At 43.1% G+C, this 117,888-nt stretch overlaps 2 protein-coding genes and 1 pseudogene across 4 annotated transcripts; 2 read left to right on the plus strand and 1 right to left on the minus strand.

Annotated features, from left to right (window-relative positions):
• The first annotated feature begins 14,203 nt into the window (after positions 1-14,203).
• Positions 14,204-69,104, plus strand: rapgef5a (Rap guanine nucleotide exchange factor (GEF) 5a). Of its 2 annotated transcripts, XM_086171409.1 has the most exons (26): positions 14,204-14,540; positions 25,551-25,601; positions 27,138-27,244; positions 27,397-27,518; positions 27,687-27,864; positions 35,400-35,481; positions 35,583-35,631; positions 35,726-35,799; positions 36,932-37,090; positions 45,104-45,234; positions 45,973-46,073; positions 51,314-51,392; positions 51,490-51,634; positions 56,066-56,157; positions 56,271-56,301; positions 57,175-57,253; positions 57,526-57,675; positions 62,565-62,662; positions 62,920-63,042; positions 64,385-64,563; positions 64,647-64,737; positions 64,828-64,878; positions 64,963-65,050; positions 65,129-65,193; positions 66,084-66,138; positions 66,441-69,104. In XM_086171409.1, exons 1-26 carry the CDS (start codon positions 14,397-14,399, stop codon positions 66,557-66,559), a joined length of 2,643 nt encoding a protein of 880 aa, XP_086027535.1. In that variant the 5' UTR covers positions 14,204-14,396; the 3' UTR covers positions 66,560-69,104. The 2 variants fall into 2 exon arrangements, with proteins under 2 accessions (XP_086027535.1, XP_086027534.1); XM_086171408.1 differs by having other exon boundaries at positions 64,828-65,050.
• An 11,544-nt stretch (positions 69,105-80,648) lies between these two features.
• sp4 (sp4 transcription factor) lies at positions 80,649-100,041 on the minus strand. 2 transcript variants are annotated; one of them, XM_086171410.1, is made up of 7 exons: positions 99,543-100,041; positions 99,231-99,301; positions 97,932-98,285; positions 96,640-97,831; positions 95,260-95,458; positions 85,166-85,365; positions 80,649-83,001 (listed from the first exon to the last, which is right to left on the minus strand). In XM_086171410.1, exons 1-7 carry the CDS (start codon positions 99,547-99,549, stop codon positions 82,730-82,732), a joined length of 2,295 nt encoding a protein of 764 aa, XP_086027536.1. In that variant the 5' UTR covers positions 99,550-100,041; the 3' UTR covers positions 80,649-82,729. The 2 variants fall into 2 exon arrangements, with proteins under 2 accessions (XP_086027536.1, XP_086027537.1); XM_086171411.1 differs by lacking the exon at positions 97,932-98,285.
• A 12,860-nt stretch (positions 100,042-112,901) lies between these two features.
• Positions 112,902-114,463, plus strand: LOC147220457 (uncharacterized; annotated as a pseudogene).
• Positions 114,464-117,888: the final 3,425 nt, after the last annotated feature.

Genomic DNA, 117,888 nt, shown 5'->3' on the forward strand with positions numbered 1-117,888 from the left:
GAGGCTATCTGCAACTCCTATTCTGCCTTCGTGGATGAAATGAAGAAAGTTTTTGATCATTCCATCAGGGGTCGAGATGCCAGTAATCGTCTGAATATACGTCAAGGAAATCGCAGTGTTGCAGAATTCTCCGTGGAGTTCCGTACCTTGGCGGCTTCTAGTGGATGGAATGATGAACCTCTCCAGGTAGCTTTCTATGCAGGCCTGCATGATTCGGTGAAAGACGAATTAGCAACTCGAGATGCAACCACCAGTCTGGACCAGATGATCGCTTTGGCTATCCGAATCGACAGCAGGATGAGAGAACGTCGCCGAGAGAAGCTGCAGCGCTCTACTCCAGTTCCTCAACCACCAGCTGTTCTTAAGCCCCGTATTCCTGATCCGGAACCCATGCAGTTGGGCCACACTCACTTGTCTGTAAAAGAGAGGCAGCACCGCAGGGACACAAATGCCTGCATGTACTGTGGAAAGGCTGGTCACTTCCTCATCGCTTGTCCTCTCCGTCTGGGAAAAAGAAAAGGCTCATCAGTAATTGGGGAATTACTGATGAGCCGAGCCACCTTTTCATCCCCACCTCGGCTACAGTGCGAAGCTTCCCTTTGTTGGCAGGATCAGTCAGTCCCTCTTCAAGCCCTGGTCGACTCTGGAGCTGAAGAGTTTTCTGGACAGTCAGTTAGCTCTCCAAATTGGAGTACCTGTGGAAAATCTTCATAAACCATTGAAGATTCGAGCCTTAAATGGCCTACACCTCGCTCAAGTCACCCAAAAAACTATTCCTGTTACCCTGTTGATTGCTGGAAACCATCGAGAGACCATCTCCTTCTACCTGATCGACCACTCTAATTCTCAGTTGGTTTTAGGATACCCCTGGCTCCAGCTACGCAACCCAGACTTGGATGGAGTTCCTCGTGAGTACTAAAAACTGGAGCTAAGTCATGGTAAAGAAAAGGCCCTTCCTGCCCGCGACTATGCGAATCCACCCCACCTTTCACGTCTCCCAGGTAAAGCCTGTTAAGGAGAGCCCACTGGCCCCTCCCTTCCGCCCCCCTCCTCCACCCAGGATCATAGACGATGCTCCTGCTTATACTGTACGACGACTGTTGGATGTTCGGAAAGGGGGACGTGGATTCCAGTATCTGGTGGATTAGGAGGGTTATGGACCCGAATCGAGGAGCTGGCTTCCTCGATCATACGCTCATTAGGGACTTCCATAAGAGGCCTGATCGAGCAGTTCGCGCACCTCCAGGTGCGCGTAGAGGGAGGGGTACTGTTACGTCCGCTAGTAATGTCTGCCAGAAGCAATGTCTGTTGTGTTTTCCCTGTTCCTCTCTCTCTCCCTTCTCTGATTCCAGGTGGGAGTGTGCGGTTGTGTGGCGGTGAGGCAGACAGGTGGAAGCAACTGACAATCGGCAAACAAGGCGCAGCTGCAGCTGATTGGCCACACACACCGGATGACTCCTCACCGGAACGTCACATGCCACAGCTATGATCACCGGATTACACCTGCAACCACCTGGACGGTTCACCTACCGGATCCTCCTCGCCAGCTCAGCTTCTGGCTGTCGGAACCCCTGGATCATTCCACCTGTCTGCTACACCGTCATCCAACTCCGCCGCCACACACCGGGCTCTGCCTGCCTGGAACCCCCTGCCTCACTCACTGCTTTCCCACCAGTTGAGTACAGTAGTTTAGTTTAGATTAGGAATCCTTGCATTACTAGATTTGTTAGTCCGTTCGTTCGCCTGTTCGTAGCTCAATTGATAACATTTGTTTGTATCGCCACTTAGGTCCGTCCACTAGCGTCAAAGCTAGTCTCCATCAGTTTTTTAGCCTGTTCACTAGATTTTCTAGTTGCTTTTAGTTTACCTGTTCACTAGTTTTGCTAGTCGTCCTTTGTTCCTTATCCAGTTCTTGTTTGGCGCCATTTTCTGTTTGTATTTTTGCAACCATTAAATATTTATTACTGATTTCTGAGTCCTGGTCTTGTTGCTCCGCACCGGAGTCTTTGAACCACCCGTAACAATTATATTATTATTGCTTGTGGAGAGTACATAGTCCATGTTCAACAGTTTCCAAGATTTCCAATATAATAAAATTTGGTGATGGAACTCGATGGCAAAATCGGAGATTACCAGTAACTTCAAGGCTCCATTTCGACACTCCGAATGATGTCTGTCCTTTTGAATGAAACTATGATTTAATAGGTTGAAAAGCTTTATAATTTACTTGCCATTGCAATATAGCCGGTGGGTATGTACATCTTAAACTTTCCATTTTGGTTTGGTATTTGCCCTAAGATTGACATGTCTCTTTGAAGCTATATATTCAATTTTACTTTGCATTCCATCTGTTCTATGTTCTGTGACAAGATCTTGGCAGATCTCAATGTGTCATTAAGTGCAAAGATTTCACACTAACTTAAGTTAACACTGAAGCCTTCAGGATTTTTTTTAAAGGTATTGAGATTTGATGTTTTTTTAGGAATAAATTTGTGTTCTCTGCCATCGGGTTAATCATTTATAAAACCATCACATTGAATTAGGGCGGCACTGTTTCAGTGGTTAGTGCCTCGGCCTAGGAGGACCCTGGCTCTGGGTGGAGTTTGCATGTTCTCCCCTTGTCTGCTTGGGTTTCCTCCAAGTTCTCCATTTTCTTCCCATAGTCCAAAAGCACGCAGCAGGTTAATTGGAAAATTGGCCCCGACTGAGTGATTGAGCGAATGGTTGTTTGTCTGTATATGTGGTCCTGTGATTGACTGGTGAGAGTTCGACTGGCCTACATTCAGAACTACATCCGGGAAACTCTAAACCCCCCTGCAATTTGCATACTGGCCCAACAGGTCCACCTCAGACACCATGGCCGCCACCCTCCACTACTGCCTCTCCCACAAAGACTCCTATATCAGGCTGCTCTTTGTGGACTACAGCTCCGCATTCAACAGTCATACCCCACAAACTCACACACAAAATTTCCATCCTTGGCCCGCACCCTGTGACTGGCTCCTGGACTTCCAGACAGGCAGACCCCAGGCTGTCAGGATAGGTAACAGGACCTCAGCAAGAATCATCATGAACATGGGCACGCAAGGATGTGTCCTCAGCCCCATCCTCCACACCCTGTTCACCCATGACTGTCGCCTCCGATGAGGACAATCTCATCCTGAAGTTCGTAGACAACACCGCAGTGATTGGACACATCACCAGCAGAGATGAGGTGGCCAGTCTGGTGAAGTGGTGTGACGACAACAACCTCGCCCTCAACACGGACAAGACCAAGGAGATGATAGTGGACATGAGGAAGGACAGGAGACCTCATCAGCCATTGTTCCTCCAAGGTCTTGAGGTTGAGAAGGTGAGCAGCCTCAGATACCTGGGTGTCCACATAAGGACCTCACCTGGTCCCTCAACACCATGCAGACGGTCAGGAGGGCTCAACAGGAGCTGTACATCCTGGAGGTTTGGCATGTCACCTGAGATTCTCAGCAACTTCTACAGCGGCATTGTTGGGAGCATCCTGACCAGCTGCATCACTGTGTGGTACGGCAGCACCGCTGCTCTGAACCGCAGATGCCTGCAGTGGGTAGGAAAGAGTGCAGAGAGGATCACCAGAACCCCACTGCCTTCTCTGCAGAGCATCTACCACAGCAGAGTCCACAAGTGCTGCCTCCATTACCAAGGACCAAGCCCACACTCAACATGGAGCGACACTCCTACCCTCTGGTGTGAAATGAGTGTGAAATGTAGAGCGACACTATTAAAGTTCTACCCGACCTCCATCAGACACCTCAACAGCTGACACTCATTCTTCTCTTTGCAAATGTAAAGTCTACTGCCACTTAAATTGCACTCATCCTTGCACCTGCACTGCACGACCCCTGCCATGGACATTGGGAGTGAACTAGTTTCAGAAATCTCACAGAAAACTTGATTTTTCTTATCTCCCCCAAAGGTGTCTTTCAAATTATCTGACCCTGGAGCCTTGTTTAGAGTTAGACTATCAATTACTGAATCAAGCCCCTAATTATTACCTTTAGTTATCACAGCTTTGTCTGTTGTCTGAATTTTGATCTCCACATCAGTAACTATCAGAGACCTAAAACAGTTTCTCTATTGCCTCCTCCTTGGTCTCTGTGTATAAAAGTCATCTAGAGCTGATTATTGAGATAATGCTTTTTGTCTTCCTCAGTCAAACAAAGACTGCCACAATATACGTTTAGTTGCCTTTTAATGTTATTATTTTCCGCCAAGAACTTTTTAGAAAAAAAATCCCAAAAGAGATTGAATATTGCCAAACTGTGAATTCAAGGAACTCCCATTTCTGGACCCCAATGTCTGCCATGGTGTCCTCCAGGTTCTCCCAGTCCAAAAACATGGTTAGGTTAATTGGAAAAAATTGGCCAGATGTGTGAATCAGAGAGTGATGGTTATTTGTCACTTTAACGGGTCCAGGTTATACCCCCCCGTTTCCCAATGACAGCTGGGATTGGCTCAAGCATCCCCATGTCAGGCTCTCCTCTCGGCAGCCGAGAAGAGACACGGCTGGGTCCCAATTGAGAATCAGCAGCGGCCAGCTGCCGCTAATCAACATAATAATAATAATAATAATAATACATGGGATTTTTATAGCGCTTTTCATGACACTCAAAGACGCTTCACAAGTAAAAAAAAAACAGAGGGAAAAGAACATACACCGAATTATTGGGAAGAAGTCCAAATTGGAGAGTGTGGCGATGAGCGCCAGTCCAGGGACAAACTGGAGGGGCTTCGCCGGTGTGCAGCTGAGTGTCGTGCTGCTGTGAGGAGGCAAGTGTTGGAGCTGGATGTCGGAGATGGATTTTTGGTGGAGGGAGAGATGGTGGAGCAGGAGGAGCAAGAAGATTTTGGCCGATGGAGATGCCGTCTTGCTAGGCGCCATCGGGATCCGGAGTTTCGAAAGGCTAGCCGGCTAGCTAGCCAGCCAGCCAGCCTGCTCAGGTCACCGACGGGATCTGGAGTTTTGAGAGGTTAGCTAGCGAACCAGCCTGCTCAGGTCGGCAAGCTAGTTTGGTAGCTTGCTGGAGATTGTCCAGGTGAGCCTTTGTCTTTGGTTTGGTTGATTGGAAGGAGAAGGAGGAGAGCGGGAAGCGGCATCCAAATGCGCCAGCGTCCTCCCGCCCGCCATCTTGCCCAAAAAAAAAACAAAAAACAAAAAAAAAAACCCAAACATCTCCATAAAGAGCAGCGGCATGCTCTGCCTGGCGCCGGAGAATTGTGAGTCTGCTGTGATTCTCGACCTAACCCAGTTGCTCGGCCCACCATCTCACCCTCGTCTTGCCAAAGAAATAAAGAGATCTGATCTGATTCCAGCCCTGGTGGTGTGATTCCCTGCCAGAGTCCGCCTGGCCTTTGACAGAATTCTCCGGCCACTTCTCGAGAAACCTGCTGCTCACCTACAACCTGCGCAAGTGGATGGTCTTCTGAAAGATCAGCGACGTGAAATGGAAGGTAGAAGAGCGGCAGCGGCGTAAAAACGAAGCTCCGCTGAACCTGCGGTCGGATCACCCGGTGCGAAAGCTCTTCCAGCGCTTTTGACAGCAGAGGGAGGCCTGCGGTGCCACGTAGAAAACGACCGCGACGTGGAGAAGGGGCCGGTGTACGTGGAGGTCCCCATCCCCAAAACCGCCATCACCTCCGCGAGCATCGTCAGGGAGAGCCCGGCGACGCCCATCTCCCCCCCCCCCCCCCGGAGGCCTGGCTCCAGACCGGGCCGAGTTGCAGGTGCCGACCACTCTGGTGGGATGTGTCCGTTTTTGCGGCCTCCGCCACGGGACTGGACTTTGTTGTCCCGGTGTGTTCAGATGTGATCCAAGAAAAACATCAGAGCTGTCAGGAACTGTTCAAGCAATGAGTGGTTTATTAGAGGTCAAGAAATACACTTACGAGAATTCCCGGGCCGAAATGAGTGTCACCCCGAGGGGATCGTTCGCCCTCTCTTGACGTCCGCTGAGGCGCGTCCAGTCGGATGAGCAGATGAGGAGGTTTCGGCCCGGATCTCAGGGAGTGGCAGTGATTTATACCACTATCTCGATGGTCAAGGTTACTTCCTAATATGGAGTTGTTTTTCATAATTTTTATAAGAGGGCAGCTAGTTACCAGGCTGTGTCTTGGACTGGGCCTTCGGGATACGTCATCGCTAGTGCATTGGGGGTGTTAGTGGAAAAATACAAAGTTGGGTGTACTTTTGCCATCACGTGATGCGTTCCCGCGCGAATTTTAACAGATGTCAGCCGGCCGAACCCGTCAAAGTGAAAGGTTGGGGACGCTTCAAGGAGTCCCTGGTCAAAGGGGACGGCTGGAGCACCGCGTCCAAGGCCGAATCCATGGAGACGTTGCCCGACAGGACGAAGGCGCACGAGTCGCAGACGTCTCGGAAGAAGATGGACTCGTGCGACAGCGGCATCACCAAGAGCAACTTGTGCCTCGACAAGGTGAGCGACTTCCGCAGGGCCGGAGAATTGTGACTCTTGACCTAACCCAGTTGCTCGGCCCACCAGCTCCCCCTCAGCCCGCCAAAGAAATAGAGATCTGATTCCAGCCCTGGTGGTGTGGTTCCCTGCCCGACTCCGCCTGGCCTGTGACACCCCATGACCCTTCGTGCAGGATAAGTAGTAGATAATGGATGGATGGATAATCTGAAAGTGTTCAGCATTATATTTCAGCATTTAGTTAAACTTGCATATTTTAGTGGGTTTTTCAAATTTTTGCATGAATAATCTTGCAAATAACACTGGTTGGTCAGTGGAGCCTCAAATGTATCGGTTTGTTTGAAATTAACAACTGGTCAGTTCTAAATTTTAGATTATATGGACTAAATGAGTACTGAAGCACTTCTGGTTTAAAATGTCTGGGCGCATCAATAGGAAGAGTTTCATTGCAGATTCTGTTGAATACTCAATTAGGGTGACTTGAGATGTTTGTAAGGATGTTTATCCAATAATTTATTATGAACCTACTTAATGTTTTAATTTAACTGATTTGTTAGGTGAATGCTATCTTTGCATTACAGAGTAAAGTCTTGTCTTACTTTTGACTTCACTGAGTTTTGGACTGCTAGTTGTCATACGGTTGGTAGACTTAATATCTCAAAGATACCATGACAAACATATACTTATAATTAATTTAGGAGATATCCTTTGCATTTCGGTGGGAAAACTTGAGGAAATGAGTCAGAACATGCGAATTCTGATCATTTGGAACAAAAAGTGTATTTGCAAATGAATGTAATACAATTATTTTGAATAACTGAATTGATAATTTGCTTTCAATTTCTGTATTTTCTTTTTTTGTTTGCTCAATTCAGAAAGTATTCTTTATTCTTAAAATAAAAGGTGTTGCTTGCTTCATGAAAAGTGTTTCAAACAAATTCCATAAAATCCCCCATTTTAGGGTTTATGTGATTCTCAGTGTTTATGTCATCATTAATCAAATTTCTGAGTATTGTGTAGGCCACATATGTTCACGGGCCAGATCCGGCCCATGAACATATGTGGCCCCTGGGATGAAATTGATTATTATTAGAGGCCACGTGCTGGTGTTTTGAACGCATCAATACTACATTCCCAAGAATGCAACGGTACCCTGCAAACTCACTGCAGCGCAGCTGGCGGCTTTTGGTTTCATTCTTCATCAGCAAACAGAGAAGATGTCAAATTTCAGCTACCTCCTCCCCAAAAATGGCTAAACGAAAGGTGGAGGCTGAGAACAGGTGATTTCGAGGCAGAGTACGTGTTCAGAGAGGTAAAAGGCAAACCTGTCTGTCTCTTATGTGGAGAAAGTTTGGTTGCAGATGCGGATAGAAAACTTGAGCCACTTTCCCAGCTGCCAGACCATAAAAGAGAAGCTCTCTACCGCTGTGTTCCTGAGTGCACGGTTTGCACATAAACTCATACTTGCTGTCTACTTCCGACGCCAATTTGCTGACTATGAAGCCCAAAAAAGCAGGTTTGCACCGCTCGGCGATCCTTTTCCAGTTGATGTGGAAAGCGCACCATCAAACCTACAAATGGAGTTGATTGAGCTCCAGTGCAATGACACGCTGAAGGAAGAATATGAAAGATCGGGTGCTGCTGAGTTTGCACGTTTCATCCCCGACACGATGCCCCAGCTGTGCATACCTGTGTGAACAACTGTTCTCTTTAATGAAGCTAAACAAAACATCACACAGGAGCCGTCTTAGTGATAAACACCTTCACTCAATCCTGAGGATTTCCTCATCTCAGAGCCTGACCCCGAACACTGATGAACTTGAACAAAAGCTGAGACGCCACCAAGTATCAGGCTCAGCTTCAGACAAGTGATCATCACAGAGCATGAATGTATTTTTAGTTTTTACTTCAGTTAAATTTTTTCATTTGTTTCTGCAAGATATGTGATTTTTCTTTGAAGAAAGTATTGTTTTGTCTGTGTGTCATAGATTTTTGTATTTTGATTTATTGTATTTTTTTTAATTTATATTTATTTTTCAGTGAATGGACTACTTGCAGATAGAAGCCATCAGACAGAATACAACTGATTTGATTTATTTATTTTTATTTTAGCATATGAAAGCAGTAATTGATATGACCATAGAGCAGCACGATATTGCATTTTCACTTCATAATACGTGCAATTTCATTTATGCATTTAAGTCTTGGTTCAATAGGCTATGTTCAGTCAGTTCAATATGTTTTAATAAACACTGAATTAGTCCGGCCCTCGGCTTGTAACAAATTTGTTTTTTTGGCCCTCTGTGTAATTGACTTTGACATCCCTGGTGTACGCCAAGTCTTTTCAAAATAGGTAACACTGCCACAGTGTCCAGCTCTTCTGGGGGGACCCCAAGCTGTCCCAGGCCAGCCTGGAGACATCTAGGGGATCACGATTACATGCAAATCCCTCCAAAACGGTAAAGTGGCAGCTCACGGAGGGGAGATAAAAAGAACAGTCCAATATTATGTCACAGCGTAGATTGCTTTTGTAGAACAGGGAATTTTCTGTGTGGTTCAGGGATTAGCACTGATGTTTCTCAGAGAGAAGGTTAGTGGTTCAGCTCCATTGGCTGTCTTTGATGGGTTGTGTGGATTTTTTGGCTACCCACACATTCTAAAAATTTGTTATAAGAATTGTCCATAGGTGTGGCGCCCAACTCAAGGGTCAAGCAGCAGAGAATGAAGACCTTGATATTTGGCATGAGATGGGGGTACACTTCTGGTCAATTTCAGCTCAGAATAGCATCGCCATGATGATGTGTTCATGCATGAATGAATTTTCAATAATCTGGACATTTTTAGAGTGGCAGAGTAAAAAAAGTTTCATTATTGATATGAACCCCTTAAAGCAGAAGTGTCCAAACTTTTTGCAAGGAGGGCCATATTTGGTGAGCTGAAAATATGTGAGGGCCTCTAATTCAGCCGGGTATTCTTTGAACCATTAACATTCAATGCATATTAACAATTTCATATTTTTCTATATTGCAAATTGCATACTTTTCATGTCTTAACACAGAACACAAATCTAAAGGTTTTACCAAGATTACTCTGTCTTTCATACTTGAACACCAAATTAAATGAGGAAAAACTCTTTCAGAAAGATTAATCATATCTGGGTTGATATTCATATAGGATTAAAAAAATGCCTTTTAAAGTTTGTGGCCACACTCCCACAGCGAGTGTGCTCAAAGGTCTACTGCCATCTTCTGGTGAAATGTAAAATAGCTTTTTGTACACTGTTTATTGTGGTCAACAGTGGTGGCGGACGCATTTTATTGATTTTATGCAAAGGCTGCAGGCCGGTGTAAATTTTCCACACAAGCCATATTTGGCCCACGGGCTGGACTCTGGACATGCCCACTGGAAAGGGAACCCCGCCTAGGATGACAAATTGGCATTGAAAAAGCTTAAATGTTTGTATCTTACTAGAATGTGTTTTTAAAAAAGCATACAAAGTTGCTATATCTATAAATATCACAATTTATAACACATATTTGAGCATACGAGCAGGTGCAGCCATTGTTTCACTTGCGCAATGGGATAATGATGTAGATCGGTTGTGTTAACTTTGACACAATTGTTAACCTTCGCTCGGTTTGGTACAGTATAACAGTAATAACGTGACATTGTGCTGCTTTTGGGTGCAATTCGCAGTCTGAGGGAAACAAAGGGACTGATGTTAGTCTAGAAACTTTCCAAGGGACAAGAAGAGAAGAAAGGAGTGGACGTACACAACTTCCTAAGGACCTGTGGCTGCTCTTACCACGTCTCTCTGGATGCATTTGATGCATTTAGCTGACCTAAGCTGCTGAAAAAGCTCACGGGTTCTGGGATCCAGACACTGTGCCTGCAGTTTTCCTTCACAAGCATCCAAATGGTCCTCTGTAAATGAGTGGGACCTGCTCGAAGAAAAGCTGCAGGCAGGAGACGCTTGATGTTCTCGTGCGGGACGTCAACAACGCACTACTGCAAAAGTAGCTGATGAAAGACTGTAGAAGCAAAATCGCATAATGAGGACGAGTTGCCCGTTCAGTCAGCACAGCAGGCAGTAAGTCTACGGTGAACAGCGAATGGCAAAAATTTGAGCTCCTTACAGCATACACTCTCTGTTGGCATGGCATTGCATTTGTTGCACTTCCAAGAAAGACCTTGCCGACGCTTGCCTCCTCACGTTCTTATTCGTCTTTATTTTTAAGTTCATTTTGACTGCTCGCATGTTTGGTTTTGGCAAAAGTTTTACGCCGGATTCCCTTCTTGATGCAACCCTCTGCATTTATCCGGGCTCAGGACCGGCACAGGGAGACACGGGCCAGTGCCGCACTTGGGGTCAACAGTCCAGAGCGTAGGAGAGTGTGGAAAAGAGGTGAAGAGATGCGTCCAAGCAGGTTGGAATGGGTGGAGAAAAGTGTCAGGGGTACTATGTGATAGAAGACTATCGGCCAGAACGAAAGGAAAGGTGTACAAGGCAGTGGGGAGACCAGCGATGCTGTATGGCAGTTACAATGACCAAAAGACAGAATGCAGTACTAGAGGTCGCAGAGATGAAGATGTTGAGGATCTCTTTGGGAGTGACCAGGATGGATAGGATCAGGAATGAGTCAATCAGAGGAACAGCACATGTTAGATGTTTTGGAGAGAAGGTAAGAGAAGCCAGACTGAGATGGTTCGGTCATGTACAGAGGAGTAAGGATAGTGAATATATTGGTAGACGGATGCTGGCACCGGAGCTCCCGGGCAGGAGGTCTTGAGGAAGACTGAAGAGAAGATTTATGGGCGTAGTGAGAGGATATGAAGGTAGTTGGTGTGAGAGAGGAGGATACAGAGAATAGAGTTAGATGGAGAAAGTTGATTCGCTGTGGCGACACCTGAAGGGAAAAGCCGAAAGAAGAAAAAGAAGATTTTGACTGCTGTTAAATTACATTACAGTCATTTGGCAGACGCTTTTATCCAAAGCGACTTACAAGAAGTGCAATTTAGTCTTAAATTCGGTTGTGTCTTCTTCATTATTCTCCTCGCTCACGTCTCACGGGTTCAAACCGGAAGGGTCGCACTGATGCGACGGGAAACGCTGGCCCTTTAATTTCTCGGTAGCCTTCTGGTCACGTGACATGATTCATTAAAAAAAAAAAACGATTTCTTTCATTCGGCAAGACACCGAAAGGCTAGCTCCTGTACAACGTAGCTGTGCCAGCGGTGAGAAAACAGCACGACAGAGTCAGCTTCTTGGATTTTAGCGAGTCAAATTCAGTTAAATGTGAAACAGAGGGAAAACGGCACTTAATAACAGCTTTCCTGAGGGACTGAATTTTACTGAGGTTACGAACCATTTCCTCGCGCTGACCTGGACGGAAAGCTAAGGCGAACTACAAAGTCGAGTCAATTAGTGAAAACAATGTGTTTTCCCACCGTTATTTTGAGATTATGATATTTAAAACCCTCAAACTAGTGATGTTATTGTGTGTTAACCTGTAGGCCTTTATGTTTTACTTGAAACTCTGGCACAATTTCCTTCGGGATAAATAAAGTTGTTCTAATCTTCTTATCTTATATTGTACTAGCTATACTGTGAAATCACCTCCACTTTATTATTGGGTTTATCTGTCTTCTTATTTCTTCATATAGTTTGATCTATAGTGTGGCTCCTGCTTGCTATGTAGTGAATATCATTTGCTATTGTTATCTGGCTACATTTTGTGTGGGGTGAATTACCAAAAAGGTTGCTTGCTTATGGTAGGGGTGTAGGGTCATTTTTAGTACTTCCTCTGGGGTGCCGCTGCCACAGCTGACTGGTTACACTTATTTTATTGTCAGGTTCTCCATCCTTGTTATCTCCATTTTTTTAATTGGAAATCAACATGTAAGCGCACAATTTTCCCTGAATTATAACTTAATAAAAATGACTTATTTCTGCATATAAGCTTTCTTCCTTTCTTCAATCATTATGTAGAATAACTCAACCTGTGCAGTACTACTCGTGGTCTTTAGGTGGGTTACACTGCTAACATGGTTTTGTCTCTTGGGTAAAACGAATGGGTCCAAGCCCAGGTCAACAGAAGGATGCCACTACCAGACCAGGGGTGGGCAAGCTATGGCCCGCGGGTCACATCTGGCCCGTTGGTCTTTTTAATCTGGCCCGCCAAAGATTGGTACTTGATGTGAATGATTGGATCGATGAATGTGGGAGTTCAAACAGGAGATTAATTCATTTTTGGAGCTACCTGATAATTTTCCTGAGCTAAATGACACAGATTGGCTTTGTGATATAGCCTTTACTGTGGACAAACTGACACACATGAAGGAGCTGGACGTGGAGCCACGAGGGAAAAACTGGTTTGTGCATGAAATGCAGGATAACGTCAGAGCCTTCAGAACCAAGCTGGTTTTATTTTCAAAGCAAATGCCAGACGAGTCCGATGTGTACTGTTAACAAATGCGTTTTTTACATTTTTTTTAAATGTATCGAATCTTGTGGTGGCCCGACCCGTCTGTCAAATTTCAAGTCAATGCGGCCCCTGAACCAAAAAGTTTGCCCACCCCTGACCTAGACAACATTGCGATGTAAACAACAATGGCAGTCTATGAGTGAAAAGTTTTCACTCATCCTGAGAGATTTTATGATTGTTTTTATGTTGTACAAATATTGATCAAAAAGGCCAATACTGTCTTAGTAACGGTTGCATATGTATGTAACCGTTACCGAGACTATTACACATTCGGAGAACCTCATACATAAACGGTTCTCCATATGTGTGATAGTTCTTCCATTGTCCTTTGTGCAATGACCGTTTTCTGTGGCATAACCCTGATTTATACACATAAATACTAATTGTAATCATAAACATGTACTTATAAATACACACGTATATCTGTTACATATATTTTCTACATACCTTTACCTTCGTTTAATATTTTTTTATCTTTCCCTTTTTTATTTTACTTTTATTATTCGCTAGTTTATTCTTGATTTTCACATAGCTCTATTTTGATTCTTTTCCACTTAACTCTGTGAGTAGGAGCTGCTTCCAACAAAAAGCAATTTCTCCCTTGGGGATCAATAAAGTATTGGGAGTCTGGCCGGCGGAACTCTGCCTTTGGGAGCTTGTGTTGTATTAATAATTGTACAATATTGTTCTTGATGTGTGACACTAACCGACACCGTTACTTAACGTAACGGAGGTACACCGTTATTGTTGGAATTGTGAAATAGATGCCTTCCCTCTAAGTTTTTCTCTTGTTCGTTGTTTGTCGAACTAAAACCCTCTAAAGAGCATTATCCTGAGAGCAATTCACCTTTGACTCCGTCACTTTGAAAAACTCAAGCTTGCCACCGAATTCTGATTGTAATAACCGTGGATCCCCTTTAAATCGCTTGTTAGACTGCAGAGAAACGCTGCTTGCAACAATGAAAAATTAAGATGTGTAACCTTCAGGGTATGCAACCCCACCCTCGAATACCCGCAACCAACCTGGACAGGAGGTCTTTGTTTGTCTTTGGAAATGTGAGCCAAGTAATGACGCGCCCTGCCCCCCCCCATAAATAAATAAACAAAAAAAAACGGACGTTCACGGTACACCTGCAAACTTACTTGAAGAAAGTAGAAATATAAGGCGGTGACGGATTGGAAATGGAAGTGATGTAATGTTCACGTGAATCTGTGCCGCCCCCTCGCCTTCCCATAAACCATAAACTCATTGGATGGACCGGCGGTCGCTCGCAATGGCCAAAAGTAGGTCGTTAACGTCTTGCGCGTTTTGGTTATCAGATGCAGGTCTGCTATTGTGAGTACGAGGCTGGGGGTAATGGCGAACGGACGCAGCGAACGAGGAAGATATGGTAAGAGCCGGGAGCAGAGGGATTGACTTGCAGTCTTGAGGAAAGGTTGCGGAACTATGGATGAATCGGACCATGCAGAGGACGGTTTGCTCGCCGGTTTGCGGTGGAACCGGAGCGCTCGGGATCAAGCTCAGTTGAAACAGAAATTCCGGGATCTACCGTGGTTACTCAAGCACGGGCTGCACCTGCGGAAGAAGAGCGTGAGTATTCAAATCCCCACTGGATTGGCATTTTGTGTTATTCTGTGTTTGATGCTGGTTTATGTCTTATTATTAGCAGTTGTGTTACGGTTCTTCGTGAGGTCGCACCGCCGAACCTAGGCTGTTTCATAATCCCGTCACGACTCAGGTGTTTTCAGTTTGGCACAGCCACGACTGTCGCAGAGCGCGTCTGAGTTTGCGCGCCCATGTTTTGTTGTCTCTGCGCGTGTCAGTTCGTGCACGTTACATCCGTAATTGGTAGAGTTACGTTAGATGATCATGTCTTTACACTTTATCGTCAAGGTAATGCTCACCCAAATGCGTCTCATAGCGTCCAATTATAGCCATATTGAAATTAACAACAGTTACAGGTTATATGAAAAAAATCCAATTGAATCCACGGAGATGGATCCATCAATAGAATAAGCATACTAAAGCGCTTCACCTCTGACTTCATTCATTAAATATTGCTGTTGTATAGTCATTGTTATTTGTTTATTTGATAGACAAAATAAACATACTAAATGAGATGTACATCAAGCTCTATAGATCAGATATGGATGTAGATCTATCAAAATATGTTCGACAGACAAATCGTATACAAATTGTAAACCCTAGTCTTGTGCTTGTCAGCCGGAAACAAATACCTGTAGTTGTAGGCCTCGCTTTCCAAACATTTATATATATATCTCACCTCAGGAAATTATCTGTGAGTCATTACATTTCTATTTAATTTCAGCTGAGTTGTATTGAACCATGCAGTATTTGGTAAACACATTTTATTTCATGCCTTTTTTTTTGTTGCTGATTATTTTTTATTAATATTGTATAATTAACTTAAAGTTAATTTGTGTTGATATATTCTTGTGATATTTTTATTTAATAGCAATCAAAACCAAATTCAGAAAAATAAAAATTATAAATGTGTTAATGTTTCATTATTTATTTATTTATCTTTTTTATTTTTATTTTTTTCAATGAGACTTGTCTAATTTTCAGACAACTGAGGGGCTGCTGTTTTGTTGATAGATCAACCATAACAGCACCGGTCAAGAGAGAGGCCTGTCCTCTAGCTGAGGGGTCACCGCTGTTTGTTGTTAAATGTAGTTAAGTAGCTTGGGTTCTAAAATTGCAGAACAAGACATTTAAAGATTTATTAAGCTCCACTGGATGAATTCCCTGAATACCTCAGTAAACCTCTCTCTGTCACCTCTGGTGGTTACCATCTGCGCATCTCCAAATGGTTGCTCCCTAATGTTGACCAAGCTCTGACAGAATTTGGCAAAGTAGCATTGTCCTACCATGAATCATGATCATTGAATCTTCTCCAAAAATCTGTTCTATTTCAAAATAATGTTTTGACTTCAGCCCTAGATCAGCCAAGGGTGTTCCTGTTGTTGATATATGGCTGTCACTTTGCATGGTTTAGTTCTAACTTGTGGATGTGGAGATGAGCCCTGTTAACTCACAATGGTTTATTGTAGTTTTCATGAATATCTTTTACAGAATGGTGTCTGTTTTGAACGCAGTGCCACCTGCAAGATTGAGGGCTTACTATGTAACATTTCAGCCTTGCCACTTACATGTTGATTTCTCAGAATTTTCTGTTTCAATGATATTATGGACTGGAAATGACTACATTCCTTGCGATGTGTTTTGAGAAACATTGTTCCTGAACTGTTGAACAACTTGGTAATGCAGCTGTTCACAAAGAGGTGAATCTTGCCCCATCCTTGCTCATGAACGACTGCTTGTTTTGTACTCTATCACAACACAATACCGTTTCCAATTAACCTGTTCACCAATGGAATGTTACTAACAGGTGTCTTTTGAGCATGCCTGCACTTTCCCAGTCTTTTGTTGTCCCTGTAACACATTTTTGGAGCATGTTACAGGCATTAAATTCAAAAATGGATATTTGCAAAAAAACAGCAAAGTTTATCAGTTTGAACATAAAATATTTTATGTGGTTTCTTCAATTGAATATAGGGTGAAAAGGATTTGGACATCATTGTAATCTGTTTGTATTAACATTTCACACAACATCCCAACTTCATTGGGTTTTGTACCCCAAAGAGCATAAACATAACTCATGTCTCTAATGGACACATATACAATACACAACATTACAAAAGTACGATATAATGGCAATCTGTTCCCCCCGAAACACCTTTTTCTTTCTTTCAATGTGATACTCAGAATGTCTAAAATTTTAGCCAAGAACATTTTGTAATGAATATTTGCGCGTGTGTGTCCTGCTTGACTGAGACTAAGCTCTAGAAAACAATGCCCTGTTGCGTTTAACAAGATTGTGAATGACAGTGAAGAATGAATAGCTTCTTTTGGTTATTGTGTCTGTTGGTTGATTATGATTTTATTGAAACTGCTCCACAGGTTGATTTGAACTCTTTGCTGATATCCCACTTGATCTAATTTTTTTTTGTATCCAGTGTTCAAGTTTCATTGCTCTGTCCACATTCGACTTAACATACTTACCTTTACGGAAACACACCTGACTGCTTTGGCAAATGGAAATTAAGATACATTTGAGATAATTGACACAGACAATTGGCACAGACATTCAGGTAATTTGTTGGTTTGTTCAGATTAATGTCTACACTATTGGATATTATGTGGGTTTATACCAATATACGGAGTAAAAATGTACATTCATTAGGAGTTTTAACTTCACCTTTTTGGCTACTGTGATCTTCACTTAGTGTTTTTCATTGACTGTTGCTGGTCACAGAGTCATCCATATCTGTTTGTGCTTTTTCTATTACAGTTAGACCATGAAGATTGGGTTAGCAGTCATCATGATCTGCTGCTTTTAGCAGTCAGCAAATTGCCTCTTGCTGTCCCTAAAAGACTAATATCTTTGCTGACAATTTTAATATATTTTTCTACGAATATACATCATATCCACCAGGTAAACAATGAGGAAATGAAGAGCCATCAAGAGATGAAAGTCATTTAATCTTTAAGTCAATTTCATACTTTATTTTTAAATTTCAAATTTAATATTACACAATGTTTTTGCTGTGGTATAGAAAGGCTACACAGATGCATTAATATATGGGCCTCTTTATTCATAAATCACTTATTCAGTCCATCAGCAGAGAGAGAGATGAGGTGAAAGGGATCAACATACCAACAGTAGCATAAAAAACAAACCATGATTATCCATTTAACTCCGTTGCAAAACTGAACTTACTTTGAACAGAAAACATTTGGATGTGTATTGTTGAATCGCACCATTAACAAGTACTGTATATGACTGAATTCATGCAAAAGGCCAACTCAGTTATACTATCATAATCACAAAACTACTCCGTATTTGTAGGCAAGGAATACAGGGAAAAATCCTTGCTGTGAGATGGATGCATTCACCACTGTACCAATGAATGTGTTTATCATGTTCACCCACACACACACACATACATACATACACACACACACAGTCTATATAATAAATTAGTGTGAGAGAGAAATATAAACAAATCTGCAAAGTATCTAAAATTATGTTTAGTTCCAATTGTTCTTTGTGCTCATGATCATATTTTAGGACATTTCCAAACATTTTTTAAGCAATTTCACATATTTAAGAATTTAATCGCATATATAATATAAGTTAATTAAAATGTTAAAATGAGAAGTGCTCGCTAACCAATGTTGTAGCTGCCTTGGAGACACGACCTCTTTCTCTACAGCAAGAAATCTTGATGATGCCACAGTGTCAGTTGACGATATGTTGCTTACAGGTAGGGCATGGAAACCTCACCTATGCATCCCCAATAAATAAAGTTTTAGTGCCCAAGCACTTCAGCTATTCGTCAACGGCTTTGGTCACTGTCTCAGGTGTCCTCCTGTTTATCCCAAATTAATTACTAGAAAATTAACTTTGAAGGCTTGGAACATTTGCCTGTGGTTTCTGAACTGTGAGCTTGGGTTGTAATTATAAGACCAAAACATGTTTGTGCTCTGAGAAGGCATGTTTTTAGAATTGTCACAGACACTGCAGGTATTGCTCAGGGTGATGTTCATTGATGCCCCTTACATTCGTCAATGCCAACTCAGGGTAGCTAATTTTGCGTTGAATATGTGGATGTGGGCCACAAAGGTTTTGTATGTCCACACACTGGGCGATCTGGTCATCGATGACCCCCCCATGTAGGTAGTGTGGCCTTGGCTGGAACCAATGTTGTATCTAGCTGTGAGCAGCTCTGGGCGGTTTCAATGAAAATGATCTGTGCCTTTTTAATCATGTTTCTCATGACAAATGAGTACAAAGTGAGCCTACACAGCAAACTTCTGTTTTTGTCATGGAGCAGGACGTTTTTGAAGGTTATAAGAGTATTTTTTTCCTTTCGGTCAACAGAGGCAACTCTTCTACCTCACTTATTTCAGTGTTATATAATTCCAATAGGTTTTTCAGATCGTCATTTTGTAACATTTGAAATAATAATCTCCTGGTCAGATTTGCATATCAACAACAAACTCTTACAGGACAGAGGTTTCTGCCAAATGTTTGAAATATATTTATTCATTTATTTAGAAAATGTGACCTTTTCACTGTTTGAATTTATGATGGGAAGTCGGCAGAGCACACATCTATGCTGTACAATAAGACTTAGCTGTTTATGTTTTTGGATAACAATTAGGACTGCACTTCTAAACAGCAGTTACTGACACTCCATTCTGCCAAAAATGTGAAGAGCCCTTTCTCAGACCACAGCCCGGCCTAGGTGGCGCAATAGGCGGAGGAATAGAAAACAGGAAAGGAGGAAGAGAGCGGGGTTAAGAGCTCGGCATAATGCTAATCCCTACAACATCAAATCTTTTTCTCGTCAATTCCTGGTCACTCAACAAGTTGCATGAGCAATGGCTGCAGATTACTTCAAGCCGTCTAAATTATTGCTTGCGGGTAATAGTTGTGACTTGGCTGGACGCTTGTCTCCTGAACTTCATGATTTAGTTAACAAGTAACACCATCTTCCCAGCACACAGAACCATGAATTGTACAGTGTCTGAACTTAAACAACCGTGCACCAACACCACAATAAAAGATATAGTTTCTGATATTGCGCACATTTTCACTTGCCCAGAGAGCTCACATCAGTTGTTATGCTATAAGCCAAGTTAGCAATACACATGCTTAAATGCTCTGTCGACCAACAAGTATTGCTGCAAAAAACTGCTTCATTGTGTGCTGCATTGTCATGAGTTTGACTCTACACTAAGGATCAGGTCTACAGCAACATTGCAGATCCCAACCCCCCACCACATCTGTGAGTTTCAAAGCAGCTCTGATCAAATCTGTACCTGATTCCTGCTTCTTCTTCTTCTTCTTCTTTCGGCTTTTCCCCTCAGGGGTCGCAACAGCAAATCAACTTTCTCCATCTAACCCTATTCTCTGTATCTTCCTCTCTCACACCAACTACCTTCATATCCTGTCTCGCTACGTCCATAAATCTTCTCTTTGGTCTTCCTCGAGACCTCTTGCCTGGCAGCTCCAATTCCACCATCCGTCTACCAATATATTCACTATCCCTCCTCTGTACATGACCGAACCATCTCAGTCTGGTTCTCTGACCTTCTCTCCAAAACATCTCTGATGGACTCATTCCTGATCCTATCCATCCTGGTCACTCCCAAAGAGAAACTCAACACCTTCATCTCTGCGACCTCTAGTTCTGCCTCCTGTCTTTTCATCATTGTAACTGTTTCAAGGCCATACAGCATCGCTGGTCTCACCACTGTCTTGTACACCTTTCCGTACATTCTGGCCGATAGTCTTCTATCACATAGTACCCCTGACACTTTTCTCCAACCATTCCAACCTGCTTGAACCCATATCTTCACCTCTTTTCCACACTCTCAGTTGGCTTTGGACTGTTGACCCCAAGTACCTGAAATCCTCCAACTTCTTGATCTCCACTCCCTGCAGCCTCACCGTTCCACCTGGGTTCCTCTCATTCACACACATACTCTGTCTTGCTGCAATTAACTTTAATTCCTTTCCTCTCCAGCGCATACCTCCACCTCTCTAGATTTTCCTCAACCCGTGTTCTGCTCTTACAACGGATCACAATATCCTCTGGCCTTCTCCGCACTTCTCTATTAGCATCCTCATAGCAAATACTGCATCTGTAGTACTCTTTCCAGGCATGAAGGCATACTTCTGTTCACAAATGCTGACTTCTGCTCTCAGTCTAGTTTCCACTACTCTTTCCCATAACTTCATTGTATGGCTCATCAACTTTATCCCTCTACAGTTGCCGCAATTCTGCACATCCCCCTTGCCTCCACAGGGTATCATCAGGACCAACTGCCTTTCCACTCTTCATCCTATTCAATGCCATCCTCACTTCACTTTTACTAATTTGTGCTACCTTGTGGTCTACAATAGTAACCTCTTGTACCCTTCCCTCCCTTTCATTTTCCTCATTCATCAACTCTTCAAAGTAATCTTTCCATCTTCATATCACTCTTCTAGGATCTTTCAGCACATTTCCCTCTCTATCCTTAATCACTCAGACCTGTTGTACATCCTTTCCATCTTTATCTCTCTGTTTCGCCAACCAGTATAGATCATTCTCTCCCTCCTCACTGTCCAATCGAGCATACAAGTCATCGTACAACCTTTGTTTTGCCTTTGCTACTTATATCTTTATCTTACGCAGAAGTTCGCACCAATTACCACTCTCTCATCTCTGGGGTGAGAGAGTGCATCACTTCATGTACTTCATTCAAGAACTTCTACTCCTCTGTCTCGCATCCTCCCTGTGGGACATAGCCACTAACAACATTGAGCACCACATCTTCAATTTCCAATTTCACATTCATAAGTTTATCTTACTTACGAGTCTACAGACCACCTATTTCCAGTTTAACAAAACTGGAAATGAGCCTGCTTGTAAACTTCTGGACTTTCCACCTGGTCTCCAAGACACACAGTATTACCACCTTCCTTCTCTGCATCATGTCAACCTTTTCCTGTCATCGTCCCAATATTTTAAGTCCCTACTCCTTTATCCCAGGCTCTTGCCTTTCCTCTTCTCTCTCTCTGTTTCCGAACACGCCTTCCTCCTCTCCTTCTGTGACCCACAGTAGCCCAATTTCCACTAGCGCCCTGTAGGTTATCGGCACCAATGGCATTTTTTTGCTCACCCGGGCCGTGACCGATCTGGTATGAGATTGTTAGATTCAATTCTCTTGTTAGGTTTTGGCACAAGTTTTACACCAGATGCCCTTCCTGGTGCAACCCTCTGCACTTTCCAGGCTTAGGACTGGCTTGGGGAGACACTGGTCTGTGCCCCCCCTCAGGATGGCTCAGGGAGAGACTTGCCTTTTTCTCCTGAAGCTGCATTCTGTTGTTTGTTTGAATATTTACTTCTATCATCAAATACTTGACAAATTTTACACACTGGGATGAAGGCCTGCCATCATCCCAGTGTGGGACTGTTTACGGATTGTAACAAATTTTCTTGTGCGGACAAATTTCACTGTGATTCGGGCAACTGCTACTTCAAGATGTTATCCACCAGTCTGAGGAGCATGACTTTGGCCGCGACTTGCCGGCAACTGCAAGTAGTGAAATGCCACGGCTGTTGCCACAGATGGACTTGTCGCCTTTGCCTTTGTAGCCGGTGATGACGGTTATGTCCCTCCACTGTTGAGGGACTGTTTCTTGCTACAATAAAGAGATAGAGTGCGCAGGTGCAGAGGTAGCCTCCATCTTTGAAGATCTCTGCAGGGATTTGTCAGGGCCAGTTACTTTGTTGTTCTTCAGCAATCATACTGCACATCTAACCTCCTCAAAGGTTGATGGGAGATCGAGGTCTTCTATATTGTGATGGTCATGTAACTCATCCAACACTTAGGGGTCTTTTGGGCTGGTTCAGGAGGGTTTCGAAGTGTTCCTCCCATCTGTTGATGAGCTTTTGGTTTTATCGTCTAACCCCTCCTGGTGTTTTCTGCTCTGGTGGGCGATGGATTGGCCGACTGCCTCATATAGCCTGAAGCTGACGGGAGACCATTTAGCATCAATGGAGACATCTGTATGCAGCAAAGACTTAATCATTTTCAGGTTTCCAGCCCGAGAACAGCGAAGATTGTCCCGATCGATAGGGTTTTCAAGCCGGGCACAGTCAAGCCTCCTCTTCCTAGAACTCTGAGGGCAGATGGCGGGGTGTATTTTAACATGGAGTTTGGTTATAATTAGTCTGTCCAGCACTCTGCACCTCTCAGGCAAAATGTCTTTTATATCAGAATGTCTCACAATGACATAGTCCAACAAGTGCTAATGTTTGGAGCGTGGGTGCATCCAGGATGTTTTGTGTTTATTTTTGAGCTGGAAGAGGTCGTTTGTGACGGTCAAGTCATGCTCAGCACAGAGACTTAACAGCAGCAGGCCATTGGGGTTGACTTGACTGATGCCGTGACTCCCAATTACTCTCTTACACACCTTGCTGTCCTTCCCCACTCTGACACTGAAACCACCCAACAAGAAGACCTTGTCCTCCTCGGGTGTGTGAAGAGGAACCTCATCTAATGTTCGTTAAAAGTGGTCCTTCACATCATCCTTCGATGGAAGAGGCGGGACATAAAGACTCACAAGGGTGGCAGATCGCTTCTTGGACAGAGGGATCCTCAGTGACACAAGCCTTTCACTTATGCCAATTGGTGTTTCTGGGAGTCTTGGTAGAAGTGTGATTTTATTTATTTATTTCTATGCTAATACTGTCTACCTGTTGGGTTTCCCTTCCAGAAGAAGGTGTAACCCTCCCCTGCTTCCTACAGGGTACCTTCATCTAGGGACCTGATTTCACTAAGAGCAGCGATGTCAACATTGTAGTGGTTAAGTTCTGCTGCAATGAGTGCAGTTCTCCTCTGTGGCCTGTCACCGACTCCCATCAGTGTCCAGGAGGGTTTGTATGATCCATGTTGCCAGTTTAAGAGGGATTATTTTCTTCTGTTTATTTTGACCGTTTGGTGGACTGTCCCGATAAGTGCGGTTCCCAATCCAGGATGTTCTGAGTGGACAATTTTTAGGCAACCTTTTCTAGGCTTCTCCCCAATCGAGGTAAGCAGTGTGGCCCCTAAATAAGGCTGCCTAAACTGACAGGGGTCTGTCAGGAGCAGCTGCCACTCAACCCCAGCTAATAACGACCATAGATTCCTCTTTACGCTGTACACTTCAGACTTCAGGTTCTCCTTGTAGTCCTGCCACCTGCAGAGGAGTACAGGAGCGTGGTGGACAGGTTTGTGGAGTGGTGTGGACTGAACCACCTGCAGCTTAATGTGTGTAAGACAAAGGAGCTCGTGGTGGATTTCAGGAAACAAAGGACCCACCTGAATCTGGTCACCATCAGGGGTACAGAAGTGGACATTGTGGACACCTACAAGTACCTGGGTGTCCACTTCGACAATAAACTGGACCTTGAACACCAACGTCATCTTCAAGAAGGGTCAGAGCCGCCTGTTCTTCCTCAGGAGGCTCAGATCTTTCAACGTCTGCAGGACCATGCTGCAGATGTTTTACCACTCGGTGGTGTCCAGCATCATCTTCTACGCTGTTGTGTGCTGGGGCAGCAGGCTCAAGACAGCTGGCGCCAACAGACTCAATAAGCTCATAAGAAGAGCTGGATCTGTCCTGGGAGTGGAGCTGGAGTCTGTTGTGCAGGTAACAGAGAGGAGGATGATGAGGAAGCTCCTCAGCATCATGGACAACGTCCATCACCCCCTGCATGCCACACTGACATCCTGTCAGAGCTCTTTCATTCGTACATTGATACCACCAAGGAGCTCCACTGAACGCCACAGGAGGTCTTTCCTACCTGTGGCTATCAGACTTTTTAATTCCTCGTCCTTCAGCCGAAGGGAATATTCAAATGTTTGTACTTTTTAGACCTTAAAACACTTGATAGCCTTAACTTGACACTTTATATTTTATTGTATTTCTTATTCTCCCTCCATCCTACTACTATCTATTATTGTTATGTTTTGCTTGAAACTCTGGCACAACAATTTCCTTCGGGATAAATAAAGTTGTTCTTATCTTATCTTAGATAGCCCTGTGCCGCTGGTGTACAGGGTTCTGACTTGGAGCTTCCAGCGCATTCAGACCTTCTCCCATCACCAGATACCCCATTGCCACCAGACCTCCACCATTTCAGGTTGCTGGTCTCACCGAGGCAGAGGTGGATACCTGTGCAGGGAGATTGCCTCTTGGGGTGTACATGTTCCAGCAGCTCTTCTCCACTGCAGGAGGGCGTAATCTGGTGACAAAGAAGGCCCAAGACGACGGGCACTCCCTAACAGTTGGAGGGGCTGCTGGAACTCCAGTTTTCAGAAGTATTGCCTATTGTGTGCCACCAGCACGATGCTTTTCTGTCAGGGTGTGCTCCCTTTGCCTTTTTGTCCTCCCAGACTCACCCACAAGGCAGTGAGTGAATCACTGTCAATCAAGAATCAAGATTTAATTGTCATTGTCCGGGCAAAATGAAACTCTGCAGTGCGAGCTCAGAGCTCCGGCCCGGAGCATGTTCAGGTTTTTTGGAAAAAAATGAAATATATAGACAAACAAGTTATTTACATAGTGTGTAAATAACAGTAATAAACATTGGTAGCCGGGGGACTCGGGCGCGCTGTGTGTGTCCATGCCACCATCTTCGCGATACCATGTGGCAGGAGAAGACTGATGTATGAGTTGGTTTTTCATCCGTCCCTAAGGCGAGGACTAGAGGCAGTTCTGAAAGCAAGAGGTAGCAAGTGGACAGGAAGTAGGAATGCGCTTTCCCTCTAACTACTGCACTAGGCATATCAAACACCTTGTGTTCAGAGAGCACACACACATGTGTGATGGTTAACGCTGTTGTAATAAACCAAATAATATTACTTTGGAAATAAAAGCTTGTCTGTCCTCTCTTCTGTTTGCTCAGTATATATACTGGGCATGGTGTGTGTGTTTTGCTGACTCATCTGGCTTGTGTGTGACTGTCTCAACAGCAATCACCTGACACAATCCCGGGACCAAGCACTGGACCTACTGTACACAAAGTAAGTACAAACATACACATACAGAAATAAAGCAAAGAAAATATAATCTCTTCAATTTTGCTGATATCACAGGTGAAATTACCTCTGTTTTTTTTTCCAAGCCTGTATTACCAAAGGTGCAAACTGAAATACAGTCAGAGATAATGAAGCTTTGCAAATATCGTCTTTAAGTTATGATTTAGTTATGATTTTGTTGATGCTTCCAATTTCACTTGCAATTTTCTTTGTTTCATCGTTAAAAATGTAATACAAAACATCATATGTCAAGCAGAATGGCTTTGACAGAGGTACATCTAAAATTGAATTTTGAGGTGTTAAAAAATGTATTACAAAACAAAATTTGTCAAGCAGGATTGCAGTGACAGTGGGGTTTTCATTCACAGGAAATAAAGGGGGTGTTTCTAAAACTGAGGGTTCAATTTGGATCTCACAGTATCAGTTTTTTCCATGAGATTTGTCTTAAAATATTGTGTAAGATTAATTTACCTTAATTTGGGAAGGCTGGGCCAGTCTACATTATATATCATCAGAAGTAACTATATATACCTATACTCTAAATATGTTTAATAAATGAAAATGTATAAAATACCTTTTTAATTCTTCTCATGGTAGTCATTTGTCAATCATGTAAGCTAGAGTGATTGTAGGTCAGGGTCGGCAACCTGCGGCTCTCTCATCCTTACACTGCGGCTCGGAGTGGCTTGGGAAAGTATTTAATTGAAGTGTATTTTATTTGTGTCAGTTCCTTTTTTTAATTTTAGTTCTAAATTGGAAGATTATTGTGATCTTGAAATGTTGAAATGAAATTATATTTATTATTTTTTTGACACTCAAAATAAACGTCACACTCACAGAAGCCAGTATACCTGCAAGCCGATATAGCCCCGATTTGCAGATGCTGTGCGCAGAAGTTCAGGAGCAGAAGTCCCATTAACCTGGTGAAATAAATATGTATGAAGATATTTTGCAAATATTTATTTTTTATATTGTTTACTGACACAATAATTTTTTTTTTAAATTTATTTTTAAAATTCAGGTCAAGGCTCCGCTGCCTGCTATGAAAGCCCAAAGGTCAAAATGTTAAAATTGTTTTCATTACATAAATAAAATTTAATTTTCTCTGTAGCACTACAGAGCACTCTGTGGATTTTACAAGCAACACACTACACACTTGTTTATACAAAGTGAACAGGTAATAAAAACCAATATATACAGTGGTACCTTTGTTTTAGACGTCAAAAAGTAATTGCGGCTCCCAGTGTTTTCTTTCCGTGTAAACCGGGTCCAGATGGTTCTTTGGGGGTTAAAAGTTGCTGTTCCAGGTTATAAAGAAATGGCTCTATATCTATATAAAGTCAAACCTTCCCACAGTGAATGCTTCCTTACTTATGGGTAAAAATTAGCTTTACTGAAGAGTTATTCATTGCCCACTGTAGCCACTTAAATTCTCAGCAGTCCTTCTCGTATCCGGAAACTTTTTGTTATCTTTATTTATTGTTTGACATTAAGAATATGGTCTGTCTATTTTTGTGATAGTCTTGCACCCAGAGTTTTCCATGTGCAGGGCAGGCATTGAGGAATGCCTTCTTGTCCCATGGACCTTATCCAGCGAAGGACAAGATACACTTGGCCAGAATCATACGGTACGTGTGTCTGTGTTTATATCTATCAGTTTCCGTCTGTATGCCAGAATCAATATGTCCAGTGAAGAATAAGCATTAAAGAGCTTCTTTCTTATTAGCTGGTCAAGTCTGTGTACACTGAAAGTGTGTGTGTGTGTGTGCTATTTTTACAGGCGGAGCTATGTAGGTGTGGAGCTGGTGCAGTGGCTTTGTGAGCAGTGTGTGTATGTTCACTGTCGGACCACTGCTGTGCGTGTCTGGCAGGTGTTACTTGAGCTGGGAGTCCTTCTGTCTGGTAAGTCCTATCACACACTCTTCTTGACTCACGCTTTGCTGCTGGGTTTCCTCTAAATATGTGTAGTAATAATTCAAAATACATTTAATACTAAAGTTTAATCATTCATGAATACGTTATATTCAGGATTTTTTAACATGCGTGTGTGTGTGTGTGTCCTTTCTCTAGTGGACCAGAGAGTGCTGTTCTCAGATTCTAATTCTTACTATCAGTTCAGCTTTGAGGAGTGTGACTTGACCTCCTGTGAGTTTCGTTCCAATGAGGCTGAGTGGCCAGAAGCTGTTAGGCTGTTACTACAGCTTGCCCCCTATGTCCAGTTTAGATCCGGAGGCTGGCCCAACAACCCGTAAGTATCCACTTCAGCTTGATTACACAACTTTTGGAGGGAAGTTTACACCTGCTGAGAGAAATAATTTGCCATTCAAACCTCTTTTCTAAAAGTGCTTAGAAATGCCGTATTAAACAGTCCCTGAAAAATGTTCATGTGAGTGTAACGGACCATTATATTTGATATTTCAAAATGTCTCACAGCAATAGAAATCCCTTAAAGGGGTCTTAACATTTGTTTTCATTCTAAATTGAATAAACAACAGTGGGCACAAGGGCACAAACAACTAATAGGTGACACAAATTTATCTGTCGCCATTAGCATGATCACATCTCTGTGAGGAGATGTGATCAGTAGATACAGGACAAGATGTTGTAATCATTATTGCCTGAACACACAATAGACACTCGTAAAACGAAGCCTGAATTTAGGAGCTTATCTTCAGCAGTGTATCCAAATCAGCCTCAGGGCATTACTGGCCAGTGTCTCCCCGAGCAGGCCTCGGCAGGGCAGGGAGCAGTGTCTCCCTGAGCTGGTCCCATGCCCAGATAAATGCAGAGGGTTGTGTCAGGAAGGGCATAAAACTTTTGCCAAACCCAAACATGCAAATGAATCATAATAACCAGATCATACCGGATCGGTCAAGGCCCGAGTTAACAACGACCACCAATGGTATCGATGACCTTCAGGGAACCAATGGAAACTGGACTACTGTAGGTCAAAGAAGGAGAGGAGGAAGGCGTGTTAGTAAGCAGAGAGAGAAGAGGAAAGGCAAGAGTCTGGGACTGGGAGTAGGGACTTTGAATATTGGGAATATGACAGGAAAAGGTAGAGAGTTGGTCGACATGATGCAGAGAAGGAAAGTGACTATACTGTGTGTCCAGGAGACCAGGTGGAAAGGTTGTAAGGCGAGAAGCTTAGGAGCAGGCTATAAGTTGTACTGTCATGGTACTGACAAGAAGAGAGATGGAGTATGATGAGAGATGAGATGAGAACAACTTTATTTATCCCGAAGGAAATTGTTGTGCCAGAAATAAAATCTAAATGCCCTCTGCGATCTTCTCCCTCAGCTCAGTCTGCACCTTCTTCAGCTCCACTTTGTCTCTGCTCCTGAATGCCGCCTTCTTCCTGTTCAGCGTGGCCTTAATGTCCTTAGTCACCCAGGGTTTGTTATTTGTGAAACAACGCACTGTCTTGGTGGGGATGATGATGTCCGTGCAGAAGTTCACATAGGAGTTATCTTGAAGGAAGAGTTTGTTAGTAATGTTCTAGAGGTGAAAAGAATGTCAAATAGACTTATGAGTATGAAACTGGAAATTGAAGGTGCGATGCTCAATGTTATTAGTGGCTCTGCCCCGCAGGTGGGATGTGAGTTTGATGAGAAGAAGTTCTGGAATGAGTTAGATGAAGTGCTTAGAATATCCCCAGAGATGAGAGAGTGGTAATTGGTGCAGACTTCAATGGACATGTTGCTGAAGGCAATAGAGGGGATGAAGAAGTGATGGGCAGATTTGGTATCCAGGATAGGAATGCAGAGGGACAGACGGTGGTAGATTTTGCAAAAAGGATGGAAATGGCTGTAGTGAACACCATTTTCCAGAAAAAACAGGAACATAGGGTAACTTATAAGAGTGGGGGTAGGAACACGCAGGTAGACTACATCTTGTATGGACAAGGTAACCTGAAAGAGATAATTGACTGCAGAGTAGTTGTCGGTGAGAGTGTAGCCAGACAACATAGGATGGTGGTTTGCAGGATGACTCTGGTGACAAGGATGATCAAGAGGACAAAGGCAAAGCAGAAGAAAAAGTGGTGGAAGCTGAAAAGGGAGGAGTGTTGTATGGTTTTCAGGGAGGAGTTGAGAAAGGGTCTGGGTGGTCTGGGAGAACTTCCAGATGATTGGACAACAACAGCTAGTGTTATCAGGGAGACAGGTAGAAGAGTACTTGGTGTGTGATCTGGAAGGAAAGTAGATAAGGAGAGTTGGTGGTGGAATGAGGAAGTGCAGGAGAAATAAACAGATAAAGTGGTTAGCAAAGAAGTGGGACACTGAGAGGACTGAAGAGAACAGACAAGAGTGCAGGGAGATACAACGTAAGGTAAAGATAGAGGTAGTAAAGGCAAAACAAAGGGTGCACGATGACCTCTATGCTCGGCTGGATACATAAGGAAGGAGAGAATGATCTGTACAGTTTGGCGAAACAGAGCGATGAAGATGGAAAGGATGTACAACAGGTCTGGGTGATTAAGGGTAGCGAGGGAAATGTATTGACAGATGCTAAAAGAGTGGTGGGAAGATGGAAAGAGTACTCTGAAGAGCTGATGAATGAGAAAAATGAAAGAGAGGCAAGGGTAGAGGAGGTGACTTTTGTAGACAACAAAGTAGAAGAGATTAGCAAAAGTGAAGTGAGGAAGGCATTGAGGAGGATGAAGAGTGGAAAAGCAGTTGGTCCTGATGATATACCTGTGGAGGTGTGGAAGTGTCTAGGAGGGGCAGCGATAGACTTTCTGACTAGATTATACAACAGGATCTTAGAGAGTGAGAAGATGCCTGAAGAATGGAGATGAAGTGTGATGGTGCCTATTTTTAAGAATAAAGGGGATGTGCAGACTTGCGGCAACTATAGAGGGATAAAGGGGATGAGCCACACAGTGAAGTTATGGGAAAAAGTAGTAGAAACTAGACTGAGAGCAGAAGTCAGCATTTGTGAACCGCAGTATGACTTCATGCCTAGAAAGAGTACTGTAGATGTAGTATTTGCTTTAAGAATGCTAATAGTGAAGTACAGAAAAGGCCAGAGGGAGCTGCATTGTGTTTTTGTAGACCTAGAAAAAGCATATGACAGGGTGACAAGAGAGAAGCTCTGGTGTTGTATGAGGAAATCTAGAGTGGCAGAGAAGTATGTCAGTGCAGGTGAAGGACTGGTGCAGGACAAATATGCTAGCTGTGAGACAGTGGTATGAGATGAGGTTAGACAGGAATCCCCATGGACCATGATGTTTGCAGATGACATTGTGATCTGTAGTGAGAGCAGAAAACAGGTAGAGGAAAATCTAGAGAGTTGGAGGTATGCTCTGGAAAGGAGAGGAATGAAAGGTAGTCGCAGCAAGACAGAATATAAGTGTGTGAGTGAGAGGAACACAAGTGGAACGGTGAGGCTCCAGGGAGTGGAGATCAAGAAGCTGGAGGATTTCAGGTACTTAGGGTCAACAGTCCAGAGCAATGGAGAGTGTGGAAAAGAGGTGAAGAGACGTGTTCAAGCAGGTTGGAATTGGTGGAGAAAAGTGTCAGGGCTACTATGTGATAGAAGACTATCAGCCAGAATGAAAGGAAAAGTGTACAAGACAGTGGTGAGACCAGCGATGATGTATGGCCTAGAAACAGTTACAATGACCAAAAGATAGGAGGCAGAACTAGAGGTCGCAGAGATGAAGATGTTGAGGTTCTCTTTGGGAGTGACCAGGATGGATAGGATCAGGAATGAGTCTATCAGAGGAACAGCACGTTAGATGTTTTGGAGAGAAGGTCAGAGAAGCCAGACTGAGATGGTTCGGTCATGTACAGAGGAGGGATAGAGAATATATCTGTATACGGATGCTGGAATTGGAGCTGCCGGGCAAGAGGTCTCGAGGAAGACCAAAGAGAAGATTTATGGATGTAGTGAGAGAAGATATGAAGGTAGATGGTGTAAGAGAGGAGGATACAGAGAATAGGGTTAGATGGAGAAAGTTGATTCTCTGTGGTGACCCATGAAGGGAAAAGCAGAAAGAAGAAGATCTTCAGCAGGGTACCTACGTTTCCTCAGATGTTTTGGCCTCAAAACTATACACCTCAACAATTGTGATGGCAATTTCTGTAGGAAACACCAGCTGGGAGCTGATGTCTGCCCTCATTTTCCAGTCACGGTCCAGGCCCAACTGGCCGTGTTTGGTGGGATTGGAGCCGCTTATAGTCGCCTTGGTTCCTTCACACATGAATGTTGTCCATATTGTTTCAGATGTAGCTGCTGGAAGAGAATTGATGGTTGCTATATCTCTACCAGGGTGACCATGAAGATGTTAAGGACTTGGTTGTGACGCTGTATGTAGCATCCTTGGGTGCGGCTGCTTTTGTACACAGTGAGAATGTGCCAAAGGGAGGCTGGTGAGGACCAAAAGACATATGTTGGATAATCACTAAACAACTACTGAAGATTGGTTGGTAATGAAGAACATTGTACATGGCCCTGATGGTGAGGCGTAGTTGTCCCATTTTCATGGCCCAATGTTCTTTCAGCTGATCCTCCTATTCTTTATGTTGTCCCACCATGTCCACTGCCCCTATTTACCAATGGACACTGTCTTGGCCCACCGTGCAGCCTCTGCCTGATGACGAGCTTTCTCCACCACCAATTTCCTGCGCTTGGGTGCAGTGGTCTTGCACGAGCCTGGTTTGTTAGGAGTCAGTCCAAAGCTGCCTCTTCCTTGCTAAACATGTCTCATGATGTAAACATGTCTGAGAGCCATTGTAGCTACCTCAACTGCCCTTGCTGGTGTCCGTTTGCACCCGGTTTTTAATGTTGGTGTATTTTCCTGTACTGCTATATCCCTGGATTCCATCAGCGTCATGTGTAGTATTATTTTAACGCACGTGATATCCTTCGTGTGACTGGATAGCAGCAACTTGAGTACCTCATCTCCATAGAGACCTATGGTGGTAAGACATCGTGGCACTCTGAGCCACCTCTTGATGCAACCAGTGACTCCACTTTCCAACTTCTCTACCATAGAGATAGGGAGCTCATCAACTGCAAGAGGGCACCATATCCCGGGTTGGAGGCCAAACTGCAGGCATCATGCTTTCAGCTTTCCCGGAAGCTGGGTTTTGTCAATGGTCTGCAAGCCCCAGCTGCTATAGCTGTACCAAAGTAAATGGAAATGCATTCACAAAATGTACTGCATATATCAATTTTAAAATGTAGGTAATGCAAGCTCCTAATTATTCATTTTGTTTTTTGGTTACTGGATACTTGTGGATTCATTGCCGTAAAGCTTGAGCCATAATTTATGAAACTCTGAGAACCGGGTCTTGGATTTGATCAAAATTATAATACCGGTACCCACATACATTCATAAATTTTATTTAAATACATTTTTTAGTTTGGAAAATTTTGGCTTCAGCTTCTACACACATTAAAGCTGTAAAATGCACAGTTTCTTGACCCTTTAAAGTACAGAAAGACAGATCTGTCTTTATATTCATATAGTCCAGAATAAAAAAATAAATGGCCTTTTCCACTGCTGGGAATGTAAAACATGAAAAATGTAACTATAGCTAACTAAAAGCCATAACCTAACATACAGATTTGACTTCAAACCTGTATGGCCTATTTTAGTAGAAATCTAGCATTAGTATTATCTTCCTAATAGCAGGTTATTTCAACCATGGTAACCATTGACTTACTACATTAAGCATCTCAATTAACCCAAAAGGAAATGAACACCCTCAATTGCAGTAACGATCAGACACACAGGTCAACATATTCAAGATATGTCACTTAAAATGAAAGGGAAAATAAAGTGAATACATAGTTTTGTAGTTATCAAAATCTTGCTACTCAATCAGTCCTTTAGCAAGTAAATGCAACTTAGTAAGTGAAAGCAAAGCTATCTCTTCTTACGACAGTGTTGAGATCCACTCTCGATTGACAGTTAGAAAAACTGTACTATTGGCTTTGCAGTTCAAAATCTACATTCTCCTCAAGCAAGAACAGAAGAATAGGGAGGTTCTCCTACCAATGTCACATCCTGTTGAGTCGAGGCTGTTATTTTGGTGGCTCGCCATCAAGCATTCATATGCATGCACGGGTCACATGGGCTCCACAGTTCACCGTTTATCCAGCAATACGGTCCTGAGTAGGAAAATGTTCAAAGTAACCAAAGTTGGTCAACATCAACAGAACATTCAATAAAACACTTTGACTAAATATCAGAAATACTTAATGTCCGTTCCTTTCTTTGTTCACTGACTCGATCAACTCAACAGCCTGATATCTATATTGTGGAGTGTTTTTTTTTGTTTGTTTTTTCGTAACTTCTGGAACAAAATCGCTATCAGCATTATGATTGGTTGATGGATCTACCACTTCTTTAAGTAACAGTACTATCAAACCAAATGAAAATTAATTCACTGACAATATGAAATGATATTTTAATACCATTTATTGAATTTAGACCTTTTTATATCACTAATATAACTTTTTTTTTTTTAAATGGTGAAATTCTACCCAATATTTTCTCTTATATCTTCTTCTTCTTTTGGCTTTTCCCTTCAGGGGTCGCCACAGCGAGTCAACTTTCTCCATCCTACCCTATTCTCTCTATCCTCCTCTCTCACAACAACTACCTTCATATCCGCTCACACCATGTCCATAAATCTTCTCTTCTTTGGTCTTCCTCGAGACCTCTTGCCTGGCAGCTCCAATTCCAACATCCGTCTAACAATATATTCTCTATCTCTCCTCTGTACATGACCGAACCATCTCAGTCTGGCTTCTCTGACCTTCTCTCCAAAACATCTAACATGTGCTGTTCCTCTGATAGATTCATTCCTGATCCTCTCCATCCTGGTCACTCCCAAATACCAATTACCACTCTCTCATCCCTGGGGATATTCTGCATCACTTCATCTAACTCATTCCAGAACCTCTCTTTCTCCTCAAATTCACATCCCACCTGCAGGGCATATCCACTAACAACATTGAGCATCACACCTTCAATTTCCAGTTTCAGACTCATAAGTCTATCTGACATTATTTTCAACTCCATAACATTCCTAACAAACTCCTCCTTCAAGATAACTCCTACTCCATTTCTCTTCTTGTCAGTACCATAATAGTACAACTTAAAGCCTGCTCCTAAGCTTCTAGCCTTACTACCTTTCCACCTGGTCTCCTGGACACACAGTATATCCATCTTCCTTCTCTGCATCATGTCGACCAGCTCTCTACCTTTTCCTGTCATAGTCCCGATATTCAAAGTCCCTACTCTCAGTCCCAGACTCTTGCCTTTCCTCTTCTCTCTCTGCTTCCGAAAACGCCCTCCTTCTCATCTTCTTGTTCTTCGACCCACAGTAGCCCAATTCCCACTGGTACCCTGTAGGTCATCAGTACCAATGGCGGTCGTTGTTTATCCGGTCCTCGACCGATGTGGTTATGGTTATGGTTGACTGGCGTGTTTGGTTTTGGCAAAAGTTTTACACCGGATGCCCTTCCTGATGGAACTCTCTACATCTATCCAGGCTTGGGACCGGCTCAGGGAGACACTGCTCCGTGTCCCCCCAAGGCAACCTTGGGGGGACACGGGCCAGTGCCACCCTGAGGCTGCATTTGTCAAAACTCTAAAAGTACTGTACTATATTCATGGAGAAAGACCACAGTATACAGGTATGGGTCCCTTTAAGCCGATTCCACATTTTAAGGAAAAAACGCATAAGGGGGAGAAAAAATATTCACGCGTTAGGGTCGCAGTGGCCAATGTGAAGATCTGACTTTAACATTGTGTGTCTTTTCAAGATCCCAGGAGGAATCTGAAAGCAATCAAGACATATGTAGTGAGATTCTTCAAATGAAAGCTCTGGAGAGGTTAACCTCAACGGTTAGTCTGTGGTGTTGTGTGTATCTGAGTGTTGGTTGAAGCATATTTTGAATACTATTTGATGATATATCTAACAGCTCTTTTACTTTCCTATCAACAAGGTACAAAATGAGTTGGCAGCTGCTCTGGCAAGAAAGACACGCAAAACCTGTGAGTATACATGTCAATTTACTTATTTTGTTTTTGAATAATAAAAACTTAAGTAACTGTGAGTGTAACATGCTATGTTTATTTTTGGTTTTAGTATCGGAGCAGGAGTCTGAGATCGAAGAAATAAACCAGCAAGAGATTTGCACCCCACGCCAGGAAAGCAGCCCTGTAAACACACACAGTCCTATTGTTTGGTCTACCCAAAGACAAAACTATTCCTCTACTGTCTCGTAGCTCTTTTACGTTAATATGCAGTATAGACTCCATAATGTTTTATTTATCTATATATATACACACGCACACACACACACACACACACACACACACACACACACACACACACGCGCGTTATTGGCAGGCAACAAGTGAAAATTTTAATCAAGATGTTTTCCATGATTGATGGCATGGTTATCCACCAAAGTCAATAATTAACTCCAAAATAGTGTATTGCATTCTTTTATTTTAGAATGACTGCTAGTTTGACAAGTGCCATAACATCTTCTTTTCAGGGCTTAGCCAAAGGGACAAGGTGGCTTGAACCCAGTCGCACGACAACTTTATCATCCTATCTGGCCTGCAAATACTTAAAACCAATCAGGTGCTTTTTAGCAGCTGTCTACCCTTTCAACAGTTGAAGTTATCAAATTTAATTTAAACTCTTAAATGTATGTAGTCAGATGAAACATCTACTTTTCACTATCAAGGCATTAGCTAACATTTTATCAAATTTGATATAGAAAAACAAATTATCCTCAGAGTCCAGAGCACTAATCATACCATTATAATGGTTAATTTTCAAACAGCAGCAAGGTTCATAAAGGTTCATAAACATTCATAAATCTGTTGTTAATCTGTGTTCATGGGATGATAATGTATTAACTCGCCGAGCCCGAATACATTTTTTTCTGATTGTTTTAACTCCAGATAATATCAGGAGGAGCCACATACAATCACACCAACTTGCATAACTAATCGTAAACTCACTTTTCTCAGATACATCTGAGCTATGTTACAGCCCAATATGAGATGGATGTTTCTTGATTTTACTCAACTGCTTCGTATAGTTGTGTGTATATGTGTATAGTGTTTGTATGTATATATGTATATACACACACACATATATATATATATACATGCACACACATATATATACATATACAGATAATTAGATATGTAGCACATACACACACACATATATACAGTAAATTCAGATTCTGTTTTCATCATATCCTTGATCTGTGAGCTGAGATATATGTTCATGCCTACCATATCACAGCTCGGCGGGATGTGCATGTTGCAGGAGACTGTTGGCTGTGTAGGAGGACGAGATGTGAGGACCGTGTGTGGTCGTGAGGAGTTTAAAAGCCAACTGGGATTTGAAGCCGTACAGCGTTTGGCTAAAGATGGCTGTCGACTGCTACAGAACCACAACTACCAGCTGCCTGACAGGAACCAGACTGTGAGTCGATGTTGTCATAATGATATCCCTTCCATTTAATAATGAGTAATGGCAGTTGTCATGTGTCTAATCCAGGGGTCGGCAACCCGCGGCTCTTCCATCTTTACACTGCGGCTCTGAGTGGCTTGGGAAAATAAATTATAAATATTTAATTGAAGTATATTTCATTTGTGTTAATTCCTTTTTTTAACTTTTAGTTCTAAGTTGGAAGATTATTGTGATCTTGAAATATTAAATAAAATTATATTTATTATTTTTCGCCGCTCAAAATAACGTCACGCTTGCGGAAGCCGGTATACCCGCCAGCCGGTAAGGTCCCGATTTGCAGATGCTGTGCGCAGAAGTTCAGGAGCAGAGGTCCCATAAACCAGGTAAAATAGATATTTATGAAGATATTTTGCAAATATTTATTTTTTATTGTTTACTGACACAGTGATTTTTTTTTTTTCCCCGATTTATTTTTAAAATTCAGGTCAAGGCTCCGCTAAACGCTCTGAAAGCCCAAAGCTCAAAATGAGTTCATTACATAAATAAAATGTAAATTTCTCTGTAATACTTTGTGAATTTCAGAAGCAACACACTACACACTTATTTATACAAAGTGTAAAGGCAATAAAAAGAAATATATACAGTGGTTCCTTTATTTTAGACGTCAAAAAGTAATTGCGGCTCCCAGTGTTCTCTTTCCTGAGGAAACCGGGTCCAAATGGCTCTTTGGGCGTTACGGGTTGCCGACCCCTGGTCTAGTCTCATAATTTCTTGGAAAATCACTATTTGCAATGCTACCTCCGGTCAATGTTCCTGATGGATTTGTTTGAGGGATGGTACTTATCATGACTATAATATTTTTTGTTTCTTTCAATCAATAGCTAAATACTTCCCAGCATGCCCTGATACATTTATACAACATGTCTGTGGAGGTTCTCGGTCATCCAGGTCATGGTGATTGTTGTTGGAATCTTCTTCTTGTGGCGACTGGACTAGAATTTCTTAACTCAAAGATGTTTCACCCCTCATCCGAGAGGCTTCTTCAGTCCTCGGCTTACCCTGCCTCTTGCGCAGTAACAGCTAGGATAGGCTCCAGTAGATAGCAGTAGATAATGAATGAATGATGAGGCCGTTAGTGACATGTCAGACTTTATAATCTGGCTCAAGTTTACACTTGAGGGGAGCAACGGAAGTGATTTGAGTTGACTTTCACTCCAAATTTCACACAAATGTGTCTGTGTGTGTGTTCCCCTGAGCTGGCCGTCACCCAAGCTTACCTAGCCATCATATATCCCTCTCCACATCATACGCTCGAGTGCTAAGTTGCATAAAAGCAGAGTTTAATGTTGCTCTTGAATTTTCATTTAAGAAAAAATTTGATTGGATGGTACTATTTTTAGAGAAACAAGACAAATAGTGTCAGATGACATGGCTTCAGTGCTAACCAAAGGTCTGACCTTCTCTGTGAGGCCTAATAAGATACTGGTAGTGGACCCGGCTATGTGTACAGAATCGGTGAGAGGGTATCTGGCTGAAGCTTTAGCCCCTGAAGTAAGAGGACAGCCAACAGCTGTTTCTAAAACACTTTCATAAATACAGGTTATGCATTCCAACTTATAAATTTTGCGATAAAAATGCATTTGCTGGTCGGCCTTAGCACAGACCTTATCCATGTCTGCCTCAAATGTCAGGTGTTTGTCAGTGATGGTACCCAGGTATGTGTACTCTTGTATACTTTCTACTGCCTGGCCATGAATAAAAACAAGAGAGTTTGTTAAAGGTGTCTTCTTAAAATTATTTCCTTAGTTTCAGAAACATTGAATTCTAAGAATTGAGTACACCAGCCAATAAAATCCCTCATCAGTGGACTGTAATTGGCATCCTTGTTATTGAGGAGCGACTCAATTACAGTCATCTGCTAACCTGAGCATTTGTTTTTTCGCATGCTGACTTTGGCGCTCATTTGTGTATAAAATGTTTTACAATTTGAATAGGCAATTGTAAGGCTTAGGTGTAGAGTGTGTGAAACAAAAGCTAAATGTGAGATCACTTGGGTTGTTGCTCAGACCGGGGCCTGGTTTTGGTTATGGATCTCTCCGGGTGATTTGAATAATGCAGATTGATCTTCTTTGTGTGCGTTGATCTGTCTTGGGATGGATCTCATCATGGTGTCGTATGTGGGCCAAAGGTTATGTCTAAGACCCTTGCCTCTGTAGAGAATTAGATGGAAGACAGGAAACAAACATAAAGACATCGTGGTGAGGTGAGTCCCCTGCATTTGTAAATTCGTTCCCCCTAACAACACTCACTTTAACACAACAACCCCATTCAACCTGTATCTGCAAAACAACTTACTCGTTAACATGGCAAGCCACCTCAACATCGATCAACGCCCAACCCATTAGTTGTTTTACCGAAAACTCCCCACGGTCTGGTAGAACTGAAGAAGCCTCTTGGATGAGAGGTGAAAATATCCTCAAGAGAAGAAATCAACCAGTTGCTGCAACAAGATTTGATCAGGACTTCTTGAAACATCTGATTTAAAGTCTGCCTTTTGATTTAAAACTCAACACATCAGTGTAATGCTCAGTGACCCCTGTGATTAGCACTCCTACCTTACAGCTTGATTTCATATTGGGCGTCTTGGGTGAAGTCCTGTGAATTTCTCCCCTAGTGTGGTTGGTTTTTTTCCATGTTTGTTGGTTACTTCCCACAGTGAGTAAACTTGCAGTTGCTTAATTCCTAATTGCATGGCTGTGGTAGTGGACTGCTAAGGAGTAGTTGCCTGACCTTTGTTGCACTATATTTGGATTCATATTTTCCTACATTCAAAGTGAGGGGAGGATGGTGCGGCGTCTGCAGAGATGCTGACTGTCGTGGTGAAGAAGGAGCTGAACCAAAAGGCGAAGCTCTCAATTTACCAATCGATCTACGTTCCCACCCTCACCTTTGGTCACGAGTTGTGGACAGTGACCAAGAGAAGGAGGTCTCGTATACAAGCGGCTGAAATGAGTTTCCTCCGCAGGGTGGCCGGACTCTCCCTTAGAGATCGGGTGAGAAGTTCGGTCATCCAGGAGATTTTTGGAGTAGAGCCGCTGCTCCTCCTCATAGAGAGGTGTCAGATGAGGTGGCTCGGGCATCTGGTAAGCATTCCTCCTGGATGCCTCCTGGGGGGAGGTATTCCGGACATGTCCATATGGGAGGAGACTGCAGGTAAGACCCAGGACACACTGGAGAGTCTATGTCTCCAGTCTGGCCTCGGGGTCCCACCAGAGGAGCTGGACCATGTGGCAGTGGAGAGGGAGGTCCTCGCCTCACTGCTCCAGCTGCTGCCCCCGCGACCGACTCTGAATAAGCAGAAGAAGATGGATGGATGAATGGATAGATTTGACTACAATCAGTTTAAACATAGAAAAAATGAAAGCCAATACAGAACATAGGGAACAGACATTTCTACACAGACTTCTTCTTTCGGCTTTTCCCTTCATGGGTCACCACAGAGAATCAACTTTCTCCATCTAACCCTATTCTCTGTATCCTCCTCTCTCACGCCATCTACCTTCATATCTTCTCTCACTACGTCCATAAATCTTCTCTTTGGTCTTCCTCGAGACCTCTTGCCCGGCAGCTCCAATTCTAGCATCCGTATACAGATATATTCTCTATCCCTCCTCTGTACATGACCCAACCATCTCAGTCTGGCTTCTCTGACCTTCTCTCCAAAACATCTAACATGTGCTGTTCCTCTGATAGACTCATTCCTGATCCTATCCATCCTGGTCACTCCCAAAGAGAGCCTCAACATCTTCATCTCTGCAACCTCTAGTTCTGCTTGCTGTCTTTTGGTCATTGTAACAGTTCCTAGGCCATACATCATCGCTGGTCTCACCACTGTCTTGTACATCTTTCCTTTAATTCTGGCTGATAGTCTTCTATCACATAGTATTCCTGACACTTTTCTCCACCCATTCCAACCTGCTTGGACGCGTCTCTTCACCTCTTTTAACCATTGATAAAAAAGCAGCTGATTCCTGAAAGGTTTTTCCTGTGGAGGGATGCCTTTTCAGCACTGTTTTAATTGTTTTAGAGCTCTGTTTCCTCTTAATGTCCCTGCTTTTTCTTTGATCTCCCTTCCCATTAACTCTTCCCCTTGAGGTGTTTTTTCTTTAAATTGTACTCCTTTTGTCCATATGGAACTTTGCTTCCTTTCACTGCCACATCTGTGGCAGATGAACTCGTTGTGCATCTTAAGAACAGGTTATAATTCAATGTCAGCCCCCCTTTTCCCATCATTTTCTTTGGGTTTTTTTGCTCTTTTGGCTTCTCATTTAGTTTTTTTTCCTTTCCTTTCCTTTACTTTTGCTTTGTTCTTGCTTGTTTTTTTTTTAAGAAACACAAAGCACATTGAATATCCACCTGTGTTAACATCATAACAATCTGTACATATGTTAATTGTCATGTGATTGTTTGCTAAATTTGAAAGGGTGTCAGAAAAACAAGGATCGTAAAGCTGGACCGGTGACTGACTGTAGGCCCAACAAGAATACCATGATGGTGATGTAGCTGACAATATTCATTTTTGGAGACCTTGAAGTGTAGAAAAAGATTAAGTGTATTACAAGGTTACAGGTTTAACAAGTGGAACCTAAAACATACTCTGATCAGCCATAACATTAAAGCAATTTCGTACGGGATTAATAAAGTTGTTCTTATTCTTATTCTTAAAGGGGCCATGCTATACGATGGGGAGCTCCTTTTTGCCTTGAGATACTGTACTTATCGGCCACTGAGGCTGTGAATGTATTTTGTAATATCTGGCACCATGTCATCAGTAGCGGATCCCTGAAACTATTGTTATTAGGGTTCCGTTGATCACGCTTGTTTGGCCTGCACATTCCTAAATTATCAATTGCACCGATATCTGGGAAGTTAAAAGATAACTTAAACAAAATGACAACTTAAACATGTCATCATCTTTCTCTTACTTCTAATACTCCTTTTATTCTATACATACTACTTTTATCGGGGCAGCTTGTCGCAGAAGGTAGAGCGATTGTCCTTGGAACCAAATGTTTCTGGTTGTTTTCCTGCCTCTTCTAAGTAAATCGAAGTGTTGTTGAGCAAGACTCTGAACCCCTAACTGTTTCACCTGTCGCTGATAGACGGCAGCCAACTGCTCATAGTGCATCCATGATGGCTTAAATGCAGAGAAGGAATTTTCCCATGAGCGATTAATAAATTATAATTATACTATGGCTGAATAGTGTACATACATACTGTAAGTATGGGGACTTAATCTGATGGTCAAGGCAGTATGTTAATGTGTTATTCAATAATTGAATGAACTCCCATGCTACCCTGACTAGAGTTGTAGTAGTGTCTCATTTAAAAAAAGATTGCTGGAAAAATGCACAAATCATGAATCTTAAAAAAGGCTGAGTCAAATAAATTGTAATCCAAAAAAAGGGGGTGTAGGTTTCTCTGTTTTGTTCAGCCGACAACATGTTTACTTTGCTAAAAGGGAAAGACTGAAAGATTATTTTGGTAAAGGAAAATTTTTCATGCATAAGTAGATTTGTTGCGTAGGAGTAGGTGTTGATATCCCTTGATAAAAGCATACCTAAGGCACTGATGAGACTCTGTGGGGTTCAAGTGAGCGATGGCTTCCTTCAGGTTGTCAAGTGAGCACCGTCCTTCATAAATGTTTCACTGATTGGCCCATGACATCTCAAAAGGGTTCAGCAGTGAATCCCAGCGTCCCAGGTTCACTCCCTAGATGCCATCAGCTCACTTGAAGGCCAAAGTTGGATCTTTTCTCTTCAACCAAAGCCACTGGCTCCTGTTCTCAGCAGCCTTGGAGAGGTCCTTGACTGTCTGTCCTTGTACTCCCATCTCTCTGAGTAGCCTAGATGTTGAGGTGGCTATGAAACCTCTGCAGCCTACTTCCACTGAACGAACCTTAGCTTTCCAGCCTTGTCGCTGAGCATCTACATTGAGTTTAGCATATCTCAGCTTCTTCCGTTCATAGGCCTCCTCCACTGCACCCTCCCAGGGCACCGTGAGCTTTATGATGTAGATGAGCCCGAATGACGATTACCACAGAGCGAGGTCTGGCCGCAGGTTGGTGGATGCGATCTCAGCTGGGAAGCAAAGTTTCTTGCCCATGTCCGCCAGCAGCTTCCAGTCCTGTGCACTGCCGAGTTGCCCAAGGTCAGTTCTCATGGGGCAAGGCTGGCTTGCCCCTCCCGCACGAATGGAGTTGCGTGCCAACGGGGTGACGGGGGAGGAAGGGCATTCATGCTCGTCCGTCGAGTTTCCAGCACCGCTGCAAGACATTTTAGTACCTGGTTGTGCCGCCAGGTATAACAGCCTTGGGTGAGCCTGGTCTTGCATCCCACTAGGATGTGCTTCAGTGTTGCTGGACTTGAGCATAGAGGGCATGTAGGGTCTTCGCCATACCACGGGTTTAGATTTGCAGGAGAAGGTAGGACGATCGTACCTGATGGTAAAGCTAGCCCTTAAGGCCTCCATCTCCCTCAGATCTTTCCAGGAGATCATCCGCTTCTCGACGCCCTCCCACTGCCCTTGCTTCGCCTGTGACACAGCTTGTGCGCGCCTTCCTGCTTCCTCTTCCCGGCGAACTTCCTGGACCACCAGCTTGCGTCTCTGGGCTGGATTGGCTTTGCTCCAGGCTGGTGTACTAGCCCCGAGCCCAAGTCCACTCCTTTCCTCCTGAACTCGGCCCACAATGTCCCTGTGTCTGAGGGCTGCCTTTGCATGTTCAGTTGCAGCCAGCGGGGTCCACCCCCTCCCAGTTGCCAGGATGGGGGGCGCTTGGGCTACAAATGGGTTGCTCAAATCCATTAGCATCATCTCCAATCTGACTGTGGTGCACTTGTACTCCTCTGCCAGACTGGAAATGAGCAGGTATAGCATCCCTTTGCTATAGAGCCCAATGCTGCTGAAGCACCTGGGAAGGCCAAGCCACTTCCTTCCATATGAGTTGACCAGTCTCTCCAGCTTTTCTACCTTTGAGAGCGGAACTTCATAGAGGGTTAGTGGCCACAGGAGGCGTGGAAGTAGTCCGTACTGCATGCACCAGAGCTTTAGCTTGCCCAGAAGCAGGGTTCTGTCAATGTTCTCCAGGCCGCTGGCAACCTCCTTCCTGAGGCCTAGATCATGCCAATGACCTAGGCTCTTCACAGGCTTCTCAGAGACCATTGGAATGGGTTCCTTGCCAATGTAGAAGCAGTGGTCTAACAGTTTCCCCTTCACAATTGAAATGCTTCTGGTCCTGCTTGGCTTGATCTTCATGCGGGCCAGCTCGATGTTATCTCGGAGCTTGCCAAATAGCCGTATTGTGCAAGCCTTGGTTGTGGTGAGTGTTGTGAGGTCATCCATGTAGGCTCTGACTGGTGGCAGCCTCAGTCCAGGTCTTACTGGCTGTCCGTCAACCACCCACCGCGAAGCCGGTATGATGACCTCCATGGCCAAGGTGAAGGCCAGTGCGGAGATGGTGCAGCCGGCCATGATTCTCCCCTCTAGCTGTTGCCATGCTGTGGTGTACTCTGCTGTTGTCACACAGAGCTGAATGTCCTGGAAGTAGGCCTTGACAAGGGTTGTAAGAGCTGGTGGGGCGCTGAAGTAGTTGAAGGCTGTCCACAGGAGGTTGTGAGGGACTGAGCCAAAGGCGTTCGCAAGATCCAGGAACATCACATGAAGATCTGGAGTAGAACTCAAATCTTTATTGCCCTTTGTTACACTCTCGGAATTTAGTAGAAACATTACAATACTATGAAAGTCTCACACAGTTTTTTAAGTACAATAAGCACACCCTCAAGCTAAAGTGTGTGCTAATTTTACAAACACCGTGGCTATACATATAATGCAGAGAGTAAAATTATCAGAATTATGTATATTATCTATGGCTCCTTAAAATTGAATTTGTAGCTTGCTGTTTTTCTAAATAACATTTTTCCTGTTTTTTTCTCCCTTTCCTTGATTTCCATCTGCTTCCCCCTTCAGGAGGCAATTGGAAGGATTTATCTGAAGGAGAGAGGACAAGATGTGTTGGTGTTGCAAAGGGTGACCTCATCAGTAACATCTACATCAGAACTCACATCATCAGGGAGCAGGATCAGAGAAGAAGACAAACGGTCAGGCCCCCCCTTCTACTTATCAATCCCCTCCCCCAATATATATATAAATGAATATAAACATGTACAACTCTGTTTCTTTTTGCTTTATATTTCAAAGTCTAACAATTTGATGGTTCAAAGGGCAAATTTGCAATCTTGCAAGCTCATGCAAAATATTATTAGGGCTTTCACTTTCATGTGTGTGTGTGTGTGCGTGTGTGTGTGTGTTACTTTCATCCACAAATCGGTTCAGGCATTGTCATTACTATGTGCATGTATGATTTCTGTGCCTTGTGTATGTGTGCATGTGTGTTAAAAGGTAAAGCTGTTAGAATGAAGGGTAATGATCTCTGGAGCTCGTTGTTGACCAATAAAGTTTGTGAGGCAACAACCCCCAAAGGACCAAACATTCCCTTGGATATTCAGTGCTTCGATGGCGGTCGATCCCCTTCGAGTATAGATGTAATGCTAAATTCTGACTGCTAGCTACAGTTGCCCTTGCAGAGGATACAGACGATGCAGGCGTAGAGGTGAAAGGGTAGAGATCAAAAGATTAGGAAGAAGAGTACTAGAAAAAGGATAACCATCTCAATAAATCGTGTTTTTCTCAGAAATGTAAACATTGAATGTTCTTAATTTTCACTCGTTGGACATTATCTGGATGAGAATTTGGAGGAAAAGAAACATGAGGAGGATGCTTGAAACAACTGTACTTTAATGTGGTTGAATCAAGAAGACTGAACCTTCATCTTACAGGTACATGGTTGTCTCAGGAACGCCGCTTAAGATATTGGAGCATCTCTTAAGTGACTTACGGTTAGATGACCATAGAGGGGCTCCAGAGAGCACAGAGAATGGTGAGTTTGGAGATTAACACATGAACCACCTTCATTTTTACTTCAGTAATAATTATCTAGTTGATAATGCTTTACTATCGGGAGACATATTTGATAAAGTTTATCAACATGACATTGTCATGTCACAGCGTGGAGAAGAGAGAAAATGGCAGCAAGTCGCACTATCACGAGTTGATCCAAATAAATACAGCTTCTGCAAAAACCTTCTCTAGATCTGAAGCACTTAATTTCCCTTCTGTAGTTGTCATGTAGGCATGTGGCAATCAGCAATCTGATGATCATCTTTTTTAAAATTATTTACCGTAATTTCTGGACTATTGAGCGCACCTCAATATAAGCCTCACCGGCTAGCTATCTCGGGCTTCCTCCTGCGCACTAAAACCGTCAAAGTCGTCTTCTTCGGTGTCGGAGTTGAACGGACTCAGAATTTCCCGGTCATTTCATCGGTCCGATGTGACGAGAATGAACGTTTTAGCGGCGTGAAGCTCGTTAGCGTCACCCCCAAAAAACATCCATATATTAGCCGCATCGTTGTTTACGTGAAAAAAGTCGCGGCTTATCGTCCGGAACTTACAGTAATTATATTGGCATTTTCAAATCTATAACAATTTGAGTATTTAAAAGAGAATAGCAACGAAGAAATTGAAAAAAAAACAAACAAATGCAGTTCACTGGTAAGTGTCGCTATGTAGAGTTATTTTTAGAACAGGCCTGCGGGCAACTCATGCGGCGCTTGCAGGCACCATGTTGGTGACCCCTGATTTAGAGGATATGAAGAGAGGTAGAGAGAGGGCGAGAGAGAAAGAAAAGCAGGGATGCAAGTCGAATTTCTAGATGCCTGATTTTGCATTATTGTTATCTTTGTGTGTTATTATCATTTGGTCTATGTGCGCTGAACAACAATAATGATACAGTGGGGAGAACAAGTATTTGATACACATTTCCTACTTACAAAGCATGGAAAGGTACTGTAAATTTTATGATAGGTACTCTTAAACTGTGAGTGATGGAATCTAAAACAAAAATCCAGAAAAAAACACATTGTATGATTTTTAATTAATTCATTTGCATTTTATTGCATGACATAACTGTTTGATACATCAGAAAAACAGAACTTACTTTTTGGTACAGAAACCTTTGTTGGCAATCACAGAGATCAGATGTTTCCTGTAGTTCTTGACCGGGTTTGTGCATACTGCAGCAGGGATTTGGGCCCACTCCTCCATACAGAGCTTCTCCAGATCCTTCAGGTTTCGGGGCAGTCAATATGGACTTTCCGTTTCCCCCCAAAGATTTTCTATTGGGTTCGGGTCTGGAGACTGGCGAGGCCACTCCAGGAACTTGCGATGCTTCTTACGGAGCCACTCCTTAGTTGCCCTGGCTGTGTGTTTCAGGTTGTTGTCATGATGGAAGACCTACCCATCTTCAAGGCTCTTACTGTGGGAAGGAGGTTGTTGGCCAAGATCTCACAGTACACGGCCCCAGCCATCTTCCCCTCAATGCGGTGCGATCACCTTATCCCATTTACAGAAAACCTTCCCCAAAGAATGATGATTCCACCTCCATGCTTCACGGTTGGGATGGTGTCCTTAGGTGTCCTTATACTCATCAGTGTATCAGCAGTGTATCAAATACTTGTTCTCCCCACTGTATGTATAGGTATTTTCAAGAGGGAGTGTATGCCAGTCCCTTGGGGTTGTACTGAACATGAGTGCGCTTTTTTATTGAGTTTTGTACTACATTATGTTGAACAAGCAAACATTTGCTTTTTATGGAGTGACTAGCCCAATCAGTGCCTTCTTATGCTTACAAAAAACTCACCTAGAGATGCAGATTACTGCTATTGGTTCAGTGTGCCCTTCTCACAAGAGGTAAAACTTCCAAAGTCATAGCCAAATTAATTTCTCTGTGGGTGTGCATGCACACACCAGCAGGCAAATAAAGTGAATGGCCTAAAAGCAGAAAATAAGAAACTGGTGAGTGAATCAAGAGAAAAGAGTTGAAAGCCAATCATCCATTAATCCTCCACTGCTTACACAAGGTTGGGTTGTGAGGGCAAATGCTGAACAAGACCTTCCTCTCCAGCTGAGAGACGTAGTTCCTTCAGCATGTCCCCGGTCTTCCCCAGGGCTTCCCCCTTGGTGGGACATGCCCACAACACCTCACCAGGGGGGCGTCCAGGAGGCACCCTGATCACATGCCTTAGCCACCTCATCTGGCCCCTCTCAATGTGGAGGAACAGCAACTCTACTCTGAGCTCCTCCTAGTGGGCCAAACTCCTAACCCTATCTCTAAGGGAGTGCCATGGAGAATAGGTGACCATAGGTGAGGGGAGGAACATAGATCGACCTTCGCCTTTTGGCTCAGCTCCTTCTTCACCATGACAGACTGGTGCAGAGTCCGCATAACTGCTAACACCTCATCAATCCACCTCTTGATCTCCTGCTCCATCCTTCCCTCACTCGGGAACAAGATCCCAAGATTCTTGGACTTCTCCATTTGAGGCAGGACCTCTTCCCTAACCTGGAGTGGGCACTCCACCCATTTCTTGCTGAGAACCATGGTCTTGGATTGGGGGTGCTGAATCCTGATCCCAGCCACTTTACAATCAGCTGCGAATCATACCATTAAGACCAGGAGATCAAGATCTGATGAAGCCAAAAGAACTACATTAGGCCTGGCCAACCTGTGGCTCCCTAACCACATGCAGCCATTAGGTTCATGTCGATTTTTGTGTTTGTGTGTGTTTTATTTTTTGCTGTGCGCGGAGAACGCTGGAGCGGCACGTGATTGCACAAGTAAAAAACACACAAACACAAAATTCAACATCAACTTGAGAGCTGCATGCGACTCGGGAGCCACAGATTGGCCAGGCCTGATCTACATCATCCACAAACAGCAGAGTACTAGTTCTGAGGCTACTTCCCCTCAACACCCTGGCTGAGCCTAGAAATTCTGTCCATAAAACCTATGAACTCCAGCACCCCTGAGTAGGCTTTCCAGGGAGGTAGAGGAATGTGATCCCCCTGTAGTTGGAGCATACCATCTGATCTCTCTTTTTAAAGGGGGAATCACAACTCAGTTTACCAGTCCAGTCTCCACCTTCCACGCAATGTTTCAGAGACATGTCAGTCAGATCAGCTCTACAACATCCAGAGCCTGAACAAACCCGGGGTAGATCTCATTCCCCCCTGGGGCACCACCACTGAAGAGCATTTTGACAACTTCGGTAACCTCAGCCTCATAAAAATGAGAGTCCACCCCCCAATCCCGAAACTCTACTTCCTCATCGGAAGATATGTTGTCGGGATTGAGGAGGCCCTGGAAGTATTCCTTCCACCGATTCAAAATGTCTTGAGTTGAGATCAGCAACCCGCCATCCCAACTGTACACAGCGTTGACTTTGTGCTGCTTCCCCCTCTTGAGTCGCCAGATAGTGGACATCGTCATGGCCTTGCCGAACTCCTCCAATGCCCGAGTTCTCAGTAATCACAACAGCCGCTTGCCGCTTGGCCTGGCAGTACCTGTCAGCAGCCTCTGGAGCCCCACTTGCCGGAAAGGCTTGATAGGACTCCTTCAGCTTGACGGGGACCATCACCGAAAGGGTCCACCAACAGGTTCAGGGGTTACTGTCTCAACAGGCACAGACCACCTCATGGCCAGAGCTCCAGTCTCCTGGACATGGGAGGCACGGAACACGGCCAGTTTGGACTCAGTGCCCCTCCCGTCTCCTCAGGACATAGTTAATTCTTTGGAACTGTTTCTAACAGTGGATTCCGACACACATTTCCAACAGACCCTCACAATAAGGTAGTTGAAAGCTTGTAAAAATACAATACTTTGTTGAGGAATCGTGCTTATAACTGGCCCATAAAACAGTAGGAGAATGACAGAAATGTGAGTAGGGTTTTAAAACATTATTAGAACCTGTAAACCCATTTCAATTGATATATTTTTCAAAGTTGTATTTGTATTTCTACGGAGAAGGTGGCTGATCAAATTTTGATATCCCTGCAGACTTCCATAATTGATTTCTTTGCTTTCTGCCCAACATGCTATTCCAAGAAGGAGTGTAACACATATGCACATAGAAACTCCCAAACCATTACAAGCGTCTCATAACTTACCAAGGGAATATGATTTTGTTACTCATCCTGTGAACATGTGATCACAGGGTAAGAAACATAAGTACAGACATCCATTTGTATCCAATGCAGATTAGCAGTCTGTTTATCCAATGCAGATTAGCATTCTGTTGCTAGTTAAGTACATTTCAAGATTTAATACATTTATTGGTGCAATATTACTTCTTTAGTTTTTTCAGATTTTTTCCTAAAATACCTGACAACTTGGTTTCAGAAAATATTTCACTCAGCAGGGGTACATTTTGGCCATAAAGCTGGGGGAAAAAAACTCATAGCAGCTGTAAACCCATATGAATTGAATGTTTCTGGTTTCTAAATGACATAGATTTTTGATTTTAAATGTCAGGCTATGAAGAACAGGTGTCAAATTCTGTACGAGATCATAGCTATTTTATTCTCTTTTACCGTTCTACTGTTGTGCTTTTGGCACAGGTAATGTGGATTATGTTTTTTCATAAGTTAAATGTCAGCTTCTATCTACTGTTTGTTTTCTGCTTCTTAACAAATATATGAGTACCCTTTTTCTCTGTAGAGCTTATTGTAGATAATGGGGTGGACTTTATAAGTAAATCACATAAATGTTCAATTATAGATAAAATCTTGTCTGAAAAGTTCATTGTTTTTGCCCTTTTTGCTCTATTTGAACTCTTTAAGATGATGATTAACAGTCATGTTGAGCATAATGTATCTTGATATTTATTATCTATATGACATTGTAAATCTGTTTGGGATTGCATGCAACTCAAAGTTAGTGTTGAAAGTAAAAGTTTATCTCAGACTCAAGGACAATGATACCATTTTTATGTCGCTAATTTTGCGCTACATATTTGTGAGGAGTCAAGTTCTTCAATGTGATTCTGAAAATCGGACTTTTGTTGGGCTCAGGGAAACGGATTAAATCTGTTTATGTCTCAAGACAGTCATTTAACTCGAAAGTCAAATTTGTATAATCATTTTGTCTGACCATTCAAATGAGATAAAGAAGAGGATATAACAATCTTTGACTCTTTGGAGAACATTGAGAGAATTAGCAAGGCTTTTATGTTTTAAAGACGCTGTCTGTCATAAATGGCTGATATGTTTTCTACATTTCAGAAATGCTGCTCGATGATTTTTTGCTTACGTACCTGGTATTCATGTCAACACACGACCTCTGTCAGGCTCTGCTGGGACAATATCCTTCACAACAAGCACACAGAATGTCTCAGACATCCTTTTCAAATTTCGCACTCCCTCACCCATCAGTATCATGTCTCCTTGACAACTCCCACCTATAGTAGTACCCGATCCAGGGGCCAGGAGGAGGGCAAGGACACCCTCTTCAGGAAGCGTAAGATCCTGCAATTGGTGTCCCACTGGAGCAAGCTTTACAAGGACTTCCTTATGGAGGAGGAGCACGTCAGAAGTTTCATGAAGGTACTTTGGTTTTGTAGCCACCTTTTATGTTTTATCATTGTTTGAGCATTGTTTGTTCTATAACACTGACTTTTTTTTTTCCAGCAAATATTGATCATGGTTTTTAGCCGGTCTGCTGAACAGGATATATAGGGCTTTATAAAATGTGAAAAAAAAAATGTAGATTTAGGTTGCCGCATGAGTGACACTCATCTAAAATATACCAAACAGTTGACCCCCCTACCCTCTACATCCTGAGAGATTTATCAGTCGGTTTCAGGATCACCATGGAAACCAGAGTGCCAGGTTTGGCATTTGTATAATCTTGTATGGTATGCATAACCCAGGTGATAGTTGCCTAGCAACAAGAATGAAACAGGACTTAAGAAGGAGGATTTGGTAGGTCAATGACAATGATAAGCGCGCGCGCGTGTGCGTGTGTGTGTAAGTGTGTGTGAGAGATAAACGGAGAGAGAGAAAAAGAAATATTTGTTTTTATCCATTTTTGACGCAATGGACACAATGTGATGTGTTTTCATTGCAATGTAGTCTGCTTTTGCATACTTTTAGGACATTGTGCACCCTAAAGAAATTAAAAGTTCTACTGGTGATGTTACGTACAGGCATTATTTTTGTTGACGCCCGATTTGTTAAATGTCCTTGTGGTTCTTCTAATTGCCCTGGTTACATTTCTTTCAAACCCTAGACTTTTTTCAATGTGGGGTGAGTGTGCAGTAAAACATACCCTTTTGTCAAAACATGAGGGTCAGTTTTTATGTATTTAAGAATGATAATTGACCAAAATGAGGAGTTGGAGATGTGTCATTAATTGTTTATGAGATGTCAGTGAATGGAAAGGGAAAGGTTACAGAAAAATGTTAAGCTGTACCAGAACTTAAAGCTTTTCTGATGGTCATGAACATGCCCTGAACTGGACATACTTTTTTAACTTCGGGTTTTAGCCAAAATATTCCCTCTTGTGCACAAATGTTGACTACAAAACCACAGTGGCTGAAAGTTCTTTATATCATTGGAGTCTTATGAACCACCTTTTAAGTTGACCTATATGATTATCTTTCCAACCAATTCTCTTTATCCCTCCATCCATCCATCTTCCCCCGCTTATCCGGAGTCGAGTCGCCGGGGCAGCAGTCGGAGCAGTGAGGCCCAGACCTCCCTCTCCCCTATCACATGGTCCAGCTCCTCTGGGAGGACCCGAGTCGTTCCCAGCATGTCCTGGGTCTTCCCTGTGGTTGTCTCCCAGATGGACATGCCCGAAATACCTCCCCTAGGAGGCATGCTGACAAGATACCCTCCTCATCTTGCTCCTCTCTATGCAGAGGAGCAGCGGTTCTACTCCGAGCTTCCTGATGACCGAACCTCTCACTCTATCTCTAAGGGCGAGTTTGTCTACCCTGCGAAGGAAATTCATTTCGGCCTCTCGTATCTGGGACCTCGTTCTTTCGGTCACTACCCACAGCTCGTGACCATTGGTGAGGGTGGGAACGTAGAGTGACTTGTAAATTGAGAGCTTCGCCTTTTGGATCAGCTCCCTCTTCACCATGTCAGACCGGCACAGAGTCTGCATCGCTGCAGATGTTGCATCAATCCCCCTGTCAATCTTCTGCTCCATCCTCCCCTCACTCGTGAACAAGACCCCAAGATACTTGTACTCCTCCACTTGGGGCAGGACCTCCTCCCCGACCCAAAGTGGGCATTCCACCCATTTTCCAGTTGAGCACCATGGCCTTGGATTTGGAGGTGCTGCTCCTCATCTCGGCCACTTCACACACTGCTGCTAACTGTTCCAGTGAGAGCTGGAGATCATGGCCTGATGAAGCCAACAGAACCACATCATCTGCAAAAAGCAGACACGATCCTGCGGCCACCAAACCTGATCCCCTTGATGCCTTGGCTGCGCTTAGAAATTCTATCCATAAACATTATGAGCAGAATTGGTGACAAAGGGCAGCCTTGGCAGAGTCCAACCCTCACTTGAAACGGGTCCAGCTTACAACCGGCAATGCGTACCAAGCTCCAACACTGATCACACACTGACCGATCAGCCTGTATGATGGAGTTTGGTACCCCATACTCCTGGAGCACCGCCCACAGAATTACCCGTGGGACACGGTCAAATGGCTTCTCCAGGTCCACAAAATACATGTTGACTCATTGGACAAACTCCCTTGCCTCCTGGAGGACCCTGCTGAGGGTATAGAGCTGTACCACTGTTCCTGCTCCTCCTGGATCTGGGGTTCAACGACCCAGAAGACCCTCTTCTCCAGCACTGCTGAATAGACCTTACCCGGGAAGCTGAGGAGTGTGATCCCCCTCGAGTGTTGTGCACACCCTCCGACCCCCCTTTTTAATAAGGGGGATTGCCATCCCGGCCTGCCAGTCCAGTGGCACTGTCCCTGACATCCACAGAATGCAGCAGAGGCATGTCAGCCAGGATAGCCCAACAGCATCCGGAGCCTTAAGGAACCCAGGGCAGTCCGCGTCCACCCCTGGGGGCCCCGCTACTGAAGAGCTCTTGACTGCTTCAGCAACTTCAGCCCCGGAAATAGGTGTGTCCGCCCCAGAGTCCACCGGCTCTGCTTCCTCATTGGAAGGTATATCAACAGGGTTAAGGAGATCTCAGAAGTATTCCTACCACAGATCTACTACGTCTCAAGTTGAGGTCAGTAGCGCCCCACTCCCACTGTACACAGTGTTGATGGGAGCACTACTTCCCCATCCTGAGCTGTCGGATGGGGGACCAGAATTTCCTCAATGCCCACTAGAAGCCGTTCTCCATGGCCTCCCCAAACTCCCCCCACACCGGAGTTTTTGCCTTGGCAACCACCAAAGCCGCATGCTGCTTGGCCTGCGCTCAAGTCCACCAACGGATTCGAGGGTTGCCACCCCGACAGGCGCTGACTGCCTTGCGGCCATGGAAGCACAGAACAAGGCCCATTCGGACTCAATGTTCCCCGCCTCCCCCGAGACGTGGATGTAGTTCTGCCGGAGGTGGGAGTTGAAACTCCCTCTCACAGGTGACTCTGCTAGACGTTCCCAGCAGATCTTCACATTATGCTTGGGCCTGCCAGGGCATCCTCCCCCACCATCGGAGCCAGCTCACCACCAGGTGGAGATCAGTTGACAGCTCCACCCCTCTCTTCAACCGAATGTTCAGGACATGCAGCCACAAGTCCGATGATATGACCACAATGTCGATCAAAGAACTGTGGCCTAAGGTGTGTTGGTGCCAAGTGCACATATGGACACCTTTAAGCCTAAACATGGTGTTTTTTATGGACAATCCGTGCCGAGCACAGAAGTCCAATAACAAAAAACAGCTCGGGTTCAGATCAGGGGGGCCGTTCCTCACAATCACGCCCTTCCAAGTCGCACTGTCAATGCCCAGTTGAGTGTTGAAGTCTCCCAGTATAACGAGGGAGTCCCCGGTAGAAGCGCTCTCTAGCAGTCCGTCTTGGGACCCCAAGAAGGGTGGGTAAACTGAACTGTTGTCAAGTGCAACTCCACCTGAAGGTGGAGGGAGGCTACCCTCTCATCCACCGGGTTGAACCCCACTGTGCAGGTGCCAAGACGGGGGGCAATCAATATGGCCCCTGTTTCACCAGGGGCAACTCCAGAATAAAAAAAAAATAGTCCAGGCCTACTTGAGAGGCCTGGTTCCAGATCCCACGCTGTGCGTCGAGGTGAGTCTGGCTATATCAGAATCTCTCAGACTCGTGCATCAGCTCAAGTTCCTTCCCTGCCACAGAGGTGACACTCCATGTTCCAAAGGCCAGCTTCTGCAGTTGAGGATCGGACTGCGAAGGTCCCCCGCTCTGGCTACCGTGCGGCTCACACTCTACCTAGTCCCTTTGGTCCTTTCTGGCTCTATGGGGGGGCCCGGTGACCTGCGTAGGGGCAAGGGAACACTGGGTCCAATGATTTTCTTCTTTGTGGGAGGTCTTCTGAGCCATACTTTGTCTGGTCCCTCACTGGGACCTGATTGCCTTGGGTGACCCTTCCAGGGGCCACACAGCCCCCGGCAACATAAGTACCAGGATCCCTGGGACATGCAAACCTCTCCACCACGGTTAGGTGGCAGCTCACAGAGGGGGCAATTCTCTTTCATTTACTTTTTATTTTCCATGTTTAGTGTTACACAGAGCAACAATTACAACTATTCACTGATGTCCTTAAAATTACACAGTTTTCAAGAAAATAGTGTACTTTATGAATCCCTATCATACAAATATGTGTTATGCATTTCAACATATCTGTTATATTATCTGTACCATTTTGAATGCTGTGTAAGATTTTTTAGCTGCAAACCAAATGCATGAAATAAAACGGGATTTTGATAACACCCCATTTCAGTACAAATGGTGCTGCTCTGTGTGAAATGACTAGAACACCGAAGATTGTAATTAGATTGTTTTTTATTTTTTTATTTAGACTTTGTACAGGTGTGTGTTGGAAGACCTGTACGAGTTCCCAGATCTAGAAAAAGATCTGAAGGAGCTTCAGAAGTTACTGCGCCGTAGACAGTAAGCCACTCTGAACAATCATTGCACTTCTCACTGTTTAATATCTGTTAGTTAATCCTGATACCTCCCCATATGTACTGTATCCTATCCCACTGGTGGGTTTTATCTTGCAGTACAGTGGATGACTGCCCACCGAACCAAAAGGTAAGGCAGAAATTATGCTTCTCGCCAACCCTGAATAACAGGCCTTTTAGAGGACATAATTGTATAACTATTGTTCACAATCTAGAGTAACATTAGCTTTAAATAGTGATTGATTAAAGAGTGATTCCCATAAAAATTTTCAGAAACATTTTCAAAGAAATGTCCTTTGATAATGGCTAAATTAATTGGCGATGCATAAATGTGTGACCTCTTAAGGATGCAATTCTAAACCATGCCATTGCATGCATTCAATTCAACTGCTGTAATTTGCTATTTAAGCCATTTTAATTAACAGCATAGTTATGTAAAACTCATTAGACATGTATCCATTCCGTCTTTAACTTATGCCAGATTTGTAATTCCTTATCAGTGTTGTGCCAGAAAATAGTTCACCTTTCAAAATAATGGCAAAACATAAGTTTATCAAAGTTAATTTGGTGCGACTCCCAACTGAAAATCAATATTTGACTTCTTATTTTGAAAAGTCATGTCACTGATTCAGTGTCAAATATTCTTGTCAAGCATAGCAAGTAATGATGAATGAAAAAAGGCACCAGATCAACCATGATATTTGCATTAAGGTTAAGGAAATTTACCGGGTGTCTATTAGGATATTAGCAGAACATTTTTCAGATAATGTAATGCAAAAATAATTAACTTCTATAACCTTGATGTGTAGTAAGAGACGTGATGCTTTGTCAATGATCCACTGTTTTGAGTATTTTTAAGAGGACACTTAACAGATAAAGGGCCATGAGAGGATGCATCTTGATTAAATAGCATGTTGAAAATGACCGAGCTCTTTACACATTTTCATCAGTGAATCAAACCAGAAACTGCATAGCTCAACTGTTGTTCTATTCTCTTTGTCAGAGTAAACAAATGCACCACCAACTAAGTTTAAAGGAAAATGCTTTGCAACTGCGAAGACCACAGTCAGAAACCAGAGAGGGTGAGTTGCAAACCCACGTAGACAACTAACTAACAAGTGGCTGAAGATTTATTTACTCTTATGCATATAGTATATAGGCTTTTAAGAATTTTTCAAATCAAAACTAGCAGCTTGAATAGGCCCATTGAATCATTTTTTACTTCAACAAAATTATCTATACATCAGAGTATCATTTTAAATACAGCTCTGCATTTTAGCCACTTACTAAATGATACTATTTCCACTGTTGAAGTGACTAACTTATCTCTAAACATTTTCTTTATATTTCTTAGTTATATATTGTATCTATGTGAGCACTGATTCCTACCTCAGTGTCCAAACTCATCCCTCGCTGGAAGCACAGGAAGTGCAAAGAATTGTGGGACTGAAGATGGACAGACCAGAAGAAGACATAGCACTTGTTGTAATCTCACATACTGGAGGTACACATATTAGAAAAACATACAGATAACATACAGCTAGGCCCAGAAATATTTGGACAGTGACACAAGTTTTGTTATTTTAGCTGTTTACAAGAACGTATTCAGGATACGATTATATAATCAATATGGGCTTAAAATGCAGACACTCAGCTGTAATTTGAGAGTATTCACATCCAAATTGGAGCAAGGGTTTAGGAATTACAGCTCTTTAATATGTAGCCGCCTCTTTTTCAAGGGGCTGAAAGTAATTGGACAATTGACTCAGAAGACTGCAAAAAAAATAAAATAATAATAATAAGGCTGTATGGGCTCTTCTCTTGGTAACCTGCCATCAATTAAGCAGTTAAAAGGTTGGGAGTTGATTTCAGGTGTCGCATTTGCATTTGGAAGATGTTGCTATGAACTCACATGATGCAGCCAAAGGAGCTCTCAATGGGGGTGAAACAGACCATCCTGAGGCTGAAAAAAAGAGAAAAATCCATCAGAGAGATAGCAGAAATTTTAGGAAAGGCCAAATTAACAGTTTGGTATATCCTGAGGAAAAAAGCACACTGATGAGCTTGGGAACTCAAAAAGGCCTGGACATCCACAGAAGACAACAGTGGTGGATGATCGCAGAATCCTTTCCATGGTGAAGAAAAACCCCTTCACAACACCAACTCAAGTGAAGAACACTCTCTAGGAAGTAAGTGCATCAGTATCTAAGTCTACCATCAAGAGAAGACTTCATGAGAGTAAATACAAAGGATTCAGCACAAGGTGCAAACCATTAATCAGCCTCAAAAATAGAAAGGCCGGAATTGACTTTGTCAATAAATCAAGAAACACCAAAAGAAGCCAGCCTAGTTCCGGAACATTATTCTTTGGACAGATGAGACTAAGATTAACCAGAATGATGGGAAGAAGAAAGTTTGGGGAAGAATTGGAACAGCTCATGATCCAAAGCACACCACATCTTCTGTAAAACATGATGGAGGCAGTGTGATGACACAGGCATGCATGGTGGCTTCCAATGGCACTGGGTCACTTGTGTTTATTGATGATGTGACAAAAGATAGAAGCAGCCAGATAAATTCTGAAGTATATAGGGATAGACTTTCTGCTCAGATTCAACCAAATGCAGCAAAGTTGATTGGACGGCGCTTCACAGAACACATGTGCAATGATCCAAAATATACTGCAAAAGCTACCCAGGAGTTTTTTAAAGCACAGAAGCTGATATTCTGTAATGGCCGAGTCAGTCACCAGATCTCAACCCAATTGAGCATCCATTCCACTTGCCCAAGACAAAAATGAAGGCAGAAAGGCCCACAAACAAGCAACAACCGAAGTCCGCGCCAGTAAAGATCTGGCAGAGGTCATCATAAAGGAGGAAACCCAGCGTTTGGTTCCAGACTTAAAGCAGTCATTGCCTGAAAAGGATTCTCAACAAAATATTGAAAAGTAACATTTTACGTAGGGTTATGTTTATTTAGCAAATTATTTTTGACCCCTGAAAATGCAGCCTCAGGACGGCACAGGCCAGTGTCTCCCTGAGCCGGTCCCAAGCCCGGATAAATGCAGAGGGTTGCGTCAGTAAGGGCACCCAGCCCAAAACTTTTGCCAAAACCAAACATGCGAATAAAACATAATAACCAGATCATACTGGATTGGTCGAGGCCCAGGCTAACAACAACCGGCATTGGTACCGATGACCTCCAGGGAACCAATGGAAACTGGGCTACTGTAGGTCAAAGAAGGAGAGGAGAAAGGTATTTTCCGAAGCAGAGAGCGAAGAGGAACGGCGTGAGTCTGGGACTGAGAGTGGGGACTTTGAATATTGGGACTATGACAGGAAAAGGTTAGAGTTGATTGACATGATGCAGAGAAGGAAAGTGACTATACTGTGTGTCCAGGGGACCTGGTGGAAAGGTGGTAAGCCTCAAAGCTTAGGAGCAGGCTTTAAGTTGTACAATCATGGCACTGAGAAGAAGAGAAATGGAGTAGGAGTTATCTTGAAGGAGGGGCTGGTTTAGGAATGTTCTAGAGGTGAAAAGAATGTCAAATAGACTTATGAGTCTGAAACTGGAAATTGAAGGTGTGATGCTAATTGTTGGTAGTGGCTATGCCCCGCAGGTGGGATGTGAGTTTGAGGAGAAGATGTAGACTTCAATGGGCATGTTGGTGAAGGCAATAGAGGGAATGAAGAAGTGATGGGCAGATTTAGTATACAGGATAGGAACACAGAGGGACAGATGGTGGTAGATTTTGCAAAAAGGATGGAAATGACTGTAGTGAACACTTTTTTCCAGAAAAGACAGGAACATAGGGTAACTTATAAGAGTGGGGGTAGGAGCACCCAAGTAGGCTACATCTTGTATAGACGAGGTAACCTGAAAGAGATCAGTGACTGCAAAGTAGTTGTAGGTGAGAGCATAACCAGACAGCATAGGATGTTAATTTGTAGGAGGACTCTGGTGACAAGGACAATGAAGAGGACAAAGGCAGAGCAGAGGACAAAGTGGTGGAAGTTGAAAAGGGAGGAGTGTTGCATGGTTTTCAGGGAGGAGTTGAGAAAGGGTCTGGGTGGTCAGGGTGAGCTTCCAGATGATTGGACAACAACAGCCAGTGTTATCAGGGAGACAGTTCTAAGAGTACTTGGTGTGTCATCTGGAAGGAAAGTAGATAACGAGACTTGGTGGTGGAATGGGGAAGTGCAGGAGTATATACGGAGAAGTGGTTAGCAAAGAAGAAGTGGGACACTGAGAGGACTGAAGAGAACAGACAGGAATACAGGGATATACAACGTAAGGTAGAGGTAGCAAAGTCAAAACAAAGGGTGTACGATGACTTGTATGCTCGGTTGGATAGTAAGGAGGATGAGAATGATCTATACAGGTTGGCGAAACTGAGAGATAATGATGGAAAGGATGTATAACAGATCTGGGTGATTAAGGATTGAGAGGGAAACGTATTGTAAGATGTTAGAAGAGTGATGGGAAGATGGAAAGAGTGCTTTGAAGAGCTGATGAATGGGGAAAATGAAAGAGAGGCAAGGGTAGACGATGTGACTATTGTAGACCACAAAATAGCACAAATTAGTAAAAGTGAAGAGAGGAAGGCATTGACGAGGATGAAGAGTGGAAAAGCAGTTGGTCATGATGACGTACCCGTGGAGGTGTGGAAGTGTCTAGGAGAGGCAGGGTAGATTTTCTGACTAGATTATTCAACAGGATCCTAGAGAGTGAGAAGATGCCTGAAGAATGGAGACAAATTGTGATGGTGCCTATTTTTAAGAATAAAGGGGATGTGCAGAATTGTGGCAATCATAGAGGGATAAAGTTGATGAGCCATACAATAAAGTTATGGGTAAGAGTAGTGGAAACTAGACTGAGAGCAGAAGTCAGCATTTGTGAACAGCAGTATGGCTTCATGCCTAGAAAGAGTACTGCAGATGCAGTATTTGCTTTGAGAATGCTGATAGAGAAGTACAGAGAAGGCCAGAGGGAGCTGCATCGTGTTTTTGTTGACCTAGAAAAAGCATATGACAGGGTGCCAAGAGAGGACCTCTGGTATTGTATGAGGAAGTCTGGAGTGGCAGAGAAGTATGTTAAACTGGTGCAGGACATGTATGCTAGCTGTGAGACAGTGGTACAGTGTGCTGTAGGGGTAACAGAGAAGTTCAAGGTGGAGGTGGGACTCCATCAGGGATCAGCTCTGAGCCCCCTCTTGTTTGCAATGGTGATGAACAGGCTGACAGATGAGGTTAGACAGGAATCTCCGTGGACCATGATGTTTGCAGATGACATTGTGATCTGTAGTGAGAGCAGAAAACAGGTAGAGGAAAATCTAGAGAGGTGGAGGTATGCTCTGGAAAGGAAAGGAATGAAAGTTCGTCGCAACAAGACAGAATATATGCGTGTGAATGAGAAGGACTCGGGTGGAACGGTGAGGCAACAGGGAGTGGAGATCAAGAAGCTGGAGGATTTCAGGTACTTGGGGTCAAAAGTCCAGAGCAACGGAGAGTGTGGAAAGAGGTGAAGAGACGGGTCCAAGCAGGTTGGAATGGGTGGAGAAAAGTGTCAGGGCTACTATGTGATAGAAGACTTTCAGCCAGAATAAAAGGAAAGGTGTACAAGACAGTGGTGAGACCAGCGATGATGTATGGCCTAGAAACTGTTACAATGACCAAAAGACAGGAAGCAGAACTAGAGGTTGCAGATGTTGAAGATGTTGAGGTTCTCTTTGGGAGTGACCAGGATGGATAGGATCAGGAATGAGTCTATCAGAGGAACAGCACATGTTAGATGTTTTGGAGAGAAGATCAGAGAAGCCAGACTGAGATGGTTGGGTCATGTACAGAGGAGGGATAGAGAATTTATCTGTAGACGGATGCTGAAATTGGGGCTGCCAGGCAAGAGGTCTTGAGGAAGACCAAAGAGCAGATTTATGGATGTACTGAGAGAGGATATGAAGGTAATTGGTTTGAGAGAGGAGGATAAAGAGAATAGGATTAAATGGAGAGGATTGATTCGCTGCGAGGACCCCTGAAGGGAAAAGCCGAAAGGAGAAGAAGAAAAAGACTTTTCAGCCCCTGAAATGAGGAGCATTTTTATAAAAAATAGCCACATGTCCTATGTTTATTCATATAGGTTTGTTCAACATTATAATAAAATTTTAATTAAACCTTTAAGTCTGCTCTTCAATTCTGTTATAATTGTTTCAAATCTAATGCAGTGGCATGCAGAGTCCAAACATGCCGATTGTGTCACTGTCCAAATATTTCCGGACCTAATTGTAACACAAATGAAATAATCAAATATGTTTAAAGTTTTCCCTTTATGCCCATTCCCATTCTCTTGTCTGATTGTCAGCATTGTCCAACTCTCCTACTTGATGTTTGTTTATAGAGCGGAGGGTGTTGCTTCCCAGTGACTGTGTGTATTCAGAGTCTCAAACCCCACAGAGCAAGCTTGTCGCTTGCGGTAGGGATCTCACTGAGATCTTGGTATGTAATAAAATGAGTCTTTATTCTTGTACAAAAGTCAGTTCAAAAATAATCAGTGTAATTTTCTGTACTATTCAGTCATACTTAAGTCATAAAATCATTATTGGGCACTCAGTGGTAGTGATATACTGCTTTTGTTATGTAGTTAATGTAATTTTACTGCCATTATGTTAATGTAAAAAGAACTATATCTGTGTGTGTAATGTAGATTTGTGTATACATGATCTTTTTGAACGTCAGCTCACTCCTCCGTGTAGCCTTCTTTAACAGACAGCACTGAGCTCAGCAGGAGGCCAGTGAGACTTCTAGAAATAAACACCTGGGACGTTGCAGCTGCTCTCACACACCTGGACTGGAGCCTCTTCAAATCCATCCATGAGGTATCAACATATACAAATGGTGTATGGACATTGTTATAATGTACTGATGATTCACAGCAAAATTTGCTGATCAAAAACATACCTTATCTGAAGACTATATTCTTCAACTCAGTCAACGGTGTGACTGAGTGAAGAGTTTCTAGAAATGGCTCTGGAATCAACTGGCAAATGTATCCCATAATTATAGTCAGCTGGGTTTGGCTCCATCACCCCTGTGTTAGGGAGTATAGGCAATGAATGAACAAATGTACCGAGTGGCTACATTTAACTGTGATAACACAAATTATATTGCGCCAGTTATAATACCATAATATATTGGCAAGTGCCAATATATACTGCCATAAGTTCACACATTCAGTGCATTGAAGTAGTGTTAATTCTAAGACCTACAGTCCAAAGGTACAAGAAAAAAAGCAATTTGTCTCAGAGAACAATGATGAGTTATGATTAGGCATATATGGTTGGGGTTCAGTTTTGTTTTGATATGTTTTTAAAGTGACAAAGGTAGTAAGGGTAGCAGAGGTACCAAGAGAGAGAGAAGTATTTCTCTCACTAAGTATTTCTCAGAAAGTATCATCAAACTGTGTATGGACTAGTCAATTTGACAATTTGTTCATTTGTATGATTCTTGATGACTGTGTAATTTCATAATAGGCCTACCTAAAATGCATTTAAGATATATATACACATTATGTATTTGCTGTGTCAAAGCAAATGTGTAGAATAACTACGAATAATAATGATAAAAATTTAAAAAATGTCATGAACTTGAATTTAGAACTTATCATTACCGATATTATTATCAAGCACAGTTATATTCTTCTTGTTCCTTTGGCCTGTATTCTTCAGGGTACATCACTGGGAATCATCATTCTCCATCTAACCATATGTTCTCCATCCTCTTAAATCCTCCACCTTCTTTGTTCCACTTTATTCCACTTTATTCCACTTTATTCCCTTTCATTCACACACATGTACTTTGTCTTGCTGTGCCTTTTAACCTTCATTTGTCATGAATCATAGTTACAGTATGTTGCTTCACCAAACTTATTAGGCAGTCCCCACTATTTACCCATAAAATATTGATCTTCCCTTAAATAAGGATATAGTACATAACGCCAAATCCTTTCCATGCCTCAAATGATACCTTTGTCCATAATGGAGGAACTTTGAAAAAAAAAGTCAGAGATTGAATACTTGAAAACAAACTTAAAGAAACAGATAATAGATAACTGGAGACAGTTAAGGAAATAACAAAAATGGTGAATAAGTCGATTTTTCCTTGTCTTTATATTCCAATGTCTGAAGTTTTTCTTTCTCACATCCCTCTTTCTTCCTCAAGCAAGAGCTTGTATACTACACTCTGAGCCGCAGCCATGGTAACAGCCACTCCATGGCCCTCTCAGTTCTGCTGCAACGTTGCAACGAGGTGCAGCAGTGGGTCATGTCTGAGATGCTCATGTGTGTTTCGCTAAGCAAGAGGGTGCAGCTTCTGAAGAAGTTCATCAAGATAGCAGCTCAGTAAGAGCACACATACGACCAAGCAAAAATGTCATCATTTATTTGCATTGCGTTCAAATGCTTGTAAAAGTCTGTGCTTTTAGTTGCAAAGCTCAAAGGAATTTGAATTCTGCATTTGCCATAATCATGGGCCTCAATACAGCGGCTGTAAGTCGACTCAACCAAACCTGGGAGGTAAGTGTGTGTAGCTTTGTTTTTCGTCTTGGTCTGTTGCTACGTTTGTTGATTTCAAATAACTAATCATAGAAATTCCATGTCTTTTAGAAATGTCCTGGAAAGTTCAAAAAACTTTTCTCAGAGTTGGAGCTCATCACAGTGAGGAACAGTGAAGAGAATAATACAATACATTTTTTTTTTTCCCTTTTTGCTCCCTTAACTTGTGTCTCACTGTTTCCCCAGGATCCATCTCTTAACCATAAAGCTTATCGAGAAGCCTTCAAGAGAATGAAAACTCCCAAGATCCCTTTTGTGCCTCTTCTCCTGAAAGGTAAACATACTCACACATGTACATCCCAACCCCTCCATCATTTAAATGACCATTTTTGAACGCGTTCCCCTCTTCTAGATATCACCTTTATCCATGAGGGAAACAAAACTTTTCATGACAACCTTGTGAACTTCGAGAAGCTGGTGAGTGGTGTCACAGTTTCAGACGAAGATGTTTTGCAGAGAAGATTCAGATCCATTTAATGTTAACTAGAATTCAAACTTACCGTACTTTCCGGACTATAAGACACTACGTTGGCTTTCAACACTGCAGCTTTTTTTGGGCTAACAAGGTTCATTCTGCCAAAACATTTAGCCTTGTCACATCGAACCTATGAAATTACCGTGAAATTCTACAGCTGGTAAATTCCAACACTAAAGAAGAGGATTTTATTGGTTTTAGTGCTAAGAAGGAAGATAAAGATGGCGATCAGCTGAAGTAGGACTTTTCCCTGTGTTATTTATTATTAATCTTTTTCATCAGCCGTGTTACAGGCAAAACATTTCCAGTACTCATTGGTGGATGTTACTGGTATGTATTTCATTAAAAGTGAAAAAAAAATGTTTCTGTGTAAATATCTCATGTTACAACACCCGACTTATAGACAAGTACAGCCTATATATGTAAACATTTGATTATTCATTTATTTTTAGCCCGTGCGGCTTATATTCAGGTGCCTCAATCGTCCAGAAATTACTGTAATTCAAATATTTTTTAAATTTTATTCTGAACTATATTGCCGTCAAAAAAGCCAAATATGCTTGAAGATATTTTGGTCCTGTTCAAAATGATTCATGTATTAAGCTGCTGTTATGAAAAGACCAACACTTTGGACAAGAAAGGCCTCAGGTGTGAGCACCAACACAAAAAAATTACAGTAGTTGATTATAATCCAATTTCACTGTCAAGAAAGTTTGCATTGTTCCTGCATTAGGGAAATAACATAATTATTTACAGTAATTTTATGATTATTAAGACATACTTATCTTCCCAATGGTTTAGCTAATGCATTGTGTATTTTCTTAACCAACAGCATATGATTGCAGACACCGTGAGAATGATTCGCCACTGCCAAAATGACCAACCAGGTGAGATTTAATGGGTTTTAGAGAGAAATGATCCTTGCTACAGAAGATAAGGTCAATAATCCGGTGTATTGAATGATGACGCATTCAAAACTGATGTTTTAATCTTTAATTTGTGAATAATTACTTTCATCTGCTCTTGTGTTCCAGTAATAAGCAAATATTTCCTAAAACTGGCCCGGTTCCTTTTAGCAGTTTCCAAGCAACTGTTTCTAGTCTATAATTGTGTGTGTCAGTAGTACTGTTTTCTGTACTATTTTTCCAAATACAGCTTAAAACTATATATGTTTTTGTCCTTCTCTTAGGCAATGAGATCATTGGAGTCAACAGTGCAGATGTAAGAGGAAGTGTTTACTATCTGCACATTATTGAGAATCAGCAGACACTATTCCAGTTATCGCATAAACTTGAGCCACGGACTTAAATATTTCAATCACGCAAAGGCACACGTAATGCTCATGTGTAAGTGTGTAATAATAATAATAAAAATTATAGTAATAATAAATTTTATTTTAAGGCACCTTCTCGACTCTCAAGAACGCCATACAAAAATATACATATCCACAATATACAGATTTAAACGAAACCGCAAAACTAAAAACAATAGAATTGAGAAGGGGGTAAAAAAAATAGACAATAAAAGTGACAGAGAAGTTGGTGTCAGATGGAATAAGCCGGTGTAAACAGATGTGTTTTGAGTTGTGATTCGTAGTGGGCGAAATTAAAGATGTTTCTGACCCGGATGGTAATGAAGAGGATCTTGGGGAGTGGAAGGCAGCGGGTACTTGGAGGAGTCCGGACAAACATGGGGGTCGAGGTTGTAGATGGCCTTGAATATTAAAAGAAGTATACAAGACAAGTGTTAGACCGAGTGGAAGCTTTGTTAAGCAAAGTATCACGTGCATGCACACACACACACCAACTTTTGATAATGGAATTGGAAAACCAGGTACCGTTAGTTTGGACACGCCGAGTTCTCATTTTTATAAATAAACATGTTTTCGTCTTGTGAACTGTCTATAGAGGAGATTCTTCTCATAAAATTGGAGTTTTGCCTAAAAGAGAGAGAGGCCATAAAATACTTTGTACTAATACCTGTCAGACTGTACCTGCAGTTGGTTTTATCGTGATGTGTTTTTGGTTATTTGTCTGCTGAGCAGGCATACTGTTCCTTTCTTTCCTTTGCTGGCTTCATTATATCATTTCCAAATCCCAAAAAAAAAAAAAAAAAGCTTTCACTTGTTTATAACTTGACTATCATGTTTGCTTTATACCTGCATATGTGCCTGCATACATGTACATGAAACAGTGGCCAAAGTGTTTTATTTTTTTCCATGTAACACAAGAAGCAGTACATCAATATGACTTTTACACCTCTTTGCCCTTAAAGCTATTGATGAATTAAGGATGAACAGCCACAGTAAGTGTTAATAGTGCACACATGTAAAGAAGGTTTTCACTGACTGACAGTGAGTCTTCTAAAAATGTGCAGTGACTACTTGTTTTCAATATTTTTAGTTATCGTTCCACTGTCGTCAGTCACCATTTCACCGAATTTTGTTTTTGAATGAGTAGATGGTAATATTTAATTATGTAATACAGACATACATTTGCAAAATGTCAAATAGCATAAATGCATGGCAAAGTTCTTGATTTGTTCGCTGTCAGGTGTTTATTGCACAGATCAATTTAATGTCCTTCAAGGGGTCCGATAACAGCTCAAAATAAGCAGATTGGACACCACTCCTTAGAATTCTTAGAATTAATTTCAAGGGGTGCGTGCGTGCTTGCATGCATGTGTGTGAACCCCATTCTTCCAAGATTGCTTTGGAAATCCAGCCACATCCTATGTTACCTCATTTCATTTTCCCCCAGTTTTATGTTGAAGACAGAACACAAGACAACAGATGTTCTAATATTGTGACCTTTTGAATTAATTCTTACTGATGGTTTCGTCTTGAAACAAAGGGAATCTTTTCCCTTAAATGAAATAAATTTGAGATCAAGTAAGTTATACATAAAATTAGTCACTGCATAGCTTTCACTAACTGCAAGTTAAGAATCATTTAGGAATACAGTTTCACAGTAAAACTGTCTGGACAATTTTAAGCGTAGCTTTAACGTCTTTTAGAACTCTGCAGATACACGCTGCATTTTATCGACCAAATCGACATTCCAAAGCCAGTCAAAGTTAATTCATAACATAATCCAAAGATGATGGTCAAGTTTAGAGTTTTGAGTAACTTCTTGAGTAAAATCTATTGACTGATTGACTAGGTTTTATAAAAACTGGGAACCCACTCAGTGATTTACCAAGTCTGTGGATCACAGCCATTTTCAGTTAATATTTTATGTACTTGTGGAAGTTGTTTTTAATTTTAGCCTGTAAATGGCACTCAAATGCACAAACACATCTCTATTTAATATTTTCAAGTTATTGCCAATCAATTGTACTATTTATTTATTGTATTTTTTCTGGATTTCTGGGGTTGGGCAATGTTAGTATATTTGTTAGAATGTGCAAAAAAAGTTTGTGGTTTGAGCTGCAATGCTGGATTATAAAAGTGTTTTGCGTAGTAGCCACTTGAGATCAACAAGATAAATGATGCTCTCCTCATTGAGCGTTTGCGTTAACCACAATGTGCAAAAGTATTTATTGTCTTGACAGTCATTAATATGGCTGTGTACGGATTTTGTTCTCCTTTAATCAATGTTTTTCGAACTCTTCTGCATGAGAGATATGTTGAAGGTCTTGTACTTATGTAAATATCTGATGTGTAAATATATGCCCATATTTGGTATGGTCTAGTCATATATTTGTTGCAAATGAAAAATAGAGATTACCACCATCACAGAGCAATATGTTTCCCGTTGTGTTTATTTTACCTTCTACTGAAGTAATTTCTTTTCCAAAGAGATGTTTCACCATGTCAAACTTTTTCTGAAATTAATAAATTACAGGTTTTATGTGATAATACCAGGTGTTATTTGTGATTTTTACAAGGACATTTAGCCAGAACCTGCCTCACAAGCTGCTCAAGTCCCTTTAGCAGTTTCAATAGGACTCAGCTCTTGCAAAAAAACTCATAGCGATTCACAGAAAACATTCTCTTCATCCTATTTTTTCATTTGATCATCTGCAATGTGTCCCTAAAGGTGACCAGGTAATTCAACTTGAGCATTACAGCTGTTGCATGATGCGGTCCAACTAGCATTGCACAGATGTAAAAGGCTGTTGCAGAAGTTCTCTGTGTTGAGACAAATGCTAATTCAGGGATATTTATCAAATGTTTCATGAGGGATTTGGGTAAAAAGAGTCTAATTCTACTTAAAGTCACGGTGACATTATCTCATCCATGCAATCACTCTCCTCTTTCATGAAGGAGTATCAAGTTTTTACGAACCCTAAATTGATGAAAACTGTTAGACAGAGTTTTATATATATATATAAAACATTTCCTATTTTGTTTTTTATTTGCTTAAACTTTTTGAAATACTTTGGCTTTAAATAAAACTGCTACATGTTCACTAATTTTCTAAATGTGAACTAATTACATGCCTGTTTCTTTAATCAAGATAACAGTTGTTTTTATTGGGAAAAACACCAGATATTGGTGTTACTGTATGCGAGTTTTTGTGTATGTCCTTTGCAGAACATACTGACAGGCAAATTCTAGTAGAAATAAATCGAAACAAATATTACCCAAAGAAGTATGTATTGCCAGAATGTTTATTTTGCAAAATTACAGGTATGATGTTAAACTCAGCAACCTATGTGGGTTATGGACATTCTTTGTCAAGGTTTATCTATCCTGCCAAAAGTAATGCCCCGCACTAAGAGACTAAAAGTATATTGCCCTCTCTTCAAGAGCTTTGAACAAATCCATGAAGTCAGATTTCAGAAAGGGAGATTGATGTGGTCTGATAGGTTGGACAGTTGGATTGCATGTCTCCTCCTTGGCATCTTTTTTGAGATGTCGTCGGTCACTTGTTATTCACAGTCTTGTGATCTTGGAAAATAATAGCCTGTTTCTGTTCGAAGTCCAAAAATTGTTTTCATACATGTGCAGCTGTGTAGCAACAAAAAAGATTCCCTCTGCCTGGCAACTTCGACTATCTCTTCTTGAGAATCCCGAAGCAATTCCAAACAAAGCCATCCAGAAGTTGTTTTCTGTCATGTCACAAAACTATTCCAACACCTTTTTGCCTTCAAAGCTGTATTCCACTTGGCCTGCCAGCAGTGTTCCCTCTAAGCTGCTCGTTTGCGCAATCGCGTACTGCTTCAGCGTTCTCCACGCACAGCAAATCTATGCTGCACATGAAATAAAATCCAAGCTGAACTGTAAATAAAATAGATGTGTTTAATTTATTTACAGTTCAGCTTTGCTCTGCGCGGAGAACGCTGGAGCAGTGCGCGATTGCATAAACGCGCGGCTTTGCGGGAACATTCAGTTGCCTCGGAGACCCACAGGCCCAACGGCATGAATGGACCCCTTCTTCAGTTGGTAGGCACCGTCCACCTTACAGCCACAGCCAGGCTCAATGTCCCCCCACCTCCCATAGAACATGGTTGAAGATTTGCCAGAGGGGGAATTCAAGCTTCCTCTTACAGGGCTTCCTGCCAGACATTCCCAGCAGTGCCTTACAATTCATTTGGGCCTCCAAGGCCTGAACGTAATCCTCCTCCACCATTGGAGCCAACTCACTGCCAGGTGGAAGTTGGTTGACAGCTTTGCCCTCTGTTCACCTGATGGTCCAAAACATGCAGCTGCATGTCCTATGACATGACCACAAGGTCGGTTATTGGACATCGGTTGCATGTCCTGGTATCCTGGACACTGTCCTTGCACCAAATAGAAATCCCTTGTGCTTGATTGAACATGGTGTCCATTATGTACAGTCCTTGAGTCCCCAGCAGGAGCAATCTCTAGCATTCCCACCAGAGACTCCAAAAAGCTAAGCTACTTTTGGGTGCTTAAACACAAAGAAGAAGAAAGAAATACAGAATGTTTGTCGCAGTCAGTTAATATACACTGCTCAAAAAAATAAAGGGAACACTTAAAAAACACATCCTAGATCTAAATGAATGAAATATTCTTATGAAATACTTTGCTCTTTACACAGTTGAATGTGCTGACAACAAAATCACACCAAAATGATCAATGGAAATCAATTGTATCAACCCATGGAGGTCTGGATTAGGAATCACACTCCAAATTAAAGTGTAAAAACAAACTCCAGGCTGATCCAACTTTGATGTAATGTCCTTAAAACAAGTCAAAATGAATCTGTGTTGCTTCCTGAGTGGACACTATGATTTCACACAAGTGTGATTGACTTGGAGTTACATTGTGTTGTTCAAGTGTTCCCTTTATTTTTTTGAGCAGTATATATATATATATATACATATATACTCACACACACAAACACACACAAAGTGTAACAACAGCAGTGGGCCGTCACTAAGCAGCTAATGAGCAATAAAAGTTTCAGTGTCTTGCTGTGCAACACTTTGAAAGGCCAGGAGGAGCTCAGGAATAGAACCAGAAAAAGCTACCTCTTTTGGGGACACGGTCTTTGCCTTCTCCAAAATTACAATGTACATGTGGTCTCCCAATAAATTGGAAAAATTGCTTAGCTGTGTGAATGAGAGAGTAAATGGTTGTCGGTTTCTATATGGCGACCGGTCTAGGGAGTAGCCCACCTCTCACCCAGCTGGAATAGGCTACAGCAACCACATGACCCTTAGTGCAGGAAAAGCAGTAGCTAATAGATGGATGGATGTAAACTCCCATGAACCCTCCAGGATGAGCTATGAGTGATGAGCTGGTCCACTGTTCTATAACTTGGATGAAATCCATTTTGCTGCTCTTAGATCAAAAGCGCAACAATCTGTCAAGACTTTCCTTTCCAGCACCCTTGCACAGACTTTGCCAGGGAGGCTGAGCAGCGTTACCCTCTATATAACACATCTTCCCTTTTTTTAAAAATGGGGACTAATGCACTTGCCTATCATTGGGCAATGTAACTGATCGCCATTTGGCATTAAGGAGGCATGTTTGCCAAGCCAGTACCACGAGTTCCTTCAATATCTCCGAATGAATCTCATCCACACCTTGCCAGTGTGAAGCTTTTAGACTGAGATAAGGCAAGATAATACTTTATTGATTCCCATAGAGGACATTCATTTGTCACAGCAGCGCAACAATATCAATATCAAAAAATATGAATATAATTGAAAGGACGAAGACAATAACAAGGATAGAAACAGGTAACAGAATGACAACAAGGATAAAAATAAACAGGATGAGAATGGAATGACAACAGCAAGGGTAAAAAAAAGATAACAGAATGACAACAAAGATACAAATAGATAACAAAATGAGCAAGGAGAAAAATAGAAAACAGAATGACAACAACAAGGATAAAGACTACAAGTAAACAACACTACCCCAGTAATCTCTATCACAGATATGGATGAAGGGCCATTATAGTCTTCCTGTTCTGCCTCCTTAACCCTCCTGCGATCTTAACATTGTGTTTACTCCCCTTATCCTACGGGTGAAAAATGGCCCATGAGACAATCTTTGTACCCTAGTGGTGTACAGCCCACATGGAAACATAAACAAAAAAGAAGTATCACTTTTTCTAATTATGGGGTCAACACAAGGGTTAACAGTACTTCAGTAGGGCTGACATTTGTTGTCCTAAAGAATGTAAGAATTATGTTTCAACTTTTCAGTCTAGATATTTATGTGTCATAGAAAAGGACTTAACCAATCAAATATGATCATGTTATCAGCACTTCTATACTTTTAAACACAGGGTCATTTTTATTCATTGTACATTTTGACTTCACAGCATTTATTACTCTGAGGTTAGTTTTTAAAGCTTTCAGGAAATGAACAGTGAACCAGCTTAGACCTTACTCGAGTGGTTCAACTGTAATCTAATTAATGTATTGTCATTTATTGACCCCCCGTGCTACATTAATGAAGTTCTTCCAGTTCTTGACTCCCTTGTGCCACCTTCACCTTGTTATCCAGGGGATCTGTATTATGGCTCGTATGAATAAACATGGCATAAATACTTAAATATGTATCCATCACAGCATTATGAGGTTCATGCTAAGTGACTCCTGGGTAAAGAGACTGATAAATGTGTGTGATGCTTGTCAAACTTTTGCGACATGCCAATCACAATCTTGTCAGCAATTTTACTGGCCACAAGGCTAAAGTAGGATGCCATTTTATCAGCATTTCAGATGTAAACAAACACTTCAATGTAGTTATATAGCGCCAAGGGGTATGTGCATGGCAAAGCTCTTCTTCTGATTTAATTGGGGGTTGGCAAAAAGCCTTTGGGTGCATGACCCCGCCACCCAGGGATGTGGAAAATGGGTTTTATTATTTCTCCATTGAAATATTTAATTGTAGATTATTTTGGAAACCCACAAGCTAAGCTGAGGTTAAGAAATCCTTTCCTGTAATGTTTACCATCATAATTTGCCAATTTGTCTGTAAAGGAATTTGATGTCGAGAGCTTGATGAATAAATGTATTATTATTATTCATTCAATCTTTCATTATCATACCACTTATCCTGCACTCAGGTTGTCACAGGGCTATTCCAGCTGTCATTGGGCAGGAGATGGGGTACACCTTGGGCATGTCACCAGTTGACCACAGGGTCATTTACAGACATACAGCCAATGTTTCCTCTAATTTTTCATATGTCTGTGCATACAGACAACCTCCCTGAGCACACCGAGGACCACTGTGAGCAATTTTAGATGTGCACAATGTTGCCAACCACCAGTATCACACCTTGGATCACAACATGTTTCATGGCTAATTAAAAGAATCAAATTACAACAGCAATTTCTATTACTTTGCTTTTTATATAACTCATTTGGCCCACTTAAAATGAAAAAGACAAAAATAGTTGAGGCCGGTAAGGTCCAGTTTTGGCCTGGCTGAGTGTCTTGCTCTGGAAGAAATGAAACATATACACCTTTCAGACATAACATATCACAGCAATAGCACTTTCAACTTGCAAAATACATATTTTATTGCCTGTTTATATATTGTATAGTTATTTTGTTGCCTATCTGTATATTTTTTTAAATATATTGTCTATTTTGTACAGTTTTATATTTGTATTGTCCAGGACTACAGATGGAAATTAGCTATGAGCTATAATCTGGTACAAACATCTCTGCCTCTCTGCTTAATGTATTTGTACACTGTCCTAATAAACTTCTAAACCAAAAAACAAACAAAAAGAAACAAAAACATTTTGTTCACATTAAAACATTCACATTTTCCACAATGATGTGGGCTGTAGCTCGTGATAGTGTCTTTTATTAGCATTTCTACTACACATGATTATCTAGTCATGATAGAATTTAATGATTATATCTATAAATAAAACATCTTAATAAATGTCACTCACCGAGTTGAAGCATTTTTGGTACAAATTAAACAACTTATGAGTTCTTTCAAGCTTGTGTCTGGTGCTGAAATATGTTGAATGGGACATCATTCTGCATAATATCTGTAAAATCACTCTAATACAGCCACAGGTATAAAAGATATAGCCATGTCACTTTGTCCGAGTTGATGGCTCCATCTGCTTCTTGCTTTGACTTTATGCGCATCAGCTGGTCCAAATGTGCCACTTCAAGATGATTTCTGGATGCTGTTTTGATATAATTCATCACACTAAATCCTCTTTCACAATCTTCACTGGAAGCTTGAAATGTAGCACAAATATCCACAAGCTGTGAGATCTCCTTTAGCTCCTCACATTTAAGTGCTGCCTCTTTGGCAGTTTAGCAATGTCCACTAATCCACAGTCAAAACTGATGTCTGAGCTCAATGCTTCAATGTCACATGCAAACCACTCCTTTAATTCATCCTCTGGAAAACAAGCATCCAATGTGGTCACAGAGCTTACTAATAAAAAAGGAATCTTATCAGTATTTCGGCCGTCAGCTGATGAGGTCCCCATTGCCTCTTTGGCTCCACTGCGAATCCTTCTCCTCCAAGTATTGGGAACACAACTTCTCAATCTTTGCTCCAGAAAAGCAGCGTCCTTCCATCACCGTCAGGTTGTATCTTTGTAAAGAGAGGCAGAGTTGTGCTAGCTCACCTAAAATATCTCCCAGAGCAGTGACAGTAACCTTGAACTTTGAATCCCTCAGCTTTTTGTAGCAGTACTTTGCCATTGGATCTCTGTTATCAGTGAATTCTCTTTTGCAGAATTCTTCAAGCACAGTGTAGTTATTCAGAACAGCATTCACGGCTTGGTGTCGCGACAGCCATCGCACTTCATTCAGAGGCCTGAAGGACGGTGTATCTTCATCAAGAATTTTTGCTTGGGCTTCCAATTTGCCCGTCTTCACAGTGGACCGAGAAAGGCACATCTTTCCAGGCATCATCAATGGCCAAGTCCTCTCTATGGGCCACACAATGTTGTTCAGTTAGGTGTGGTATTTGGCGCTTCAACAAACCCGCAACTACGTTGTGTTTTCCTAGCATCACTGAGGCACCATCAGAGGTCACCATTCTCTGCATGTCCAGTCTATGTTTGGAGTAAAACTGAGTTATTGCCTGCACAATATGCTGAGAAGTGCATGCTGTCAACTGGATAATGCTACCAAATACAGTTTTATAGCTGACATCGTTTTCCTCCCTGCATTTGATATATATGACTAGCATTTTGTGTAGTGTTATGTCTGCGCTCTCATCTCCTATCACGGTATGTCAGGGTTTTTAACCTTACACATAGTGTCATTCTGTACCATCTTAGTGATTGAGTTCACAAATTCAAAGGCATAGTTTCTGCTCCGCCAGTTTTCTGGCACACTCACATACTTTCCACTAATACTTTGCCACAGTTCTACTTATCGTGGATTAGTAGAACTGACAGCATTGATGCATTCATTTTGATGGCAAGTAAAATATGGTTAATGAGAACTTTAACTTGCTCAGGGTCAGATTTCTTTGTGTGATCGCTCGTTCTTTTTCTCCCGGTCGTTTGCGCTCTCCCGCAATAATGTACCAATCCCTTTTCCCATCTTGAGTTTTCGAATAATTCCAACAGCATTCATATGACTTTTCTGCTGAATGTGTCATTTGTGGTTGTCCAGCTTCCATTTAGTCCAGGGGTCGGCAACCCGTAACACCCAAAGAGCCAACACTGGGAGCCGCAATTACTTTTTGACGTCTAAAATAATAAAAAAGGTACCACTGTATATATTGCTTTTTATTACCTTTACACTTTGTATAAATAAGTGTGTAGCGTGTTGCTTCTGAAATTCACAAAGTATTACAGAGAAAATTAATCTTATTTAAATGATGAACTCATTTTGAGCTTTGGGCTTTCAGATCGTGTAGCGGAGCCTTGACCTGAATTTTAAAAATAAATCGGGAAAAAGTCACTGTGTCAGTAAACAATAAAAAATAAATGTTTGCAAAATATCTTCATAAATATCTATTTTATCTGGTTTATGGGACTTTTGCTCCTGAACTTCTGCGCACAGCATCTGCAAATCGGGACTTTACCAGCTGGCGGGTATACCGGCTTCCACGAGTGTGACGTTATTTTGAGCGGCGAAAAATAAAAAATATCATTTTATTTATATTTCAAGATCACAATAATCTTCCAACTTAGAACTAAAAGTTAAAAAAAGGAATTAACACAAATGGAATACACTTCAATCAAATATTTATGATTTATTTCCTCAAGCCACTCCGGGGCCGCGGGTTGCCGACCCCTGATTTAATCCATAGTCTGCATGTTTTTCAGAGCAGACCTTTCTCACTCGATTCCATTTTCGAAAATAAAAGATCTCACACAGTTTCACCGCTTGTACTTCTGTTTGCACATTCTCCGACAGCCATTCCGACTTAAAAGAACCGCATTTCTAGTTTACTTTGGTTTGGTGAGTGGACGTATCACATTCACTGCCCGCTCCTTTCACCTTGATGAGGGGTTAGCATTAGCGTCACTTAACTCCGCAACACTGTTATTATTTTTATATAGCATGTATGGGCAGAGCACGTGCTCATGTACTGTCAATGCCGTGATTGGCTGCGTAGTGTAATTGCATCGTATCGTATGATTGGTTGGACACCTGTACCTCAAGGAGTTACACAGCAAAATGACACCAAATAAATGTTACATATCTAATGCATTTGAAATGCGCTCACTGCGCTGGATAGGAGAGTGTGCGAGCAGTGCGCAATTACGCAGCTTAGAGGGAGCATTGCATAAGGCTAATCACATGGTGTGTCTTGGTTCAGACAGGTCAATTGACAGTCTTCAAGTAGTCTACTGCATGTTGTGGATTGTGGAAGGAAACTGGAGAACTCAGGGAAAGCCCACAACACAGGGATAAACATAAGCATACTAACTCCACACAGAAAGGGATTCACTGTCTGAATCAAACCAGGAACCTTCTTGCTATGAGGTGGAAGTAGTAACCTCTGCACCACCATGCGACTCATTTTAATTACTATGATGATGATGATGATGTTCCAGTCATTTTCTTATAAAACACCTCAAGTTTCATAATGAGACCCCAATTGGACCCAAGCGAGTGATTTCCTTTTGCAGGTCACTGGAAGGGAAGGGCATCTAATGTAATACTTGTGCTAAATTTAATAGAGGTCGTGCCTCACTTGCCAATCTTAAAAAGAAAAAAATGTCAAATGTAAAAAAACAATTGTATGGTAATATTTATCAGTGATTTGCACTATAAAGGCAGTTCAAATACTGAGAAGAGACTTACAGTAAGGCTGCAGACTGTTGAGCCTCAGCATAGATTGCGCAATGACAGCTGACTGCAGGCATGCTCTGCACTAAGACTGTATTGCTGTCTCTCTGTATGTCTATTAAAATGTTTAAACACTTTTGCTGTATGGACTACATTTCCAATGTACAGTGCTTTTTGTCAACAACTGTATGTGTGTTACTAGGATCTTGTGCTTAGCGATCATAAAACAGCTGCCAAGAGCCACTAAGTGAGGCGCGCAGTTCTCTGCCTCATGGAAATCAGTGCCTCACCAGCCATGAACCTCACTGCACGTCACTGGCTTGAAGTATGTTAGCTCTGGTTTTTGGGTAGGAACTACTTTGATCAAAGATACTGGTTTGTCTCATTCTTCCAACTTCCAACTTTCTAACTGGCAATAGAGAAGTTGACGGCAGTGTGGAACGGGCAAGCAAACTTAACCTGATCTTAAACAAATTTGATACCACGGCCCCCACAGCACTCCCCAACCCAGTAACCCTACCCGTCCCAATCCCTTGGCTGCCCCACCCTCACCTCTACAGTGTACGTCACAGCTGTCGATGTTAGAGGACAGATGGGGAAACGCCACTCCGGCAAGCCAGCAGGCCTCGATGGTGTCGGCCCTAGGGTGCTCAAAACCTGTGCCACTGGACACTGCGGTGTTCTTCAGCATCTCTTCAATATGAGCCAGAGTCTGGCGTGTCCATGTGATGTGGAAGAGGTCCTGCTTCGTTTCTGAGACACAGACGCCACAGACCAGCACCTCTAAGGTTTACAGACCTGTGGCACTGACCTCCCACATCAAGACCCTGGCCCATGGTCAAATCACATTGCTACCTTCAATGCTTTGGTTTGGTGGGGCAGCATCCTGAGGGTAGCAGATGCTAACAGCCTAAACAGGCTGGTCCAAAAGACCAGTTTTGTGGAAGTGATCGGTGTCAGATCGGAAAATGCTTCAAAAAGTGAAAGCTTCTTTAACAGTGAAACCAACCAATTCCATGACTTGCTGGTCAGACACAGAAGTTCTTAAAGCACCAGACTGACTGCACGACAATGCACTCCAGAGCGCCACAGGGAATCTGTTATCTGTTGGCTTACTTAGAACTCATTATATACAATAATTCCTTCTGTATAATAACCCATATACAATGCTAATATAGTGTAATATCCCAAAAGTATACATTAAAAAAACAAAAAATACTTTTTCATGATATTCTAATATTTTGAGATAGGATTTTTGAGTTTTCTTAAGAGGTAAGCCATAATCAGCAATATTAAAATAATAAAAGGCTTGCAAAATTTCAGTTGTTTTGTAATGAATCCAGAATGTATATTTTGGTTTTTGTAATTGCATTACAGATGATACAGAACTTTATCACAATATTCTTATTTTCTGAGACTGTCCTGTATACAGACAAACAACCATTCAGTCAGTCACTCATTGGAGGCAATTTTCCCAATGTTTTCTAATTAACTTGCTCCATGTTTTTGGACTGTGGGAGGAAACTGAAGAACCTGGACAAAACCCACTCAGATGTGGGAAGATCACGCAAACTCCACACAGAAAGGTTTCAGTGGACGCAGAGGGAAAGGACTTGGAGAAGGAGTCGCCTCCCTATGGGGCTGAAGTTGTCGAAAGTTTCTTACCTGAAGAGACCTGGGATGGGCGAGATTCAATCGGATCTCCTCAAGGTTTTGTTCATTCAGTCTCCCCGATCTGAACCAAAGGGATGTTTCGTTATTGGAATTCTATAGCAATCACAGATTCTGGCGTTGGCTGTCAGGGTACTTCCTCTGGGCTTGCCCTTAAGGAAAGGGCGACAGGGGAAACAGTCAAAGTGGCTTGGGTATACGATCAGATGATCCTGGACACCTACCTGGAGGCCTTCCCAGGTAGGTGTCCTACCAGGACCTACCAGAGGGTCTTACATCTCATGGCTGGCTTGGGAACACTCCCTGAGAGGGAAGGCTGCAACCCAACCTCTGATAGGTGGCAGAAGATAGATGGATTAATCATAAAAATATTGATTAGATGAATTAGTCGAGGAGTTAACAACGTGTTATTGTGGTTCCAAAGATGGCAGGAGGCCCTCAACGGCCAAAAAGAGAAAGAATGGAAATGAAAAGAAGTTTGTCAACTATCATGTCTTTCTCAGATGTTCAGGTTTCTTGCCTTTTTTTTTAGCCAATTTATTGTGTTTAAGAGTAGAGAGAATAATTTCTACTGAAATGAATGACCTACAGCCAAGAGTTAGCCCTGAACCAAGGCAAAATTGTGACTGTGACAGGTAAAAACTTTTCTCTTTCAGGACTATTTACTGCGCTGATGCTTGAGCTGCCCCAGATCAGGTTAGGCACCAAGTTAGGCTATACAGTGTGTGTGTGTGTGTGTGTGTGTGTGTGTGTACGTCTTTGTCCTAAAAAAAAAAAAAAAACAAACAAAAAAAAAAACGAACCCCAGCTTACTGTTCTGTATATTTCCTGTGCATCTTGTATTTGCAAGTGTTATTTGCAGTGCTTATGTCCTCTATTGTAAGTCGCTTTGGATAAAAGCGTTTGCCAAATGTAATGTAATGTAATGTAATATAATGTAATATTTTGAAGTAACTATAATTCGCTCTTAATCTCAGCAGCAATCATGTCACAGACTCACATCATGATGCTTGGCTGAAATTAGTAAATGACTGTAAACAGTGAAACAAAAAGAGAAAACGTTTTGACAGTTTTAAATGACTTTATTATCTTGTGTTATGCAGGTAATGCATCTTTTCTTGATGTTTGCTTGTTTAATGTTGCTGTTGATGTTTTTTTTTCTCGACATAACACATTTGTACAAACCAGTTTTACAAATATCAATAAACTGAAGCCTTCGAGGCTAACCTGGCAAAACCTATTATCAAATTTCATGGAGACAAACCAACATCATTAGAAAAAGATTTACAAATGAGATGTCACTACAAAATATCAAGAAAAAAAAGTTTGTGACAAAATATTACCAAAAACATCTAAATTTGTTTGGTATCAACCTTTTTCATCTCAAACCATATTAACATTTTTTTGCTTTCTTCTTTTATATGCTCAAAAACAAATATGTTATGGTGCAGTGATAAAAACTAAACAAACAGCAATTTCCAGACACAAAGAAAATGAGCAAGAGGGGTAATACCGAGAAAAGCAGTACTATGGCCAAGAACTGAAACATGCTGTACACAATCTCAGAATAAACACACACAAATACGAGTCAAGTAAAAGGCAAATATAAAAATTATGGATAATAAATTAGATTTACATATTGACTTCTGCGTGTTAACATACTGGGAGAGACACTTGAAAAAAAAAAAAATCAATGAACTGAAATTCTAAAAAAAATGAAGGTCTTTTTTTAAATTTAAGAATGTATGTACTGAAAGAACACAGAGCAACTCCACCAGAAAACATCTCATATCCACAAAATTAAATAGTTTGAGCCCCTCCCCCAATTCCATATTCTTTCTCTGGCTCCATCCCATTTCACCTCCTGGCTACACTCTGGCCTCCACTCCTTTCTTCTCCAAAAACCTGACTATGACGTTCCCTCTGTACATCAGCTTGTGTTAAGGCAATTGTGGTACATTGGTCACATGCAGTAGCAGGTTAAAGGTCGGGTGGAGAGGAGTCTTCAATGAATCCAAATCACTTCACCAGCACTGCTGTCTAAAGAAACATTGGTCTTAAGAACAATCCGCCTAATGTGAAATCAAACATATAAAATTGTCATCTGATGGATGGCAGGGAACGACTGAACTAGCTCTGTTGAAATTACTTGAATTTTTGCTGAAGGTTTGTTCAAGCTACAGCACTGATATCAGATGTTGTACCCATTCTTTCGACAAACTAGCTTGTTTGAACAAAAAAATCTCCCCCTGACAATGTAAACGTTTTCACAAGGATTGTCATTATCGTATTGCTTTCACCACAAAAACACAGTCGTAGAAAGCTAGATTGTTTTTTTTTTTTTTTATAAAGAAACCTTTTGTCTAACGGCCACTGTGCCAAAATAGGAATGCATTATTTATAAATCTTATTTATATGTGCTTTTTCTTTTTCTATTCCTCTTTTTTTGTTGAAAGAATTATTCCCCCATCTTCTTCATTAACAGTTTGTCCGTCAAGTGGTCACAAAAGATTTTTTTACACCTGAATCTGATCCAGGGACTAAACCCGGACCATGAATAAAACTTAAAATTAGGTAGTTCCTCTTCAAGACAAGATGCGAATACAAACACACTCACACTGTTCACTGTACCCCACCCTTCCACACACAGGTCATCCAAAGACTGCCTATGCAATAACACTGCTCTGCAACAATCTTGTACCATGATTAACCCTCATCACGTTTTGACAGGTGTGAAACAGGAACAAAACTTTGTGCATAGAAGTAGCCGTTGGTACGATTTAAAAAAGTCTCTCAGTATTTGATCATTTCAGACCTTGTAAGACAGATTCAATATTCCTTTCCCTACCATGCTCTGAATTATAATATTAGACTCATTTTTATAAGTCTCAAACTAATGTTGAGTATATCTAGATTCAATTTTTTTTTTATTATTAAAGACTTGCTTTTTAATGTTACATTGGTATTTTTGGGCTTTGTCCATTGCATGTTCTCTCATTTTGAGTCCTGTTTTATGAGAGAGCAACATATCTAAAACAAATAAAAAAAAAAAAAAAAAAGAATTCAAAAAGTAGCCTTCTCAACAGTCCATGCTCCGCGAAACTGGAAGCCGGCTTTCTGACAATAAATGGGAATGAATTGTCTATTCGTAATCATCCTCCTCCTCCTCATCGTCCTCCAGGTGATTAGAAGTGGTGGGTGTTGCAGGGGCGGAATCACGTGACAGGGTTGCCACAGCAACTATTTGGGGTGAAGCACCAAGGCCCTCCGGTGCATCATCCTCCATGTCTTCTGTTGTGATGATTGCTACTGCAGCCCCACCCTTTTTGTTCTGATGGGTCTTGATGTGCTTAGATAGGTGGTCGCTGCGCATGAAACGTTTGGAGCATTCAGGACACGCGAATCGCTTCTCTCCTAGATGTAGAACATCAGAAAATGAGACATGTGACTAAAATACAGTAAGAACGATTCATCAAATTTGGTGAGTAGGAAGTTAATGATGAGACTGGGGGTAACAGCAGCAGATCCTTACGGAAGAAGCCAGAATATCAATTGCTATGGTAATCCTCAGAACATATATATCTCATTTGAGAGTGTCTGTTATACTGACAAGTAAGTTGACTTTTATAAAGAAAACAACAAAAAACTTTAATCATTTAAATGTGAAATCTTTCACATCAACACCCTGACCTTCATTTATTTTTTTCTTACTACTTAAAGGTCACTTCTGTTGATGCTGTTCCAGATTTAGGGTGACTTTCTTGTTGATTTCAGCTTTTTCAGCCTATTATAACTCTAGAAATTCATACAGTTCACATTTGTTTCATTTTTTTGTGTCCTCTCCTTGTGGTATAGGGCTTCGTTCGTCCCAATGATCCCAGGAGCACAATTCTGGCCCTGGTAAGGTCACCCGGGCCAAACAAGGCGAGGGACAAAACAAAGTGCAGTTCAGAGGCCCCCTGTAAAAAAAACAACAACCTAAGCTTTCCCTAGCCAGGATGTACATCACTGGGCCAACCTGAGGTGGGGAGTACATGGCAAGCATCTGGTGCGACAGGGAGCACGGCATTCAACTGGGTAAACAAGGGGGTAGCCTTCCTCTGACTTTGGATGGGGAGTCGGGTTCTGACTGTTTTTTGGGCCTATGTATCGAACAGCAGCTAAGAGTACCCACCCTATTTGGAGTCCTTGGGGGGTGCTAGAGAGCACTACTGCTGGGGCTTCCCTTGTTCTGCTGGGAAACTTCAATGCTCGCGTGGGCAACGACAGTGAGACTCAGGCATGACAGCAGAAAACCCCCATGATCTGAATCCCAACAATGTTTCGTTATTGGACTTCCATGCTCATCATGGGCTGTCCAAGGACAAACACCATTTTAAGGCAGCACATATGTGAACTTGGCACCCGGACATAGTAGGCTGTAGTTTGAGGATCAACTTTGTGGTCAGGTCATCTGACTTGCAGCTACAGTAGGACAGAGCTGTCAACTGATCCCCCCCTGATGGTGAGATGGCTCTAATGGGGGGAGGGGAAGTATATTGGGCCTGGCACGCCAAGACATATTGTGGGGACTCAGGAGGAGTGGTATGCTTTTTGGTCCTGGTTTCGGAACAATCGACCAGCTCTTCACCCTCAGCAGGGTTCTGGAGTACACATGGGAGTTCACCCAAGGAGTCCACCGTGAACTGGGAGAATAGGGGTCCTGGAGTATGGTGTATGGATCCCCTTGTACAGGCCATTTGTCCCTGTATGACTGGTGTCAGAGCTTGGTTTGCATTGCCGGTTGTAAGTTGGATTTCTTTCCTTAGACTGCGCCAGGGCGGCTATTTGTTACCAAACTGGTCATGACCCTTATGGAAAGAAGTTTTAGGTGCAGCGGGAGGATTAGAGGGATCTGGTCTAGTGACCTCAGGGTTAGGTCTCTGCTTTTGTACTAGGTGATGTGGTTCTGTTGGCTTTCACTGAAGCAGTTCACAGCTGAACGTGAGGCAGCTGGGATGAGAACGAGCACCTCAAAACCCAAGGCCATGTTCCTCGGGTGGCATACCCTTTCTGGATCAGGGCTGAGCTCCTGACCCTAGAGGTAGAATTCATGTATCTTGGGGGTCTTGTTCACAGGCGAGTGGAGTGAAGACAAATGGACTCAGCTTTAATTTAGACCATCAGTCTGCCATGATATCGAAGGAGCCGAGCTGAAATTTAATGGTTGAATTACGTACATACCCTCACCTCTGGTCAAGAGCTGTAGGTAATGACTGAACAAATGTGATCAAGGATACAGGTGGCCAAAATGAGTTTCCTACACAGAACATCAGGGCTCTCCCTTGAAGGCAGGGTTAGAAGCTCAATCATCTGACAGGGGCTCAGATCGGAGCTACTGCTCCACTGTATTGAGAGCAGACCGATAGGGCGACTCGGGCATCTAGTCAGGTTGCCTCCTGATGCCTCCCTTATGAGGTGTTCCAGGGGTGTCCCAACCCAAATAATTGACACAACGATGGATGATATATTGAGAAAATTCTGATGATAAATTAATTTCAAAATTAGCCAATATTCAGTATGCAGAATGTTTTATTACCTGTGTGTGTTCGCCTATGTCTCTGTAGCTCGTCGCTCCTGGTAAACCTTTTGCCGCAAAAGATCCAGTTGCAGACAAATGGTCTCTCACCAGTGTGCCAGCGCAGGTGGGCTCTGAGATGGGATGTCTTTCCGTATACTTTTCCACAGCCTTCCATGTGGCAGATGTGTTGTTTTTTCTTTGTCGGGTCCCCACTGCTCCTGAAAGAAGAGCTCAAGTCAGATTTTTTTGATTTTTTTTTTCAAATTTTACTGAAGCACCTATAATTCAGGAGTTAAAATCAATTTGAAAAAAATGGAAATTGCCAAGATTTACTGTGATCATAAATAAAAAAGACATTGGGATGTTCAGCCTCAGATTTCCTGCTTGGTTAAAGTGTGTTTTGTCATTAATCAACAAAAATACTTGTGTAAATGACAACAGGTAAAAACATGGTAGTATTCAAATGCTGGCATACATGCTTTAATAGTTTCAGAGTATGGTTAGATAGCAGAATGACTGCAAGTGTGCAAGTGCAAAATAAAAAAGGGGTGTACTGATTTAGAGTGTTAGTAAAAGACACAAACAAATGTGCATCCAGCTAAAAAAAGAAATCGATAATAAAACTTTGAGTAATACCTGTTACATCCAAGAACATGAGTGAGAAATCAGTGCTTTTGGTAAAACAAGGAGAACAACAGAAGGCAGTGAGAAAAGATTGTGAAATACAGGTTTACAGGCAAAATAAAAGGGGTTCATCTTAAATAATAGGTAAATAAATGGAAAAAAAAGTACTCTCAATTGCGCCTGTGTCTTCTCATACATAGACAACCTGCAGCCATCCGTAAACAACACACCCTTATTACCATCTTTACCATCTATTACCAAAATATTATTTTACATACAGTCACAACTACTGTAATTAGATTCAGGGTAAATCACAATGCATGTGCCAAATCAAAATACAAGCGTTTATGTCTCGGTATCTGACAGTATCTGATCTGGGTTAAAAATAACCAAGACTACGTAGTCATTAAGACAAATATACCAAATTGGACTTCTTCATGCATTGCATTGCCTACCGTATTAGATTAACTTTTCTTCATTATGCACTTTTAGTAGCGTCTGCTTTCACATTTGACTGTAGGAGAGTCAAATGCACACACTGTTGAAACTTTCTGGAACTTTCTGGTCTGATGTTTACCAGACTAAATCCATTCCAGCATACATTTTGACTATTACTTAATGTTATGAATCAGCTGAGTATCTGAAGAGTAGTGATGGGTTTGGAGAGGGAAGGATCAAGCAATGAACAACTAATAAATATTATACCCCAAAATTATTGCAACTTCCCTTCCAGGAAAGTCTTGGTTGCGTCTTCAAGGGTAACCACAGATTTGTCAGATGTTTAGCAGAGACTATTTTCTTTACATAATGAAGATTCTGCATCAAACTGCTCCTAAGTTAGTAAATTACTATGAGAAACTGGGAAAAGTTTTCTGGAAAGAGATAAATCTTCTGTTTTTCCCATCTACCAGTAGATTTGGTCCCCTTATATTTCAAAAAGGCTAATATTCAAACGGCTGATATCTCAATACTTTACAAAAATCAGATCTTAATAATTGAGATGCAAAGAGCAGTAAATGTTTAAGCAGGCTAAAATCTCTACAGACCTATTGGCATTTATCCTGAAGACTCATCTTGCAAATCTGGAGGCAGTTAAGATGAAAAGAGATTAGGTTTGGCAAGTATTCCATCACTAACATAACAATAAGGAGTGCTATAAGCGAGAGCAAACTTGGTCCATAAAAAAAAATGAAATTGTTCCATTAAAACAACTTGAAGATTGAAAGACATGCATGTTGGCTATCATTGATTTATTGAAATTGAATATATGCAGCGTTTATGATCCAGTATGGAGGATGTGATCTTTTTCACTCTGCTGACAAACATTGTTGCATTAATCCAAGGCATTCTATGAAAGGTCTAGTTATTGAGATTTAGGAGTTAACAAAACCCAAGGGTAATCAGGACACTTCATGCTTCTAAATCAGGGGTCACCAACATGTTACTAACAAGCACCACAAGCCTGTTCTAAAAATAGCTCACCATAGCACCACTTACTAGTGAGCTGTTTGTTTTTAAATCACACTTGCCTTGTGTAAATTTGAAAATGACAATATAAATAAATAAAGTAAAAAGTGTTTCATATTAGATTGAGAAGGATTATAACATGCATAATCCACCTGCCAAAGTGGAGAGGTTCTGTATGATCTATGCTGATGCACAGACCCGTCAGCTTGTGTTAAAACAAAGCAACCTACTTGCAGCCGCACATTGCGTGGGTTTTTTGAATGACTGTTCATAAAGGGGACATTGTTGGTCACCTTTCAAAATGTCAGCAGGGGTGAAGAAGGCCCAGCAGCTACACTACTTCCTCAGGGTGCTCAGGAATTCCAACCTGGACAAGAAGCTGCTTGTGACCTTCTACCGAGCAACAATTGAGAGCATCCTAAACACAGCCCATAAAATCTCAGGCCGCTCTCTACCCGGTCTCGAGGGCATTGCCAGCTGTTGCTATCTCAGCAACGCGACAAACATCATCAAGGACGATTCCCACCCCGGCGACCACCTGTCTGAGCTTCTGCTCTTTGGCCATAGGTACAGGGCACACAAAAGCTGCAGAAACAGGAACAGCTTCTTCCCCAAAGCAATCACAACACTAAACCACCACAAACAAATCCCCACATAACCCTCCACGCAAAACTCAATGTCACTCGAGTGCAATAACTCACAGTGTATGATTTATTGTTTTGCTTAGTCAAGCATGTAGTCGACAAGTGGGATATACCTCATCTTGGAAAATTTACAAGAGTTGCATTTTTACCTTCCCCTTTTGTTATTGTCTCCTAAATCATGCGCCATTACAATTTTGCTGTGTTTTTGAAATGCAATGATAATTAAAGTCAATTCTGTTCTAATCTAACAGACAGCTCTGCTCTAATCTAACAACTGGACAGTGTTGGACACACACTCATTATTTAGGGCCTAAATAATGAGTGTATGTCAACACAGGCTGGTTGATTTTTACATTTAACACATCTTGTTACATTGGAACATGTGACGATTTGTTAATCATACTGCAGATTTGGTTATAGATTAAATATGTGCTACGATTGATTTAAAAATCTGACAGTTGATTTTTATATGCTATATAATTGAGAATTTGTGCAATTTGTGCAAACATGGTGCACCGTGAGCTGCCAACCCCTCTGTGAGCTGCCACCTTACCGTGGTGAAAGGGATTGTGTGTCCCAATGATCCTGGTAGCTATGTTGTATGTATGCCCCCGGAAGGGTCACGCAAGGCAAATAGGTCCCAGGTGAGACACCACACATAGTGTGGCTCAGAAGACCCCCATGAAGAAGAGAATCATTGGACAGAGTTTTCCCTTGCCCGGACACAGGTCACCGGAGCCAGGCTCGGGGATGGGTTGCTTGGCAGCGAGCCCCTGGTGGCCGGGTCTTTACCAGTAGGGTTCGGCCGGGCACAGCCTGAAGGAACGACAAGAGTCCCTTTTCCCCTGGGCTCACCACCCACAGAAAGGGTCAAGGTGGCTGAGTGCAGTGTGAGACGGGTGGTAGCCGGAGCAGGGGACTTTGGCGGTCCGATCCTCGGCTGCAGAAGCTGGCTCTTGGGACATGGAATGCCACCTCTTTGGCGGCGAAGGAGCCTGAGCTAGTGCACAAGGCTGAGAGATACCGACTAAATATAGTCGGACTCACCTTGACACACAGCATGGGATCTGGATCCAGGGCTCTCGAGAGGGGCTGGAATCCTGAGAGGAGCCAGGCAAGTGTGGGCATATTGATTGCCCTCCGTCTCGGTACCTGCACCTTGGGGTGCTTCCCAGTGGACGAGAGGGTGGCTTTCGTCCACCTTCAGGTAGGACGGCTTCTGAATGTTGTTTGGGGCTATGCACCCAACAACAGTTCAGTTTACCCACCCTTTTTGGGGTTTCTAGAGGGGCTGCTAAGAGCACTCCTACCAGGGACTTCCTCACTATGCTGGGACACTTCAATGCCCACGTGGACAACGACAGTGCGACTTAGAAGGGCATGGTTCGGAGGAATGGCCACCCTTGATCTGAACCGAGCTGTTTTTTGTTATTGGACTTCTGTGCTCGTCACAGATTGTCCATAACAAACACCATGTTCCGTTATAAAGGTGTCCATATGTGCACTTGGCACCAACACACCTTAGGCCACAGTTCTTTGATCGACCTTGTGGTCGTATTGTCGGACTTGCAACTGCATGTCCTGGAATCTCGGGTGAAGAGAGGGGCCGACCTGACAACTGATCTCCACCTGGTGGTGAGCTGGCTCTGAGAGTGGGGAAGGATGCAGGTTGGACCTGACAGACCGAAACGTAATGTGAGGTTCTGCTGGGAACATCTAGCAGAGTTCCCGGTCAGAGGGAGTTTCAACTCCAACCTCTGACAGAATTACAACCACATTTCGAGAGACGGGAGACATTGAGTCCGAGTGGGCCTTGTTCCATGCTTCCATTGTCGAGGTGGCAGACCGGAGCTGCGGTCGTAAGGTGGTCAGCGCTTGTCGGGGCAGCAACCCTCCTGCTGTGAGAGATGCCGTCAAACTGAAGAAAGAGTCCTATCAGGCCTGACTGGCCTGTGGAGCTCCAGAGGCAGCTGACATGTACCAACAGGCCAAGCAGTATGCGGCTTCGGTGGTTGTCGAGGCAAAAACTTGGGCGTGGGAGGAGTTTGGGGAGACCACGGAGAACGACTTCCAGTGGGCATCGAGGAGATTCTGGTCTACCATCTGGTGGCTCAGGAGGGAGAAGCAGTGTTCTGTCAACACTGTGTACAGTGGGACCGGGCCACTGCTGACCTCAACCCGAGACATTGTGGATCGCTGGCAGAAATAATTCCAAGGCCTCCTTAATCCCATTGAAACACCTTTCAATGAGGAAGCAGAGCCAGCGGACTCTGGAGTGGGCACACCTATTTCTTGGGCTAAAGTTGCTGAAGCAGTCAAAAGCTCTTCAGTAGTGGGGCCCCCAGGGGTGGATGAGGTCCCCTGCCACCTTACCGTGGTGTTCCTCAAGACTGGGTGCTGTAGGGCTGTCTTGGCTGGCACGCTTCCATTGCATGGATGTCAGTGACAGTGCCGCTGGACTTGCAGACCAGAGTTGGAGCACACCCTCTGAACCCCCTTTTTAAAAAGGGCATATACTCCAGCAGTGCTGGAGAAGGGGATTCACTAGGTCGTTGAACCTCAGATCCAGGAGAAGCAGTGTGGTCTTCGTCCTGGACGTGGAACAGTGGACCAGCTCTTTATCCTCTGCAGGATCCTCGAGGGGACATGGGAGTCCGCCACACCAGTCTACTGGTGTTTTGCGGACCAGGAGAAGGCATTCGATCGTGTCCCGTGGGCAATCCTGTGGGGGGTGCTCGAGGAGTATGGGGTACTGAATCCCGTCGTACGGGCTGTTCGGTCCCTGTATGATCGTTGTCAGCGCTTGGTCCGCATTGCTGGCTGTCTTGACCTGTTTCCGGTGAGAGTTGGACTCCGCCAGGGCTGCCCTTTGTCACCAATTCTGTTCATAACTTTCATGGACAGAATTTCTAAGCGCAGCCAAGGCGTGAAGGGGATGTGGTTTGGTGGCGGCAGGATCGAGTCTCTGCTTTTTTCAGATGACATGGTTCTGTTGTCTTCATCAGGCCATGATCTCCAGCTCTCACATGAACGGTTTGCAGCCGAGTGTGAAGCGGCAGGAATGAGGATCAACACTTCCAAATCTGAGACCATGGTGCTCAACCGGAAACAGTTGGAATGCCCACTCCGAGTCGGGGAAGAGGTTCTGCCTCAAGTGGAGGAGTTCGAGTATCTTGGGGTCTTTTATCTCAGGGTAAATACTTTATAGATTTATGGAACTACAGTGTTGCATATTGACATCTGTATGCTATGTTGTTAAATCATTGTTGATTGTTATTTTGAGAAATCACAAACTATTAATAATAACATATAATTAAACGGAGTGACACGGTGGCACAGTGGTCAGCGCTTGGGACCCTGGTTTGATTCCGACAAGGGGACCTTTCCGTTTGAAGTTTGCATGTTCTCCCCGTGTCGGTCTGGGTTTCCTCTCACAGTACAAAAGCATGCAGATTAATTGGAACAAATTGGAAAAATTGCCCCGACTGAATGAGTGAGTGAATGGTTGTTTGTCTATATATGCGGCCCCGTGATTGACTGGCGACCCGCCCAATGACAGCTGGGATAGGCTCCAGTATCTGACGGAGGGCTCTGATGAGTGCCATGCACAACAGTGCCTCCCTGAGTCTGCATATAGCACTGTCAACCAACACAAGCCACCCTTGATACACTCCAAGTACTGTGTCTATGCTTTAGACAGCAGCTAAGCAGGTCAAATAGAATGGAGAGCCACCCCTGGCCCCATACCGCTCCCACGATTATTTAATAGGATGGCAAAATGGTCGGAACAGGCAGGGAGGCTGCGCTCCTCCTACCTATGGACTATGAGTTACTGCCCTAGAATAGGGGTGTCAAACTCACAGTGTACATATACAGTGGGCCAGGTAGAGGGCCAGACTGGTTCAATGTTTTTTGAAAACTTAATGAAATGACATTATTGTTCACATTGAACCTGGAACTAACAAAGCCTAAAAGTTATTGCCCATGAAAGAAAATTAATCATCAGATGAATTATATAAGATATAAGAAAAACGAATCAAATTCAATTCTTATGGCTCTATCTGCAACTTTCCTAGAGTCAATTCAAGTGAAAACTTTTTTTTCTACAGTCAAACAGCCATCAAATAATTTCCTGCAAAGAAAAATCAAATGTTCTGTAATAGCAGGAAAGATGAAACTGAAAGTGCATTAATGCTCAGTTTGCTGCTCTGTGATGCTCACTAGTCGGTGCTCATCACTAGTCTTTCATTACATCCACATTGTCTCAACACAGAAGACACACCTATGACCTTTACATCCGCAGACATACAATACACTCTGCCTTCCACCTGCCTTGAAAACCTCTATTTTCAAAGTCCACCTTTCGTTTAGTTACTTTTGGGGGAGAGAGGGAGTCCAAAGTTGATATGGGTGAGTAGCTAAAACAGGTTGCTGGTGATCAATTGAGGAGCGGACATGCACTCGTGGGCCTGTGATTGACGTACCGGTTTGTTGGACTTGTAGTATCATGACGGGGCATGCGATATATAGTCCAGCTCTAATAGTAGTTAGAGATTATCTTCCAGTATAAAGATAATTCATTCACAGGCCGGATGTGGCCTTGAATTTCAAAAGTGCCTTAGAAGGTATAGCTTGACCTGGTCCCAACTGAGCAGCAGGGCCGAGGAGCTCTCACCAGGGCACTTGAGAGGCGAACTGCGATCCATATAAACCATTGTAGGGAGAAACTAGCTAACTGCTAATGGAAAGCCAGGACACCTTTGCCACGGACTTGTAGCTGCATACCTGACCTGCTTCCCAAGGCTCCGAGGTGCTACTCAAGAGGAGCTTGCTCCACATGTCCTGCAGTGACAAACGCCGGGCTTACACCTTACTATTTTCCAGTCGCAGACATAAAATTGTCAGTCATAAGTAAAACTTTGGAGTCATAGCAGAGTCTTAGGAGAGTTGCAGCACTCCCTCATCATCTCAGTCATTAAGTGTGAGTTGGTAGTCTTAAGTCTTACCTCAGTCGTCCCTAGTCTTAGGGCTTACGACAATATCGAACATGTTTGATATTATTGCAAGTCTTAGCATCACATCACTGTAAAGAGTGATTCAGCAACCAATAGATAAGCTCCAACAAAACCAGAAAAAGGAAACCTAGTGGATAAACAATCACCAGGGCGGTATTGGTGGCGGATTCTGATTATTAGACTGAAATGGCAGAGGCTCTGCAAATGCCCGGTGAAAACAGTGCAGGGTTGCAAAAAATTGCTTTAAGAAACTAGTTGTAGTTTTCCACGAGATCTTTCATAATCTTTGCAAAGTCGTTTCATGTGAGACCCGCAGTCTTTGGTCTAAGACTACACTAAAACTTAAAACTGTAAAAATGAGACTTAAGATGTGAGTTGATAGCTTTACTCGAGTCTTAATAAAATCTTAAGTCTTAAGGTGTAAGCGCGGCATAACACTGGAGATATAATATAATACACCAACATGTTCACCTCACCATGCTTGCTTCTCTTATTGAAGCCCTTAGTGAAGGTGAATGAGCTATGGCATCGTACGGCCTGCTCAGCACGCCGTCCTCTCCCTGCAGACTCAAATCAGAATGGCTGATTTCAGTGACGATGGGGCAGAAGAGGTTCACCAGGTCCAGAAACACCATCAACACTGGCAAGGACCCACGGAGATAGAGGACTGACTCTCTGAGGTGGTGTAATGAGTGTGTATGTCAGGTCAAGGATTGGAGATTGTGCGCGACACACTTTCTCCTTATTGCCCTCTTGCACCTTCTACTCCGACAGCTACAACCTAGACTCAGTTGAACATGTCTGTTCCCCACTTGTGCCTTGGAAATGAGCGCTGGCTACCAGTACAGGTACAGATGTGCTGATCAGGGACAACGGAACCCAAAGGTTGGGGCAATGTATCGCACAGACGGGGTGTAGTCACTGATTTCTGGTGCCACTGCAGAGGTTCATGGGAAAGATGTACTGGTTCTCAATCACTGCTGTTCTATGAATATTCTTGTGAAGTTATGAGTAGTAGTAAAGGAGTCATGGGACAGTTGATTCAGGGTTACAGACTCAACAAGCTCATCTGGAGAGCTGGATCTGTCCTGGGAGTGGAGCTGGAGTCTGTTGTGCAGGTGTCAGAGAGGAGGATGCTGAGGAAGCTCCTCAGCATCATGGACAACGTCCATCACCCCCTGCATGCAACACTGACATCTCTGTCAGAGCTCTTTCAGTCGTACATTGATACCACCAAGGAGCTCCGCTGAACGCCACAGGAGGTCTTTCCTACCTGAGGCTATCAGACTTTTTAATTCCTCTTCCCTCAGCCGCAGGGAATCTTCAAATCTTTGTACTTAAGACCTTTAAACACTTTATAGCCTTGACACTTTGTAGTTTTATTTGTATTTCTTATTCTCCCTCCTTTTTTTTTTACTGTTTATACAATTTCCTACTATTATCTATTATTGTTATGTTTTACTTGAAACTGTGGCACAACAATTTCCTTCGGGATAAATAAAGTTTTTCTTATTCTTATTCTTATTCTTATTCTTACTACAGAGATGCTGTTTGTTGAAATCCAGAAATCCAGCTCCTCTATGATGTTCCAGTAGTCTTTTTAATAATAGCAACTCTCTGTGGTAGTGCAGTGAGTATGGCTGTGACAAAAACCCAAACTCTCTGCCTGAGTCTGCTTGACACACCTGACTCCCTCCACACTCTGTCACTTTCCAGCACTGTTAGAAATTTTTGCGAACAGAACTGGACTCTGTCAGGAGGGACAGCGAGAGACTTGACATTACTCTACTTCAAGACCAATCACGATTACTGACGAATTAATTAATCACTGGCTTTAAGAGGTTCTGTAATATAATTATTAGATCCACAGAGACAGTAAGTAGCGTCTAAAGCCTTCATAAGAGGGTGAGATAGTAACATACTCTGGATCAAGAAAAGGCACTGAAAAATTGGAAACAAATAGAAGTTCAGTTGAAAGAAAAATAAAACAAAGTGGCGAACTTTACACGCGCTGAATTGGTATTGAACGTTTGTTCATAGAACAAACGTTCAATGAAAACTTGAATAACAATAAAACATAACTTAACATAAATTAACAATGTTTATCACTCTACCTCAAATTACTTTTGAATTTCTCAAAGATCATCTGCAAATTCCTGAAGTGTAATTCAACCACTATTAATTTGCTCTGGAGAAACATTGTAATTAACTGGTATGGGAAAATAAACTTCTGAACATGACATACTCCAACCTAATTATATTGACAAAAAGGCTATATTTAAAAAAAAAAAAAAAAAATCAGTGGTACTTTAAGGTTTTTCCCCTCTCAATCAATCATCTGTAATTTGAGATCTGTTGGTACCTTGACTCTCCATCCCTGCAATTTGGACAGGAGCACGCGACGCGTCGAAGCCTCTTGCTCGGCTGTCCTTCCTGGTCCGAAGAAGTTTGAACGGATCCAAGCTGGTCAGGACTCATCGATGAACCTGTTGCAACGCTGCCCACAGTGACCGTCACAGGGGAAGACTGTACTTTGACTCCATCTTGACACTGTGGTTGACCTGATGGTAAAAATTACAACCTCGATCACTTAGTATTCAAAAACAAAACCTGAATTTTCTGTTGGGTAATCAGGCTGACTAAATGACAATGCTGATTGAGTTTAAGACTACAGCAGAGATATACAGATGTGCACCACATTAGCATTGTCAAAGAATGAAATACAGCAGAGGTCCCTGTTGTAACTTATTATCGCAATGTTAACAATGGGCGAGCATGGAAAAATATTCTTGTTCATGGTAATAATGAATAATATCATCTTCTGCAACAGCAAATCATCTTTTTTCATCTTGTTCTGCCCTTTGCATCTTCCTTTAGCACACCCAACGACTGTTTGTCCTCCTTCACCACATCCACAAATTTCCTCTTTGCTCTTGATGCAATTCTTTTTCAAGGCGGACTGGGGCAATTTTATCATACCTACAACCACATCACGTCTTAGGTAATGTAAGCCGATTTTTCAGTCATCAATATAATCAAACCTATTTAGAGCTGATAATGAAGTGTTAGGAAAGCTGTTGATTCAGTGCCGCGGTCTGTTACCATTACAGTTGTTCTGGCACATTTACAGAGGAGGGGTAATCAATATACAGGTAGAAGGAATGCAGAGGTGAGAACTACCAGGCTGGAGGCCTCGAGGAAGACCAGAGATTTATGGATGTAGTGAAAGAGGACATGAAGTTAGTTTGTGTAAGAGAAGAGGATACAGAGAATAGGGTTAGATGGAGGCCGGTGATTTGCTGTAGTGATTCCTGATGGGAACAAGTGGAAGGAACAGAAGAGGTCTGGAACCGTTACCGGCTTTGCCGAGCGCAAAATTAAGACGAGAAAGACAATGCCTCTTCATTACACGTTAGCCGAAAAACACAATAATGTGGTCCTCTGTTTGGTGCGACACAGTTGGGACACATTGATGTGGTTCCTCTTTATTAATGTGAAAAGCAATTTTTATGCTATCCTTCTTTTGTATTGTATGTTCACTTTAAAAATAATTCTCTTTCTGTCTCACTTTTCAAATATGTTGTCTTTGCCATTTAATTTCAATTTTAAAGCAATTTCTAAATGTACTCAACAATTATTATTTAGTAAAAAATGTAATTGATTTGATAGAATTTCCACTGCTTTATAAAAATTTTTTAAAAAAGATCACAAAGCCTTCACAAACAGTCCTAGTGCACCTTACCCTGTAGACTAGCAATGGTGAGGGGCACACCTTGAACCTGAACCCCGGCACTTCCCAGCCCTGCGATGCTGACTGTTGGTACCCCCGACCCTGGGTTGATCTGTGCTGCACTCGGTGTCAGGGGAGCTCCGCCTAAGGAGACGAGCCCTCCACTTCCTGTTGTTGTACCACCTGCCAAGGGGGCCAGTGTGAGCTGCTGTGGCACTGCTGTTCCTAGGCCACCCTGCATGGAGACTCCACTGGGTAACTGCAGTGCCTGCCAGGTGATCTGCCCAGATGGGGACAGGATGGGTGTGCGTATAATGACCTGGGCTGGATTCTGGAATGCCTGGATAGGCTGCAGTGTTTGTCCTGGGGCAAGCTGGAGAGTCTGAATATGTTGAGGTTGCTGCTGACCCTGAGCTTGAGCCTGACTTTGAGCCTGTGGTTGCAGCTGGATCAACTGATGTCCAACTTGGCCCACGATCACCTGCTGAATAGCTCCCGATGTATCCGCCTGGCTCTGCAAACCATTCAGATTCTGGCTTTGAGAGTCCAGCTCACCGCTTTGCGTTTGGTTGTCGGGTGTTCCGACGTCAGATCCAGCAGAAACCACTTGCGTCCCCTCAGGCATGCTGTCGCTTTCAGCAACCGGTGGTGTGGAGCTAGTCGATGCTGGAACCGGTGTTGCCCCAGACACTGCTGTTGACATCAGCTGGCTGCCATTGGCAACAGAAAATGTGCCATCAGCCGACTGGATAAGTTGCACAACGCCACTACCGCCAACATTATTGATCACAGGCAAAGCTAAGGTCATTCCGCTGAGGTGTATGGGTACTGTAGTCATTACAGGAGCCTGGGAACCCTGAAGAGTCTGTAGCTGTAGAGGAAAAGATTGAGCTGGGCGAATCTGCATCGGAACTGACTGATTGGCTGTACTTGTCAGAATAGCCTGCTGGTTGGCTGGCTGGAGAATCGTCTGGGTTTGCCCAGGGCTTGGGTTTTGGATGAGCTGGACTTGCTCGGGTAGGGCGCTTATGGATGCCGACTGTGCGAGGCTGATATGGATCTGCTGTCCTTCCGCAGTCTGTATGTGAGGGATGACCTGATACTGGACGCCGCTGCCAGTATTAGGCAAGTTCTGAACTTGAATTATCTGGAACTGCTGTTGCTGACTAGATGCGACACTGTTGGGACCGCATACTGCCTTCACCTACCCAAAAAGAGAGCACAAACAAAGCGGTTACGGGTGAAACGTTGATACACAACGACGAACAATAAGAGCACAGGCCACCGGCCGCCGAACCCCGTACCTCCTTGACCTTGCGCCCACCAGATAAACTGTCATTTGCCAAGGTAGATGCTACTGTCACAGCAACAGGCTGATTGGCATTCTCCTTGGCCATGGCAGGTGCTGCTGGTATGATCTGCCAACCGTTTCTTGTGAATTGAGCCGGGAGCAATTCCAGCTGCTGTGGGACCAGAGCCTGGCCCCCAGATGTGTCCACCACTATTTGGCCCTGAACCTGACCTGCTTGAACCTGAAGTTGACCAGCTTGGAGCTGGATCTGTTGTGCTCCGGCCTGTGCCCCCTCCACTCCCACCTGCCCGCCGATCTTACTGCAGGTGGCTGCTAGCAGAGCCAATGGAGAGGGCTGAGAGGAATCCTAGAGGAGACAGAAAAGAAGGGGGGCAGCAAAGGAATGGAAGGAGAATAATGGTTGAACAAGCAATGGAGGAATAGGAGACGAGTCATGGAGACAGAAACACACATAGGAGTCCTATGCATACTCAAACAATCAAGTGCAGCACATACGTTCAAAAAGCAATGACAAACAATGATAAAGGCTTGTGTGATTATGCATACGCACACAAACGATTTAAAACCTGGGAAGAAAATAGAAAAGTAGAGGTGGGTTGGGAAAACATAGTGGAAAATATGAAAAGCTAGAAAAAAAATTGAAAGAGCTGTCAGTGGAAGTGGGCAGTATTACAGGAATTGAGTGGGTGAGTGGGTGAGAACCACATTTCTCTTTTCTCAGAACACTGCAGGAAAATGCTGTCTTCTCTGCCTCTTTCTTTTAAAGGAACTAGGTCGCGGGCATAACATCTCTGAACAACACTGAGCAACAGCTTTAATTTTCAACTAAATAGCGAGGAAAATAACAAAGCAGCAATTTTTTTGTCGCACAGATGCATTAACAAAAAAAAAAACACAGCTTAAAAGACAACTGCCCGACCGATAATAATATCCAAGATGTCCAGAATAGTCAAACAAAGCTGACAAAAAAAAACTCCCATCGCTGTATAACCACATACCAAGCTGCAAGTCTTTTAAGATGAATCCAATAGCAGTAAAGAAAAAAAAAAAAAAACATCCTGATTCAATCACACTGTTCAGAAGTGCAGGGGCTGAAGTGTGGCAGCCATATAAACCTATTCATGAGGTTCTGGGCTGGATCTCAGCTGCACAGAAGCAGGAAGTGGAATTCACTAGAGAAACGCCCCCAGAGGTGTCTGGCTGGCTGGGAGGAAGGGAGGAGGGAGTACATTTTTGCCTACAAGCAAAGCAAAAGTAAAGATCTATAATGAACTTTTATTGCTCATAGTACCTGAGATCCAGACCCTTTGCCCTTTTTCGATGCTTTCCCTCCTTCTGTTCCAGATGATTCCTTCTTAGAGTCTGCAAGAGGAGGTTTCAACGTTAAGAGTAATAGCAGTTTTTTTTTTTTTTCTGATTGGAGAAGGGTGATGATGGGGAGTTACAAACTGGGTTAAAGAATAATAATGGCACCAGCAGGCAAAGCAATGGTGATTAATAGGCAAAAAGAACAGTAACCTGTTCAAAAATATTCAGGAGACTGGCAGCCTCCTAGCTGTCAGACGAGGGAGGGGGTGGAGATGAAGAGGGGGAGGGTACCTACCACTCATAACGCATTAATATACCAAGAGGAAGAGGGAGTAGTTCACGGTGGAAGGCCGGTCGGGTAGAGGCAGAGGATGGCCTATATGATCGGCTCTGGGCCGTAGCGGATCTCCCCGTTTCACGAAACCACCCACCGGCCGGGAAGGGCGGTGCCAAAGCAGGCACAATCAAGCGGCCGCGAATAACGGAAATAGCGCAGAACAGACCAACCGTTCTCGGGCCGTCAGCCCCCAACAAGTCCAGTCGTATGTCTCCTTTACCGAAGCAATAGTCCATAAACGAGAAAACTATCGCTTGTCAAAATAATATCCGCGGCGGAGTTGGCAATGTGACCGTGGAGGCCCACCCACTCCAATTTAAGCATCAGGACAACACCCTCTTCTCTGCTCTGCTTGCCGCCGCCGTTTCTACCACCGCACAACGCGGGGACACCTCCTCGCCGTCCGTCGTGCAGGCGAAAACAAAGCGTCACAGTATTTGTATTTTACGCGTGTTTTCCTTATTTCGTGCACAATTGATTTATAAGGGGAAGATACGGGGAGATAGCTGTGGCTTTTGTGGGCGGACGTGCTCCTCCCACATATTCAGATAGGACGACGGGGTTTGGCGTACGAGGGTCAGGATGGGAGTTGTATTTTGATGAAGCCTCGCCTTCCCGGATACGATTGGGCGGTTTAAACTACATTTCCCATGATTCTCAGTAGCGCCCTTTCGACCAGGGGAGGCGGCGTAAGCAGTCATGTTGGTGTGAGAGTGAGAATGGAGGGAGGTGACTTGTGTTGTTGGTGGAGGGGGAGTGGGAGAGGAGGCGTGTGCGCGTCTTTTATACCACTGTGCACTGTTGTGTCATAATAAAGAGAAAAAACAGCGGTAATGTGCATTTCCTAGTGAAATGCAAACCGGACGAGTGATAGACGCTATTTTGGCACGAGATAAACGCTATGTTTAGTTATAATTTATCTCAATAGTTACCATAACATTGTCTTTTTTTATCGTAACCTATGTCCTGATGCAGAATACAGTTGATTTTACACACACACACACACACCATTTCCTGCTGACATACATATATACACATTTATTTATTTATTTATACATGCACACACACACACACACACACAGGAGGTCTTTCCTACCTGAGGCTATCAGACTTTTTAATTCCTCTTCCCTCAACCGCAGGGAATCTTCAAATCTTTGTAGTTAACAGTTAAGACAATTTATATTTCATTATATTTCTTATTCTTCCTTCTTCCTACTATTATCCATTACTGTTATGTTTTTACTTGAAACTCTGGCACAACAATTTCCTTCGGGATAAATAAAGTTGTTCTCATCTCATTCTCATCTCATCATATATATATATATATATATATATATATACATATATAAATTCCCAGCTCCTCCTAATGTGTCAAGTCAGTGTTGTTGAGCAAGACACTGAACCCCTGGTGATGATAGACGGTAGCAAACTCCATGATTCATGCATCCATGGTGAGTTAAAAAGGCAAAGGGATTCCCACGAGGGATTAATAAAGTATATATTATTATTTATTAATTCTGATACAGCCTCAGGAGGTCACTAGCCAGTGTCTTTAGGAGCCGGTCCAAAGCCCAGATAAATGTGGTGGCTATGAGGAAAGGGGAGCCGAAGAAAAACTTTAAAAAATCATGCACAAATATGCAAATTGAACCTATGACTTCCATATCGGATCGGTCTGGGCCCGAGTTCACAGCGAGCGCCATTGGTGTCAATAACGTACAGAGAAAGAAGAGAAAAGACGGGGACTCACTGTAGAGTAGGGATTTGACTATTGAGATAATGACAGGAAAGGCTTGAGAGTTGGCTGACATGATGCACAGAAGGAAGGTTCGGGGGAGTGAGATGATGCCTGAAGAATGGAGAAGTGTAATGATGCCCATTTTTAAGAATAAGAGATGTGTTGAATGGTGGATGGCAGCCTACTGCTCATGGCCCAACCCATGATGGGTTAATTGCAGAGAACGAATTTCCCCATGAGGGATTACTAAAGGATTTATTATTGTGCTGCTTTCGGATGCAATTTCATGTCCGAGGGAAGTAGTGGGACTGGTGCTGGTCTGCACATGGAACAAGAAGAGAAGAAAGGAGTGGAAAATTAACTTTGGACATACACAACTTCCGAAGGATATGTGTCTGTGTTCTTGCCGGTTTTCTCCGGATGCATTTGACGCATTTAGCTAACCAAAGCTGCCGAGAGAGCTCACGGTTGCTGCTAGTTTCAAACAGAACCGAAAGTGGAACATTGAGAAAGCCCCACCAAGAAAGGCCACAGGCAGGAGATGCAAGATGTTCTCCTTTTTACATTACATTACATTAGGCAGACGATTTTATCCAAAGCGACTTACAATAGAGGACAAAGGGACTGCAAATAACACTTGCAAATACACGAAGCACAGGAAATACACAGACCAGTAAGCTTGGGTTAGTGAGTTTTTTTTTGTTTTTTTTTTACAAAGACATACACAAACGTACACACACACACACACACACTGCATACCCTAACTTGGTACCTAACCTGATCTGGGGCATCAGCGCAGTAAAAAGTCCTGAAAGAGAAAAGTTTTTACCTGTTTCTTGAAGGTTGAGAGAGATGACGCTAGTCTTGTTGCTTCTGGAAGTTTGTTCCACCGCTGAGGTAGTAGAACTGGGAACAGTTTTGCCTGAGATCGCTTAGAGCGAGCAAAAGGTACTGCTAGTAGGTTTGTATTAGAGGAACGCAGCTCTCTGCCAGGAACATAAGGTCTTATCATTTCGTTCAGATATGCTGGACCTGTTCCTGAGGTGGTTTTGAATGCCAGGGTCAGGGCCTTGTGCTTGATCCTGGCAGCTACTGGTAGCCGGTGCAACTGGATGAACAGAGGTGTAACATGAGCCCTTTTGGGTTGAGTGAATACCAACCGTGCTGCAGCATTCTGTACCATCTGCAGTGGTTTTATTGCACAAGCAGGTCGTCCAGCTAGGAGGGAATTGCAGTAGTCCAGGCGGTAGATGACCATGGCCTGAACCAATAGCTGTGCCGACTGTTGGGTCAGGTGGGGTCTCATTTTCTGAATGTTGTACAGCACAAATCTGCAGGTCCGGGCAATTGAAGTAATATGGTTGGAGAATGACAGCTGATCGTCGATCATGTTTTTTGCAACTTTGTTAGGGGCCACTGTGGTAGGGCCCAACTTGAGGCTGATGTTGTGATGAATTGTCTCTTTAGCTGGGATCACTAGAAGTTCAGTCTTGGACAAGTTCAACTGTAGGTGGTGTTCTCTCATCCATGATGACAGTTTGGAGAGGCAGGCTGTGATGCGAGTCGAAACCGTGGCATCATCTGGGTGGAAGGACAAGTGCAGCTGAGGGGGTAAACAACCCACTACTGCAGAAGTAGCATCTGATGACAAAAGACCAAGTACCAGGTAGCGGTCACAGCGGTCCGTAAAGCTACAGTGAACCACAAATAACAGAAAGTGGGGATCTTTACAACAGATACTCTCTCTCTCTGTTAGCATAGCAATGCAGTTGCCCCACACAGACCAACAACTTTTGCAGACTCTTGCCTCTTCGCATCTTTGTTCGTCTGTATTTTGACTTCTGTCTGCAGCGTCATTCTCCTCACTCACGCCTCGCTCTGGTTTAAATGGGAACGACTGCACGGATGATATATTTTTGCACCGTAGGGTAAAATCAATGGGGCTGAGCCCAGTTCAACCTCATAACGTCACTACCGATACGGCATTGCAACATGAACAACAATAGCAGCGACAAGTGAAATGTTTTTAACAATTTTATACCGGATATGATATGTTGAGAGATTTTGTTATTGTATTATGAGGCCGAGAAGGTTCAGTCATGTATAGAGGAGGGATAGTGAATATATTGTCAGAAGGATACTGCCGTTGGAACTGCCAGAGAGGAGGTCTCGAGGAAGACCAAAGAGACGATTTATGCATGTAGTGACAGAGGACATGACATGACGGTCAGCAAACTAGAAGAATTTGAAAAAACATCCATCCATCTTCTACTGCTTATACGGAGTCAGGTCGCAGGGGCAGCGGAGTCCCAGACTTCCTTCTCCCCGGCCACTTGGGGAGGGGAGCAATGTAGATCGACCGGTAAATTGAGAGCTTCCCCTTTTGGCCCAGCTTCTTATCCTAGACATTAAATCAGAGTCTGCATCATTGCAGACACCGCACCGATCCACCTGTCGATCTCCAACTCCATCCTTCACTCACTTGTGAACAAGACCCGATACACTTAGCTTCTCTGCTTGAGGCAGTACCTCTTCCCAGACCTGGAGTGGGGACACCACCTGGGGACAACCTTGTTCTTGGATTTGGAGGGGCTGAGGTCGTGGGAGGTCCTCATCCCAGCCGCCTCACATTTCACTGCCAACTGTTCCGGTGAGAGCTGGTAATCACCATGAGATGGAGCCAACGGAACCACATCATCAGCAAAAAAGCCGAGACCAAATTCTGAGGACACCCTGGCTGTGAAATTTCCCTTGCCTGGACACGGGTCACCGGGGACCCTCACTGGAGCCAGCAGGCGCCATAGAGCCCCGTCCCTGGGCCTGCACCCATGGGGCTCGGCCTGGAATGTCGATGCCGGTTCCCCCTCCGTTGGGTTCACCACCCGTAAGCAGGGCCGAGGGGGTCGGGTGCAATGTGAGCTGGGTGGTGGCTGGAGTGGGGGACCTTGGTGGTCTGATCTGTGGCTGCAGAAGCTGACTCAAGGAACATGAAATTTGAACACCAAATTCAAAAAAATGAAGCAGTCTGAGCCTGTGTGAAAAGTTAAGGGTTTTGAAATGGTTTCCTATGTATTCAAACATCACATTCCGAATCAATACCCTTTGTGTTTACCTATCAAAGTCTTAAAAGAAATAACCAAACATTAACAGTTAAAAATTCAGAAATTACGGTCTGCTTGGGTGCCTATTTTGTTGCTTTTTTTTGAGGATATAATATATCTAATAAAAAGTAAGCACACACACACACACGCAGGCACACTCACATACACACACATGCATATGCACATGTACAGGCACACACAAAAAGGGCCCAGAAACATGTATGTGAAATGTATGTAAACACATACACTATTATTACTGTGCAGTCGAAGCCAAGTGCTTGTCCCGGCCCCTCGGGCCACTCAGGAAGGTGTTACTAGGCAACAAGGTCTGATCGGAATAAGGGGTGCTGTCAGGGTAATTTAATGTGTATACTTGGGGAAATGAAGGGGTATGTGTTTGAAATGGTCTGTAATCAGAAATACTCACTTGTGCTCTTTTGTAAGAAATATACCTTAAAATATTATACATAAGTAGGCGTTTTGGAAATGTATAACTTTTTTTTTTTTTTTTAAACGCTAACTGCTTGTCCCCATTTGAACCAACACATTTGGGATCACAAGTTTTGCAGAAGTTAAAAGATTCCATCTGAAATTGCATAGTTGCCAGTTCATTCCACTGGATGGCGTCATATACCAATCAGCATTTCACAAAATCCTGTGGTAGCCTACAATATCTCAATACTGCAAGGAATATTGTATTGAAGTACTTGAGAACATGGCGCCCTCTATGGCAGATGTGTATATTCACTCCGCAGCTACATGCCGGCTTTTTTTTCCAGTTAGAGCAGACTCCTGCACTTCAAGGACAACTTTCTCTACAATGTGCAAAGGCCTGCACTATTTTACAGTTGGCAGATGCTTTTGGATATCGCCGACCAACAAACACAGTTGGAATTTACAGGTTTAATATAACCAGAGCTACAGATCATCTCCTGCCACGACCACCACCCTCAGGACAGTCTTAATGCATCGAGCCTGAGCAGACAGGCCGGCCCAAGAACGGTGCCTCAGAGACTGCGAAGCAGCCGTGGCAATTGGGCTTGGCTACATGCTAGGCTAAAAGCCCAAGCTAACCTTGCTGGAGGCGAGGTAACGCGTGGTCCCTGCGGATCAAACTGGACGCGCTGAGGACGTGAGTCACAACCCGGTGTGAAATTAAGGAGTGCTGTGCCATGATAATCGCTGAGACCTGGCTCCCGGACTAAGTCCTGGAATCCAGTGTTAAGCTGCAGACCCACTCCGTACACTGAAGGGACCAGACTGCAGCCTTCATTAAGGCTAAAGGAGGGGGGAGGTGTGTGTGTGTGTTTATGACCAACGCGTGGTGTGGAGTTTGTGGACTTTAAGCGAGCACTGTTCGCCAGACATGGAGTTTTTGCCATCCCTATTATCTTATGAGGGAATTCATTGCCGTATTTCTAGCTGCTGTTTACATCCCGCCGCAGGCTAACTCCGTGTACAGGGCTGCGCCCGGCCCCCACTTTGGACAATCAGACCACATCTCTCTGTTTCAGTACCCCGCATACAGACAGAGACTGAAACAGACAAATGCTGTAACCACATAAATCTAACCCTGGACCCTGGTATCAGAGGGCATTCCCGCAAGACTGCTTTTCTACAAGCGACTGGGATGTGTTCAAGGCTCCAGCCACTCAGACGGGCTCTTCTGTCAGCGTACAGGAGTATGCTGAGTATGTGACTGGGTACATCAGCACTCATCTTGACAACATCATGCCCACCGTATGAGTTAGAGAGTTCTCCAACCAGAAGCCTTGGCTGAACAATCAGGAACGCTACATACTGCATGCTCACTTACCATTGTGAGCAGCACGGGGGCGCCACAGGGGACGGTCCTGTCTCCCTTCCTGTTCACGCTCTACACCTCAGACTTCAGGTTCTCCTCGCAGTCCTGCCACCTGCAGAAATTCTCAGATGACTTTGCCGTCGTGGGCTGCATCAACGGAGGCCAGGAGGAGGAGTACAGGAGCGTGGTGGACAGGTTTTGTGGAGTGGTGTGGACTGACCCACCTGTAGCTCAGTGTGTCTAAGACAAAGGAGCTGGTGGTGGATTCCAGGAAACAAAGGACCCGCCTGAATCCGGTCACCATCAGGGGTACTGAAGTGGACATTGTGGACACCTATAAATACCTGGGTGTCCACTTGGACAATAAACTGGACTGGACCTTTAACACCAATGCCATCTTCAAGAAGTGTCAGAGCTGTCTGTTCTTCCTCAGGAGGCTCAGATCTTTCAACGTCTGCAGGACCATGCTGCAAATGTTTTACCACTCGGTGGTGTCCAGCGCCATCTTCTACGCTGTTGTGTGCTGGGGCAGCAGGCTCAAGACAGCTGACACCAACAGACTCAACAAGCTCATCAGGAGAGCTGGATCTGTCCTGGGAGTGGAGCAGGAGTCTGTTGTGCAGGTGTCAGAGAGGAGGATGCTGAGGAAGCTCCTCAGCATCATGGACAACATCCATCACCCCCTGCATGCCACATCCTGTCAGAGCTCTTTCAGTCGTACATTGATACCACCAAGGAGCTCCGCTGAACGCAACAGGAAGTCTTTCCCACCTGAGACTATCAGACTTTTTAATTCCTCTTCCCTCAGCCGCAGGGAATCTTCAATCTTTGTAGTTACTGCTAACAGTTAAGACAATTCATATTTCATTATATTTCTTATTCTTCCTCCTTTCTACTATCATCTATTACTGTTATGTTTTTTACTTGAAACTCTGGCACAACAATTCCCTTCGGGATTAATAAAGTTGTTCTCATCTCTCTCATCTCACTTTCACGTGTTTATTTCCGGCAATAAGATAGAGTACAAAGCTGCTAAATACGGACTGAGGAAGGCCATCAGAACAGCCAAGAGGCAGTACAGAGAGAAGCTTGATGGCTTCTACCCTGGGCAGATGTGGTAAAACCTGCAGCCCATCACCGGCTACAAGTCAACCACCAGCATCAGCATCTCCGCACACAGCCTGCAAGACGACCTCAACATCTTTTATGCCCGCTTTGAGAACCCAAGCCACAACACTGAAGTGAGTCCCACACACAATGAGACCTCCAAACCCCACCTCACTCCTCCTCTCTCCCAACAGTATCATCGGACCAGGTACGCCAAGCGCTGAGATCGACCAACATGGACAACATCCCGGGGCAACATCAGAGCTTGTGCCAATAAGCTGGCTGATGTTCTTACCACCATCTTCGACCTCAGCCGGAGCATCACCCTCACCTGCTTCAAGAACGCAACCATTGTCCCCCTCCCCAGGTGGAGCCACCCACATGCCTGAATGACTACAGGCCAGTAGCACTCAATATGATCATCAGGAAGTGTTTCAAGAGAGTAGTGCTGGCCAACATCCAGAACAACATCCTGGAAAGCCTAGACCCCCTGCAATCTGCATTGAAGCCCTACAGGTCCACCTCAAACGCCACAGCCACCACCCTCCACTGCGCCCTCTTCCACCTGGAAAACAAAGACTACATCAGGATGCTCTTTGTGGACTACAGCTCCACATTCAACATGGTCGTACCCCACAAACTAACAACAAAATGTCCACCCTTGGCCTCCACCCAACCCTCTTTGACTGGCTCCTGGACTTCTGACAGGCAGGATAGGTAATAGGATCTCAGCCGGCATAATCACGAACGCAGGCGGCCGTTTGGTGAAGTGGTGTTAGGACAACAACCTCACCCTCAATACGGACAAGACCAAGGAGATGATAGTGGACATGTGGAAGGAGAGGAGACCTCATCAGCCATTGTTCCTCCAAGGTCTTGAGGGTGAGCAGTTTTAAATACCGGGGTGTCCACCTAAGTGAGGACCTCAACTGGTCCCTCAGTGCCACCCAGATGGTCAGGTGGGCTGCTGTACTTCCTGAGTAGGCTGAGGAGATTTGGCATGTCACCTAAGATCTTCAGCAACTTCTACAGCTGCCTTGTTGAGAGCATCCTGACCAGCTGCATCACCGTGTGGTACGGCAGCACCACTGCTTTGAACCGCAGACGCCTGCAGTGAGTTGTAAAGATGGCAGAGAGGATCACCAGAACCCCACTGCCTTCTCTGCAGAGCATCTACCACAGCAGAGTCCACAGAGGGCTGCCTCCAGTACCAAGGACCACGCCCACCCTCAACATGGACTGTTCACACTCCTACCCTCCAGCCAGAGGTACAGAAGTGTGACATGTAGAATGACACGACTGTAGAACACGTTCTACCTGCCATCAGACTCCTAAAACAGCTGACGATCATTCTTCTTTTCTACACTTTAAATGCAGCACTGCACATTGAACTAGTGCAATTTAAACTGTACTCACTATTGCACCTGAATATTATGAGTTGCACTGAATGTTTTACTTGCACTGCCAACACTGTTCATATTTATAATAATGTTTACACAACCCATGTATTGTCAGAACAAATCCGAATTCACTCGGGACAGCAAAATAAGACTTTCAATGTACAGGGAAACATGTTTCCACACTGTACATATGACAATAAACACTTTGAATCTTGAAGTACTTAAATTTTCCTCGGTTAGTTCAAATAAGAAGGCAGCTACAAACATACATGTTTATGCCATGGTTGGCATGCATATTTTCCAAAACAGTCACACCACATTCAATTACATAAAAATAAAAAAAAATCATCAATTCCAAAGGACAGAAGTACAATTTTGTATGAAGAAAAGACATACAAGTAGCAATCAAAGTCAGCCTTATAGTTAGTTTCTCCATATGTACTTGACATACAGAAGAATAGAAAAGACGTTTCTGACAATCCCATGGTGTCATGAAATTAACTATAGAATAATTATTGAGTACAAATTAGCAGAAAAGTGCACGGTTGCATTAAACGGTAAACATTAAACTATGAGGTATGAAGTATAAAGTGCACGCAGATACGGATGAAGCTGTTTTTTTTATGTGTGTATACAGCTTGGTGCAAAGACTGCAGTCTCAAAGCAGCACAGGTCAGTGTCTCCCTGAGCCAGTCCCAAGTCCAGATAAATGCAGAGGGTTTCGTCAGGAAGGGCATTTGGGGTCAAACTTTTGCACAACCAAACATGGGAATCACACCCAGTAATCTCGTACTGGATCGGCCCGGGTTAACAACGACGAGTTTGGAAGCAGAGAGGGAAGAGGAAAGGCAAGAGTCCGCGATTGGGAGTAGGGACTTTTATTATTGGGACTATGACAGGAAAAGGTAGAGAGTTGGTCGACATGATGTAGAAAAGGAAGGTGGATATACTGTGTGTCCAGGAGACCAGGTGGAAAGGTAGTAAGGCTAGAAACTTAGAAGCAAGCTTTAAGTTGTGCTGTCATGGTATTTACAGGAAGAGAAATGGAGTAGGAGTTATCTTGAAGGAGGAGTTTGTTAGGAATGTTATGGAGGTGAAAAGAATGTCAGATAGACTTATGATTTTGAAACTGGAAGAACTTCTGGAATGCGCTAGATGAAGCAATGCAGAATATCCCCATAGAATAATTGGGGCAGACTTCAATGGGCATGTTGGTGAAGGCAGTAGAGGGGATGAAGAAGTGATGGGCAGATTTGGTTTACAGGATAGGAACGCAGAGGGACAGATGGTGGTAGATTTTGCAAAAAGGATGGAAATGGCTGTAGTGAACACTTTTTTCCAGAAAAGACAAGAACATAGGGTAACTTATAAGAGTGGGGGTGGGAGCACGCAGGTAGACTACATCTTGTATAGACGAGGCAACCTGAAAGAGATCAGTGACTGCAAAATAACTGTAGGTGAGAGTGTAGCCAGACAGCATAGGATGGTGGTTCGTAGGATGACTCTGGTGACAAGGAAGGTGAAGCGGCCAAAGATAGCAAAGAGGACAAAGTGGTGGAAGCTGAAAAGGCAGGAGTGTTGTATGGTTTTAAGGGAGGAGTTCAGAAAGCCTCTGGTGGTCAGGGAGAGCTTCCAGATGACTGTATAACTACAGCTAATGCTATCAGGGACACAGGTAGGAGAGTGATTGGTATATAATTTGGAAGGGAAGTAGATTAGGACACTGATTTTGTACCAGTGTGCCGTGAGAGATCGTCAGGTGTGCCATTGGAAATTATCAGGGCCCACTGGCTTATAAGGCGCATCTTTCCCGAAGAAATGGAACGCCACTCGCTACGTCATCACGTCAATGTTAGAGTTAGTGCTGCGCGACACGTGACAGTGGCAGTTTGGGATCACAGCAAGACGAGCGAGTGACAGTGATGGAGAAGTTTCTGAGAAAGGAAAATGCAAATGCCGAACAGAGCCTTGGAAAAAATTCCGACCAAGATGAAGACCAAGACCAAGATAGTATGAGTGGTCTACAAAAGAAAAGACAATGAGCTCGAGGCAATACAGCGAAAGCTATCTTTCATTTGGATTCACTTTCACCGGGGATGCAACGCTGTGCTTGGTGTGTGGTGAGAAGCTATCCAATAGCGCCATTGTGCCAAGCAAGCTTAAACCCCATCGCCAAACCAAACACCCTTCTGTTCAAAACAAGCTGATGTACATACAAACAATGAGAACCTGGCCATTTTTTTGAGAAAAACCACAAAGGTAAAGCCCTCAAGAGCCCTCAAAGCTAGCTACCTTGTTGCTGAACTCGTAGCTAAATCAAAAAAGGTCCCACACTGTGGCAGAAACATTAATACCGCCAGCTTAAGCCATTGTAAATGAGATGCTCGGCCCTGACGCGGCCAAAGAGAAGTTCCTCTCTCGGACAACACAATTGCCCGACGTATTGATGACATGTCTGCGGATATCGAAACTGTTGTTTTAGAAAAGATGCGCATCAGTAAGAAATTTGCCTTGCAACTCGATCAGTCTATGGATATTTTTGGACATTGTCAGCTCTTGGCCAACGTGCGTTTTGTGGATGGAGAAGCCATTAGAGAAAACTTCCTATTTTGCAAGGCACTCAGCAGGAGAGGAAATATTTCCGGTCACGTCGGAATATCTTTACAAAGGCGGGCTAGCGTGGTAAAACTGCAGAGGTGTCTGCACTGATGGAGTCGCAGCCATGCTCGGGCGCATCAGAGGCTTCGTAAGTAGGGTCAAAGAAAAAAACCCAGATGTTATTGTTACACACTGTTTTTTTGCACCGTGGGGCCCTCGTTGCAAAGACCTTACCTGCAGATCTAGCTCCTGTGTTGGATGATGTTGTGCGCAAATTGAACTTTGTGGAGACGCGACCTTTGCGATGTCGCTTATTTGCGTCTTTGTGTAAGAAAATGGGAGTGGAACATGCAATTTTTATTTGATCCCCAAAGATGATGGCAACACTGCTGCAATGTGCGAGCTGATTGGCACACATCTGAAAACTCCCAAGGAGAATTTGTCATTTTATTTCTAGTCAGCCTTCACAGAACGCCGTGACTAGGTTAGGGAAAGGACATAACTTTAAAGGAGCAAGAGGAACTCATTGAACTGAAACCAGATTGTGCTTTTTAAAGCTAAAATTTGCTGATCTTCCTTTGGACAGTTTTTGGTTACCTGTTGCCAAGGAGTTCCCCATTCTGACCAACAAAGCTATTTTGACATTGCTCCTGTTTGAAGCACATATCTGCGTGAGCTGAGCTTCTCAAGCTTGACTACGATAAAAACTAAAAACAGAGGGCGACTGAGAACTGTTGAGCAAGAGATTCGTGTGTGTCTTTCTACCATTACTGCCAGGATATCCATTTTGTGTTCATCAAAACAGCCCAAGGTTTCACACTGAGTATAAATACTTTAAAAAACTATATCATTAACCATATGTATTATATGTACCGTATTAGTGTCATTTTGTATCATTTTGGTTGGTGGTGTGCCCCAGGATTTTGTAAATGTAAAAAATGTGCAGAGGCTCTGGTTTGCTCAGGTGATGACAGTTTTGGTGTGGGTTACATCATCAATGCATTTGTCAGTATAAGATGTAACAGTGTCTGTATACTCCTCAATATCGGTGTGGTTGTTGCAGGTGGCTGCCTGCTTGAAATTTCCCTGTCGGTCTTGTCGAAGGAGTCCTTGGTCTGAAAGCCAGCGCTAGCATAACAGTGGTCAGAGAGTCCAACGTGGGGTAGAGGGGAGGCCTTTTACGCTCCTTTGTGGGTGGATGAGATCAAGTCCAAGGTGCTGTCTCCTCTTGTTGGTTCTGGGAAGAGAGGCTGAGGTTAGGGTGATTAAAATCTCCAGCAAGGATTAGTTGTCTGGATGTGCTGTCTATTGCTCACTGATGGCCTGGTACAGATGGAGTTAAGTGTTTGTTAAGTGCTACATGCCTGTCACTGCTGTTGGAGATGGGAGGGATGTGAACGGCAACTAGCAGAATCACTCCTTCTGCAGGTAGAAAGGACAGCGCTTAATGAAAGGCAAAAGGTAAGTTTATGGGTGCAAAGTACAGTTACTGACAATGGGGTTGCAGAGTCAGCGGTGGGAGAACTCCGGCATCCATTGAGGTTCCAGCAGTGGATGAACCACTGGGCCATGGTGTCAGGAGAATTCCAGCGGCAGGTGAAAAGCCAGCCCTGGGAGGTGGTGTCAAGGGAACTAAGACATCCAAACTCCCTTGGGAATGGGCGGACAAGCGAAAGCGCTGGTATGACCCGATCTAAGAGGCATGGTTGGGACAGGCGAGTGGAGTTGACGTACACTAACAAGAAAGGCCCGGTTGGGTAAGTGGCGGCACAGCCAGGCGAGAGGCGCTGGCCTATACCAACAAGAGAAGGACAGGGGTTGCAGCCAAAAAGGCACGTCAAATAGAGGAACAAGAACAGGCGGTAGCACAGGAAACAGAGCAATCATTATAGACTTGAATTTTGGATTCTGTAGCCAGCTATATTGTACAACCAGGGCACTTTGAATGAGTCCAAGAATGTTCCTTGTTTGATTTGAAATTGGGGGAGTCTCTGTTTCATTTGCCTTTTCTTCCTGGATTCCAAAAAAACAGGCATTAGTTATCCGTAGATGTGTATTGCAGAGTCAATGGTTGTACCTCTCTCTGCGTGGCCCTGTGTTTGACCGATGACTGATCGATGGGTTACCCCACCTCCCATTCAATTTCAGATTCTTTACAACACTCCTGCAACACTGGATTTGATCAACTGGTGTTATTTTAATAACACAAAACTCAGTTTCTTCTGGCCCAAATTTGCTACCCCAAGCTTCTTGTTGATGTGCTATGGAACACCTGTCCAACCCAATCTCTCACATATCTAACCCTTTCTCGATCAGCAAGATAGGTGTTTTGAATAAATGCCATATCAGCTTGTTTAGATTTACAGATTTACTTCCTTCTTTATTGGAAATGGATGCACATACTTAGCCATAGACACTATGTTATATTTCACCGTAAATAGTGGAAAAAGAACCTCTGCTCTGCCTATTTCTGCTCTATCACAACCCCACTGTATGTGACCATCTTTTGCATGTAATACAATTGATTTTGTATATTAATGGAACCTGTTTGAGCTGGTAATCAGTATAAAACACACCTGTCCACAACCTCAAAGAGTTCATACTCCAAACTCCACTGTGGCCAAGACCAAAAAGCTGTCACCAGCTCCAGCACCGAAGGACACCAAAAACAAAATTGTAGACCTGCACCAGACTGGGAAGACTGAATGTACAATAGGTAAGCGGCTTGGTGAGAAGAAATCAACCGTGGGACCAATTATTAGAATATGGAAGACATACAATAGACCACTGATAATCTCTCTCGATCTGGGGCTCCACATAAGATCTCAAAATGATCACAAGAACAGTGAGCAAAAAATCCCAGAACCACATGGGGGGACCTGGTAAATGACCTACAGAGAGCCAGAACCAAAGTAACAAACGCTACCATCAGTAACACACTACGCCGCCAGTGACTCAAATCTCGCAGTGCCAGACATGTTCCCCTGCTTAAGCCAGCAAATGTCCAAGCCCATCTGAAGTTTGCTAGAGAGCATTTGGATGATCCAGAAGAGGATTGGGAGAATGTCCTATTGTCCGATGAAACCAAAATAGAACTTTTTGGTACAAACTCAACTTGTTTGGAGGAGTGAGTTGCATTCAAATAACACCAGACCTACTGTGAAGCATGGGGGTGGAAACATTTGGGGCTGTTTTTCTGCAAAGGGACCAGGACGACTGATTCATATAAAGGAGAGAATAAATGCGACCACGTATCGTGAGATTTTGAGTGAAAAGCTTTTTATCTAGATGCAGCAGGATTTTGATATAAGTCAGAGAAGCAGCAGTGGGTAATTCCAACTGTCTACCACTTTTTCAACTTGCATATCCTGTCAATATAATTTGAACTTTCTCAATTTGCACACCAGATAGTGTACTATTATGTTTATCATTTATTGTTTCAGGAAATATGTTAGGAAATACATTTCCTGACGTGACCATATGTTTCCTGACATGACCAAAAAACACTTGGAATTTTGAATCCTAAAATACATAACAAGGAAAAGAAAAAAAGCCTAACACTTGTCACTCAGTCTTGCACAGCCTGTGTGTGATAGGCAGATAATTTTCAATGTGAAACTAAACTCAATCAATAACTTCCAGACCGGACCTCTCGCAGGGCATGTTAGACGCAAGCAGAATTTATTGGTTGAAGAAATGAACAAAGAAAAACTCAAGTTCTCCTCTATCCTAAATACACTTGGGTTCTCTGTTGTAACTGAATGTCTCTGGTCTCATCAGTGGAACTGAGTGCTCCCCCACAAACCCACGAAGGCATATTAGAACCCTCAAGGATACAAAGTTGATTGTCTTAGTTTACAAAAGGAGGAATAGTCTAAACATGTCATTCTCATGGCGCCCCTCAGGGTCAAGTCTGGACACCTGGAGGGCAATCTTACAAAACAACTGATAAGCTACCACCATTCAGCCATCCTCCTCTTACCAATTTACTTACCAGTTTGACACAATGTACCACACAGCAGATCAGGGGAGCCATAATTATCAATAAGATTAACATACCAATATAGAGAAAAACTAACGAAAACATTCATCATCTGTGCTGCTTCCACAATATGTACATCTCATGCCCAAATCCTCCTGCAGGGCTGCTGTTCAATCAGGCTCTCTGGTGAAGAACTGTAAGAACTGAGAGGTGAAGGGAACTGCACACAGACTCCTGGTGCCGGATTCCAACAATTTCTGATACAATGTACCCATGGGAATTACTGAGAATGAGAATTGGGGTGACCGTATTATGATTTCCAAAAGAGTTAACTTTTGAGTTTAAATGAGTTTAAATGATACTCAGATTCCTCAAATATGCCAAGATTCTTAGAGTTTATTCAACATGTATTGTCAAAAAATAATCTCTTTAACAAGTCTCAAAATAAAACTTAGGAAATAAAAGCTCCGTCCATCCATCCTTTTTCCACTGCTTATCTGGGGTCAAGTCACCAGGACAGCAGCTGAAGCTGAGTGGGCCAGACTTCCCTCTCCCAGGCCACAAGATCCACCTCTTCAAGATGAATCCCAAGGTGTTCCCAGGATAGCTGGGCTAGAAGCATCTTCCCTTTAGGTGTCCTCGGTCTTCCCTTGGGCCTCCTCCTGGTAGGACCCCTCAACAAGGAACGTTTATAAGCATACTGGGCAGACGAAGAGCCACCTTATCTGTTTTCTCTTCATGCAGAGCTGCATGTTCTACTCTAAGCACCTCCTGGGTGGCCGAGCTCATTACCTTATCTCAAAGAGAGAGCCAAGACATCATGTGGAGGAAACTAATTTTGGTAGCTCGTGTCCATGATTTGGTTATTCCAGGTTACTTATCTGTAGCTTGTGCCCATAGGTGAAGGTGGAAGTGTAGATCGACATTAAATCGATAGCTTCACCTTTTGACTCAGGTCCATCTTCACCATAACAGACCGATGCAGAGTCCGTATTACTGCTGACCCTGCACCCATTCACCTGACGACAAGATACCTGAACTCCTCCATTAGGGTGCCCCCCAGGACTTCCCAAGGGACACAGTAAAATGCCTCCTCCAAATCTACAAAACACATGTAGACTGGTTGGGCAAACTCCCAATGCACCCTCAATGACCCTTCTGAGTGTGTAGTCCATTGTTACAAATAGACCTTTCCAGGGAGGGTGAGGAGTGTGATCCCCCTGTAGCTGGAACACACTCTCCGATCACTCCTCTATTTAGGACAGGGATCACCACCCTGGTTGCTAATCCAGAGGCACTGCCACCAATGTCAACGCAATGTTGCAGAGGATTGTCAGCCAGGGTAGCCCCAAAACATCCAGAGCCATGAGGAACTCAAGGGTGAATCCTCTTCACCCCTGGGGTCCTGCTACTGTTAAGCTTTTTTGATACCTTGGTAACTTCAGCTCCACAAGTAGAGCCCAGAGTCTCCAGCCTCTGCTTCTTCATTCGAAGGCATGTTGGCGGGATTGAGGAGGTCTTCGAAGTATTACAAAGTGTTACCTCTAAGTATTATTAATACAACAGCACATTTTTACTCACTGTACACGGTATCGAAAGTACAATGCTTCCCCCTCCTGAGCTGCTTGATGGTGGACCAGAATCGCCTCAAAGTCATGTGGAAGTTGTTTTCCATGGCATCACTAAACTCCCCCCATGCCTGAGAGACCAAAACCCCCAAAATTTACAATCAATTTCTGTGGGATGAAACAATGATAGAAATAATGCCTCTTATTAAAGATGTTCTTTTTTAAGACTTGCTGGAAAAACAAACAAAAAAAATCGATATAACAAAACACTCGTGCCCAATTAATTACTACAAATGATAATACCAAAGCCTCCTCTAGCTGATCGGTAACTGCTCATTCAAGGTTAACCCATTGCCGAATGCATCATAGATTACTATCACTATGATTCATTCACTTATTTACAGGGTTTTAAAATTTTTGTTATGGTGTTAATCTAGTATTTCATATATTTATTTGTTCAGTTTTAATTTGGTGTAATTTTGGGTGACATCTTAAAAATTAAATAGAACAATGCTGTTTGATTTATTTTCTAGCCTTCTTGAAAATAAAAAATAAGAATCTCTACAACATTTTTAATTATTAATGAGCACGAAATCATACAACTGATGATTTAATTTTTATGGTGACTTCTTTGCATATACTTTTAAAATCATGCATTGAACTTAACTTAAAATAAACATGCTTGAAATAATTAATTTTGTAATTTGTGTTGCATTGAACAGATAGTAACAAAAACATTTTTCTTGAGGCTTTTCAGTAATACATTTTGCAGATAACCTTTTCTTCAAATGCGCTATTAGTTGTGTATGTACCAAAGCAATATATTACAAGAATTCGCATCAACAAAAACAATGTCAAAATGTCATTAAAGATTTTTTTGTGGCTTATGAAGGAAATTTATTCTGTGTATATTTTACACAGTAAGAAATATGTAAGAAATATTATTTTGATGTAGGATGATGGAACATTGATTGTTCATTGTTATTTTGAGGCACAATGCCTGATG

The sequence above is a fragment of the Fistularia commersonii genome, chromosome 24, assembly GCF_037954325.1.
Source record: "Fistularia commersonii isolate RoL2024-O1a breed Wild chromosome 24, RoL_Fcom_v1.0, whole genome shotgun sequence".
NCBI classification, from domain to species: Eukaryota; Metazoa; Chordata; class Actinopteri; order Syngnathiformes; family Fistulariidae; genus Fistularia; species Fistularia commersonii.

Excerpts from the sequence above, each read along its gene's own strand:
- rapgef5a (XM_086171408.1), top strand. The coding sequence starts at position 14,397 with ATGGATGAATCGGACCATGCAGAGGACGGTTTGCTCGCCGGTTTGCGG. Across the intron at positions 35,800-36,931 it reads CACGCCAGGAAAGCAGCCCT|GAGACTGTTGGCTGTGTAGG; the intron begins GTAAACACACAC and ends TGCATGTTGCAG. Across the intron at positions 65,194-66,083 it reads TTGTGAACTTCGAGAAGCTG|CATATGATTGCAGACACCGT; the intron begins GTGAGTGGTGTC and ends CTTAACCAACAG.
- sp4 (XM_086171410.1), bottom strand. Across the intron at positions 98,286-99,230 it reads GCAAAGGGTCTGGATCTCAG|GATTCCTCTCAGCCCTCTCC; the intron begins GTACTATGAGCA and ends TGTCTCCTCTAG. Across the intron at positions 83,002-85,165 it reads ACATAGGCGAACACACACAG|GAGAGAAGCGATTCGCGTGT; the intron begins GTAATAAAACAT and ends TTCTACATCTAG.